We start from the raw sequence: 144,179 nt of genomic DNA, 5'->3' as shown, positions 1-144,179 counted from the left end.
TTTACCAACCTTTTTTCACTTTCTGCCTTCGCACAGACTGCTTTCTCTACCAGAAATAATCCTGTTTTTTTTTCCTCCTTTGATACTGATTGCCTGCTAGAACTCTTATTCTCAAGATAACTGATTTCTTGATCTTACCAGGTGTAAATACTTCCTTCAACAATGCCTGCAAATAACACTATTGCAGACACATTTTTCTATTCTTTTATAATTTGTTTGCATTTTTAACTCTCTTGCTAAAACTCTGAGCCCAAGGCAGATAGAGACTAAATTGTGTTCTTCAAGTTCTAGAAGAAATGTTTTTTTGGATTAAAAAATAATAATAGCCGAAACCGGTTTGGCTCAGTGGTAGAGCATCAGTCTGCGGACTGAAAGGTCCCGGGTTCGATTCCGGTCAAGGGCATGTACATTGGTTGCGGGCACATCCCCGGTGGGGGTGGGGGAGGTGCAAGAGGCAGCTGGTCGGTGTTTCTCTCTCATCGACATTTCTAGCTCTCTATCTCTCTCCCTTCCTCCTCTCTGTAAAATGTCAATAAAATATATTTAAAATAATAATAATAATAATAATAATAATAATAATAATAATAGACTTTGTGTAGGCTACCAATGGCGAAATGACATGCTTGCTAAACATTCGGGGTAGAAAGGTAAATCTTTGGAAATGATCTAGTTCAACTAACTCAAGAGTTAGGACAATTTAGGGCCACAGAGAAAACTGTACGTGAAGGCGCCTATGGTACTATTGCATTTTTAATTCAGAAGTCTCTCTTCCTCCACATCTTGTAATTTTCTAAGTATTTTCGCATTTCTTATTTGTACAAAGCTTTCAGTGAGGTCCTGTGGCATGAGGCCAGCTACAGAACCCTGGCCCTCATCTTTCTAAGACCTAGCAGATGTGGCCAGGCTGTGCCAGGACCACCTGGGAGTCATTCCTAAGTGGCAAAACTTGTCTCACTTATGCAAAGGTTGTATCTACAACCCACAGCAGGTGCTTAGTTTACTGCAATGAAGGTCACTACCCAGGTGCTTTGCTGGGTTCTTAGATGCAGTCAAGCTCATATCAGAGTAACAATGTTAACTTTGATTGCTCCCTCTCTTTGTTTTTACCAACTATTTAAGTCGATGGTTTTCTGTTGCCTATAATTTTTATTGCATAAGTCCTTTTCAGAGATAAGGCATAAATTATGAATGGGTGAACGAATGGCCAAAATCATATTATTAGTTCAGTAATTAGTGAGAGAGGCAGAGAGATTGCTTATCTTCATATTCAGTAAGGATTGGTACTACAATAGATGAAACAATCTGGTTCCAAGGTTTTCCTAATCATGATTTATAAGTATTGGATTTATATCAAGAGTGCTTATTGCTGTCATTTTTAAAAACTCTCTCTGCAGTAACATGCTCTTATTTAAAAAAAAAAAAATAGGTCAGTCCTAGTGTTAAATTTTGCTTACTTTTCAAGTTTTGTTTGTGATAATATCAATGTTACCTAAGCATAAGCCTTTTTTATTTTTTATTTCATTTCTTAAAAAGTAAATAAAATGGTCAAAATTAAGGAATTTTTATCAATAAATTTTGAGAGTTTAAAGAAATGACTTTTTAAAAAATGGAAATATGCTGACCTCAAAATCATACCACATGTGTTTTTAAAGTAATGCCCATGTTTTATGCATTGATATTTTTGAATAATAAACTTTCTATCCATCTCTAGGAAAGGGAAAGTATGGTTATGGATATGAATGATGTAATATTACTTCCTGCCTTTGGGAGACCTTCTCTCTTGTTAGTACCATTTGACTGTAACCTTGTAATCTTTCAAGAATGTTTTTGGTCATGGGCTTTCACCTACCGGTGATTTCATCCAGATCCAGTTTCCATAGTCTTTACTGGTTGAAACAGAAGGAAAGAGCAGACCATCTGAACAAAATAAAATGTCACCATTAAATTGGTTTTTGTAGCTTAAGGTACAGTGTAATGATATTTTGCCAGCAGCTGCTTTCAGTTGGATTTAAAGTTTAGAAAAAAGCTTTGCATTTGATACAAAATAATAAAGTGCAGGTTGTGTTACTTCCTTCTTTTGTGCCCAAAACATAAGGAAAGTCTTTGTGTTTTTACATGGTAACTGTTGATCATTAAATTTTTTTTTGTTAACCTAAATAGTTGCCCACATGTGCTAAATGAGGTAGATGTGAAAGTGCTTTTGCAAAACGTAAAAGCATTCTTCTAAGAAATATGACTGTGACTTGGTCAATTTGTATGACTTCTCACATTCAATTGATTTCTTCTATAAAATGGTTAATTGCTTATGTAAAATAAGATCTCTCAGTGAGAAATCTGTTGTTTCCAAGAGGTAAGGATTTCTTTCAGGTAATCACAGTAATTAATTGTATTTCCCAAGCATGCTGATATTTGCTGTATTTGCTGGTGAGGAATAAGATAGGCTTTGGAAGAATACACATTTAAAATTTTTCTGAAATAATGGTTATCTGGGCCATTACTTTTATTTTTTATTATTTTTTAAATATATTTTATTGATTTTTTACAGAGAGGAAGGGAGAGAGATAGAGAGCTAGAAACATCAATGAAAGAGAAACATCGACCAGCTGCCTCTTGCACACCCCGCACCGGGGTTGTGCCCGCAACCAACGTACATGCCCCTGACCGGAATCGAACCCGTGACCTTTTAGTCCCCAGGCCGACGCTCTACCACTGAGCCAAACCAGTTTCGGCTGTGCCATTACTTTTAAAAACGATTACATAAAATAAGTAAAATGAAACAAAAGCATTAAATGTTTAAACAAAATTCAAAGCAGAAAAGCTTTCACTACTTCTCACATTAGCAAAGTGAATGAATTTTCACCAATTAATACATTTACTGCTATATATCTAATGAAGAATAGGAAGAAGAGCAAAACTTCATTAGAAGATTCATTAAGTGTCTGGGATTCCCCTATCATTATAATTCGTAAAGAGTTTATAAATCCTCCATTCTTTCTATTATCAGAAATTTCAAGGTCAAAATTAAATAATGAGAAGTGCTTTCCTTGTAAACAACAAAAAAAAATGTTCTTCACGAACCTCGTTTTTATTTTTCTTTAATTAGACCAAATTTGTGTTCCTAATCAAAATTTGAAACTATGCTGTGAGACAAAGCATTTGAGAAGACAAATGATTATGTGGATGGTAGAAGACAGTAACTGTTGTGAAATATTGTTTTAAATTTTTTTTTTTTTTTAAAGAACACTCTTGCCCTGCCTTGTGGCTTAGTGGTGGAGTGATGACCCATTCACCAGGAGGTCACTGGTTTGATTCAGGTCAGGGCACATGCAAGTTGTGGGCTTGACCCCAGTAGGGGGCATACAAAAGGCAGCCTATTGATGTTTCTCTTATCAGTGTTTCTATCTCTTTCTCCCTTCCTCTCTTTCTAAAAATCAATAAAACCATGTTGTTGTTGTTTTTAAAGAACTTTCTGGAAGGTGAAAGGATGGAAGAATACAGACTGGACCCTTACCTTGCTCTGACCAAGTAAATCAAGTTAAGGACAATCAATGCATGACAAATTTAAGAATAAGACTCTCAGTTGAAGCTAAAACCCATAACAGTCCTAAGCTTTTATATATATAAAAGCTTAGGACTGTTATGACCAGAATGATTACAATGACCGGGACAACCAGGACGACTGGTTGACCAGTCACTATGATGTGCACTGACCACCAGGGGGAAGACGCTCAATGCAGGAGCTGCCCCCTGGTGGTCAGTGTGCTCCAATAGCAGGAGCTCCTCTCAGCCAGAGCTGCGTTCACAGCTAGTGAATGCAGCTGCAGGGCTGGGATGAGTGGCAGTGCCTGACCCCAGCTCAGGCTCCTCCCCAGCACCTGCCACTGTGGCACTGCTATATCCCTGCTGGTTTTGGCCTGACCTGGCCTGCAGGGATCAGGCCAAAACAAGCAGTCTGACATCCCCAGAGGGGTCCCAGATTGCAAGAGGGGACAGGCTAGGCCGAGGCATCCCACCCATGCACAAATCCGTGCACCAGGCCTCTAGTAGATAGAAAATAGCTCCAAGTTACTTACTTAAATATGGCATGTAGCAAAGATTACATGCAAATCCCAGAACTCCTTCTCTAATTAATTTCTAATTTTTTAAACACTTCTTATTTAGCAGTATTCCTTAGCATCAGCTCTAGGAAAAACTCTATGGGAATAAAAGTAGGCCTGTCCCAACCTTGTCCCCATTAACCCATTTGGCTGCCTCAGAGAGATTTGACTACGTTCTCCTTCAAGATTTTATTGGCATCTTTTTTTCATAATTGGGTTTTACATATACCAGTAAAAGTATTTGGGTCAAAGGGAAAATAGATTTATGATTCTCTATTGGCTAACAAATAGAAAAGATGGATACACCGAATAGACAGAGAAAGGGGGGAAAGAAGACATGGCCTTAAGTTTAGCAGGCCTTCCAACAAACAAATGAAAGACTAAAACAGGGAATTATGATATTTTAATCCTGTGTGCCAATAAAAAAAACAACAACAAAAAAACACACAACAACTGTGACGTTATAGCCAGCAGGACACAAAAACAAAAGTTTACTTAAACCAGAGAGACATCGGGATTAAATCATTACCTACCTTTGGTAATGTTTCTTTTCTGTCCTGAGTCATAAAGTATTAATGCTTATGAGTGGCCTAGCAAAAGAACTGATTTTAAACTGTGGGGAGTTTTTCCTGCCAGCAGTATTTCTATTCAGCAATCAGGATAACTGCTTGACACAGTATCATTTTTAAAAGACTCACATTTTTCTGACTCATCATATTTATATCTCCCTTATTAAACAAATGCATAAAACCTTAAAAGAGTGTAAGGAAATCCTTAAAGGAGGATCTTGTCAGAATAAGACTTTTAATGAAATCTTGGAAGTGTTACTTAATGTCAATATATTTCATTTTTCCATGGCATAAAGAAATATACACAGGAAGAATCAAAATATCTTGAAATCTATATTGATGTTAAAAAAGCAAAGCTTAGATTTGTAGGACAATTATATCCGTCTTTTGTGGGATAAAAATAGACTGGGTTAGCAACCTGTCCCAATGGCTTTACATCCTCATGGGAGAGAGAATGAAAGAGTTATGAAACCTAGACCTGAAATTGCTAGAGTGCAACAAAATCCCCAATTCCCCTAGCCAAAAAGAGACAGTCTAAACCATCCATATTTCTGTGCATGTTTTTTTTTTCCCCCCCTGGTTTCTAGGGAAACATGCTTTTATCCCTAAGGCTGACTTGGGAAATCTTTTTTTAGATCTCTTGTTCTAGTAAAAATTTGCTGCTTCTGTTGTGAACAACACATTAGGAATAGTGGCCCTCCAAATTACCTGACTTTCAAGTTTTTCCCCCATAGTAGTTTAAGTTAATGCCCAGGATTATTGTTAACTGCATCGAGTTGACACTGATTGCTAACTAAATTTAATAGAGTTTTAAGAGATTAACTCAATGAACACTGGTAGATAGCTCTTGGGACTATTTAACTTCATTGAGTGCCCAGTCTATAATAAGATGTTAATATGTATGGCTGTAATAGAAAAGAATGTATATAGAATATATGTGTATGCTTATATGCCCATATAAGTAAAATTGAGAGAAATGGTAAAATTTTTCATGAATTGAGGAAAAGTTAGCTTAGAGTCACTGGCTACAAAGAAAAATGAGTTGCATTATTCCATTCCCTCACTACACATGTTTCAGGAATATGAGTAGATTTGGAGGAAGTCTTTGGACTTTGATGAGGTATGAATTTGGGTTAAGAAGGAATCATAATAAACATCTAGAAATTAAGAGAAACGATCATAGCTAATATCTTAATTATTCAAGAAATAGTATGAAATCCATCAGTGCTTTGCATTTTTGCTGGTCATGAAGCTGCTGCTGTTTGTTCCATTTTTAGCATATATTCCACCACCCCCAACAAGTTCTCCAGCCTTTTTCAGATAAATCATGCCACCCCCTCCTTCATTTCAGGGAAGACATTCAGTGTTTGCCAACTTACAAAATATATTTAAATATTTTAGATCGAAATAAAAGTCTTCTTTTAAAAACCTTATCATATACCAAAAAGAAACATAATATAAAGGTAAATTAAATTTAAACTTGCACCATGACACTTCACCATATTGTTTTAGAGGAACATAAGCCCACTAAATCAAGATGATAGAGTCATATAGTAGTCCTTTACAGTGGAAAAGGAAAATCTCAAACACAATGAAACCCTGAGATTCAAGAAGTAAAGTAATATTACCTCCCACCAAATGGCAAATGATGTAATTTATTAACAATAGTTTTTTTTTATACTTATAAGGATACATTTTCATTGAATTTAGAGGAGGAAGGAGAGAGAGGGAGGGAGGGAGGGAGGGAGGGAGGGAGGGAGGGAGGGAGGGAGGGAGGGAGAGAGAGAGAGAGAGAGAGAGAGAGAGAGAGAGAGAGAGAGAGAGAAAGAGAAGAGAAAGTCAATTGGTTGCCTCCATTACTGGCCCTGACCAGGGATCGATTTCACAACCAAGGAGTGTGCCCTAATTAGGAATCCAACCTTTTGATGTTTGGTTTGATGTCCCAACCAACTAAGCTATCTGGCCAGGGCAACAACAGGTTTTGATATTGCTATAAGTTTAGTGTGATGCTCATACCATTACTAACTTTTCCAAAAATGGTGAGTGATAGCAAGAAAGGTACTGCATATTTGTGTTACAAAATTTGCGGACTTTGGAGTACTAGTAATTCTAGATATAAACCTAAACAATTTACTTGATCTCTTTGAGCTACCATATGTGCTTTCTTCCTAGAGCTTGTATTTGTGTTTAATAAAAAAGTACTACACACACACACACACACAGTTACGTGCATAAATAGACTACCCCATACCTAGGTATTTATTTAATATGCCCTTTTTCTTGATTCCTCTATAGGTCTTAACACTAATTTTTGTATTTAATTACTTTATTGGTTTTTTTAAAAAATAATTTTATCTAAAAATGCATAAGATTATAAGAATAAAAGAAGTAGGAAATTAAAATGCCACCTATGGATAAATCATAATATTCCATATTTAAGTCAAATATAATACATTTTAATTGCCATGAGGAGAGTTGGTTAAAATTGCTAGTCAGTCAATCAGTGAAAAAACTAAGAAGAATGGAAATCCTAAGTAAGAGTGCCAAAACTATGGAAATGATCTCCACTGTGGTCCTAAGAGAAAATGTGTCAATAAAAACGTGTGAAAGACAACTATCGTACACTGAGGCAGGAGTGAGTGACAGGTACCTTTCCCATACCTCTGCTGAGGGAGAGTCCAGGTGCCTGAGACATAGGCTCAGACCTTGCTGAGCATGGGCTTCAGGCCAAATCTTGCTTGGCTGTGTGTATTCCCCCACTGCAACCATGGCGCCCAGTCTCTGCTACTAGGAAGTGGGGGCTCCTAACCACTTTACTTTACTTATCTCTTGGCCTTGGAAAACAGACAGTATGATCCTGATTTTTCTGGCTATAATATGAAAAAAGATATGATTAAAGAAAATAAATTAGCTAAACCTGAACTTCCCTGCAGGAAGCAACAGTCTTCCCATATTTTATTATTTTATTTTATTTTATTATTTTATTTTATTTTATTTTAATCTTATTTTATATTTTATTTTATTTTATCTTAAATAATGTGTGTGTGTGTGTGTGTGTGTGTGTGTGTGTGTGTGTGTTTGTTTGTTTTTTTTTAATTGAGAGAAAGGGAGAGAAAGAGAGAAATAAAACATCAATAATGAAAGGGAATCATTGATCGGCTGCCTCTTGCATGCCTCCCACTGGCAATAGAGCCTGCAATCCAAGCCAGTGCCCTTACTGGGAATGGAACTATGACCTCCTGGTTCATGGTTGATGCTTAACTACTGAGCAACACAGGCTAGGCAATGCTCTTCATATATGTTAAAATAGGTGGGGGGTGGGTAAGGTGGAGGGGCGGGGAAGATTGAAAAGTGAAAAGTGTGTGTATGCCCCTGAGAGTGGCACATAGTCTTTGAGACAAGTGAATCCAAAGCTGGATCTTTTTCTCAGAAAGGCAGGCAGTTTCTCAGAGGATGAAAGGACTGTAGGAAAGTATGGTGGGGACCTCTGCTCCCTAACCAGGTTGTATAAAATTCTGGGGTGAGGAGGTCCTCTTGCCTCTAGCTATGTCTATGCTGAGGATGGTTCTTTTTCTTCTTCTTCTTCTTCTCCCCCCTCCCCCCAAAAACATTTGAAATGAGCGCAACTATTCTCCTGTAGCATCTTTTACACTTGACATTTCATCCTCTGGGTAGGTGTGATAAGGATTATGACTACTTCCACCCTCAGGAGGGTGAGAAAAGAATTATTACCATTTGGCATTAATATGTTTCCTCTGAAGAGTGTGTGAAACACATCATAAAATGTTAACTAATGGCCAGTATTCTTCGGCACTCGCCAGGAGTTGGCAAGTGCAGGTGATGATCCTCACGCCCCTCACATCTGCCCTGGGAGGACAAAGCCCTGTCCACAGTAAAAAATGAGAGAAAAACACAAAGGACCGGCGGGAATGAGGGTTTATATGCATTTGATCAGAAGAACTGTCACTCCGTTTAAGGGGATCAGACAACTTTGGAGAAATGTTAGAAGTCTTAAACAGCGGGGAACTGCTCAGAGAGGGGAGAATTCAAGTATGAGAGAAGGAAATAGAGAAGATGAGGAAAGAAAACAGTGAAACATCTGTGACATCATTTTTCTGCCAGAAGGCCTCAGATGGACTAAAGGCGCCAGAGTTCTCACCCTGGCTCTCAAGAGTGCTGGGTCCCTGGGGTGGGGGTGGGGGGCAGGGAGGAGGGCCGGGCGGGTACAGCCCCTCTCACATTCCCTGGTAGAAGTGTACTTTTACCTTACACATTTTATGGGAAATTGCTTTGCAATGATGAGTTGTTGGAAAGGCAGAATCTGTTTTAGTAGTTGGTTGTTTTTCTCTGTCTGCTTAAGTATTTGCTTGTTCCTTTGGTGTGAGCGGATATGTAAATGTGATGAGTGGTGACACTATTTCTTGTCATTGGCTTTAGAGTGGTGGTGGTGTGTTGACTTGCTGTTTTAACGTGAAAAAAAAAACCCATATGAAACTTGTATAATTTTCTTAAATTCCTTTCTACTTAACATTTGAAAAATCCTCAAGTGAGAAAACACAGTCATACAGATGTTGGAGCAAACTTTATTGGTGTGGGGTGGACACTCTGACCTAACTCTTTACAGATAATATAAGATGAAAATAAATTTCAAGAACAGTCTTTAAGGAGGAAAATCCACATAACATTCAACTTTGTTGTTGGGAAGTAGGAGGCATCCCTATTTCCTTTATTCCCCTCCCCCCCTCCCCAATCTTTGGTAAGAATTAGTACTGAGCAAATAGTTTGTAAAATAATGAGTGATGTGTTCAGGTAAATGGACTTACTTATCTCCTGATTGCCTGAGGCGCTCATTCCTGCTCTCACCGGAGACACTGGAGTCAAAGACAGCACTCCTTCCCACTTCTCCCTGGGGAATGGGCTCTGCACTTGCAGTTTTCTCTAAAAATCTCTCAGCATTAATCTTATAAGCTGCTGTGTCCTCCACTGGAGGCTTTATCTCTAGTTTTCATACAAATCTCAGTTAAAACTTATTTTGGAAAATCATGCAAATAATGCCAGGTTTTCAGAAAAGACACAATAAAGACAACAATAATTTTTTTTATTTCCTTAGAAGTTGTATATTTTCTTAGAAACTGGAGATTAGGTGAAAATAGTTTAGGGATCTTTTAAAGATGCCTCATTCTTCCAAATTTAGAGCCAATACCCAGTTTAGATTCTGCAAAACAATGTAGTAAAGTGGTAAAATCTGATGTTAGTTTTCATAAATTAGGGTGACAGTGCTTAATTGGAAGAATGAAATAATGTCATTTAACGGATAACCCAAATATCTAATATATATTTGGAACTCAGGTGCAAAAGTAGGAAGATAAAACAGTTAACAAATATAAAAAATATTTTACTAATACTAGGTATATTGTTTTGCTCTTCAAGTATTCAAATAATAAAATATTAAAATCATGTGATTCTCATGCATAACCACTCAGACTAGTAAATACACAAAAAGTAATACGGCAAAAGTATAAAAATATCTATCTATATAAAATCCTAATATGCAAATAGACTGAATGGTAGAACAAGTGAACAACCAAACAACGAGTTGCTATAATGTGCACTGACCACCAGGGGGGCATGTATAAAAAATGGTGGGTGTCAGCTTTGGCAGGATGATGGAGCAGGTGACTAGGAGTGCCAGACCAAGGTGGGGCACTGGTTGCTGTCATTGGGACAAGCCTCTGGTGGTTATTGAAAATTATTTTCTTTTGTGTGCCACGGTCCCGCCCAGCACTCACACCTGCTGCTGGCACCCAGTGTTAGCCCCAATCACTCAGTGCCATCAGTGGGTGTGAGCAGTGGCTGCCAGCCCCTACCACACCTCAGGGCTTCTCTACCTACCCATGCTCCTGAGGGGCAACTGGGGCCGGCAGCCACCTCTAGCACCTGCTGCCATTGATGGCCCTGCTCACACCTACTGCCGGTATTAGAGCCACCGCTTGCCCCCACTGCCAATGCTGGCATTGATTGCTCGGCACTGTCAGTGGGTGCGAGCTGTGTCTGGTGGCCCTGATTGCCCTGAGGGCTTCTCCACCTCCCCCTGCTCCTGAGGGGAGATCAGAGCAGCAGCCACCACTCGCATCTGCTCTTGCACTGGCCCTGATCCCTCTGAGCCATCCCCGAGTGTGAGTGGGGCCGGCACTGTCAGCATGTGGGAGCAGTGGCCGCAGGAGCAGGGCTGCCAGCAGACAGGGGACAGGGAGCCATGATGGGAGGGGCCTGGCAGGGATGTGGAGGATGGGCTAAGATCCACCCCTGTGCCCACTACAGCCTCTGGCCCACACATCCTTTCAAGGTGCATGAATTTGTGCACGAGGTCCCTAGTAGAGTTATAAAAGAATATACATTTTGTGTTGTCCAGGCTCTTTACATTGCTCCTGATACTCAATGTAAGACACTAACTTGCCCAATATCAATATGGTTTCATTTGCACCTAATTGTGTAATAATTAAACTAAACATTTCTCATAAAGCAGAGACATGGCTTCAATTATTAATTAGCACTATCCGTGATCTTTAGAAAAAAAAGTGAAGATAACATTTTAATCAGATTTCCACTATTTAGCTTCTATTATAGTATTTAACACTCATATTAAAGAAAAGAAGCCTTTCTTCTTACTAGATGTTCTGGTACAAGTAAAACCATTATAGAAGAGTGACTGCCACATGTTTGTAAAAAGAGAATAATTTAAAAATACATTCTTAGTGGATACATGGGACAGATTGACAGCTGTCAGAGGAGAGGGGGAATTGGGGGATTGGGTGAAAGAAGGTGAAGGGGTTAACCTAAAACACACACACACAAACACATATACAGACAGTAGTGCAGTAGCCAGAGGAAAAGGGGTGGGGGTTAAGGGGAGGTGAGCAAAGGTGGGGAAAATAGAAACAGAAAGAGACTTGGCTTGGGGCGGTGGGCACAATACAAGGCGTGCAGATTATGTTTTATAAGTTGTACACTTGAAAACTGTAGCCTAATAAATTAAATTTTTAGAAAGTATCTGAAAAACGTTGTTGAGACAATTTATGTTACTGTCTCAACAGTAATGACCTAAAGTATTCTTGAAGTATCATGATTTCTGAAGCAAGGTTACTAAAAAAATAGATGTGTATATTTGAGATGACATTTTGCAAAGATGAAAAAAATAAATTTACTTCCATTTATTTGCTTACTTTTTGAGCTAAGTATGTGAAATTGTGTGAAATTAATCACACATCAAATTGTGTGAAAATAATGTCAGTGTATATGGATATGTCCAAGCTATTTTTTCCTTATATAAAGTGACAAGGCTATGGACTCTACTAAATAAAAAGTCAAAAGAGTTCATCAGTATAGTCTTAGGGTCTTTGTACCTCCAAAAGCATCCTGGGGGCTATGCATGAATGAAGGCAAAAATGCGTAGAGAGCAGAAGAGCTATCTGGAGAGACGTTTCTGTGAAAGCTATTGATTAATTCTCAAAATACAGGGTCAGTATTGGATTTGGCTTATCCTTGTGGCTCTCCTTCCTGGACTCTCTTTTGCCAAGTCCCCCTCACTATCACCTTCCTCTTCAGGTAGGTAACTACATTCCAAGTGAACTCCTAACCAGCTGGTGTTGAGGTAGCATCTTTCTAGAGTTGAAGACATCATGGTACAATAGTTTGTTTTGCAGTGAAATTTACATTTTTAAACTGACTTTCAGAGGCAGTTGTAAGGAAGACCCTCCCCTGCCTGCAGTTGCTCACACCTTCTAGTCCTGTCAACTTCCTCTGGGACCTGCAGCAAAAGGGAGCACTTTGACAAATCTAAAAATAATCGGTCCATAGTATCACATTGCTTTCCTCAATATAGCGAGGTGCTCTTTCTGCCTTCTGCATAGAACCACCCTCCCTCACTCTCTTCCATCTCACTCTATCATCTATTATGTTCAGAATCCAAAGGAAACTTCACTGACGTGTTATTATCCCCCAATGATTAAAGACTTAAAACATAATTGCATTTAAAATGGAACCAAAAGCTTTTGTTGCAACCTTGCAATACTCTTTTACTACACTTATAGGTTGTGAATGCAGTTCTTGGTGAAAACAAACTATGGTATAAAAGAAATACAATAAATTGGAATACATTAATTAACACTTGACATTTGTTTCTTGAACATATAATTATTTTATGTAGTTTTTGTGAAAAGCCCCAGAGAGAAAAAACATATAGATTTTTGTAGACTATAAATGATTATAAAAATGGTGTTATTTCAATAACATGGGTTATATCTATGGACAATAAAATTGACAAGAAAAAATCTAAAATGCTATGATTAAAAGGACATTTCATTTTTTTTTTTCCTGTTATTACCTGACATGAGAAAATAGCCACTATTCTTAAAGTAATTGGTTGATTCTACATGTCTGGAGTTAACATCACATAAGATTTTAGCAACAGCTTAAGGAAAGGTTATTTACTTTTACAAATACATTTGCCAGTTTAATTAGAAATGATATGTGATAATCTCATGGTTTTCATTCTTATAAATAAATTGTACTTTTAAAAAGCATTGTCTTTTCTCTTCTCAACTATAGCCTAACACACTTCTTAAAAGAATTTCCCAAATTTTGTATCTCTCCTTGAACACCTGGAAAATTAATTAATATTTACACACAGAAATGGAATCTTTTCAAATATATTTTTATAGCCACTCACAGAACAATAAGAACATTCTGCTAAGATCCTTTTCAATGCTAAAAAATGTACCCAGTCGAGTCTGTTTTGGGGGGTTGTGAGGGGAGAAACCTGGGGTGCTTTAGGTTAATGGACAGTGATTAAGGTTAATGGCTAAGTGCTTAAGGTTAAGTGCTGTATTTACATAGCTGCCAGTTCTCCAGGAAAAAAAGTCTTCACATCTATCAATCAGTTCCAGCTAATAGCTAATTAAACAGCAAATGGGGCAAAGAAACAGAAGGTAAAGACCCTCCATCTGCATTTACAGAGTGGACTTGTCAATTCTCAATCAAAAAGTATTCATTGAACACCTACTTGGTCTAAACTGTGTTGTACACAAAGAAGCTTAGCTAAGCCTAGTAGGGAATGGAACAATGAATGAAATACTTCAGCACAAGCAGCTATGACATTAATGACACAGGCAACACATGTTACATAATTTGGAGCAGGGAATGGCACATCCTAGCTCAAGATTTCATAGAATGGGAAAGGATGTTTAAAGTATGCTTTAAAATTAGTGGTTTGTATATATGAATTGCTGAAGGGGGTTCTTTTGGAAGAGAAAGTAAATAAAGATAAAAATTATGAACAACAAATACGTAACTATCAACAAGTGAATCTAAAAACCAAGGAAATTAAAAAACAAACAAACTGATGAACAATATTAACTGTTGAATATAATAGAATCAGAGGTATGGAAAGGGAGTGAACTGACGATTCTTGGGGAAAAGAGGAGAGGGGAATGTGGGAAGATACTGAACATAAACTGTGCACCTATGGATGAGGACAATGGGGGTGGGGAAAGGGCAGAGTGGGAACATGGTGGAGGAGAGCAATGGAGGGGGAGTGGGGAAGAGGAACATTTGTAATAATATGAACAATAAAGATTTATTTAAAAAATATAAAAAAGTAAAAAAATAAAATTAGTGGTTTGCAAAGAGCTATTGTTCCTTCTTTAATAAGGTATACAACCTTATACAACGCAAACATCTGTGAATGATGCCATGTGCCATACATATTTTCCTGCCATAGTTTAACCATTAAAATTACTTCAACCATTTATCAATAATATTAATAAGAAGGCTCCATAATTAGGAGCACTCACTTGCACTTTTTCACATGCGAAATCTCTAGATTAATTTAAAGGAACGACAACAATAACAGAAATAGCCAGAGCAAGACTACATTATAGTACAGCAACCTTAAATTCAATGTAAACTTACTTAGACCAAGGAAATCAGAAAAGTTTAGGCCAGTGCAGGGTCTGTGGAACCCGGCAGTTATCCAAGGCAAACTGCATTACTAACCCCCAAATGACAACATGATTAATTATATAAATGAGGTTTTCTAAAACAAGATTAATGTTCATCTCTGCAGCAGCCACTGGGAACAATGCTTCCTACATGGAGCAGCCGCACTTTTACTCAATTAGCAAGGTTCACTCAGGGCTGTTTGTATTTCCCTTTTCCTTTCCTCACTCGCCCTGGATTTCAAAATGACTTCAAAACGAAGGCATGCTGGGGATGGAGCACATGGGGGTTAGGGACTAAGAATGGTAGAGAAAGTGAAAAATGGACTCCTAATTATTAAAAGTAAAACGTTAAACCTCTTCTAAGTAATATTTTTTCTCGGTAAGGTTATTGCACTGGCTGGTTTCAAACTGCTAAGGGCAGGAGCATTAAGCAGGCAAAATGAATGGGCAGGAGAAGTTGACATTGAATTGTTACAGATCCTGATCTCCTGACAGTAAGACTGATGGCTGGGGAGCAGCTTCCTTAAATTCAATGTAAACGTACTTGACTGGGACCATCAGAAAGGGGCTGACCTGAGGTAGATGACAGCTCACAGGTGGAGTGATAAGGGCTCTCAGTTCCTGGCCTGAAATTCACCTCTTTGAACTTTCCGGAAGCAAAAATACCTGGAGGATTCTTTTGAGTTAGAAGAAGGTTTCTACTAAAATGTCAATACGCCCCTCCCAAAGGGTTAAAACTCTATTAACGAAATGATACCTATCAAACTGTATTTTCAACCTGCTGTGTTTAATATGTTTCAACATGTGTTTAACGAACTTCCTTCCCAGGGCCTAGAAGTAATTACTACCCCAACAGAACCAGTGTTTTGATTTAGGAATTGCTGGGCAGAAGGGTGACAACTCCGAAGAACAGACTGTTTAGGAGCGTGGAGCTTTTGAACTGAAAACATTGCTCTTGGCAGAAGTTCAAGTTTGGGGTAATAGGAAATGGTAAGGGCTTGAGGGTGACTCAATGGTAGAGAAAATTAGGGAAGAGAAATTGACCCAGAATTGGGGAAGTTGTGAAGACAATGAAAAAGTGGCAAAGACAGTTGGACAGAAATCAAAATTTGCTAAGGGTCAATCTTGTTCTCTATATTTTCTCGATCTTCTGGCTTCTAATTAGGAAAGGGCCTCCTTATCTCTGGGGTGGACCAATGAGAAAATGCCAGGAAATCAAAGCTGCAGAGATCCACGTGTCTTTCAAGTAGTCATTACCTCTTTCTTTTTTGTATGTGGCTCAATTATTAATGGCTTTTGCTATACAGTAGGGATCAAATCTAATGAAAATAAATATTATTTCATATATCTTGAAAGATAACTTTGAGATGTTCTATTGAAAGAAAAAAAGTCCAAAATGTTTTAAATGTATGATTAACCCAAATTAAAAGTCAGCCACACCCATGCTAAAACTTAATTTCTATTAAATAAGAAATATAATGTGTAATAGAAAAAAACCAAAAAACCTATAGGATCTTCTATATCTGTCAAATTTTCCAAAGAGTTATATAACGCTCTGATTTTGAAAAGGGTTATGAAATAATTGCAATGTATCTTTCTTTTTCTTTAAGTAATATCATTCTTAATGTGGTTTCATACATTTTCCTCTTATTATACATAATTCAAGATAAGTTAAGTTTGCTACTTTCAACTAATTACATTGCACTATCTCCATTTTATTATGGTGTCTATAGTTTGGCAGAACAAAAAAAAATTATCTCTAATAGAATAAAAGCAAATTACTATCTATTTAAAGAGTGAGAAATGCATTTTATTATAATTCCTTAATTCATGTAAGCCTTAATAGAAGCCAACAAAATTAACTAAAAGAGTCAATGTTCTCATTTTTCAATATTCAAGTAACTTGAGATATTTAATTACTCAAGAGTTTATTGAGTCAAGATTGACTTTAAGTCATTTAAAGTATAGCATAAAAATAAAATTCTTTAAAAACTTAACACATCTTTATAAAAGTAATATATCTTTTACCTAAATTTTATTTTAAAATTATTTTATGTACTACAATTCAATAACTAGAGGCCCGGTGCATGACATTTGCGCACTCAGGGTGGGGGGGGGGTCTCTCAGCCCGGCCTGAGGCCATTAGCAGTGTGGGAGCCCTTGGAGGATGTCAGACTGATGGCTGGGGAGCAGGCCTAAACCATCATTTGGACATCCTTAGCATTGCCATACATGCAGGAGATGTTCCTGCCACCACCGCTGTGCTCTCCAGCCATGAGCCCAGCTTCTGGCTGAGTGGTGCTCTCAAGGTGGGATCACACTGACCACTTAGGGGGCAGCTCCTGCATTGAGTGTCTGCCCCCTGCTAGTCAGTGCATGTCATAGCAACCAGCCATCCCCCTGTTGGTTCAGTTTGCATATTAGCCTTTTATTATATAGGATATTAGCTATCACAAATGAAGTACTATATGTACACACTTCTTAAATTAGACATAAAAGAAACTATGTACATCATTTATTTAAAGTTCTCATTTTAAGGTGAAAAATTTTAGATAGTATTAATAAATTCATTGTCATACTACTAATGCTGGCTTTAGGGCAAGTAGAAACTCTGAGCTTTCAGTAGATTCTCTCTTCTATATAGGACAATTTACACACACTTTACAATTATGGTGTGGCTAATATCCATTCCTAAACAGCAAACTAGTAAGCTCATTTTGAATCGCATAATGTCTCTTAGTGTTCATTTATTTAAATATAGCTATTATAAATTCTTACTGGTGCTTTGAAAATTGAACAATTAGTATTAGCAACCACAATAGTCAGTGCACTCAAAATGTTCTGAACTTGCCCACCTCATAGTAATTTCTGGGGGGAAAAGAAAAAAAAAAAGCTTAAGTCAGTCCTTAAACAGTGATAATCAGAACTTAAAAGGTATCATATGTCTATTACACTGCTTCCTCCGGTAAAGCTGTAGTTTCTGACATGTTCACACTCTTCCCTCTAGAACATATTTCTGACATGTGGAGCTATGTGTAACATCATTGCTCCGGCCACAACTGCTGATGGACCATGGATGGATACTATTAGCCTTTCATTCACAGGTAGTCCTCCAGAGCTAGTATCTTGAGTTTTGAAAGCAATTTCTTGCTTATATTAAAGTCTTGTTTATTTAAAGCATTTTACTTACATAATTGACTGAGTTTTAGCCTTTTAAAATGTAGCCTTAAACTTTCTTACTCTAATCTCACATACAGGACACACAATTCCCTTGGAAATTTTAATTAATATATTCAAATGTTATTCAGGCTTTCAAAATGCTGGCATGAAAGTGTGCATAGTTTTTAAAGTTTACGGAGAGGACAGAAATGCTTAACATGCTTTGGAAGTGAAATCAAATGGACAACTGATGGCAAGTCTTGGTACAATAACTACAACTATAAACCTAAGTGCAGTCTGCTTTTGTAGGCAAAATGGAAAAATGTGTGTAGTCCTTAAAATTAATCTTCTCAAACTTCATGCTAACACACTATAATAATAAAAGCATCATATGTAATTAGGCCAGACATCCTTCTGGATGTCCTTCTGGATGACCTTCCGATAAAGCTGGGGATGCAGGGGAAGCCAGGATCCTGGGTGCAAGAGGGAAGCAGGTGCCAGCAGCTGGCGGAAGGAAAGCCTACTCTTGCATGAATTTTGTGCATCAGGCCTCTAGTCTGTGGATAAAAGATTAACAACACACTTTCCTCCTCTTTGTGACAATTGGATCTTTTATGAATTGGCTAGCTCTGTTCTCCCAGGAACCTGGTAAAAGTTAGAATGCCTCAGGTGGAATCCATGCTGCTGCCCTGCTATACTATGGTCCCCTTTAGGCCAAGCTCCTTCTGAGTAGGCTCTTGTCAGCCCTGGCCAATGGTGGTCTTATATGTCTAGTTGCTCAAGAGAATCTAAAAAACACTCTGAATGGGCAATACATTACCCCAGACATATTAATGTAAAACATATCTGGGTTTTATCACAATATAAAAAAAAAGTTCACAATTTTCAAAATGGACACATTTTTTAAAAGTTAATAATGTTATCAAAATAATTTGCATACCACCTATAAGACGTCTGTGTAATGCTGTTGGTAGCCATAGTCAATTTTTAAAGTTACACATTATATAATATAAAAATACAGTATCCCTAGAGCAGCAGAAATCCAACTGATTAACATAAATATTAAAAACTAAACTGCCAAGGTAAACCAAAAAAAAAATATTTTAAATTTATAGATTTTTTTTCCCTGTTGGTGCAAACAAAACTTTGTTATTAGATTATTATTAAATTATAGAGCATGATATGTTAAATAAAATAAAAACCATTTTTATTTACTAAAACTATTGCTGGGGAATATATAGTAGAAATATGCTAATATAAGGCTATTCACGCATGCATGTATTTTTTAAAATGCATTTTATTGATTTTTTACAGAGAGGAAGGGATAGGGATAAAGAGTTAGAAACATCGATGGGAAAGAAATATTGATCAGCTGCCTCCTGCACAGCTCCTACTGGGGATGTGCCTGCAACCAAGGTACATGCCCTTGAGCAGAATCAAACCTGGGACCATTTCAGTCTGCAGGCCGACGCTCTATCCACTGAGCCAAATTGGCTAGGGCCACACATGCATGTATTGTCTTTCATACACAAACTACATACACACACAGAACAAGTTATTACATTATTGTAACACAAATTAATAAATGTATCAAACTTTCATATAAAGACAAGATTTTATATAAAATGTACATATTTCTATATGATAAATCCATTGGTTTCATCTGCATTCTCATTAAAGTGCCAAAATAAAATGGCTTAACAAGGAATGGCATTGTTTTATATCATATTCATTTCTTACATTGTCTTGAAGAAAAATATGATGGCAATGCGAATGCTTTTGTCAGGTAACACTCTTACCATAAATATAGTCTATAGGTGTGCCTTGCTTTGTTGTGCTTCACTTGTCTGCATTTTGCAGATATTGTGGCTGCCCTGTGGTAAGTGAGTCTATTGCTACCATTTTTCCTAATAACACATTGTGTCACATTTGGCAAGTCACTACATGTCTCCGTGTCACATTTTGGTGATACTTATATTTCCCACATTTTCACTGTTATTATATTTGTTATGGTAATCTGTGGTCAGTGATCTTTGTTGTCACTATTGTAATTCTTTTGAGATACCACAGACACAGCCATAGCCATCTATAACAGATAACTACATTGATAAATGTTGTGTGTATTCTGACTGTTCCACTGGTCAGATGTTAATCCTCCTCTTTTTCTCTCCGAAGGCCTCCCTATTCCTTGAGATACCACAATATTGAAATTTCACCCAATCATGAACCCTATAATGCCCTCTCAATAGCCAAGTGAAATAAAATTGCATGTCTCTCACTCTAAATCAAAAGCTAGAAATTATTACAACGAAGAAGGAAAGTATATCAAAGCTGAGATAGGGTAATAGCTACGACTTTTGTTACAAACAGTTAGTGAAATTGTGAATGTAAAGGGAAAGTTCTTGAAGGAGATTAAAAGTGCAACTTCAGTAAACACACAAATTATAAAGCGAAACAGCCTTATTGTTGATATGGAAATTCTCATGGTCTGGATAGAAGATCAAACCATCAACAACATTCCCTAAGACAAAGCCTAATCCATGGGCAGGGTGCTTACTCTCCTTAACACTCTGCAGGCTGAGAGGTGAGGGAGCTGCAGAAGAAAAGGTTGAAGCTAGTAGAGGTTACTTCATGAGATTTAAGAAAATAAACCATTTCTGTAACATAAAAGTGCCATATGAAGCAGCAGGTTATCCAGAAGACCTGGCTAAGATCATGGATGACGGCGACTTTTCAGTGTAGATGAAACTTATATTGTAAGATGCCATCAAGGACCCTTAAAGCTACAGAGAAGCCAAGGCCTGGCTTCAAAGCTTCTAAGGTCAGGTTGACTCTTGGTCGGGCCTAGTGCTGCTGGCGGCTTCAAGTTGAAGCCAATAGTCGTTTAGCATTCTGAAAATCCTAGGACTGTCGAGAATTATGCTCTATCTCCTCTGCCTGTGCTCCATCAATGGAACAACAAAGCCTGGATGAGTGCACATCTGTTTACAACATGGTTTATTAAATATTTTAAGCCCACTGCTGAGACCTACTTCTTAGGGAGAAAAAGAGATTCCTTTCAAAAATATTACTGCTCATTGACAATAGACCCAAAAGCTCTGATAGAGATGTACAACAAGATGAATGCTTTTTCAAGTCTACTAATAATAACATGACATTTTCTGCAGCCCATGGATCAAAGGGTACATTTGACTTTTCAGTCTTATTTAAGAAATGCATTCCATAAGACTCTAGCTGCCCTACATAGTGACTCCCCTGCTGGATCTGGGCAAAGGAGGTTGGAAACCTTCTGGAAAGGATTCACTGTTCTAGATGCCATTAAGAACAGTCGTGATTCACGGTAAGAGGACAACACAGCAACATTAACAGGAGGGTAGAAGGAACTGATTTCATCCTTCATGGATGACGCTCAGGGTTTCTAGTCTAAGTGGAAGCAGTAACTTTAGATCTGGTAGAAACAGCAAGAGATCTGGAATTAAAGGTATAGAGGTGAATGAATTGCTGCAATGTCCTGACAAACTTTAAAAGATGAGGAGTTGCTGCTTGTTGGAAGAGCAAAGAAAGTGGTTTCCTGAGATGGAATCTATTCCAGATGAAGCAGCTGTGAAGATTGCTGAAATGACAACAAATAATTTATAATGTTACAGAAACTTAATTGCTAAAGCAGCAGGGTTTGAGAGGACTGACTCCCAATTCTGAAAGAAGTGTTACTGTGGATAAAATGCTACCCAACAACATTGCATGCTACAGAGAAACTGATCCCATAAGGGGGTGGGGGGTGGGGGGGAAGCCAGTCAATCAATGCAATGAACTTTGTCTTATTTTAGGAAGTCGCCACAGCCAACCCAGACTTCAGACACTGCCACCCTGATCAGGCAAGACCCTCTGCTGGCAAAAATATTACAACTCACCAAAGATGCAGATGATAGTTAGTAATAATGCATTTTTAAATTAAGGTATGTTCACTGTTTTTTCAGGCATTGGCCCGCGGGCCAAATCCGTCCCGCCAGGCCTTGCAATGTGGCCCGCACCGCGCTGTCATCACTGCACTCCACTGCGTTTCCATCACAATGACAGTTTATGACTGTTCAGTAAACCATTCGGCCCGCAATTTAGGCTGGATTGTAGATTTTGGCCCCTTCTCTGATTGAGTTCGACACCCCTATATGCTATGGCACAACAGATAGACTGTAGAATAATGTAAACGTAACTTTTATATGATGTACTGCATATCCAAAGTCTCATGTGACTTGCATTATTGTGATGTCCGTTTCATTGTGGTGGTCGGGAACCAGACTCACAATATCTCCCAGGTATGCCTATATATTATATACTCATCCTTAAGGTTCATAAAGTATTGAAATAGTGTGAGTCTCTAAACTCCTCTCCAAGGAACTAGAGCTAGAACATAAACAGTTTCTAACCCAATCTGCACTGCCTTTGTGCCTCTTGGCATGTTGGTACACCTTCACTTCTTTCTAGCATTATATTAATATTAATTAGTTGAAAATTATTTTTGGTTTCGTGTTACCCATAAAAATTGACAAAATAAAATATATCGATCATCTTTAAATATTCACTTTTTCTTGTAAATATAAAGATTAAATGAGATAATGTAAATCACAAGAAATGTAGTCAGTGAATTGATTTTCCTTTATAGTCACTCACATATACTTGCTTTTATATCTTGAAGAAAATGGAAATGTTTTTACATAAACTAATCTTAGTCAAATTTTAATTTTGTATACATTAATTTTTTAGAACAATATTGTTTGTGATAAAGTATACTGTTATATTTAAGAAGTAAAAAATTTAAAGTGTTATGGTGATATCTCAGGGGTGGTACCTAAGAGCAAAAATGACAGACAATATAATGTCAATATTTAGTGTGAATCTTAGCACATTTTAGCTAGTACTAACAATATTCCCTTTTTTCACTATTTTTTAAACCAATGTTGGCTGTGAATGGGTGGGTAAACCAAACTTAATTCAAGAGTTGAGTATGTGGACTCACTCTCAAATGTTAAACATTTTATTTCCATTGTTAACTTTGTTTTATTTCTTAAATTTTTCAAAACAGGATAGGAGAAAGATCCATAAACAAATGTCTTTCTCTGATTGGCTTATTTTAATAATTGCCTGACCAGTGTGACTCAATTGGTTGGAGCATCGTCCCATACACTAAAAGGTGGAAGGTTCAATTTCTGGTCAGGATACATACCAAGTTTCAGTTTTGATCTCTAGTTAGGGCTTGTGCAGCAGGCAACCAATTGATGTCTCTCTCTCTCTCTCTCTCTCTCTCTCTCTCTCTCTCTCTCTCTCTCTCATCTCTCTCCTTTTCCCTCTCCCTCATTCCCTTCCTTTCTTTAAAAAAATAAATTAAAAAAATAAATGTCAGAAATCAAATATAATTCCTTCATTAAGTTTACAAATGAAGGTTTGAAAAGTGTTTGGTCATGGAAAGAATTATTAATTTAAACTTATGTTTTGTTAAGTGAGATTTAGACACAGATATAATTTTTTGTGATTAAATACTATTAATATATATATAGTCTAAGGGAGAAAATATGTATTATGCATTATGTGATATAACATAAATTACATCAAACATATAGTCCTATACTACATATGAAACACTTTAAAATCTGGCAAGAGTCTTGTGGGAAAGGTCATATACATGGCTTATGCATTTCCATGCTCTTTTATAATGTGTGATAATTTCTCCAAGTTATTCCTGGCCACTTAACAAAGGGCTGTGCAAAGTTCTTTTACATGTAAATAATCACAAAAATGTTACCTACTAGATATTCTCCACATTTTGAGAATGAGTTAGTAATTGTCAGAAAGAAAACTAAACCCTGGTATTTGTGTTTAGTGCTCAACTTACAGAGAATTTTAGATTTATAATTCAGTCAAATATAATTATAAATGCTAAAACCTATATGCATAATTAGTAGCACATAACTTATCTAGCAAAAATAAGTTCTAAGGTGACTAAAAATACTATTTATCAGGAAAATAATTACCTCGCATAGACATTTAAGTACATCTGGCCAAAAACAAAGTTCAAAATGCAAACTTTAATGGAAGTACAAATAGAACACTCGTAAACCCTCTCTGCTATTCCTAAACTCAAAGGTATAATATTAGGAATAAAACAAACAAAGCTGACTGCTAATTAGATACCACTTTGATTTTTTGAGTTAGACACAACTGCCATTTTTACTTTGAACATACATCAATGATAAAGTATACTTTGTAATAAGATCAAAAATTGATATCCTGTTCAAAATATGTTATAGGTTTCAGTGGGCCTATAATGAAGAAACATTTAATATTACCCAGCGTAGAAGCTAAGAACTTTTGCATATTTAAAAAAAAAAATAGATCCAAGAGGTTCAGGAGTCTGAGTCCTGTAGAGAGACTGGACCCAGAGCCCTCCATGCAAAGGAAGAAACAGGAGTTGAGCTGTGGTTGACTGTTGCCTTGGGCTTCAATATATAGGGATCTGTATAAAAAGGCAGGGGTGGCCAACCACCAGACATGGGTGGAACTGTCCACCAGCACAATGTGTAAGCCTACAATGTTCCCACTGTTGTCCTGGAACATGAGAAAAAGTCATCAGTAAAAGATTTAATTGTGGACCTGGGATCTGCTGGAAGGCTTGGGATGTGTCAGGTAAGGAGACAGGGAAGGGGAAGAGGGGGCTCACTTAAGATGAGCCTACACTATCAAATGCAAATGAAGCCCTTTCTGGATAGTTCACAAAGGATTTATGGGGATAGGATGAACTTCAAGGAGCTAGCCTGTTGATCTCTTTGAGTAATGATAGTGATAGAGGAAGTCTTTGACCACTGTTTTTTAAGTAATCATTAATCCTCAAGGTATTTAGAGCTTTCAGATCCTGTCACCATAGATCAATTCTTCCAGGATCTTGAAATGAGGTTGAAACATTATGTGTTTTCTTTTGTAAAAATAATCTATGTTTCTTTAAAAGCCAACCACACCTAAATATCTTTATCAAATATTTCATCAGAACCAAAGATTATGCGAGAATTAAAATATTTATAGCTACCTACTTTTTTCAGAAAAAAAATCAGATTGTGCTTGCTAAAATTTTAAAGTAATTTCCTCATGTTCATTTCATTTTTCATTTACCTTGTGTAAGTCTGCTTGTGTTTATAAAAGTAATCTATGTCTTAGCTTAAATCTTACAAAAATATAGACTTTATAAAAACACCAAAACTCCCTTTAAACTGATGATTCTGTCTTTATCTGGTAGAGGATACGCAAATCCCTAATGATAAAAGTTATATTAGGAAATGAAAGGGTTTTTAAAATAATAAATAGTTTGTTTTTGATCTCTATAGAAAGAATGTTCTCAATCAAATTGATAAATGTCCATCCTGGGGAGAGAGCATTTGAGCAGATAGACATAACACAGATGCAGGTCCTGGGAAAATCTGTACTTGAAACGAAATCTCTCAAATAGGTGTCTTCCAGGCTATGTCTGCATGACAAAATCAATCCACAGATAAAGGGAAAGTTCAATTACTATTTGATTTTATTTTTAAAATATGTATCTAGATGGCCCTGTTGAATAACTGAGGCCTGAAAATCTTTGCAGGTGAATAATGGCAGTTGATTTTTTTTCACTGCTTTAGAGGTGGGAATGTTTTGAGTGACTCTCATTGAGGGGCCATTGTGATTAGAGTCACCCCTGTTAAGGTCAGCAGTGGTTGGACATACCCTCAGGGGACACACACTTCTCAGAGAATTAATATTAACAGGAATAGAAATTTAGCAACTGAATGAGTGTGGGAGGTCCAGTTTCTTCCCCCAAACATCTGGAATGTAACTGTAACTCCTTTACCTGTAGTAAAAACTCAGAAAAGTGGCAGGGTCTATAAGGATTGGATGATGACATAACTTGAAGAGAGGCCATACACCCTGGCATGTAACTATTTATGTTTTGTTTGATTGGGTGTTCTTCCTCTTCACATTTATGAACTGCCTTCAGAGTTCAAGTAGTCCGAATAAGGTGATCAGGGATTAAAAACAACTTTGCACTGATAATGAAGTTACCTGTTTAGGAAGCGGTTCTGAGGCACAGTTCATTTGAATCCACATTCCACTACTTACTAGTTGTGCAACACTGGGCAAGTCCCTCACCACTCGGTTTTTATAAATGGAAATAGAAATAGTACTTACTCCATGGAGCTCTCAGGATAAACTAATCATCCATATAAGATGCTATTCATTAACACCAAATCTGGAAGCATTTGGCTTCCAACACAGAGCAAAAGCGAAGCCCTGAATGGGAGAGTACCTAGAAGATACAGCTGTGGGCGCTAATAAGGTGAGAGGACGTAAGAAAATACGAAACTCTTTTTTAAAATGTTTTTTATTGTTTAAAGTATTACATATAGTAGTACATATATTTCCTTTTTTCCCCCATTGACCAGCTCCCTTCCCCCTGTCGCATATCCTCAGCCCACCCTCCCAGTGTCTTGTGTCCATTGGTTGTGCTTATATGCATCCATACAAGTCCTTTGGTTGATCTCTTTCCTCCCCTTCAGCAACACTCCCCAGCCTTCCCCCTGGAAGTTCTAAGTTCTTGTAGAGCTGACTACACTGTCACTCCTTGAGTGACCATTGAAATTGGAGTACATTTTTTCCAATACTTCCCATAATTATTAATATATGTAATATAGTTCCTTTATTACAACTGAAAATGGAGTTATTAAACCCTATAAATGTTAATTCATGATTAAAAAATAAATCAGTTAGAAGAAAATAGCCCTTAGAATAAAGTTGACCTATCCTGTGGTTTCTAAAACTTTCTCCAAGCATATGAAAAATTTTATGCATAATAGATATAGTATATATACTCACATTGTTTGTATTACTATATTACCCACATTGTAATCTTATTTGAATACAGGCACAGATAAAGCCAGAGTAACATAAAACATATATAAATAAAAAGATGAAGAAACTTTTTTATGACCATCTACTTTGTGAATTGCCTAAGTTTAATATGATATTTACTGGCAAAATATAATTCCAGTGAAAAAAATTTGTTTTTATTCATTTTAAAATGGACTTAATGTTTTCCAGCAAAAGTAGTAATTACAATGGTTATAACAAAACCAACATTATAACTTTTAATGGCCAAATTGCTTGAGGATGTCACCTGGGTTTATAGTTGCTCACATCATCTCCATGTACCTATATTCTTAAGTGAATTTCTCCATCACCAAACCATCTTTATCTGCAAGTTACCTTTATATATTTACTTGCTAGCATATAGCTAAGATTTAAGCACAATAAGTCTTACGTAAAACATCAAACCCTTTATCTGTCACTCCATCTTCATCACCCCATATAGTGCCTCTTAAAGGTTATTAAATTAACTGAAATTTAAGCAAAGGCTCTACATTGTAACTATTTAGATAAAGAGTAAAATTCTCATTCATCATCCTATGCCCTCAGTACTAGGCTGATTTTTTTCACTTAATTCTTATTATTTTTGTTGAACCAAATATACTAACCAATGTGCTGCGATCATATAAAACCCACCACAAGATGTTTAAAAATTGCAGGATAGTGCCACTTGATTTTCATTACACTTTGAAAGCCAAATGAAGTAAATCAAGAAGAAACAAATCTAAATGCAGTGCTGAAGTGAGGCCTGGCCTTTCAAACTGGCTTCCTATTAATCATGGGGCTGACCTTTTCATTAAAGGGGCACTTGTTGGAGTCATTGACAGGGCTACAGCATGCATATGTGTGAACTATACTCTGTGGTATTCGCGTACTGGAGAAGACATAGTGAAATTAGATTCTCTCCCTGTAGGGGGTAGACATTGACCGCTATTCAATGCCAACAATTGTCGGTTAAAGTATTTTATGAAAAATGACTTTTAAACTGCGTTTACTCCACCATCCTTAATGTCAAATGTGATTCTAAAAGAAATATATTTAACTGGGAGTAATTAATTAGACCTCTCATAGCAGCAACTTTATCCAAGCTAAATCATTTCTGAATAGACACAGAGGAGTCATCAGGATTCTACTCTCATGGCTTTTAAACCATCAATTTCAATAATGTCTATCTGTAATCTTTAGGAAACAAAAACAATACACCGGCCAGTGGGGAATTAGTTAAATAATGCAACAGTGTATTATCCGATTTCACCTACCTGTGTACTCTAGATATGTGCATTGTCTTTTGATATGACAATGCCTTCCGTACTGATTTTTCAAATTAAAAAAATACCTAAATTAAAACACACACACACACACACACACACACACACACACACCTCAACTGATGTCTACACATAGATAAGATGTGATGACAGCTTTTATTGCACCCTTTTAAAATATGATTGTCATTGTGCAATATTTGATGGGTTGAATTCGGGAATCCTAACTGAATCTTTGTAAGGGCACATGTGCCATGTGTTTACCTCTTACATGAAACATCATGCATTTGAACAGCAAACACATTCTTTCACACTGGCTGACATTCCACCTAAGAAAAGTCCACCAGTTAGCTTGTTAACACAATTCAGGATATATAGTCTAGTAGTAAAAAGATTCCCCATAGCCAAGTAAAAATAAGAGTAGGGGGCTCAAGGAATAGAGCTGCACTTAGATCAAATCTGAACTTCAAGTTCAAACATAGTTTAATGGTGAATCTAAAGTTGTAAATGCAAAGTAAACGCCATGTGAAGGCTGCTTTAAACCAAGCATGAAAGACCAAGAAGTCAAAGTTGAGATCTCCTACATCTGGTTTTAATATCGGTTCCTATACCATTAGACAAGTGATCTTTGTTTTTGTTTTGTTTGTTTTACAAATTCATTATCATTGCCATTGCTTCTACAGCCCAGTACCAGGTTTGGAGTTTCTTTTAGGACCACTTCTTTGGTCAGAGATTGAGCTGTACAAATTTGCTAAGCAACATTTACAAGTAAATCTTTCGCATTCATGTATCAATAGTGACGTTAACAAAAAAAATGGTTATGTGCAAAAGTTAAAATACATTTCCAACTGGTTTCTATTCCCCTAAATGTGGCAAAGCATGGGCCACCATCACTTTTGACAGCCAGGAAGGACATTTCACCCAGAAAGAGCTGCTAAAACGCCAGGCTACAGGATTGGATTAGCAATATAATTAGCACCACATTGGGGTCCCGAGAGGAGAGTCTGACGGGGGAAGTCAGTCGCAGAGTCTCTAAGCCTCAGGGACAGTGCCAAGGCACTGCTCAAAACAAAACCAGAGGCAATCTTCAGGGCTAGGGACGCAGGCAGGCTTCTGGCTGGTTCACTTTGACCAAACCTTCAGAGGATTCCCTGAGAGTAAACACCTCTAATTCATCCCCAGTAAAAGAGAGAGAGGAGATAGAGAGGAAGATAAATATTCCACTTACTGCCTGTGCTGTCCTCTGTCCACACGTGGAGGAGCTGCCGGGGTAGTTCTGCTGTACTCACGGGGCTCCAGGTTGCCCCCCGGATTAGGCATCAATGGGAGCGGCAAGGAGCCTGTTGACTTTGTAACTGGACCAGGAGCAGAGCATCCCACTGCTGCCGGAGAGCCGGCCTGGACCGAGTGCTCAACTTCAGCAGGAGGGAGAGAGAGAGAGAGCGCGAGCACAGCAGCATCTATTACCCCCGAGGCTCTACCATTTCACCTACACCTGGGCGGATCTCTCCGGCTTCATCTCTATTAGACTATTTGACTCTGTGGTTGAAGAGGGAGGAGGGGGGTGGGGGGGGGAAAGGGAGGCTCGCCGTTGTCACACTTGTTTCCTATTAAAGAGCCTTACGGTGGATTGAGTAATTGTGTACGAAGGTAGTCTGGCTGGCAGATGTGTGCGGCCCCAGTGGAGCCCTAGATTCAAGGCAGATGGGCCGTACCAGGGCGCAAACAACACTGGGAGAGAGAGAGGCGTGATTAAAACAGCAGGCCTCTGCTTTATGGCATTGGAAGTGGGGTAGCAGGAAAGCCCCTGGGGACCAGAGCTCCCCAAATGGTATTGCTCTACAGCAAGGAGAACAATAAATTCAATAAAATAAAATAAAAAAAAGATGTCCCAGCCACAAAAGTTAGAGAGGCACGTTCACTATTAATGAAGGACCAAATGAAGCACCCTGCCCCCCACACCCTACCTGAATTTAATTAAAACTATTCAATCATGGGTCATCGTGGGTGACTGATAGTGTTAACGTGATGGATTTGAAACAGATCCTTCCTTCTGCCGTATAAGCCAAGGTTATCTTTTTAATCTGAATATAATTGCTTTAAGGAGATTCGCACTGTAAGGCAGATTGACATTCTGCTATTGGGCATTTAAAAAAGAAAAGTGGTTGAAGCCAATTGTTAGAAAAAAGATGTCCTCTTGTAGGGATTCCTTCTGGCCACATGTTATTTCAGGCACCTTAACCCGTGGAAATTTGAGAGCTTTCTATTTCACACTCTTTGAGAATCAAAAAATGTATAAGTAATCAGAATGACTATAGTTAATTTTCACAGATAAGAACTGTTAGATCTATTTGTTGTTAAATTAGGGGCCCAGTGCACAGATTCATGCACCTTGAAAGGAACTGTGGGCTGCAAGGTTGCGGTAGGCACAGGAGCGGGATGAGGCCCATCCTCTGCACCCCCACCTGGCTCTTCCCGCTGGTGGCCCTGGTCCCCTGTCTGTTGGCAGTCCTGCTCTGCTGCTGCCACTCTCACGTGCTGACACACTGGCCCTGCTTGCATCTGCTGACAGCGTGGAGTGATTGGGGCCAGTGCCATCAGTAGGTATGAGCAGGGCTGATGCCGTCAGTGGGTACAAGTGACGGCTGCTGCCCTGATCACCGCTCAGGGACAGGGGGAGGTGGAGAAGTCCTCTGGGGTGATTGGGGATGGCAGCAGAGTGATCGAGGCTGGCACCGGAGCAGGTGAAAGCTCTGAGTAGGACTCTGGCATTCTGGGTCAAAGGATTTTCAGTAACCACCAGAGGCTCTCCCTGATGACAGTGACCGTGCTCCGCCTTGGATTAAAAATCAACCTTATTTTTCTTTCATTGGAGTTAAGTAAATTTGGCTAAAGTTTACCTATGACCGTCTAAAATCTCTTTTATGAACTTTAGCCAAACATTTACAATTTTCAGATTTCCAAAGTTTTCATTGGAAAAAACAAATAAAAATTCTACATTTTCATGGTTTTACATAAAATGCCATGAATGCTTTCAATATGATTTATTTCTATCTTGGCTGAAAAGGGTATATACTGGAAATAATCCAAGAAATGTCCTGGGAAGTTATATATGAAAGTCAGGATAAGATTTTGTCAAGCATACAGACTTTATTTTTATTTATTTCTAGGTTTATTCACAGCCCATCATATTAGCTTATTCTCAAGATAATCTTTTTACACCAAATGTTATCAAATTATGAACTAATTATTAAGTGCTTGCAGTTTCTTTTTTTTTCTTTAAAAAAAGTGAAAATCAAAATCTTTCCACAACCAAATCACCTTGTTTCTAATTTTCACCCCCACCATTCATTGTTTTATCACCATATCATAACACATAATCTCCCCTTTACTTGTATTGTTGTTTACTATGGTCACAGTGGCTGTGGAGCTATTATTAATAAGATCTTTAAAATAAATTCCAAATGTGATCTGCCATATTCAACTCAATATCAAAAACATTTTTGTTAAAAATCATATACAAATATTTCTGTGATATATCTGTTCAAATATTTAAATATTATGTCATTGAAACGAAAATTCATGGTATTCTTAATTATTTGGCTCAAGATTTGAGTCTTTTTAAAACCTGTGTCTCACTTGAGTCAAGATTTTAAAGTTCAAATGGTAAATAACTTGAGCTTCAAAATGCTTATTTCTGAATTTAAGGTAATAAAAATCCTCATGCTGATCCCTAGTTACAAGGTGACATTTCTGCAAAAAAAATACATCAGTTGTGTTTATTGTTTTTTGATCCTCACCAGATGATATTTTCCCTTTGGTTTTTAGACAGAGTGAAAGGGAGGGATGAGAGAGAGAGAGAGAGAGAGAGAGAGAGAGAGAGAGAGAGAGAGAGAGAGAGAGAGAGAGAGAATACATGGACTTCTGACTGGAGCTGGGGATAGAAAATGCAACAGAGGTATATGTCCTTGACTGTCAATTGAACCCACAATCCTTTGGTCCACAGGCTGATGCTACAACTACTAAGCAAAATTGGCCACAGCTGCATCAATTCTAAAATGTAAATATGCTTTATATAAATATCTTCAAATAAATTCTATATTCCCCCCCTTTTTTTTTTACCTCATTGTTAACCTAAGAATATAAAACATGGAAGCTTTTTAACCCCCCCCCTTTTTTTTTTTACCTCATTGTTAACCTAAGAATATAAAACATGGGAAGCTTTTTAAAGCATAGGATCCACTGTGTCTTCTGCATGGATCTGTTTGTGTGTTTGATTTTCCCTCCAGTGTTGTATGTTTAGATAGTGCAATTATATATAAGGTGAAGACGAAATAGAAAACTTTGTTTTATTGAATTGCCAGCTTTAGAAGATGGGAATAGTGTTATTTTTCATTGTTATTGATTACTGTTAGAATACATTATGCATCTGGGCAGAAAAAATGTGTATGTCCCACATCATTAGTATTCTATTAACTTTATGATATCATAATAATAATATATTTTACTAATACTGATAAAATATAAACAGAATGTGATGCATAAAATTATTAAAGAGAACATATTTCTGTGAGGAGATCTGAAAAAAAATTATACAGAGACCTGTCATTTGGATGTGAATAATTAATAATTCAAAGAATACTTAGGGATACCTCCTTTTGTGAGACTAGTCATAATTTGTATAAATCTATGACACAAAATATTTCCAACACTGGTCATCTTTTTCTTCTATTAGATATTTTATATTCTCCTTAAAATATCCTTCTGGCCAAGGTTAAGAAAATTCTCTCGAATATTTTACTTGTGGCAAAAAATGCTAGTAATGTAGGAGAAAGATAAAAGTTACTACTTTGAATATTTTCTTAAATTTTTCTTTATCCTCTGAATTAACTTAGGACCTTTGCTAGTGGTCATTGGAAGGCTGGTATAATACACTTTTCAAAAGACAAGTTGTATTACAGAAGAGATTTCTTAAAGAACATAGTTTTTTTGTTTGTTTGTGTTTTTTTTAGGGGGGGTGGTAAGTAATGGTTACAGAAGCCATCATAAAAGCTTCAAGTTGGCTGAAGTCTGTCATAGATCCCCACTAGGAGGTCAAGCCAATAAAAGTTATTCTTAGGAAAAGATACCTCTGGATGAACACAAAATTAGGCAAAGGTCTGAGGTGGAAGATAGAGAAGCTAAAGGAAATTTAACATTTTTAGACCAGCTCTACAATTTTGTTTAGGCTAATACTGTAAACTATGCAAGTTAATTAGAGAATATCTGTGAGACAGTTAATCTAAATGCAAAAAGTCCAGAATGAATAAATATTTTACCTTTATTCATTACCTGATTTGTCAGGTAATGTTTAACCAGCTCAACAAGCTGCAGATGCTTCTTCTAAGCTATCACTGAGATAGATTTCATAGAGAAGTAGAGCAAGTCCCACCTAGTGTTTGACCCTAAAACATTTTATGAACTACTTGGGATAAAAATATACACACAGTATACTAAATGAGATTTTGCTATCAGAAAGACGGACACAGGCAATAAATTTCATAACAGGTCAGAAAAATGAGAAATCAGTGTGGTTTGCATGAATTCAGAGGTAGGGAAGGCTAGTGTGTGGCTCAGAAATGATGACAAAAACAGTCTCTGTCAAGTGGATGATTTGAATGGGGGAATCCTGAAGAAAACTGAGGAGGGCCAAAACTGTGTAGAACAAAGAAACATTGTTGGAAGTTTTCTGGTACGCGCCTGGCATGATAAATATGTTTTGGAAAGATTCATTCGAAGGGATTAGGGAAGGCAAGACAGCCTTTCAGTATGCTGCAATAACTCAGGCACTGACCTATATTTCTCATTTGACCATCACTTTTCTCCGAAAAGGGCAATCCCTTCAGACTGATATACTCTAGTCTTCCTTACAATCCATTACCCTTTCTTCTCTTATGTTCATGCCATGTGCCTGTGGTTCGGTGGAGCATGTGGGATTTTAAAAGTCTTTGATTTAAGTCCCCGTTCCATCACTCAATAGCAATTTAACTTCCCCAAACCTCATTTTTAAAAAAGGGATTGCAACCGTATTTATGAAGTTTAAGTATGATGAGATCACTAAACTGGAACTTCATACAATGGAATAAATATAAGCTTGTGGTTGGCTAATCAGAATATCTTGTGTCCCCATTTTCTAACATCATGACTGGGTCATAATATAGATGTATGTCATAAATACTCCTTTGCAAATGATTATATGTTTTCATATTTCTCATAGGATTTATTAGTACACAGAAAACTTGCTGAATTTGATTTTTTTTAGGATGACCAGCTAAACTTGGTTAATGATAACAGAATTAGAAAAACAAAAACAAACAAACAAAAATCACATGGCTTCAAAAGGAATTTCAAAGCTAGAAGCAATAAAACCTTATACCTAATGAGAGAAGAATAAAGAAGTTGAGTGAAAATTAAGTTAGAAGTCACAGAAAATAATAGTGAATTTTAAAAAATAAATATTTGTTTCATGTTTCTTCTTTGCTCAAATAAGAAAAATCCAGAAATAACATTCTGAGATTTGTATGGCATTAATTTTCAAGCCATTAGAGATATGGCATCTTTCTTTCTACTCTGCCATTTTTGGCTAATTGATGTCAATTTCCAGGTAATAAGATGGCTGCTGAAATTCTGGTCATTGTTTTTGTGATGACCAGATGAAAGGAAAAAGCATTAAAAAAGTGACCATACCAGTTGTTCAGTCCATTTAAAGGGCAAATTCATAAGGTCCATCCAACAACCTTTGCTTATATAATATTGGCTTCACAGTTGTAAGAAAGTTTGATAGCATTGACTATCAAGAATGCTGGCTAATCCCTAACCAGCTTGACTCAGTAGATAGAGCATTGGCCTATGGACTGAAGGGCCCCAGGTTCAACCCCAATCAAGGGTATGTACCTTGGTTGCGGGCACATCCCCAGTGGGAGGTGTGCAGGAAGCAGCTGATCAATGTTTCTCTCTCATTGATGTTTCTAACTATCCCTCTCCTTTCTTCTCTGTAAAAAAACAAAATATATTAAAAAAGAAAAAGAATGCTGGCTAATTCATTACCTTTGCTCTTATACATTTTAGAAAAAGGTTGCTAACTGTATTTCCATAATATATATATGTTAAAAGTCTGTTTTCTCTATCACCAAGATTTAAAACTTGTCATATGATTTAGTGAAAGTTTACTACAGCACATTTTGATTATACACATTTAGACACTGCTTTTAAAGAGGTCTGAAGGAATCTGAAAACACTAAAGCAAATGCTAAAAATCCTTTAGACAGGAAGTATCAGGAGTGAAAGCTGGTTTTCATTGTTCAAATAATTATTCTACAATGGTTAACATTTCACAGTGGCATGTTATATGTGTCATTTTATTTGTGTGATGGAAAAGGCAGTATAACCTATTTAGTAAATCCAGATTTTTGAGAAGCAATAATGAAGAACAAAATCTTTATTATGTGTTGTGATCCTATCATAAATTAGTAAGTGCTATCTAATAACATTTGTAGGAAACACATCTAAGCTTCCTCACACCTTTAATTTAGCAATAGCATGTTTATTAAACAACTGAATTATTTATCAAAATATTAGATTACCTATAGATATGCTTTTTCTTTTTTTTTTCTTTAAAATTTTTTTCTTTTGTTGGAAGCCTTTCTTGTTGCCATAATTTCAGTTATCACCATCTTAAGCACTTTTAAATAAACACTACTTGAATATTTAGTATATGCTAAATAATTTTGCACCAATGTCTATCTAAGTGTTATTTTGTTCTTTCTCATTGCTTAGGGTATAAAAACATTTTTTTCTAATAAAGTGGTTCTTTAAATTTAGAAATTACTATGCATACTTTTATGTATTCCTTCACTTACCCTAATTTACTAATCTTTAATAACTCTCAAGAGCTACCATTAAGCTATCAAAGTGAAGTATTTAATAAGTATAAAGATAGCATTTCTATAACTTTTTCTTTCTCTATTTTCTCTATTAGTTTCTGGTACACATTTGTAATGTAGGAAATGAAGTTAGAAATGTATACTTTCATAATATTACACTGTTAAAAAATAATTCTCCTTTCAACAGATTTTTATTGAGCATCTATTGTATTCAAATCCACTATGTGCAGTGAAGTAAATATAAGTTGAAATTTTATTGACACTATGAAAAACAATAAAATGCACTTAAATGATTAATAAATTGTTATTTTGTTTATTTTTCTTTTTTCTTTTTTATTGTTTGAAGCACTGAGACATCCATCCCTAGTGCAGGAATTTTGTGCACCAGGCCTCTAGCACTATCTAATAAAAGAGTAATATGCAAATTAACTGTACCTCCACTACATCTACAAGCATGCCCACCAGCCAATCAGGAGTGAATTGCAAATTAACCCAACCAAGATGGCTGCAGCCACAGAGAGAGAGCAGGAGGCTTAGGTTTCCCAGGAAATTGAGGAAGACAAGCTTTCTGCCTTCCCTGACCTTTGCTTGAAGGTAAAAGTTTCAATTATAGAAGATAAATAAATCCCAACAAAAATGGCTGTGGCCATGGAGTGAACAGGAGGCTTGGGTTTCCCTAGCAATGGAGGAAGCCACGGTCCTGCCTGGCCCAGGCCTCCACTGGAGGATGCAAAGTTTCAATTATAGAAGATAAATAAATCTTAGATACCAGGGCCTCCACTTGGGAACTTTGGGTGTGGCTGGCATGAAAACCACCATAAGCCCTTTGCCTAGGCCATCTCATGCCCCAAGTAAACCCCCACACTGATCCAGTACATCTTTCAGGGCAAACCAGTTGGCACCCACTCATGCACCAGGCCTCTAGCTTATCTAATTAAAGAGTAATATGCAAATTGTCCATCACTTCAACGCACAAGATGGCTGCCCCCATGTGGTCAAATATGGCTGCCCAATGTGGACACAAGATGGCCACCACAAAATGGCCAGCAGGGGTGGGAAGTTGGGAGGGACTAGTCCTGCAAGGGAGGGCAATTGGGGACCATCAAGCCTAAAGGGAAGGGCAGTTAGGGGTGACCAGGCTGGCAGAGGAGGGAAGTTGGGGGTAACCAGGCCTGCAGGGAAGGGCAGTTAGGGGAAATCAGAAAGGCAGGCAAGTGAGCAGTTTGGAGCCAGCAGTACTGAATTGTGAGAGGGACTGCCCATTTAGCCCTGATCCTACAGGGCAGTTGGACGGGCAGTCGGACATCTCTCAAGCGGTCCCAGATTGGAGAGGGTGCAGGCTGGGCTGTGGGACACACATCCTCATGCACAAATTCCATGCACCAGACCTTTAGTATTGTTAATAAAAGCATATTCTAAGTTACCAGAAAATAGTATTATGAAGTGATGTTAGTGATTATAGAGACATTGCTTTGTTAACTGTACTTGTTATTAGGACAGAAGCATAAATTGTGCTTTAAAGACTGGAGAGTAAATATTTATGAGTAAAAGCTCATAAGTAGAAGGTCCTCAATAGTATATTAGGAGGTTTATTTTATTTTGAGGGGCAATTGGAAGCCACTTATGGTTCCTTAGACTACAAACATGAAACAGCATAATATTTGAAAAAAAACATTTCCCCGAGAGCGTCACAAGAATTTAGAGGTTAGGTTAAGGACTTTTTTTCAGTACTTTGGTGAGAGGCAGTGATGGCTTGAGCTGAGACTGTGTAACAACAGAGCAAAGGAAAATTCCAAGAAATAATATAATGAATAGGTTTTGGTAATTACTCAAACACAAAGGACAGAGAATACAGATACAAAGAAGACTTGAAAATAAATAGAGAATGTTCTGTGACAAAACAAGGGTGACCAACTATTTGTCTAATCACCGTGTTTATAAAAAGCCACATTGCAGAGTATACTACACAAACAAAAATATAATTTTCCATATACAAAAGAGATTCAGATTCTAAACAGCATCATCCACTTTTCTGCATTATTTCAGTGAAGCAGAAAACAAAATATTTTCTCTGGGTACTTTTTGCTGCTTTGTTACTCTGTGCCAACAATAGTCAGTGGACTGAACAGCTCACCATACCTAGAGAAAGATTACTGATGAATAAGTGTCAGCCTGTGATATATAACCAGTGATGTTTTAAAGGGGTCACCTTTGGTTCCAGGGCTGCTTAAGTGTTTTTTCAATGGCCTGGAAAATGGAATAGGGAATAGGCTCATCAAATTTGTAGATGAGTTCAATCTTCTAAAGAGAATAAAGACAGGGCTACTCATGGAAGATAGATTCAGGATTCAAAATGAACTTGGAAAATTAGCAAAGCAGTGAGAAATGAACTGAATATTTAAATGGCTCAAATTTCAGGTAGTTCAGGAAAAGACAGAGACCCATCCTCAAATAATACACATATCTCTTTAAAAATGGGAAGAAAGGTGATTTGGGATATTACTGGAAATACTCTCTACAGCATTGCTGAAAACAGTGGGGCATGATGCCTGCATGCCAACAAGAACACAGGAGAGCTAAACTCACCGCATTCTAGCATTTCTTGTGAATTTAAAATAGAGGCCACAAAATACTCACACAAAGACTTCCATTTAGCACTTCAGCAATAGTTAGATATCTACTAAATGAAATTTTCCATTTTGTTTTAGTGCTTCGTAACAAATGAAAATAATGCTCAATAAATCTATTTCAAAGAATTAGGATCAACAATTTAGAGATGAATATAAAAACCTACACAAAAAAAGCCAACTATGCTTACAAAAAATACTTTATTTTTAATATAAACATGTTCTTAATCACATTGTTTCTGATATTAGCTCATTCAACATTTATTCAGGAAATCATAGTTAAGTGCCAGTGGTGAGTAAAAAAGAATCACTGACCTCCAAGAGCTCTTAGTCTAGGGCAGGGGTCTATAAAAGTCCAGATACTAAACATCTTAGGCTTTGCTTAAAAAGATGGTCTTTGGTACAGCTCAACTGTGATGTAGTGCAAAACAGTCATAGACAACATACACACAACTTGTGTAACAACTGTCTTATCCACTAACGTAAGAGTGGAAAAACTAAGGCACGTGGATCAAATTTGGCTCACTGCCTGATTTTGCAAATAAACCCTTATGGGAACACAGCTACACCTGCTTGTTTACATGTTGTCTATGACTGGGTATCACATGTCTGTGTATCATGTGAAAGAACACGCAGAGATGAGCAAGGAGAGGGCTTTAGGATGGTGGTTTGGGAAGGTTCCACTGAAAAAGTGACATTTTAGATGAGATCTGAGGAATGATTGATTCATAGTTGGCCAGTCCACGCAAAGGGAATTGGTAAGTGCAATGGCTCTCTAGGGTAGAAAAGAGCCAGGGTGCAGCAGGTAACAGAGTGTATTGTTCTATGTGAGGAAAAGAGAGATGGCCAGTAAGTGTACGGCATTTGAGCTGAATGTAGAGGAGACACCTTGAAGTCACTGGAAGAAGCCGTTCCAACCCAAGGAAAGAGCAAATGCCAAGTCTCAGATGTAGAAACAAGGTTGTCATGAGAAGGGCCAGAAAGATAACTGAAGTGGCCAGATCATCTCATATATGGTAGTGACATGTACTGTGATAGACAAGACAGGGGGAGAAGCATGACTGGGAGGAAATGTCAGGAGCTCTGTTTGGGTTGTGTTAAGTTTGATAAGCTCCTTAGACATCTGAACCAACATTTCCAGTATGGCGTTGCATACAGGAGTCCACGGCTCAGAGCTGGAACAGTAAGGATAGATTTGGGAAACTCATTAATACATAGAAAATCAGGGGGCTTTTGAGGAAAAAAAAATAAGGTAGGGAGGTGACATGATGGAGGGACTTGCAAGCCATTGTTAGCAGGCTGAATTACTCCAAATACACTAAGAAAACCATCACATTTTAAACCAAGAGAGTGCCATGATTAAGTTTATAGCTAAAAAAAAATGTGGACTTTTATTATTTGTAAGTTTTCAAAATTGTCTACTTACCAAAATCTGTTTGTGAGCCCCAAGTCATTTGCAGACATGCATGGAGCAGTGAAAAAAGGAGCCTCCGAGTGTGCATGTCCCCAGCTGAGGTTGAAGAGGTGATTCTTTTTGTGGGCTGCTTCGTGCAAAATGTTTCATCATTTTTCGTGTTTTTTGTTGCTGAGTTTGCTGTTTAAAATGCCCCCTAAGAAAAGTGCTGCAGTGCTGTCTAGTGTTCCTAACTCAAAAAGGCTGTGCTGTGCCTTAAGGAGAAAAATATCCGCATTAGATAAGCTCTGTTCACGCATGAGCTGCAGTTGTTGGCTGTGAGTTCAATGTTAATGAAGCAAAAATATATTTTATTATATAAGGTGTCTTTCACGGAGAAATAACCTAAAGAAGATTGCATACTGATCAGCTGATGACAATTTTGTGACCAGAGGTTTGCCGGAACCTAACCCTGCATTTCTCCTAGGAGCAATGGTTCAGTATTCATTAATTCCATACTTGCCCTGACTCTATAGCACATAAGAACCGTGAATAACAAGAATTGACTATATGGCTCAAGAAGGCTACATTGCAATATACTATGAGACAGTTGAGTTTATTCTAAGGAAGCTTTTCTTCTAGCTGTATAAAACATTGGCAGGACTTCTTTAGGGAAAAAAAAGTAATTTCTTTTTCAAATCGCATGTATATAACAAGCAGTAATTGAGAAACTTTAGCCTTCAGATTATATGTAGCAGTTGGTTTATTTTATTTGTCCTTAGATAAAATGTAAAGTGAAGTTTCAGTTGGCTTTTTCTACCATGGCCTTGAAACCAACACATACAATTATGTGCATATGTGAGACTAAAGCCAAGTGCTTAGTGCATGACAAATAATCCTTGTTTCAGTAAGTGTTAACCTCTGCTGCTGCCGTTGCTGCTGCTGTTTCAAGTGCCCTGAGTAGAAATGCCGTATTTCAGCCCAGAAGATAATGCTCTCAAAGGACAGAGACTACACAAAGCAGAGTAGTCCATTCCCTGAAGGTAGGTGTGACTCAGGACCTTCTGCGTATGCCTGCCTTCTAGTTAGCATCCCCTTCCGTTGGTGGCCCCTGGCTGGTACCGTAAGTTATATGCTCATACTTACCCAGAGACGTTTCTAAGTACAAATACAGAATCTGGATATAACGGTGGAGTAGCTGCCACTTCACTTTGGAATCAGAGTTAGGCAAAGGCCAAGGAAGGGAGGAGTGTTCCAGGCCAGTGTGTCCTAAGCAAGTAGTGGCTGCTATAAGGATCAAAGGGGGATTTTTAGAGCTAAATGTTGGGGACAACTGGCAGTTATGAGAGCTGTTACTCTAACAGTTAGAGGAAAGTGCTGGGACCCATGGAGCAGGAGGCCTGGTTTATGATGGCACCAAGACCAGAATGAGGTAACAGGGATGCTGCAGAGAGCCAGGTTTAGAGAAAGTTAGTCAATCAGAAATGTAAACAGGAATTTTGTTTTTAAATGTGAAAAAAGTAGAAGCATAGAGATAGAATGGAAACAAAAGGGATTAAGTAAATGTAACCATAAAATGTCAGTTGGGTTCATAACTTTCTTTTAAAAAATATATATTTATTCATTTCAGAGAGGAAGCCAGAGATAGAAACATTAATGATGAGAATCATTGATTGGCTGCCTCCTGCATATCTGCTACTGAGGATCAAGTTCAAAACCAGGACATGTGCCCTTGGCCAGAATCAAACCCGGGACCCTACAGTCTGTAGGCCAATGCTCTATCCACTGAGCCAAACCAGCTAGAATCAATGTTAGTGTTAAAATTGTCACAGAACATGCCGAAGCCGGTTTGGCTCAGTGGTAGAGCGTCGGTCTGCGGACTGAAAGGTCCCAGGTTCGATTCCTGTCAAGGGCATGTACATTGGTTGTGGGCACATCCCCGGTAGGGGGAGTGCAAGAGGCAACTGGTCGATGTTTCTCTCTCATCGACGTTTCTAGCTCTCTATCTCTCTCCCTTCCTCTCTGTAAAAAATCAATAAAAATAAAAAAATAAAAAAATAAAAAAATAAAATTGTCACAGAACATATTCAAATTTAAGCAGCTCCTTTTGATTTTCTATTTTAATTGGAAAGATTGATATTGTAAGGCTACTTGAGAGAGAGAGAGAGAGAGAGAGAGAGAGAGAGAGAGAGAGAGAGAAAGAAAGCAGAGAAGGGAGAGAGAGAGAGAGAGAGAGAGAGAGAGAGAGAGAGAGAGAGAGAGAGAGAAAGGAAGGAGAGAAGGGAGAGAGGAGAGGGGAGGAGAGGAGAGGAGAGGAGAGGAGAGGAGAGGAGAGGAGAGGAGAGGAGAGGAGAGGAGAGGAGAGGAGAGAGAGAGAGAGAGAGAGAGAGAGAGAGAGAGAGAGAGATATTCCCATATTAGTTCCCCATCAGAGGATAGAACCTGAAACTTTGGTTAGGTGCCCTGACAGGGAACTGAACCCACCTCCTCTTGGTGTGCAGGAGGATGCTCCAGCCAACTGAGCCATATATGCCAGGGCTTACATGTACTACTTTAATACTGCACTTCCAAATATTATTCAATGTTACTCCATTATGTGGTGAAAAAATTAATGCGAGCACACATACACACACACACACACACACACACACACAAGTATATGAAATACTTGGAGAAAAACAATATTTCCTCTTCCTTTAAGAATGATGGAAGAAGTTTTAAAAAAAAACAATTGTGGTTTTTGTTTATGGCAGCGTGCACATCTCTAAGGACTTGAATCTTTGCTGTATGTCTTAGACTCAATGAAGGTAGAATGAATAGAATCACATTTCCAGGAGGTTACTTAATATTATAAAAGGCTCTTGCTAAATCTCAAGTGATTTGCAGTAACATTTTACTGCCCTGTTGCTATAGCTTTCCACATGTATGTGTATACAAGCTGTTTGAAAATCTTCAAGAGTGAACATGGACTGGCAAACATCGTTGGTACATCTGTCCCATTAAAATAAAAAGTAGATTTTATTATAACCTATATTTTAGTATTTTCTTTCATTAAAATGAAAAATTATTGCAAAGTAGGCTAAATTAATCTAACATTTTAAAATTAATTTGAAATATAAGCCTTTCAATGAAATATTTACCTATTTAAAACAAGCAAAGCATCAATTAAGCATTTCTATTATTTTAATGGAAAATGGGAGGTGATATATTAGGAATTCAAGGAAATATACTCTTAGAATCTGAAAACTCATAAAAATTATATAATCTGATCTAGAGTTTTCATGTGTTTCTATATTTGATACATTTGTTCATAAGGAGAAAAATAATCAACAGGAATTGTGGAAAGAAATACTTCCTACTAAAATAAGAAATTTCTTATTTACAGTCTTGAAAATACCACCACAAGTACCAGCTGACGTGAACCTAGAAATTAGCCTGTGTGATATATCTGTCTCATGAGCAATGAAATAGCTGAGTTTTATCCTCTCAGAATTTGTTAGTAGTCAGGCACAAGTTTCAGGGGAATAATATGTAGTGTTGAAGGATTGTTTATAATTTCTTCTTTCATTCTGTTTCCTGCTCCAGAACATACCAGAAATTATAAATTTGCCCCAGATAATGTAAATTCCTCTCTAGCACACCTCATTTTCTCCTTATGGCACAATGAATCTCTGTAACACACCAGCTAATCAATCCTGGGAATTCAATAATCCATTGAATAATTAAACTAAGCTAGATGTTTTTCATTCTATGATGATACACCCAGATAGTCAATTTATTTTAAATTAATTTTATATTTTCTGTGAACATACTTCCAAATGTATTTTAAATGCATGAAGTTTCAGAATTCTGGAGTGTACCTATTTTCCCTATCGAAAATAAAACAAGTGAAGCACAAGCAGCAATTCACTTAGAAGTGTATTGTTAAAAGAATGTTTTGAGACACAATTGCAGCCTTTACATCCCTCTCCCTGTTGCCTATAAGGTTTCCCCCTCTAAGTACTGCCTCAGTGCTATGGGTACACCAGTATTTTTATAGCTTCTGATATCTGAGATCTGGAATCTGCTTCTGTCACAGTTCTACCTATTTCTTTTCTATGTTTTGCCATTTAGAAAGAAAAATCTACTTTATGAAAAACATTTCTTCTACCCTTGGGACCCCCAGAGAAAGAAGCAAGAGGTTGAAATGGCCTGTAGCATATTGTTTATGGCAGTATCCAACAAGCAAGATTTTGTGTGTCTGCATATGCTGCAAGGCTCATTTTAATTCAACCCTTGGGACATCAATCCAATGATGCTGCCAAAGTACACTCTTCGAAGTTCAGTGATAATAGACTCTGAGGACAGAACACTTCCAAAGTTTTCAGCCAATAGGTGGCTTAATTTTTCTTCGTGTTTTACACATATGCCGATTTAAATATATATTCCAGAATTTGTGACTGTATTGTATGATTACGCTTGATCAATAAATGCCTATTTACTTTTTAATAATATTAAATAATCTGTTTACTATACTTTGTTGGGTACTTTTCCTTTGTTTACAGTGTGTTTAAATATACATGATCCCACTTATATGTGGAATGTAATGAATAAAATAAGCTGATGAACAAAATAGATACAGAGATATGGAAGCATGGAACAGACTGATGAATCTCAAGAGGAATGGGGGGAGGGAATGAAGAGATTAATCAAATAATTTATATGCACATATGAATAACCCATGGACATAGACAGTAGTTTTGTGAAGGCCTGGAGGAGGGGGCAAGAACTGGGGATGGAGGTAGAAGCTGGGAGGAGGGGGTCAATGGGAGAAAAAAAGGGGGACATCTGTAATACTTTCAATGAAGATAAATTTTTAAAAATCTAGCTAAGAACATTAAAATATTGAGATAGTTATAAATATAGATATACAGACATCTATTCTGTTAGATCTTTGAACTTCTTTTTTAAACATAGGTACACTTTTTTTTTTTTTTTTTTTTTTTTTTTTTTTTTTTTTTACTGAGTTGAATGTTTCTTCTAGTGAAATATGAAATGTCCAAACATAACTGTAATCTCCCATCTGAACTGTTGCTTTCTCTGGATCTGTTTCAGCGTATCTTGGCCTAAGCACAGAGAGGTGTCCGCTGATTTTACAAGCCAAGCATGACATATGTGTTTTTCAGAGCTCTAGCATGGAGTAAGGAAAGTTGTTCATATTTTGGTCAAAGCAATGCTCAGGGGAGAAGCAAGTGTGTTCAGTAAATCTGTATTACACCTGATGCTATCGGGTAAAGATTTTATTTTGTGGTTTTTTAGATCAGGGTATTAATTATTATTAAAAGTAAATCATATATCTGTCTTTATTTTTTAAATGACTGTGGACATATAGACAGCCTAAGTCAATATCACCCTCATTAAAAGACCAACAATGTACATGCTTTCTGTTTGTTTGTTTTTTTTTAAACTTCCATGTAAAGAAAATAGCAACCGTTATGACATTTTTTGCACAATGTTCAATGTTCTTAATCTACCTCTATGCTAGAAATATTCAAATAACCAGTAAAAATTATTTTCCCCAACTTGTTATTTCTTATTGAAATTTTAAGAAAACTAGATACAAAGGTTTTTCTTATATTTATAACACATATAGTTTCTCAGCTCACCTTTAATAGAACCAAAATTTTTAATTTTAATATGGTATAATTTCATTATAAGTTTGTCAGGAGTGATTTACACAACTATTCACATAGTTTAAGTAATATGATCCACATGTGTAGATTGAGTAATGGCAACTTTAATATTCTTTGTCTCACTAACAGTGAAACCTAAAATAGATTATCTAGCCACTCTCTACTAACATCAGCAATTCATTCCTAAAAATCAGAAGTTCTGTCTGAAAGTGCTTGTTGGAAGCCCATTTCTCAAATCTTCAACCTATTTTCTATTATCTAAGCAACGAACTACCATAGTAGAATGAGATATGTTTTACAACATTAGTTTCTGATTAACAAGAGAATAATATGGGTTGTTTAAAAAATAAGCCAGTAGCCCTGGCCAGTTTGGCTCAATGGTTGGAGTGTTGGCCCTAAGACCACAGTGTCTCAGGTTCGGTTCAGGTCAAGAGCACATACCTTGGTTGCAGGTTTGATACCCTGACAGGGTCGGGGCCCCTGAGGGGGGCAAGCAATAGATGTGGCTCTCTCAGATCAATGTTTCTCTCTCTCTTTCTCAAACCTCCTCCCTCCCTTCCACTTCCTCTCAAAAGATCATTGGAAAAAATATCCTGGGGTGAGGATTATTAGTAAAATAATTAATTAATAGCAGTAAATGCAGTATAGATGTACTGTTTGCAAACCTTACAGTAAGCATTCATTTATAACATATGTCAAATGTAATGCAATAAGAATAAATCTAGCCTCAGAAATCCCAAACATTATTTCTGTTGTATTCTTTTATTATAAGTACATCACTAAGACCACCTCAAATTAAAAGAGGAGGGAATTAGATCCCACCGCTTGGTATCAGGTGCAGTTTAAACACACAGGTAGTGAAGTAATTGATGCTAAACATATTTGTATATTACTTATCAAAGAAGTTGACAAACAACAGCTTCCATATAAAACACATCTTGCTGCCTGAGTTTTTAAATAAGGTTTTATTTTAATACTGCTCCCCATTTTAATTTACATATTGCCAATGATGTTTTGGCTGCTTTGCAGGAGCTGGAGTTGAGTAATTGTGACAGAGAACATATTTACTATCCAAGGTATTTACTATCCCATAAAGCACTTCTCCATTGGTCTTAGTAATTGTCACTGGATTTTGAAGATGATGGTGCATCAGATGAATGAGGGATAATGTTAATCTCAGAGGATTTAACTGGGCTTTTCCATTAGTTCCATGCTGACATTACCAAACAAAAAGATTTTGAAACAGTTTTAGGGAACTTAGCAGTGGCTTTTAAATTTTAAATGAGTGCAAAATGAACTGTGCTTATACTTAAAAAAAATTAAGTTTGGAGATCCATGGATGGTTTTACTAGAGACATTAGATTGTTTTCAAAGAAAAGCTACTCATCATGCATTCAAGGATGATGCTTATTGTTGCATAACCCATACCTTTTTAGTTGACGCCCGTGGTATTTTTACTGACTGCTCTTTTAGATTTTTATCACTGCACATCTTCTTCAGGTCATCATTGCCAATTCTCTGAGTGAAATTTAAAAGCTCTTAATATCTTTTTTTTTTTTTACCTCCTCAAAGCCCATTATCAGTGCAAATGCAACAATTTACCCCTTAGCATCAACTATGTTTTCAAAGCTTTTTAAATGGGCCCCATACTGAAGAATTCATTTCTTCCATTAGTAGGAAAATGAACTGCCATGACTTGACAGTGAACTGTAAAGCCTATTTGATTGTAAAAGTTTTTCCAAATGTCCTTTAATGAAGCTGGACTACCTTCCACAGCCTCCGTCAAGGTAAAATGTGGCCACGTTATTAAGTTCTTCCAATAGCATAAAACCTGTGGTTTTTAACAAGAGCATGCATGATGTTTCCACTATGACATTCTACTTTGAATGGTTACAGGTGGCAGATGACAAGGTCCTCAAAGAGGACAGAGTTTGAGAGGCACTCGATCATCACATGAAGGAAAACTGCCTTCCAACATGAGTGTCAGCTTTAGATCATCATGTGAACAAGAAATAAACTGCTGTGCTTATGTCATTAATAATTTGGGGAACTGATTATTATTGTAGGTTAGGCCTGCCCAACTATTACAGAAACAAGTTAATTTATAAAAATATTTGTGCAAAACTTTCAGGCTTGTAAATTTTGCACAAGTTTTTTTTTTTTTTCCTTTCTTTTTTTTCCCCCACTGAGAAAGTAAGAGTTAAGCAAATTCAATCATTAAAAATGAGGAATGTAAAATTTTTAATTTGCATATAACCTCTAAGTTTGTTAATTATTGCTATGTTTTTATTTTGGCTTCTTTCCTGACAATTTTAAACATATGGTTTAGGTATCACAAAGTCACAGTGTTTAAATAATTGTTGTTTTACTTCATAATGGGCCCAAAGCACAAGAGTAGGCATGCTGACAATTTGGATATGCTAAAGAGAAGCCCTATAGTGCTTCCTTTAAGTGAGAAGGTGGAAGTTCTTCACTTTGTAAGGAAAGAAAAAAAATCTTATACTGAGGTAGCTGATTTCTATGGTCAGAACCAATCCTCTACCCATGAAATTGTGAAGCAGAAAAAATAAATTTGTGATAGTTTTGCTGTCAAAACTCAAACTGCAGAGCATGAGAAGTGCTTAGTTAGGATGGAAAAAGCATGACATTTGTAGATAGAAGATATCAACAGAAAACCCTGTATAGGATTTAGTACTACTGGTGGTTTTAGGCAGCCAGTGGGTTCTTGGAACATATCTCCCACAGATAACAGAGAACAACTGTATTTAATTTACTTTATAATAGTTCATCATCATAGAATTGGAACAAAATTGTTAACAATAAATTATTGCATTCTTATTTTCTCAACACATTATTTTAAAAATAAGCTAGTTTGAAATATCATAGTTATTCCTATAAATTGTATAGGAATCACGTAATTCCTATTTAAGCAGTAGCTTTCATTCTTAAAAAATAATAGTACAATAAGCAAACTCAGCTTTTGAATGAATATATAATGGAATGAGAAGTGTATCAATAAATACCCGTCCTAACAACATCATTAAAAATACTGTTATTTCATCAACCACTGAAAGTGCAATAAAAAAAACAACAACAAAACCACAAACTAATATTGTACTTAGTTTTTTGTTTGTTTGTTTGTGTGTGTGTGTGTGTGTGTGTTTTGTTATTTGATTTTTTATAAGGTGCCATCTATTGGTATTAGTAATTATTATCTGGGCATAACTAGACCATATTTATTGTTACTTTTTATGTGATTAAACGGCTGCCAGTGGACGTGGGCTTCCAGGGCTGCCAGGAGGCCCCCATGGGAGAATGAGTTCTTGGGGAAAGTTTTATTTCCATGGAATTAAACACCTACATTTCTGAGGTCCCATCTCTCTCTGTCTTACCAAGGAAGAAGTTCCCTTTCATCTTCAGATGAACTAGAACTAGAGCCATTGCTCCGATTGTGTACAGTCCAGTCTGGCATCTGGCTGGGTGAGCTTGTGTCCCCAGCTGCAGTCCATGGTGTGTGGGATGTACATGGCTGTAGGCCATGTGGCTTCTAGGGCCCATGGCTATGAAGGAGCATGGGCAAGTGCAAGGAAGCAGGAGCAAAGCTGGAGGAACAAGACAGAGAGATTTCCTTTGGCTTTGGAATATGTGTTTCCAAATTTTTTTGTAGGAATACCCCTCCAGTCAATGATCTTTGTTCCTATGTTAGACTGACAGAAAAGCACTTTCCCTACACCACCCAGTCTTCACTGTAACATGAAGCATGTCAAGCTCGTGGCCCGCGGGCCGCAAGCAGCCCACAATAATATTTTTCCAGCCCAGCCAATATAATTTATGTAAGAAACTTTTTAAATAAAAATATTGTAACTTAATTTTTACAATATCCTGTTTTACATAATTATTCGTAACAAACTACAGTGTTTGCTAATGACTGATTACTATAATCGTGTTGCATTCACTTTTCTTACGCTCAGGTGCACCATTTCTCTCCACTAATACTAGCAGCGAATATTTTAGCAGCCAATGCCACATCATTTGTCTTTGGACTCACTTGTTTGGGGTGCACAACAGGACAGATTTTGCTTTTGGAGAACAAGAAAAATAGGGTTATTTGTGTTATGCTTATTAATTTGTGCAGTTATTCAGAGTCTGGTAAGTTAATGTTCAAGAAAAATGTTAATTTTTATTCAAAGGTTCTATTATTTTATGTTAACAATGACTCATTTATTTCAGTCCTTTGTATTCAGCATGTCTCTATAGAAATAAACCTCCCTTTCTATGAAAATTGAAGCTTTTGGGTTTTTTTTGTTTGTTTGTTTGTTTGTTTTGTGGCCCCCATACACTTAAACCTTGTTTATTTGGCCCATGTTAGCCTTTGAGCTTGACATGCTTGCTGTACATGCACCCATGGCCTCCTTTGTTGGGCCCCTCCCCCCAGTGATTTTCAGGGAATAGGCAGGTGGCTCCCCGGGGAGTGTACAGTTACAGCTTCCTGGAGAAGCTGCCCAGATGACCGTGCTTAAGATGCCTGGCCTGCCCTTTGCTCTTTCCTATTATTAACATAAGCTAGCTAATTACAATGGTAACAAAACCACTAATTGAATAAACACGTTTTGAAAAATAAACTGTTTTTGTCCTTGAAGTACTGATTTCATTAGCGGTTTACAACTTTCTTTTTGTTTTAAGGTTACAATGAAAAACATACTTATATAATCAAACACTGTCTAGAATATTGTGCAATTTAAAAAAAAAAGTCCTCAGGAATTCTTTTCCTATGCCACCATGTGCTGCATTTAGGTTATTAATAATATTCATAACTCACATGGGCATAGCAGTTTAGCACAAACTTGTCTTGGGCTGAGTCATTTTAGTGTCAGTTCTGGCATCCTGTTGCATCAAACAGCAGAATATGCATGTTGATATCTTAAAAACAAATCTACAGAATTTTAAAAAGAACAGACAAGAAAGAACTAGACAGGTTGCCAAACAGTCAGATGCCAGGAATTTTTGTCAGCCTCCTTTCCCAGAAAAAAAAAAAAATACCAGGAGGAGGGACGTTATTTTTTAAGCACTTTTCAGTACCTGAAGTTATACAAGCAATTCTTATTAAAGTTGATAATAAAATCTATTATATTCCCTAGAAGAATCTTAGATGTTCTGTTCCTGAATCTCTCTCTTATGCCATTTAATTACAGTCAATGAGGCCATAGGAATAGATGGCTCCTTCCTGGGGGAAGGTTGGGTGGAATCTGAGCTGGCCATTCCTCATTGACAAGTAGGTGATGCAGAGCAATGCCTATGTTACCAGAGAACCAGGAACTCTGGGGTTGTTGTCCTTTATCCTCCTTACGCAACATTCACATTTCCTGTTTCTCAGAATAAGCCATGAATGATATTGTTCCCTTTAACTAATATGCTGTGCATATTGTTTCACTACTATTTATGTTCTGTTACTATTCAATTTCTGCAGTCATATGAAAACATCTTAGTAGAATGGTCGGCATCATTTTTCCTACGTTTAAGCCAATTCATTGTACAGATTCTTCCTTATTTTATAGGAAAAGGTATTCAGCAATGTACATTGCCCTCCAGTTTATCCCAAGTATGATTTCTTGGGGGATGGAGAGTAGAGAAGATAAGTTTTCACCTTAAATTTACTCACTTTAAAAAAAATTATCTTCAAAGAAATAGAAAAAAGGAAAAATCTCAATTGACATGACAATCTCTGAATTTTTTCCAACCAGTAGTGCTGTAACAACATGAAAATTCCTTCGCATTACATATGAGGTAGTGCCTTTTTGGAATTATTAAATTCCTAAGAGTTGATCATATATGTTACATATTAACTCTGGAAAGGAAGCATCCCAGTTCTTTAAAGGATCCACAATTATGGTAGACTTTATAGTCTCCAGGGAGATTAAGAAGTGGAAATTCAGTCTGAGTGGTTAGAGTCACTGAAGTGCCACTTTCATACAGATGGCTGCAAATAACACCGGTGGTCTCTCCTCAAAGGGTTACATCTCTTTCAAGTTTAATGTGTTTCAATTCTCCAAAGTTATTTCATCCTTTTCTAAATATAAGAGCTTATGACCTAAGCCCAAGCAAGATTAAGAAAGTAAATCTAGACAGAAATAAATATTTCAATATCTTTTAATATAAAAAGTAATTGTAGCCCTAGCCAATTTGGCTCAGTGGATAGAGCATTGGCCTGCAGATGGAAGGATCCCAGGTTCAATTCCAGTCAAAGGCATATACCTTGGTTGCAGGCTTGACCTCAGGTCCTGGTAGAGGCAGATGGACGAAGCGACCAATGAATGTGTCCCTCTCACATCGATATTTCAGTCTCTCTGTCTTTCCCCCTCCTTTCTACTCTCTCTAAAAATCAATAGAAAAATACTCTCTGCTGAGGATTAACACAAAACAAATAACATCAACAAAAAGTAATTGTAGACTTAGTACTAGCGGCTGTTGTGATTTTAAAAATTTATTATAATATATATTCTTACCTTTTTGAATGGTATAAATTCCCCTAATGTCCCCTCGCCCACAAATTAGTCACATTGAATATGTTCCTGTAACTTGGTAGGCCATTTACAGAGGCTGCTGGCAAAATATATATATTTCCTTTAACCCAGAATTTTCACACCTTAAGAATGAACATACGGGAATTAAGTGAGTGCAGTATGTAATTTAGACTCTAAGCAATAGTTATAGGATTGTATTATCACAGTATTATTCATGATAGGACAAAATTAGCAACAGGCTAAATGTGAATAATGGTTCAATAATCAGTGAAGCATTATTTGGTCACTAAAATGATGTTGTATACATCTATTTACATGGAAAGGCCTTCTTGTTTCATCAAGCAAATAAAACATTATAAAGTAGTATGTGGAGTTTAATCTTACTCCACAAATAAGGATTTCTGGAAGGAGATCAAATTAATTAAAAGGTAATAAACAGATGTCTAATATTAGAGATAAAAACCTCTGTTCTAATCTTAGTATTATATACTTCATCCTTTTTCTAAATTCCTTTTTGAAGAAGAAATGCTTGGCATTAAATGCAAAGTACTTAACTTCTATCAAATATTAAGGTTAAAGAAAACCATTTATATGTGTTCCATGAGCCACAGCCTTTCTGCTTCACTAATGGGAAAGATTGCATGACACCAGTAAAAAGATTGCCGATAAAATGGGGCTTTAAGTAAGCAGATCTTAGCATGTAAAGAGTAACAAATAAAATTAGAAACTCAGCAAAAAGATCATGTAAATCACTGAAAACTTCCGCACTTCAAATCTGTTCATTTGATTAAGCTGCTGTTTGCCAGGATCTATTAAAAGAAACAATGAAAAGAATGTTGAAGCTGCAATCAGCTCAAACAATACTTCTTTCTCAGTTTTGCTCCATTAACCACGCTTTCCTTATTAAACATAGAGAGCTGTGTTTGGAATTGCCCTAAATTTTGTCCTGCCAATCAAACTGAATTTTGAAGAAAAATATTTTTGAAATATTTTTTAAAAGATGGGAAGGAACCCTTGAAGATTACCCTCTTCTGTGTGGAGTGAAGAGTAGCTGATCCCCAAGTCCTGAAGAGGCAGGAAAGCCAGAGGGGCCCTGGAGAGGGAGGACCAGGAGGGAGGGGTAGGCTGTCATCCTTGTTTCAAATGGGGCTCATCCTGCCAAGGGCTCATGTGTCATTGGTTCTCCAGGTGCCCAGAGTTGGCCGGAAGTGGCACCAAGCCCTCCAACGCTGTATCCTGATGTAGAAAGCGATAAACTGCCTCAGTCCTCAGGTGCCCCTCCTCTGGTGTGCACTCGTACCCCTCCCATTAGGATAATCATGCCCCTGCTAATGGGGAGCCCCCTTTTTCTTTCCTCTGATCCCTCCTAACACTCCGTCACTTGCCTGAGTGTCCCCTCCCCCACCCTTGTGGCCAGTGCAGCTAGTTTTATAAAATACTAGATTGGTACACAGTCATTTTGTTTTTCTTAGATAGGCCCAGCATTGTTGATTCTATTTAATGGACACAAGATAATGTTAGAAGTTTTTAAGTAATTAAACTTGCAGCCTATGCAAGGAAAAAAAATATGAAAAAAAGGAAGGAAGGAAGGAAAATACTAGATTGGTACACAGTCATTTTGTTTTTCTTAGATAGGCCCAGCATTGTTGATTCTATTTAATGGACACAAGATAATGTTAGAAGTTTTTAAGTAATTAAACTTGCAGCCTATGCAAGGAAAAAAAATATGAAAAAAAGGAAGGAAGGAAGGAAGGAAGGAAGGAAGGAAGGAAGGAAGGAAGGAAGGAAGGAAGGAAGGAAGGAAAGGAGGGAGGGAGGGAGGAAGGAAGGAAGGAAGGAAGAAAGGGAGGGAGGGAGGGAGGAAGAAAGGGAGGAAGGAAAGAAAGGAGGGAGGGAGGAAGGGAGGGAGGAAGGAAGGAAAGAAGGAAGGAAGGAAGGAAGGAAGGAAGGAAGGAAGGAAGGAAGGAAGGAAGGAAGGAAGGAAAATGCCCTTGCCTGGCTGGTGAGGCTCAGTTAGAGGGAGTATCATCCATACACCAAAAGGTCATGGGTTGTTTGTTTTTTTTATCCTTTTTTTTTTTTTTTAAATTATTGTCTAAAGTTTTACATACATCTCCTTTTTCCTCAGTTGACCCCCTCACCCCACAGTCATTCCAACCACAGGCAAGCCCCCACCACCCCAGTGTCTGTGTCCATTGCTTATGCTAATATGCATGCATATAAGTCAAAAGGTCATGGGTTTGATATGGTTTCCATCTCTGGTCAGGGTAAATATGGAGACAACCAATGGATGTTTCTCTATTTCTCAATCTCTCTCTCTCTCTCTCTCTCTCTCTCTCTCTCTCTCTCTCTCTCTCTTTCTTTCTCTTTCTCTTTCTCTCTGTCTTCAGATAGATAGATAGATAGATAAACAGATTTTTAAAAAGGAGGGAAATAATGAATTTTTGCCATTTGTGACTACATGGATAGATCTTGAGAACATTATGCTAAGTAAAATAAGTAAAAAAAGACAAATACTATATGACCTCAGTTATTTTTGGAATCTAAAAAGAGATCAGATTGGTGTTTGCCAGAAGTGGGTGGGTGTGGATGGTGAGGGAAGTGGTCAAAAGGCACAAACTTCCAGTAATAAAATAAGGAATATACAGCATAGTGCCTAGTTAATACCATAATATATATCGATATTTGAAACTTGTTAAGAGAGATCTTAATAGTTCTTATCAAAAAAGAAAAAAAATAGCTATGTATGGTGGTAGATGTTAACTAAACTTACTGTGGTGATCATTTTACAATATAGAAAACTAAAGAATTATTATGTTTTGCACTTGACATTAATATATGGTCATATGTTAATTATATTTCAATAATAAAAAAGGAGGCAGAAGGCAGAATTGTTAGTCTTAGGACGGGACCATAGAACTTATGCCAAATTCCACAGACTTGTTCCATGGATACCCCAAGCCTACACTGTGTGAACACTGAATTCTCAACGAGTACAGCTTGAACAAATAAATGAACATTGGGAGTTTGGTGAATCATTGTAGCCCATGTGGAAGTATTAGTACCTGGAATTTAAATAAACAAATAAAGTGGTCTAAAATACTAAGCCCAGCCCTGGTGGGTTTGACTCAGTGGCTATAGTATTGGCCTGGGGACTGAAGGGCCCCAGGTTCAATTCAAGTCAAGGTCATGTACCTTGGCAGCTAATGGATGTTTCTCATCGATGTTTCTAACTCTCTATCCCTCTCCCTTTCTCTCTGTAAAAAAATCAATAAAATATATTTAAAAAATAAAATAAAATACTAAGCTCACATGAATAATTATTTCTACCATTAACTTTCTTTTGTATATCAAATACCTATTATAACCATTGCCTGCATGCTTATGGGCAAAAAAATAATAACCTAACATATCAGCATGAGAAATAATAATTATAATCAACAGATATGGTTGTTTTCCCCATTTCAGAAGTTGTCATTATTTCAAAGTGTTGAAGTAAGTCTTTCCTTGGGGTAAGACATATGAGGAGAGCATTTAATATCACTGTGATGGGCAAGAATTGACAATTTTGGAGGACAAACACCTTATTCTTAAATATACAGCATAAACAAAGAAATGAGCAAACTTTGTATATGAGCCTGATGGACACCGTTTTCATTTTATTTTCTCCCCACACCTGTATAAAGCATTGTTCTATTTCAAGGTATTGGTGTGAATATTCAGCCCTCACTCAAGCCACCTGGGAATGTTAAGGTTAGTAATGTGTGTCAAAAAAGAAAAGCAAACATTATGGCTTCAGGTGTGAATATACTGGCCTTGTTTCTAGCTTTAGTTCAATATTTTTCTTCTCTCTGTCAATCAAAAAACATTTTTTTTTTTTTACAGAAAGAAATCTTTATTTCATTGGCGAGATAAATTTCTAATTTTTTTTTTACTATAAGCAAAATAGTGTCATTAAGAAAACCCCATTTTTTTGTGGGCGCTTTTAGAAAATAGTTTAACTTAAAAATAAATAGAGACGCACTCATGCTTAATGTGTCACCCTTGACCTGCCATCAAAATCTCAGATTTGTCTTTAAGGGAGGGATTTTGCTCTGTTCCACAGTGTTTATGACCAAAGAATATATTTGCTTCCTTTGTCACTGCTGTGGGGTTATCATCTGCAATTGGCTTACACAAATGGAAAGTTCATTACCATCACATATTTATCTCAGAGCCCAGATGAGAAAGAAAACAATTGGACTATGAATGTCACCATTAGCTTGGTTTTATATGTATGCACATACATTAAATGTGTGGTTAGTATACATATTTGGAAATAAGACAAAAAATAATCTCCTAGTATCTTTAAGAATTCTTACTTAAGCAAAATATGGTATAAAGAAGTAATGTGATCCAGAACTCTGAGTAATCCCAGCCACAGTTCAGTGGGATTTTCAGTAGTTATTGAAGACCATGAATGTTTCTAGGTTTTCTTTGAGTTCCTCTGAAAACAGGTCTGTCCTTGAGGTGTCAGATTAACACTCCACTCAGAAGACAAATTGTTCGTGGGCACACTGGACATATGAGAGCCATTAGATAGTGTGCTCCGCATTCTTGAAAAATGAAAAATTCGAGGCAACATAACATTTTATAAATGCAAGATGTTTATTATTATAGTACCAGCAATAAATGTTTAGAAACTGGAGTGGGTTCACTGTGGTTCTGACTAGGAACATATGCCTATCGAGTTCATTGGAAGCAGAGCCATTGATTTTTGGCATTAAATAAAGGGTCTGGAAGCTATTATGCATTTAGGCTTCTATGAGTATTTAATTATATCAATAGGAGAACACAATTTCTGTTGTGTGCATAGTGATGAATGTCTCCATTTATTCATGTTACTATGCATGATAGATGAGTTTAAACCAGATGCTGTAACTTTCTTGCAACCTGACCAAATTAGTTAAAAAAAAAAAAAAAATATATATATATATATATATATATATATATATATATATATATATATATATAAATTTAGATGATACCCTATTGAATATCATTCAGAAAAACCTTGCCCATGGCATCTCTTCATAGATTTCTCTCAAGATAATGTATAAAATTTAAAAATAAAATAAAAAACACTGTGTGTTATCATATCCACTTCTTGAAATAAAGTGATAAATGCTATTATATTGCTCTTAACCTTATGCACTTTCCCAGGTCTTTGGTGTTTCTATCTGGCAATAAAGCCTGCTTAGATATGTGATTGCTACTGTTTATTTTGTATTTGCTACTGTTCAATTCAACATTATCCAATGATACAATGCAAAGGCTGTTGTCTGGCAACATTCCTTCCATGTGGCTGCATTTGAGATATAGACCCAAGCCTTCTTCTTCACTGCTTGATTGGATGTGCCTTTACATGTAGAGTAAAACATCTTTTTTAAAAATCCATTTCTTGTTTAAATAAAAGCAATAGATTTTATATTAACAAGCACTTTGCCCAGCACTTAGAACATTGGAACAATAAATGACCTGCATGTCACCAGGACATAAAAAAATAAATAGCTCATGAATAAATGAATGAGCTGATGAAAGGCTCCAAACAAATCGAAGGAAAAGCTGAAAATGGCACAATGTTCAAAAGTAAACTGAAATTCTGTTTACCAGTAAAGATGACATCGTTTAGAATTCCAGAATGGCCACTATACCAATGCTTATACCAAGGCTTGAAAAAATTAAGGGATTTTTAAAAAGTTAAATGCCTTTGGAATTTAGAAAATGTTCTTGCTACTTTCTCTGTCCTCTTTTGGTTTGAGTCTATTACAAACCCATGTTTAATGAACTTCAGTTCTATAACTGAACTGAGTTCACAGTATTTTCATAAAAAGAGCAAGTTCAGAAGCACAGTTTTCAGATCACCAGATAGCTCCTGATAACCAAATGTCTGCAAGTCTAATTAAAAATGGTCCCTTTTTAAAGTAAACTAAAGTGAGAATAGCAACTTACTCATTCAAGACATAATTTTTGTATCATATTCTCAAATAGACTTATTTCCACAAAATGAAAAATATCAAGAAAGACCTAAGATATAATATGACTTTTGTATAACTTTTGGCTACGATATACAAATAAAGATTTATGTAGATACAAATGTTGAGGTAGGCCAAGATTATATTTCCAGTGAGTTTGTTGCATCTGCACAAGGAAGTCTATAAATCTTAGATGAAATCAAACATCAGTGACAACAGTATGAAATATTTTTTAAAATGTTAAATGCTTATATGAGCAGACACCAAATGTCACAAACTTCACTCTTTATTTGGAATATTGCAATGATAGTTCAGATAACAGTTTATCATAGAATAAAATCTATAAAACATGAAGTAATATGCCCTTTCAAAACACCTTCACCCTATTTACTAAAATGTTATTTTAATATTTTATTTTTGATTATAATAATTCATCAAAATCAAGTAATTATGGAAAAGATGCCTTTGATTAACATATAATAAAAAAGCAAAACGTAAAATCTTCAAAGATACCTTATCTCTGTGAATATGTAATTATGAGGCACCATCACAATTATAAAGTATATACATGTTTACTTAGCAAAAGTGAAAGATTCTCTCTCCCATAACTACTCTGTGGTGTTGGGATCTTTTGTCTCCAGTGGTCAGTTTACATGTGCACAAAGAAGTCTATAAATCTTAGACTTTTTGTTTTAACTGTAACTTATTTTTTACAATGTTTTATTAGCTTTGAATGTAAATCACAATTATACTGATTACATTTCAAGGTGGTTATCATCTAATCACATTGGGGAAGGTGGGTGGATATTGGGTCTTTGAATATGAAGAAAAGAGGAAAGAGAAGGAAGGTAAATTAATTTTACCTTCATGAGAAAAAAAACATCTCAGTTTTAGCTTAGTGGCCTCCTAATTATAGCTGTAAGGACACCTTTAACTGTGATGGGTTTCTCAGTCACTAGAGACCATACCCTCTTTGATCTGATTATCTCAAGTGTGTCCCCACTGTTTCCATACACACCTTTTGTCTATTGCAAGAACAAAATAGCTGTGTCGACAAATGTTTCTCTACTTTGTCTTCACATTAGAATATTCCAGAGAGCCTTATGAAGGACAGAATCTGGGTCTCATCCCAAGAAATTCTGCTAAAATTGGCATGAGGGTGACTCTCTTGGTAGCCAAAGTTGAAAACTATGGACTTGTGTGTCCTTCTGGGCATATTTCTCTAAAAATCATACAAAAGAGAAATAGGAAGAGTTTTATTGGAAATGTTACCTAATTTCTATACATATAAACTATGTTTTAAGATTTTAGACACACAAACTCAACACAGTCATTTTTTCATTAAAGCATGAGTTGATACACCATTGCCACACACTGTTGTCACCAAAAAACATAAAATGAGACTTCCCTACCTTCAAGGATGTGAGTGGAGAGTACTGAAGGCAATGCATAAACAAGTCCTCTCTACATGTTGATTAAGAGCAATAACGGAGGTGTTGACACAATACAGGGGTACCAGTCAGGGAAGGCTGTATGTCGTCCATAAATACTTCACAGATGCTAAAGCAGTTTGAGGAGTTCTTTGAGGAGAAGTTTGGAAACTGGGACCTCAATGGTTGATGGTGAGTTCTCAGAAAAGGGAAATATTGATAACATGTGCAAAAGGGTGAGACTTGAAATACTCATAATTTCAGGGTTAACCAATTGTGGACTAATGTGCATGTGTGTTTATGTGTGTGTATGTGATTATGTGTGTGTGCATGTGTGTGTTGAATCCTTTTGAGATTAAAAAAAAAGTTGGACCTCCCAGTTTCCCTGGTCCCTAAGGGCTTACCAGTGTGATATTTTTGACATAGAAGATTGAAAGTATGAATAAATGAACAAATAAATAAGTAAAACACATGAATTTTACATATATTGTCTTCAACTGTTTCATTGGCCTGCTAGTTAGACATGGCATACCAGCGTTGGTGATATTTAGTATTTTATTTAAGTTTATATTTTATTCAAAAACCTGGATTATTACTACTCAATATATAATACTACTAGCCATTATCAATTAGGCATTTTGCTATAACCACATATACCTTATTTTTTGTGGATTTTGATGGATGATCTACTAGTATTTATTCTACTTACATTTTATTATTCATTATAGGAAATATCTGTGTTGAAATAAAACCAACACAGATTCTGAATTCAGATTTAGCAATAGCAATGTAGTCCTCATTTCTAAAATAAGTATAATCATATAATTTAGATAACTACTAAAGTGACAATAAATAATGTTTGTCAAGTCCACAGCAATATGAATACTATAAATTATACTCCATCATTGAATAGGCTACAAAAAAATCCCTTCTGGAAAGTAATTAGTATCTGACTTCTGCAAGTACTGAATGGGTACAATTCTGTTATAGTCCACATTTAATATCACTTATCATTAGGAAACTGGTAAAAAGAAAAAGCACATCTGATCATTTTAAATGGTAAGGTAGTTATCAAAACTAAAATTCAAAATCAATCTTGAAAGTTATATCAATTAAAGAAATCATGGCATCTTCATATTAATTCTTGTATTTTTCTACTGTAATGATGTTAGTAAAAATTAAAATTCCGAATCTACTATAACAGAATCAATGATAAATTTACATGTGTGAGTCAGAGAGAATTGAGGGAATTCAGAACATTTTTAAAGTTTTAACAAGAAATAGAAAAAAATATTTAAATGGTAAGGCTTTTTTACTTAATGAAAAATACTGGTGTTCAAATTTTTAAAAAAATCTGCAGAGATAGATGAAAAGTGTAAAAAAAAAAATAAAAAAGGTACTTTTGCCATTGTTGTAAGCATAAGCCCATGTGAGAAAAAGTGAGAGAAACAGAAGGCAAAGGAGAGTAACAAAAGTAGGTCATTAATAATGGATGAGAAATCAAATGATGAATATTCTAAAATACCACATAATTATTAATTGAAATTATTAAATGGTATAATTATTGCAGTAATTTTTACATCTATGTTGTCCCTTGGTATATTTTTTTCCTGCCCTGAATAACTGTACTAGGACCCTGATTAAAGATATTAATAAAATAAAATAAAAGAAGGTCAAAACAAATGAAATCTTTTTCTTTACTAACCATTCCTTCCAGGGTATTCTAAGAATTCAGTTATTTCATTTTAGTTATTATTTATTGTCCTCAGGCAAGATAAAAGTTTCCTATTTAAAAGTTTATGGTAGAAGAAAATCAAGTATAATTTTTAACAGACTTATTTTTCCCTCCACCATTTTTTAAAAAATCTTGTATTGTTGAGAGTATTACAGATGTCTCCCACCCTAGCCCATTGTCCTCCTCCTCCCACCCCAGGCCTTCACCACCCTATTGTCTGAGTCCATAGAAAATGCACATGTGCACATGTTCTTTGGCTAATCTCTTCCCATCCCCTCCCACACCCCTTCCCTCTGAGATTCATGTCTGTTCCATGTGCCCATCCCTCTGGTTCTATTTTATTCGTCAGTTTATTTTGTTCATTATATTCCTTTTTTTCTTTTTTCTTTATTAATTAAGGTATTACATATGTGTCCTTATCCCCTTGTTGCCCCTCCACCTCCCCACTCATGCCCTCACCCCCTGGTGCCTGTGCCCATTGGTTAGGCTTACAAGTATATGCATGCATACAATTCCTTTGGTTGATTTTCCCCTTACCCCTACCTTCCCTCTGAGGTTTGACGGTCTGATCGATGCATCTCTGTCTCTGGATTTGTTTTTATTCATCAGTTTATATTGTTAACTATATTCCACAAATGAGTGAGATTATGTCAATTTACCATAGCCAAGATTTGGAAATAGCCTAAGTGCCCATCAGCGAAAAAACTTTGGTACATCTACACAATGAAATACTACGCTTCTGTAAAAAAGAAGAAATTCTCATCATTTGCAGCAGCATGGATGGAACTGGAGAGCATCATTGTATTTCTTGTTAATTTATTTTGTTTTTTAGAATCAATTGTTATTAGATATGTATTTATTGGCATTTTATTATTCATATTTTTTTATTTCTCCTTCTCCTTCTCCTTCTCCTTCTTCAAGAAGACTCTTTAACATTTTATGTAACACTGGTTTTGGTGGTGATAAACACCAGTTTTTCCTTATCTATGAAGTTCTTTATGTGACCTTCAATCTTAAATGATAGCTTTGCTGGGTACATTAATCTTGGTTGTAAGCCCTTGTTATTCATAACTTTGAATATTCGCTCCCTTTTGGCCTGCAAAGTTTTTGTTGAGAAATTAGCTGACAGTCTTATGGGTGCTCCCTTGTAGCTAACTAACTACTTTTCTCTTACTGCTTTTGAAGATTCTCTCTGTGTATTTAGCACTTGGCATTTTAATTATTTTGTGTCTTGGCATGGGCCCCTTTGGGTTTATCTTGTTTGGAATTCTCTGAGATTCCTGGATTTTGAATGTCTATTTCTTTCAGCAGGTAAGGGAAATTTTCTGTTATTATTTCTTCAAATGGGTTTCTAATTTCTTGCTCCCTCTCTTCTTCTGGCACTTCCATGATGCAACTGTTGGTACACTTGAAGTTGTCTCAGAGGCTCGTTACACTGTATTCATATTTTTGAATTCTTATTTTCTTTTTGCTCTTCTGATTGGGTGTTTTGTCCTTCCTCTTATAGATGATTTCATCTGCAGTGTCCTCTACTGTTGATTCCCTACAAATTATGGCTCAACTAAAACTGGATAGTGCATACATCCCACACAGGGGCATTCATAGAACGCCCAACTCAGGTGACTAGGCCCTACAGACCACTCTACAATTTCAGGAGACACAGCAGCTCTACTGAATACATAGAATCAAACACAAGGAAGCAGCCAAAATGTAGAGACAAAGAAACATATCACAAATAAAAGAACAGAAGAAATCTTCAGAAAAAGAACTAAATGAAACGGAAGCAAGCAAACAACTACAATAGATATGGAGTTCAAAACAATTGTTATAAAGATGCTCAAGGAACTTGAGAGCTTCAAAGAACTTAGTGAGAATTTTAAGGAAATTAGTCAGAACATTGAAGGCATGAAAAATGACCAGTCAAAAATGAAGGCTACACTAACTGAAATGAAGAATAATTTATAGGGAGTCAACAATAAAGTAGAGATGCTGAGAATCATACTTCTTAATATTACTAACTGTTAAGTACTAGCATGGGTGCCTCTAAAGCTTGAATTTGACAGATCCACTATTATAACCTAAATTTCATGTTTGTAAATTTTGTCATTTCATTGTTTGTTTATGTTATAATGAAGTCTTGGTATTTTACATAGCTCTGACACCTTATTTCAGATCAAATAAATATGCTTAATTAGGTTCCATTCTGTAACTAATTCCATTATTTCAATAAGAGTGACTAATACTAAACATCATGGAAATAAAAATAATATTTGCTATAGTAGTAGCAGGCGGAGGAGAGGAAGGAAGATGAGGAGGAGATGTAATAGCAGTGGTGACTAACATTGTTTGTAAGATTCTAGATTCTATCCTACTTCAAATGTATCATTTAATACTTTAAATATATTCCCATTTTAAAGATGAAGTTACTAGAGTTGGAAATATTACATAACTCACCCAATATTGCCTAGCAATTAAGTGGTAATTTCTATTTGGATATTAATACTGTTTCACTATATATATATATATATATATATATATATATATATATATATACTAATATTATAAAATTTTTCTTTTTAGTATAATTAATCACTATATTGGGGGAAAAAACACACAAAAGAAAACACATACACACAAAAAACACCAAACGTCTTCTTGAGAACTATATTGACTATTTTTTCTTCCTGTTAGTGTATGATCCATGTATCCTGGCCCTCACTAGACTACATAAAATCACACACACACATACTTTTTGGTGTTGTTGTTGTTGTTGTTGTTGAACTATGGTATTTCAAGGTAGTACTCCACCTGAGGAGAGTTTATATCTGCTCTCCTGTATCCAAAATATATATGTTGGCTTTCTTTGCCATTGCCTAATAAATGGAACTCAGGAGGGCTCCCTTGGTAATGAATCATTCTACAAGGAACTCACCATGTGCTTACTACCCCAGGAATGGACTGCCTGTTCGTACTTGTATGGTGTACTGCTAATGCTATTGCAGAAGACTGTGATGTCAGTGATTGCATTGTCAGGTCCATGGTCAAAGGCCACATCATAGTGTGTGGGAGTGGAATTTTTCAACTGTCTATTACCCTTGGAGAGGTCAATTACGGTAAGTCAGAATACTATAGGTCTCTGGATTGAGGCCAGAAGGAATAACTCTGATTGGGTTCAGTAAGAGGCTGTGCCTGCACTTTGAGTTACATAGAGTCCTGGAGGGTGGGCAGGCATAAATAACCAGAAAAATAGAGCAGAAGTGGTGATAGGAGTAAGTGGTAATACCCAGAGTCAACATTTAATCAGAGGGGAAGCACACAAAAAAATCAATATTGCTTGAGACTGTTTACTGAAGAGATTACTGAGTATCCTTTCTATCAAATGCTGGGTGCGGTCAAATTGACCCTCCAGAGATTATCTGCTTCTACAGGGGTGTGACTTTCTATTGACTGGGCTGTTTTATAGCTCTCTAAGGGTGAGGTTAACTGGTAGAAAACTGATAGCACTGTAAATAATTCTTACCTGAAAGAAACACAAATGACCCCTGTCCATAGCAACACAAATGAAATGTGTTTGCGATGTCATTGTTCTGCACCAGGTAGAAAAAGATAACTAACTCCAAATGTGTTCTGTGAGGACTCACTAGAGTAAGAGGTGGCACAGCAGAGGTACATGTGGACTATTTTGACAGGTATGTTAGAGAGGCCATAACACAAGTGTCATATTAGGTAAAACTCTTCTATCTGGGTGCACTGGAGCAATTCTATGGCTCTCAGACCTTTCTATTTTACTTGTCAATACAATTTCCAAAACAATTATTAATCTGTAGAGCATTGCTAGCTTTTTGTATTCTGGATAAATAAGAAGTATAATATAAGATTGAAAACAACAGCAATATAACCTGTAAGTATAATCATTTCACAAAAGAAACGACATTTTGCCCAGCTGACATGGCTGTGATTGAACATCAACCTATGAACCAGGAGGTCATGATTTGATTCCTGGTCAGAGCACATGCCCGGATTGCGGGCTCAATACCCAGGGTGGGGCATGCAGGAGGCAGCCAATCAATGTTACTCTCTCCTCATTGATATTTATCTCTCCTTCCCTCCCTCCAATCTGAAATAAATAAAAATATATTTTAAAAAATGCTTTAAAAGGAAAGGACATTTTAACAACACAATGTAGAAAGGTGTCTCAAATAATATGGAAGTCATTATTGTAAGTAAAAATAATTTAGCTTCATAAAATTGTTTATATCATTTTAATTTTTTTTTTTTTTTTAGTTTATACTTAGCCCTGACTCATGAAGATTTCTTCCCAGACTGACTCCAAAGTATGAAATGAGTGGGGATACTGGAGTAGCCCTTGTTTAACTTGCCAGCTTTATTGTCACCATAATTACCTGGTAGAACTTTTATCTTCAAGGACATAGGTTTGTGTGACTTCCAAGTCTCCTTCTGGTTTTCATTTGCTTATAACCTTAAACCACTACTGAGTTTAAAGTGTTCAGCATAAAACCCAATTTGTGCTTTTATTCATTTATAACAGATGGGGTCAGAGTGAAAAGGGGGAACATATTATAGCTTCCCATTTTTTGTAGCCCCATTTATTAAAATCACTTGCATCATTTTTATAAGGATCACACTTTTTTTTTCCCCTCTCTAAAATGTGATTCTTATAAAGAATACACACTTCATTTTAGAACCATTTAGTAAGTAGTAAACTTGTGCTCTCTATGTCCCTATTAAAAAGTTATGGCCAAACTGACTGACCTTTATCTTAATCATAATGCCCAAATCTAATCTTTTCCTAACATGCAGAAGCCCTAAACAAAGTGAATTCCCAATAACACAAGCTAAAGTTACAACTGCTGACAATGAATGCGGCTACACCTAAAAGAACCAAGAGCCATTGTTTACCAGGGTGAGAAATAGGATAAAAAATAATTATTATTCTTTTTTTAGAGTGAAGATATATTCTCAGCCTGCCAAACTACTGTACTTAAAATTCTCTTTATTAAAATTGTGCTTATGTGAAAATTGGTAACTATTATCTATTTTATATCTATTAATCTATAAAAGCCCTAAGTGACCATTATGACCAGACCACCAGACAATTGGACAATTGGCCAGCAGCTATGATGCTGCCTCCTGGAGGTCAGTATGCTCCTACAGGCAACCTCCTGCAGTCCCTCCGCCCAGCGGCCCCCATCAGCCCCAACTGCCAGCCAAACTGAGGGCCCCCACATATGCATGAATTTGTGCACTGGGCCTCTAATATATAAATATATATGTAAATGCTATATATATATATATATATATAATTAGAGGCCTGGTGCATGAAATTCATGCATGCAGGGGTGGGGGGTGGGGTCCCTCAGCCCAGTCTCACCCTATGCAATCTGTTAACTCTTGAGGGATATCTGACTGCCCATTTAGGCCTGAGTCCGGGCATTTGAACATCTCTCTCACAATCCAGGACTGCTGGCTCCCAACTGCTCACCTGCCTGCCTGCCTGCCTGATCATCTCCTAACCAATCCCCTTCCAGCCTGACTAATGCCTAACAGATCCCCTACTGGCCCAATTTCCCCTAACTACCCTCCCCTGCAAGTCTGGTTATCCCCACTGCCCCCTCCTGCTTGCCTGGTCACCCCTAACTGCACTCCCCTGCAGGCCTGATCACCCCCAACTGCCCTCCCTTGCAGACCTGGTTCCTCCCAACTGCCTTCCTCCACTGGCTTGATCGCCCACAACTACCCTCCCCTGCCAGCCATCTTGTGTTGGCCATCTTGTGTCCACATGGGGGTGGCCATCTTTGACCTCATGGGGACAGTCATCTTGTGTGTTGGCATGACAGTGAACTTGCATATTACTTTTTATTAAATAAGATTATATATATATAAATATATATATATATATATATATATATATATATATATATAAAAACTTTGGGTTATAATTCAGAAAAATTAAAAAAGAATGCCATGCAAGAGAAGGGCACAACATTTTAGGTATAAAACAAATTATAAATAATATCATAAAAATAAAAATATTGAAAGAAGGAATCGTAGGAAAGGGAACTCCTCTCTCTCCAGAAAAGCATGCCTTGCTTGGTATTTATGTCACTGGATCCTATAAATCGCATCATATCTTCTCATACTTTGTCATTTTGCTTACAAAATACAGAGTAAATATAAGGTCATGTACAGTCTGGACCAGTGAATAGTAACAGTTGTGTAAAAAACTTTTAAAAATCATGCCAAAACCGGTTTGGCTCAATGGATAGAGAGTCAGCCTACACACTGAAAGGTCCCAGGTTCGATTCCTGTCAAGGGCATGTACCTTGGTTGTGGGCACATCCCCAGTGGAGGGTGTGTAGGAGGCAGCTGATCGATGTTACTCTCTCATCAATGTTTCTAGTTTTCTATCCCTCTTCCTCCCTCTCTATAAAACATCAATACAAATATATTTAAAAAAAAAAAAACACACTTAAAAATCAATTGGCAATGATGGAAGACTTTTTACTACTGCTATAAAAGAAAATTTTTTTTATAAAAATTTTTTTTTAAAATTTTTTTATATAGACAGAAATAAAATTCCATTTTTATCACTAGTTATGCCCCATAGGAACAATTGCATGACTAAAAGCAAATATTGCTTTTAAGTGGAAGGTATACTTACTTCAGGAAAATTAATCTTTGATGAAGAGTGATTTGAGAAATTTTAGATATTTTAAATTATAACAGAACAAGTGATAAACACTTTAATTTTAATACAGTTAGATTTACATTACTTTTTTTAATGATCCTTATAAAAATATAGAGTACTAACATTTTTAAATATAATAAAAGAAATGAGGAATAATTTTAAAGATTATAATCATGTTTTACATTCAGATATAATAGAAAAAACACTGGCTCAATAATAGAAAAATCAATTTATGTTTTATTTCTTAAATAAAATAAATTTATATTCCTATTGAGACAATAAATATTCTTATAGAAAATTAGAAAATAAATTCCTCTAATATTGCTTTTTATGTTATTTTATATTTCTTAAACCTCTTTTAATCTATCATGTTTGCCTACCTCTCTGACCTTTTAAAAACTTTTTACCACCTAAAATGTCTAACATTCTTAAAGTAGGAAAATACGATAATTCCCCATGTACTCATCAGATAACTTCACCAATTATTAACTCAGGCCAATCCTTTTTATCTGCATCCACAAAGACTTACTTGCTCTCCCTGAACTAACCCAAATTATTTGAAGTAAATCTCCTTCTTAATGTTATCATATAATTTCATCCACAAAAATGCAATTATATTTCCATAAAATAAGTACTTTTAAAAAATATAACCATAATAATGTTATGTATTTATAAAAATGTATGTGAATATATGCATGTGTATAATGCATATAATCTCTATATGAATAGATTCATATATGTATACTATATATGTATCTCTATATGAATTTGTAAATACATATATTTGCATACATTTTCTGCATGTGTGTTTGTAATTTTATTTTTGTGTGTTAGACTAATAGTATTATTATAATTACTAACAAAATATCTACTGAGAACAATTACAGTTTTTAAATTGCTTTTGTCCTTGCTCTTTTATGCTTAGGGTTGTAAAATCAGAATATTGTGCTAAAAGGCCAATGAAATAATTTTACCATCAATTAAATACATAATTTCATTTGTTTCCATTTGCTTTTGGGCTTCAGAAATGGCTATTTTTCCCCACTTTAAATATATTTGTCTTTATAATTCTGCAGAATATTGACATGACTCCAGAATACAACCTAACAAACAAAGCATATTCAGAGAAGTCTAGATCTTACTGTTGTCTTCTTTATGTTTTTATCTTTTATTCTTATGTATCCAAATGTTTTCTAACTTTAAAATCATTTTCCAACTCTTAACATAAGCTATACACATATGTATATATTAATAGTCAATACATGGTTATATTTTAATATGTTACCATTTTTATTTAAAATTTTGTGTATATTGTCCCCTTCTTAGATAAAAAATAAAATAAAATAAAATAAAATAAAATAAATACATTATACCCAATTTTCTTCACTTAACTTTATGTAACTACATATGCTGGAGAACAATCCTTAGAGGTTTGTAGACAAATTATTTTTTTCTTGATAGTATTACCTAGAACCTATGGTATTACTTTATTCAAACAATTCATGTCTCATAGTGATGTACATTTGTTTTTTTCTCACGCTGTTATTAAGATAATGCAACTATAAATAGCCTCACACATGTTTTAGGTTTCATATTTTTGTCAGTGTATCTTTGATAACTGTTCTTAGAAGTAGGATTACTGGGTGTCGGCAAATGAATACATATTGTGGGAGATTACTACATTTCCTTCCAAGTAGTTTTAACATTTTATATTTCCATTACCAATATTTGAGAATATTTTATTCATCTCTACCCATAGAGGATATTGCCAAACTTTTGGATGTTAGCCAATTCAATATGTGAGATATGGGGTCTCAGTGTGGTTTTAGTTGCCATTTCTTATTATTGGGAAAGCAGAATAATTTTTCATATTTTCTAGAGCATTTCAATTTCCATTCTCTTTTGGTTGTGTAATTATTTGCCCATTTTTCTATAGTGTTGGGGATTTTTTTCTTTATTTTTTAGATCTTAATATATTTAGCTTACTAGGTTTTATCTATTATAAATTACATTTCCCAGTTTGTCAATTGTCCGTTTCATTTTGCAAAGATAAGGTGTGTGTGTGTGTGTGTGTGTGTGTGTGTGTGTGTGTGTGTTTGTTTTTTGGCATACTCTTTTTACACTTTTAGATTAGCATATTGATTAGTTTATTTCTGTCTTCCATTGTTTTATCTATAAATTGAATCATAATATAGACAATTTTATCTATTCTATATTTAAAATGAAATATACCTATGTTTTCTTCTACTAGTTATATGATTTTTAAAAAAAAATGTCTAACTCATTTAGAAGTTATCGTGGCATGTGACATAAGGTCTGGATCCAAGTTTACTTTTCTCTGCATAACTCTCATTACACAATCTCACATTAAAAAAGTTGTATCTCTTTCTAATTAACTTGAGATGCCATTTTTATCTTATACTAAATTTGTATTCTCAATTTGGGCTATTTCTGGATTTTCTATTACAAGGTAACTTAATTGAAACTGATTTGCTGAAGCGAATAGAACAGTTGTCCAAAAGAATGTCCTGCCTTCTGAATTTTGTTCTGTTACAGTCAAGGGCATGTTCCTGGTTGGGGTGCGTGCAGGAAGGCAACCAATGGATGTCTCACTCACATCAATGTTTCTCTCTGTGTGTCTCACCCCCTCCCTTCCATTCTCTCTAAAAATAAATGAAAAATATCCTCATTGATATTAACAACAACAAAAAAGGAAATAAGTAAAATTAGAACTGTTTCTTTAAAATATATCAATATAATTTTTGTAAAAATAACACAAATTAGAAGATAATGGCAAATGAAAATTTGTTTGTCAAAGTAGCTAGGATTATAGGTATATTCTTTTTAAAAATCATCCTGAATTTTGTTTTATCAAATACTTTTACTCTTAAAAAAAACTTTTATTTTAATTATAGTTGATATACAATATTATATTTCAGGTGCCCAACCTAGTGATTCAAAATTTATATACCTTATAAAGAGATCACCTTGGTAAGTCTAGTAACCATCTGTAACCATAAATAGTTGTTATGATATTATTGACTATATTCCCTATGCTGTACATTACATTTTTATGACTTATTCTATAAATATTTGACAGTTTGTACTTCTTAGTTCCCCTCAGTTTTTCATCCACCTCTACCCTTCTCCCATGTGGTAACCATCAGTTTGTTCTCTGTATCTATGAGTTTGTTTGTTTTGTTTTGTTTATTTATTTGTTTTGATGTTTTCAGATTCCACATGTAAGTGAAATCACATGGTATTTGTCTTTCTCTGTCCAACTTTTTTCAGTTAGCATAATACCCTCTATATTCATCTATCTCAATTAGCATGATTTCTTTCTTTTTATGACTAATATCCCATTGTATATATGTACCAACTCTTTTTTATCCATACAGTGGTGGACATTTCGGGTGCTTCTATATCTTGTCTATTGTAAACAATGCTATAATAAATATAGGGGTGCATATATCTTTTTGAATTAGTGTTTACAAATTCTTCAGATAAATATCCAGGACTGGAATTTCTGGGTCAGATGGCAGTCCTTTTTTATTTTATTTTTAATTTTTGAGGAATCTCTATATTATTTCCCATAGTTACTGCACAAGTTTACAATCCCACAAACAGTGCAGTAGGGTTTATTTTTCTGCACATCCTCTCAACAACTATTCTTTATTTTCTTTTTGATAATAGCCATTTTAACATATGTGAAGTGATATCTCATTGTGGTTTTGATGTGCATTTTCCTGATGATTAGTGATGCTGACTATCTTTTTTGCATCCATTGGCGATCTGTCTGTCTTCTTCAGAGGGATGTCTATTTAGGTCCTCTGCCCATTTTTTCATCAATTTTTTAAATGTTGAATTGTATGAGTTCTTTAATATTTTGGATATTAAACCCTTATTGGGCATATCATTTGCACATTTTTGGTGGTTGTTGTTAATGATTTCCTTAGTGGTGCAAAAACTTTTAGTTTGATTTTGTAACATTTGTTTATTTTTGCCTACATCTACTTTTACTTTTAAAAACTTACTTATATTATTATTAAAGCAAGGTCCTAAATGATCTAACCAAATCATGCCATCTCATCAGAAGACATTTTAATGACAATATATCAATCAAAAATTTTTCTTTTTACAGTTTATTTATTTATTCCAGGATAGCAAAGAAAATGTAAGAATAAAACCATATTCAACAAAAAATGTGTATATAATTTGAAAAAGAATCAATGATTATAAATTCTAAGTTTAAAAAACAGTTTTCTGTCTAGTTTTATTACAGTTACAACTAGTATGCATCAATCAATATAACTACGTTTTGATAACTATTTAACGAAATTTTATTCATCTCTTAATGAAATACATGAGTGTTTCTTCTAATTATTTTATGTGTACATGGGTTAATATAATATCTTTCTAGGATCATACAGTATTCAGCCTCAATTTTATTGCTCTTTTTCATTTTCATAAATGTCAGCAATAAGCAATGTATTTCATGTTTCCAAAAAATAAGTTGATGAGAATGAAAGGAATTCTAGCATAGATATATTACTCAATTATTTAAACTCCTCTGTGTTGCATGCCAAAATTATAATGTGAACTTTTACCAAAATTACTTTTAATGATTTATTAGCTGACAACTCAGTTAAGGCTTCCTTCAATTTTGTTGAAAGCAAACATTGGAAACCACTTGAATTATAAAAGCATTTGTTATCTAGTCTTCAAAGTCATGTACATCCGCAACTTTTGGGAATTCTAAATATAGGCTTTACCAATACCTATTAAGTTTCTTAGTTTTCATACAAGTGTTTGAAGTTAAAGGAGATTTCTCAGGCAATCATTTGTATTATTGTTCTTTTGTTTGTTTATTTGGTACACTGGGGGTTTTTACACATAGGTTCCAATGCACCAGAGAAGATTCAAGATGTGCTTGAGTATGTGGGAGAGGGTGATGGAGGATGTGGTCAGGAAAAGGAACATCATTGTAACTACAAGTGTGTTTTCAGGCAAATATATTTTAGCAGAGTTGAATATTCAAGTTCAGAATTGAAGCTGGAAAGTGACTTCTTTAACCCTGTCCATTATGGTTCTCCCTTGGAAACTGTATTTTTCAAGAGAACATTTTTCCCAGTTTGTAAAGCATTGTCCTTGGTCATAACAAAGTCAGGTCCAGGACCTTTCAAAGTGAGAAAAAAAATGTTGATAAAAGAGATGCTAAATAGTTTCAGGAAATTAATTTAGCAACTAAACTTCAGGTTTGTTTACATCACTGCTTTCCTTGATCTTCTGGAAGCCTGTCAGCTGATATCTATTGCTACTTAGGTGACCATGATTGGATCCAAATATCAGGGCCTCCACATGAAAAGATTCTCAAGTTAAAAGGTTAGAACTCTTGCTGAGACCTGGCACTCAGCTTATTACAATAATGGCAAGTAGACTCAAGTATAGGATAGATAAAATGAACTTTATTAAGTATTATCTTCATCATTAATATAATACATATTTGTGCCTTAACATACTGCTTAAAATACTATATGCTTACACATACTTATTATTGTTTTACATTATATATAAAATATAACTTAACATATCATAGATTAGTGGTTAGGGGAAGATAGAACACTTTCATCTCATTTTTGGTACTTCTTGTTTGTTTGTTTTTTTAATATATTTTTATTGATCTCAGGGAGAAAGGGAGAGGCTGAGAGAGTTAGAAGTGCTCTCATCATGATTGCATCAATGATAAGAGAGAATCATGGATATGCTGCCTCCCACATGCCCCCTATGGGGAATGAAGTCTGCAGGCTGGGCATGTGCTCTTAACTGAAATCTAACCTTGAACCTTCCAGTTTGCAGGCTGACATTCTATCCAGTGAGTCAAATCAGCCAGTGCTAGTATTTTTTTTTTTTTTTTTTTTGCAAGCTGAATTGTAGCCTACTCTGTGAACAGTTCCTATCACTACTGACTTAAGATGACTTCTTTTCCAATTTGGATGCCTTTTATTTCTTGTTCTTATCTGATCACTTTGGCTAGCACATACAGTATTATGTTGAACAGGAGTGGTGAAAGCAGGCATCCTTGTCTTGTTCCTGTTCTTAGGGAAATGGTTTTTGTTCTTGCCCATTGAGTATGATGCTGGCTGTAGGTTTGCCATATATGGCTTTTATTATGTTGAGATATGATCCTTCTATTCTCACTTTGCTGAGCATTTTTATCAGAAAAGGGTGTTGGACTTTGTTAAATGCATTTTCTGCATCAATTGATATGATTATGTGATTTTTGTCTCTCAATGTGTTTATATGATGTATCATGTTTATTGATTTGCGAATATTATACCAGCCTTGCATCCCTGGAATAAATTTCACTTGGTCATGGTGTATGATCTTTCTAATGTAATGCTGGTCATCTCACACTGTCAGAATTGCTATCATCAACAAATCTAAAAATGACAAGTGCTGGCGAGGATATGGAGAAAAAGGAACCCTCATGCACTGTTGGTGGGAATGCAGACTGCGGTAGCCATTGTGTAGAACAGTATGAAGTTTCCTAAAAAAAAAAAAAAAAAAAAAAAAAAAATGGAACTTCCATTTTATCCAGGGATCCCACTTGGGAATATTTCCCAAGAAATTAGAAACAGCAATCAGAAAGGATATATCCAACTATATGTTCAAAGCAGCACAATTTACAATAGCTAAGATTTGGAATCAGCCTAAGTGGCCATCAACAGGTGAGTGGACTAGAAAACTTTGGCACATCTACACAATGGAATATTATGCTGTGGTAAAAAGAAAGGAACTCCTACCACTTGCAACAGCTCCATCTATGCTACCACTTGCAACAGCATAGATGGAGCTGGAGAGCATTATGCTAAGTGAAATAAGTAAGTCAGAGGGAGATAAATATCATATGATCTCACTCATTTGTGGGTTATAATGAACAACATAAACTGATGAACAAAAACAGATCCAGAGATAGAGAAGCATTGATCAGATGCTCAAACCTCAGAGGGAAGGTAGGGGAAGGTGGGGGTAAAGGAGAGATATAAACCAAAGGACTTGTATGCATGTATATAAGCATAAGCAATTGATATAGACAACCCAACCAGGGGTGAGAGTGAGGGCAGGATTGGGGAGTGGAGGGACAATAGGGGGATAAAGACACATTTGTAATACCTTAATAAAGAAAAAAATGACTTACAATAAAAGGCATTGTCAGAAAAGCATTGGTAGTAAAATGATATACACATGTCAAAGTACCTAAAATGTGTGTTATATGAGATATCAATTATGCAGAGGTGTCAAAATGAATATAAAATTGCACATATACTATGCTTGGCAAGAATGTATTTTATTCAACTCTAATAATATTTTTGATATAAGGCTTAGGCAAAATTCAAATCTTTGAATCAATTTTTGACCCATTGGCAAATATGAATGCTTTTTTTATTCTTCATTTTTCCCTTAAAAATAAGTTGTGACTCATCATAGTGTATTCAAGAAGTCATTTGCTTATTTAATAGCTCTATTTAATCAGAAACACTCAGGCTGTTTCCTTGAAAATACATATGCGTGTAAATTCTAATGGAAAATGTGCTTGGCAAGGTAACTTTGGAGCTTGCCAAACTCCAGACATCTTAGAAATGCTTGAAGATGTTATAATGAGCAAAACATACTACCAGTTCAATGAACCTTGGACTTATGTGTCAGGAAAGTAGACAAAATACCAAATATGTTGTCATGCTTTCACTAAACCAAAGCCATTCTCGTGTGTTTGAATTTAAACTGAAGGCTTCTCCCACATTTAGCTCAGCTGTGAGATGAATTAGCGTGATCAAACCAAGGCAGATCCCAATATGACTTGTCATCAGTTGAGTACAATCATCTCTGAAGGAGAACTGTGCATGTGTGTGTTTTCTTGAGCTCTCCATAGAAGAATGTGGCAGCATTTAATGAGTTGTCTCAAATGTACAGTGGTGAATGAATTTACAGCAAGTCGTGGAAGTATTTTAATTAGAAAACATAGTAAACTTACATGCTATATGCATTTCAGTAGACACTTTTAGAGCCTTATAATTATTTCCCTCTTAAAAGAATACAGAACTGTGCAACTCCCAAAGTTTTATAGAGTATCCTGCTATTCATCATGATAAATGTAAATGAGTAATAGATCCTCTTCTACCTGACACAAGACTTTATTTTCTTCTTCAATGTATTACCTAAAGCCTACACCTAAATAATGATTCCTTTAGATTAATATCAGATATGCATTTCATGCACTATGCCAAGTTCAGTATAGTTTATGTGTATATGAGGAATTTTACTTCTAAGTTGAGAACAATCAACACGCTATCATACATTATATATTTTATAAAGCTGGCTGGAAGAGGGAAGGCCTTACTATAAAAACTACTGGGTGAGTATTTTGCTTTTACTCTGCTTGAGTTCAGATGTCTCAAAATTGAGACAACAACATTCTGAGGAATTACTAAGAAAATTCTGTCATCCATGTGAGAAGACAGAAGGAATAAAGAGGCAAGGGAAGCTAGCAGCATAGTCTCTGATGCGTTCTGATTTAGAAATATCCGAAGTCTGGGCCACAAGTGGAAAAATATTGGAATGCCGTGAATACACATATTTTAAGAAGACAAGAATTCTAATTAGCCTGGGTGGGAAACTCAGCATGAGGCTCGATAATTAGGTTGATGTTTAGAGTCATTATTCTGGACTATGTCAGTAGAATTAGACAATACTATTGTGATCACACAAATGCTAAACAAATCACCCATCTCAGAATTTCTTAAACAGTTCTTTACAGCATTTGGAGACAATTTTTTTCCTTGATATTATAGTGTTTTTCTTTGTTGGATTCCCTAATGAATTTAGCAGTCCTTATACTTAGCAGGAAATCTGGACTGATCATTTGAGGCCTGTTTTCTTTATACATTGTGGAGTAAGGGTTTACTTTTAGACACCTAATAAATCATGATCTAACATCTAAGAGACAGACTTATTGCCACATTGCCGAATCAAGGAAAGAAAAGAAAAAAAGAAAAAGAAAACAAAACAAAAAAACAGTGTAAGTGCTTGGCTTGTCTATTGGACCGAAACGAACCAAGGAGTGATATTATCTAGTAATAATATGCTCTAGAGTCTACTCTATTAATGTATGCTAGTGCCCCCGTCTTACGATGTGGGCTTAGTAATGACACCTTCCCCTACCTTCCCTCTGAGGTTTGAGCATCTGATCAATGCTTCTCTATCTCTGGATCTGTTTTTAGTAATGATTTTGTATATGAAAATGTTAAGCCCTGCCTCGTTTGTAGCTCACCAAGGAATATAACCATATGCGATGCTTTTCTATTTAAGGCAATGCCCCCACTGTTGGATAGATTACTGTTGACAGCTTTTGACCAGAGGGAGCCATTAGATTTTGCTGACTAGCAAACAATTACAGCTTTGATAGAAGCTACAACGTAAAGATTAAAAGGAATACCAATGCAAAAAAAAAAAAAATATGCCAGCTCTGTGTGGTCTCTAGACTCTTCTTGAGCAAATGAAAAATTATTTAGATGTAAAAACTAACAACAGCAAAAGGCAGAGGGGGAAAAAAAGAACTCTAATATGTCAAATGAACATTGAAGGAAGCACAGGCGAACTTCATACCGCTAAAAAAAATTGCAAAGGATGTAATTGAAGATAACAAAATACTTTTCAACTGATACTATTGTTGAAAAGGTTTAAAAATGATTTCTGTATTTGGGAACATATTGCTTTTATTGCTAGCAATGTAGTCTTCGGACAGCAGTTGTATTTTTATCTTATATGTAGTAATGCCACGACACCTTTAAACTGAGCAGGCATATGGGCCAATTAATGCTATAAAACATTAAGATAAGAATTATCTGTATTATTTGGCATTGTTGAATATAAAGCTAAATCACAGTTAGTTTAAAAACATTGTATGGGCTAGGAAAAAAAGACATGAACTATGACACATTTAGGACAAAGAGACCCTATGTTTATTAGAAATATCAATCTCAAGAGTTTATATAGATAAAGCATACTTTCCTTTGGCAGATACATAAATTATGAAGTGAATCTTATGCAGAAAAGATAAAAATGTTGTATTCTCTGTATGTAGTACTCTGTGTACTGAGATTTTATGAATTGGAAATAAGTAATCATTATTGTGGGTTAAACTGTAAAATAAAAAGGTTTTGATATTCTATGACATACAATTTATATTATTTTATTATGATAAAGTGAAATATATATTATTAAAAAGTACATGGACATAAATTCAGCAATTTCCAAAAGTACTAATGCGCCATTTAATTTTTGTTTTGTTGTTAACTTGTATGGATATTCGAATCACTATTTTGTCCCCTATGGTTACTTTTGTCAATATCCATCTAATATGCATAGAGTGGAAGCGATTTATTAAACAAATATGTTTAGTTTGATTTTAATATAAAGGTAGTCATCTTCTATAAATACAAATCGACCTTCCTTTAGAAGAAAAAAAAGTTAAACATTTCCCCCCCACATTTTTTCTTGCAAGATTTCTGAAACAACCTTGGGCTGTTTTAAAATAAAACCCTGGCTTTTTAAAAATAAAATATGATTATGCTGTGATTGTCATGACACCTAAAATAGACTTTCTTCCCTTAATCCAAAGGCACTATTTCATAATCTGCATAGGGGAGAAAAGTAATTTCCTTTTTAATAGTGTGGAGCCAGATATTAGTCACCTAATCCAGGCCTGGAAGCCTGCCTTAGTTGGCATTCTTCCTTCAAAGTTAAGGATCTAAAAAGTATGGCTCTCTAGCATGTAGAGTTACAAACAGATATTTCATTTTAATAGAATTTTTGGTGTTTATTTTTCAAAGCACACTATTTATTTTACATTGCTTCTATTTCCCCATACACCTAAAAGAGAACAATGATACTTAGCATATGGGTTGTTCCAAAGGTTATAAATTGATTTACAGTGCCTGCTTAAGAAAGGTTAGATAATTTTATTCGATTGTGATTGTTTTTACCTATTTTTAGGGTTCAGAGTCTTTGCCAAAGCATATTTAAAAAAGCAAATTAGTAAATTTTAAATCAATAGATCCTCATCAGACATCACGTAAAAAACATGTGATTTACTGTCTTTACACATTATGATGTTTTTCTCTTTGGTTATCATGTATCTAATTGCAAGTATTCCACTTTCCCCCATATAGACACATCTGAAAAATTTAAAAGTCCCACATATATTATTATAAGCAACAAATTATTAATAGTTTAATCAAAATTGCAATATCCCATTTACTATATAGAATACCCAATCTCTAACATGTTGTTAGAATTTTGATAATTGGGTTTGAAAAATTACAGCTCCAGAAGATCAAAGTTACTTGAAGCTTAATACACAAAAGCAACTCAAATACTATAAGAGAATGATTTTGAGAAGAAAAAGGGGATTTTGAAAAATAAGAAGTAAACAATCCCATTTAAAAAAATATTAAAAGAGGAAGCAAGGGGTACATTTTATTGGACTTAGAAATACTTGTTGATCACTACTTGATTTTATATCTCTTTTGGGACATTTAAAATTATCTACTCCCTTTGGTGTCTATATTTTTATCCTTCAAACTCTTTCCCTAACCTGTTCTTTTTCCAGTTTTTCCTCTCTTTCCAGTCAAAACAGTACTGGCCTCAGTCAGAAGGCTGAGAGCCACACTTCAAAACGTCCTCTCTATCACTCTCTTCAGGCTGTCTGTCCCAAAGTCCTGATGATTCTACTTGAAACTACTCCTTCTGTTGGTCCACTTCTCCTTGTCGACACTACCATTATTTCTTGCCTGGATAATTGCAACAACCTTCAATTTAGTATCTCCTCGTCTCTGCTTTTCCCTTTTAAACTAGTCTTCCCAAATTAGAGTCAAAATTTAAAACAAACTTGATTTTAAAATGTCCCTACTTAAAATCATTCCATTCATTTCCTCTTGCTCTTAAGTAAAACAAATATCCCTTTGCCACAGTCACCTTCACTGGGTTCATTTCATCTTTCACTGCATTCACGCCAAGCTGGCCTTCTCTCTATCTCTAGAAATGTCTACACCCCTGCCTACTTCCGAGCTCTAACCTTCTCTCCTTTCAAGCAACACAATGGCAGAGCTTTAAAAATCTGCCCTTTTCTTTATCTGGAAGGCTCTCCTCCCAACTGTGCCTCAGGAAATCACTATTTAAACAAAGTCTCAGTGTAGGGCCTTAGAGAGGACTGTCCTAATCACACAGTATAAATTACATCCGCTCTGTTATTGCATCCTGTAGACCCAATTTATTTTTCTTCCTTAGCACTTATTTACTTTTTTTAAAGTTTATTTTACAAAAATTGGTCAAACAAACAAAAAATGCAGGGAATAATAAATACCAAAGCATATATGGACAACAGAAATCAATTCTCTTGACTATTCTGCCCAATGTTCTTGAATATTGTGATAAGAAAAAAATGTGATTGGAAAAAAAGTATTACCAACATCAGCTTTCCTGGTAGTGCACCTGTTTTCACCACTTCTAGCAGTGAATGGAGCTATTGCCTCTTCCTAATCCTTGTTAACACTGGACAGGCTGATGAGTATGAGATGAGTAGTTATAAATTAGTGCTTCTCAGTAATTTCTTAGGAAACTTTTTCCCATTTTTACTGCCCCAAATATTTCCTCCTTCTTCTTCTTCTGTGACTCACCTTTATAATACACCTTTATAATATGTATATATTTTCTTTTGGGTTATTTCTTTTTGTTTATTTTTCATGATTAAATTCTGGAAGAGTTATTTAATATGTTTAGGGTATTAATTATTCATATATATATATATATATATATATATATATATATATATATAAAGTATGTTCTCCTAGTTTTTATATCGTTTTACTTTCAACATACTTGTATTTTGCTTTATGGTCTTTTATTTATTTTGATATCATTAGGTTATCAATTTTTTTAATTTATAAATCTTATATCAATATGTTTTTTTAAACTTTCTTTTCCTACCCACTGTCATTTAAAGTCTTAAATCTTAAAACTGTATTTGATATCCTAGCCATTTAATCTTCCATATAAATTTGTCATTTCTTAACAAGGTCAATAAAATCCCCTGAAAAGACTGTAATAGAAATTACATTAGATGTGTAGGAAAATTAAAATTGTTAATATCAAGAATTCTTTTCAACAAATATCTCATTTCTCTATTTTAGAATTTTTGTATACTGCAATAACATTTTATAACATATTCCAGGAAAATATTATAAAAAGTTAATAGTTTCACTTATTTACTTGCTAAATAGAAAAGACTGTGCATTTTTGTGATAACCATATTTTTCCTTTTACTAATGTATGTATACTATTAATAGAGGACATGAAGTTGTATATGTATTATCCTTAGGGTTAAATCCTACATGATCAAAATACATGGGTAGGGGAGATTTGACTATGGATGGTGGGCACACAATGCAATATATAGTTGATATATTATAGGTGATATATTATAGAATTGCACACTTAAAATGTATACAATTTTATTAAACAATGTCACCCCAATAAACTTAATGAAAATATAAATAAATACATATTTTTAGCCTTGCTGAATCTCATTTGAAAATCTTTTCTTAAAATTTTTTTCTTTCAACAATTATAAGTGAGGTGAGTATACAATATTATTTTCTTTTATAGCTCTTTTTAAAATTTAAATTCTTTATTGTTTAAAGTATTACATAAGTCTCCTTTTTCCCCCATTGAACTTTCCTGGGTCACTCCCACCCATCAGCACATGACCTCACCCTTGTACTGTCTGTGGCCATTGGTTATGCTCATATGCATGCATACAAGTTCTTTGGTTGATCCCTAGCCTCACCCCTGCCTTCCTTCTTAGGTTTGATGATCTGTTCAATGTTTCTTTCTACGGACCTATATTTGTTTATGTTCATTATATGCCATAAATGAGTGAGATCATATGATATTTATCTTTATCTGACTGGCTTATTTCACTCAAGGTCCATCCATGCTATTGCAAATGGTAAGAGTTCCTTCTTTTTTACAGCAGCGTAGTATTCCATTGTGTAGATGTACCACTGTTTTTTAATCCATTCATCTGTTAATGGGTACTTAGGCTGTTTCCAAATCTTAGCTATTGTAAATTTTGCTGCTATGAACATAAGGGTGCATATATCCTTTCTGATTGGTGTTTATGGTATACTAGAGGCCCGGTGCATGAACATTTATGTATGAAGGGAGGGGGGGTGTACCTCAGCCTGGCCTGCCTGCTCTCAAAGTCTGGGAGCCCTCAGGGATGGGAGGTGACCCAGTGATCAGGAGCAGGCTATGCCTCCATCAGACCTCTGCTGTTACCACTGCCAGCAATCCTTGGACAGCCCTGGGTGGCTGGGAAGCCACCATCTGAAGCTTGCCTGCACCTCAGACTGGCCCTTGGTGGCTGGGGAAGCTGAGGAGACTGGTCACCACAGAGGCTATGGGTGCTGGCATATTTGAGGGTGGGAGAGTCAATTAGCATATTCCCTCCTTATTGGCTGTGGGCACTGACATCTTTGTAATGGTGTGAGGGTCAATTAGCATATTCCTTCTTTATCAGATATAATTCCTAGAAGTGGGATTATCTGTACAAATAACTGACTACATATTATTTGATTCCATTTGAATGAATGTTTTGGAACAAATTTATTTCTTTTCCTGTTATATGTAATAGATTTTAGAAACTAGCAGTTACTTATTTTTTGAAGGTTTTAATATATCCTTTACATCATTTGTGCTTAAGATATTTTTGAGGGATAAACATTTACTGATTACTACACTTTCAAAATGCCCACTGGCTTATGCAAGTTTTATTCTTCACCTTGAGAAAATGTGGGTAGTGAACATTTTCTATTTGATTAAAGTTTTTGTTAATTTAGTGTATATTACATTATTATATAACATGTTGTATATATGACAAAATCATGGTTTCTGTATCTTTTACAGCATGCCTTTTATTGTTTTGTTCAAATCTTTTCTTTCCTTCCCATAACTCATTTTGTCTTATATTTCAGTTGATTAAGTCCTGATCATTCTGGGCCTGTTGCTGCAGAGGTTGTTCACTGGGTTCTCAGGCTGATTGATGCAGAGTTTATGGGTTTGAACTTTTTTGCCATATAGATCCTGGTTATTGTCTGTTTATGCATTCAGTCTCACACTATAAATCTTTCCTACAATCTCTTAAACTATTCAATATCTTTATTTACCTTACCATACAAAGTAAGTCTTCATTTCGTCTTAATGATCAAGAAACGTCCTACTTTTCTTCTTCCTTATATCATTCTTTAGCATTTAGCTCTACATTCTTAAAAACAAAGTTTTGTAATTATTTTATATAGAGCAATGCATGTTAAAATAGGCTTGGCTTTCCATTGTTTTTGCATCCCATTGATTTCTTCTGATTTATTTATATTTCTCCTAAATTATAACCTGTGATGAAGATAGTATAATCTTTTACTCTTGGGGAGTTAAGAAATGCCTTTATTTTGCCCTTACTTTTGGATAATTGTTCATCTGATTGTAAAAAAAAAATTAATGAAAGCTATCTTTATCTTAGGATTTTAAGTATATTGCCATTTGTATCTGGCATTTATTGTTGTTAAGAAGTCTGCCATAAGACTTTTGAAGAAAATGTGTCTTTTATTTATGGAACAACTAAATATTTTATATTTAAGTTTTATCCTGATGTTATATAGTTTTACTAAGTGTGGGTTGATTTTATTTGCCCTGAGCAATTTTGGTGTTGATTTTCAACTGATGAGCTCATCTTATTTCCAACCATTATCTCATTAAATATTTGTTCTCTATAATTTCCCACATTTGGTCTTCTTCACTTACTCTTAAATTTATTTTGTCATCTTAATTTATTTATTGTTTTATGACTCTTTATTATATTTTATATCCTGTCTTTGTGTTTCATTGTGTGTTAATTATTTAATACCTTTTACTTACAGTTTACTATACTCCTTTGGAGTCAATCCAGACTTTAAATTATTTTTTTTTCTTTCAAAAACTATTATTTCCAAGCTTTCTAAATTGTTTCTATTCACCTATAGTTGTTTCATTTTGTTTTAGTATATTTTGACTGATATTATTTCTTGAATTACAATTTTTTAGAATCTCAAGAGTAGTGATGATAAATATGTTTTGATTATTTTCTTATTTTAATTTCCTCTGGAATCTTGTAATTATTATTGTTCTTAGATTTTATTTGGTAGTATTATATTTATTCATATGTTTTGGTAATTTGAGTTCTATGAATTCTCTCTCTTTCCTCCCTCCTCATTTTCTAATATTATTGGGATTACCTCTACCTGGTCCCTGGGATTCCAGTCCATAATCAGGTCTTATATTGAAAGTCTGAGGGATTTACACCATAGAGTGTTTCAAAGATCCAAGAGTCCTACCATGGAGAGTTTGTCTCAGTTTATGGTTGGAAGATTGGACCTGTAGCCTCCCTCCTGAAGCAAATTGCTTCCTACTAGGCAGAGCCCAGGCTCCAGGAATCTTTTCCCCTCTTTTATGTGCCAAGTAGAAAGCCCCATTCCAGCCACTGGTTTCCAGCAGTGAGGTTGGCTCTTTTCCCAGAATAGACACAGAACACAATTAGTGGATTCTATGCCACAGAGGTTGACTTCCTAGCAGCTCTGACTGCTTCCAGATCCAAAATCCAACAGGCCATCAGCTGCAATTCTGATTATTTTATTTTACATTTTTTTTTTCAATTTCCTGAGCATGAAGATACTTCTATTATTATTATTATTATTATTATTATTATTATATTTGTTTTATATTTATTTAATATTTGTTTTCTTTTTATCTATTGGTTATATATTTGAATTAGGAGAAGGTTGGATCAAATCATGTATTTTCAAGGCCATTTTCCCAAAGCTGCATTACATTTTTTAACATATTTTACTTTAACAAAATTATTAGCTGACTAAAAGCAGTGATCTTGTCTGTTTTGGTCATAATATTCAGGCTTGGGTTTGTCTTTAATAAATATGTAAAGTACAAAGCATTATTCAATTCATTACCTGGTGTTCCAAGAACAATATGACACTAATAATGTAAAGCCTAGAGAAACTATGGCAAATCAAAAAGAAAAAAAATGTCTTGTAACAGCATCACTTAAAGTTACTGCATAGAGATTTTGATCACAGAATTTTAGTGCAATTGACTAAGTACCAAAAACAGCATCTCCAAAAAAAAAAGTCATATTTTTTAAAACAAAGAAAAATGACTATAGCATGAAGGAAAATTAAAAAAAGAAGAGGAAGAAATAAATGAGGGAAAGGTAAGAAATAGTACTTAACAATTAAAGGGCTTTATCATTAGATATTGTGAAGTAGGCTTCTTATTCAGAATCTGAGAAAACCCTGTAGTCCTCATTTACTGATAGACATTAAAGAATAGTAGCATTTCTTGGCCTACTATGTGTCCAGCTTTCTATTAATGCTTTATCTGTAAGCAATTATTTAAATTTCAAAACAGCTCTTTTGACACTGGTATCATTCTAAGTTAAAGAAGACTCAAATAAAAGTGAGCATTTGAGTTACCTTTCCAAGATCCAGAAAATAATACAATATTTCTACCTCACTTATAATGAATATTAGGGCATCAAATCCTGAACTAAGAATATGAGGATTAGGGACTGTGTGAATGGTGGGGAACATACAGGGAGGATTTGTGAAAGTGAGAGGGGGGAATAGGACTAACAAAGTGTGGCAGTTGGGGGAAAAGAGGGGAGGTGTCACAGGGCTGGGATTTTCTTAAGTTTGTAATAGCTTAGGGAAGAGTTATGAAGGCAGAGTAGGGGGAAAGGTATTGGCATCTACAGGAAGGTACAGAATGGATTCAGTGAGAACTGCTCAGAGCCAACCCTTAGCTAGGAACGGTGGAAAGAAAGGTTTGGGAGCATTCTTGTACTGTGAGCTCAAGGTCTCCAAGTGAGAAGAGAGAAAGGGGTACATAGATAGAGAAAAGTGTGTTTGCGTGCTAAAGTTTCTACCAGACCATTCTGTTCATGCTGTTTTCCTGAGACAAGGAGGTTAATGCCATGGGTCCAGTGTTCAGTGAGTATGACATAAATGTGCAGAACCTGTCATAACTAAGTTATTTGTATACCATAGTTAATACATGTCATGCACCCAGGGAAAGACTTGCCTAGGGAATAAAGAGAACCAACACGCGCGCACACACACACACACACACACACACACACACACACACACACCCTTTTCAAAAGCAAACACTCATTCTCAGAATAGTACAAGTTTAACCCAGAAAAGGTTGGGAAAATCTTTTTCAACTGCCTCACAATGTGCAAGGCTCCTCTCTCTGAAGCAATACTTTGTTTTTGGAGTCAGGTCAGAAGAGTGTCAGTTCCTTTTGTTTATCAATGAGTTCAGAGTGTACCCTTCATGCCTTCCTGCAAGAAGAAAGGAGTGAAAATGGATAGGTTTGTTGTCTACTCTCAGCTACAATAAGACGGGGTCAGAATTTTGACACAGCCTTTCATACAGATTATATTGAAATCATAGCTCAGGATTCTTATTTTCTTTATTTCCTGACTAGGGGGACAAGGAAGGAGGGAGGTTTAGTCAACTTATTCTTTTGACTACATTATATTAGAGCAATAATTCAAGGGCTTGTTATATTACTTGGATATGTGAAACAAATATATGTGGCATACTTAAGAGTTGATTTCTAATTTACATGCATCAAACAATTGTCAACGTTCTATATACTACTACATATAAATTACCTCATAGAGTCCATTCATTTTTTTTTTCCAGCAAAAGCAGTGATTGAATATACTATGTTTCAGGAATGTGCTAGGGGCTGAGGTTATAAAAACATGTCAGATGTAATGTTTGCCCTCAAGGAATATTCTAATAAGGGATAGAGGCATGTAACTAATGACTACAATGTCATGAGTGCTAAGATTAGAATCTGATATGGAAGATATAAAATTACAGGAATAAGTATTGTAATAAGATGAGAGACTTAAGGAAAATTTCCTGAAAGATGAAATATTTCAGTTATATATAATAGATGAAGGGCATAATGGAAAAGCTATAGCACAAAAGTTCACCAAGTTATTAAGTTATTAAAGAGATTAATGACTATTGGGGAAACTAAGGACTGCTCTTATTTATCACTGAATCACGGATAACTATATTTTCTTTATAGGGATTTAGTTAAAACTGATTATTAAAAATGATATAGTTAGTTTTGTGGCAATAATGCTAATTGTCTCTGAATGCACATTGTCTTTTTATTAGTAATGGAATTACTATTTTAGATAGGCACACGGCACCTTGTATTAAGCTTGCAGCTAAGACAGACCTGTCATTAAATTGTAATTTATAGGATACAAGACAGAGAAATGTCCTTAAAGAACAACAAGATGTTCTACTTTACCCTTCCCCCCTTCCAAGTGTCAGAAATATGGACATGGTGGCCAGAGCATGGTGTCCAATGCAGAGAAAAATGTGAGGTAAGAATAGCAGAGAAAAACATAGAAGGAGCCAAGGTCCCTGACCTGACAGAAAACCATTTACCTTTGGATTAGTTACTTGAACATCTTCTACTGGAGAGATAAATAAATGTGTATATTGGAGATTTTCTATCACTTGCAGTAGATAAATAAATAAATAAATACAGTCTTATTCTTACATCCCTAATTTTAAAATATATTTTGTAAATAAATGCAAAAATTAAGTACAACAATATTTATAAATCACATCTAGTAGGCTAACACTTTGCCAGGGTGTAGGTATCTCAGGATTACAATGTCCTGCAAAATAGGCACTATTATTTTATTTTATTTTTTTTAATATATTTTATTGATTTTGTACAGAGAGGAAGGGAGAGAGATAGAGAGCTAAAAACATCAATGAGAGAGAGTCATCGATCAGCTGCCTCTTGCACACCCCCCACTGGGGCTATGCCCACAACCAAGGTACATGCCCTTGACCGGAATCGAACCCAGGACCCTTCAGTCCCCAAGCCGATGCTCTATCCATTGAACCAAACTGGTCTCGGCAAAATAGGCACTATTATTACCTGAATTGTTTACAGAGGAAAAGTTGTAGAGTTTAGTAAGGGACCGAGAGAAGATTTGAATCAGGCAGTTTAAATCAAGTGTCTGGTTCTCCTAGTCCTGAATGTTCTACCTCCCTAACTAGATATAGTTTAGAGGAAAGCAGTTCATTTTTCCCTGTAAATCAAAAAGATCAAATTATAAATTTAATAAAATTACTCAGCACTTATGAGACATTTTCTATGTTTGTCAATAAGCATGTAAAAGGAAATATATTTTAAAAATAAAGACATAAAATAATAAAATTCAGGCACATATATTATAATGTGTATGTACTTGAAATAAAAATAGAAAACAAAATATAATAGCAAATAGAAACAGAAACTTGTGAAAATACAAATTAAATAATAATTGTTAACATTTCCTTTGAATGTCCAGATTGTCCAATGTCATATAATTCTATAATTTCTATATTCTTCTCAATTGATAAGACTTCTCTTATTAAGTGAGTAGTTAATAAGAGTAGGGAGTTTTCTTTCAAAATTTAGGTAGTTGTATAATTTTCAAGCTGGAGTAGACCTTAGAGAAAACCTAATCCAACCTTTTAAATTTATTAATAAATGATTGCTCAGAGAATTAAGAAAAGTTTATACTGTAGCAAGTTAATTTCAGTTAGAATTAGAGTTAGACTTAGTTATCATAATAATCAATGTAGTAATAGTTCCACTCCATCTCATGCTTGAACAGCATCTCCTACTGACATGTAATGGAAAGGGACAATATGTTTAGTGTGACGAGGTAACATCCCCTGCTGAAGTATAGTGGAGGATGAAAGACACAGATTGAAGGTTCCAAGTAACAGAGTTTTGTACTCAATGGATTAGCTGGTTCAGAGTCTTCAATCTGTGGGTGGTTAATGTAGGTTTATGAACCACCTAAAACTGCATTGCTAAATGTTTACATGCATATTTACCTGAGGATAGAATACACAGTTTTTGTAAAAATTTCAAGGTACCTAGTGATCTAAAAAGATGGATAGGCAGTGATCTCCTCAACTGTTCTGACTATCCTCGCAAGGAGTGTTCTTTCTCACCATCTTATGTAGTATTCTGCTCTTACAATTTTCCTTCTGGAGGACAGATGTGTATTTAAGGAATCCTGCTATAATTTGGAAAGAGAGACAGGATCCTTGAAAGAAAAGAATGACCATAATTGCGCCTGGAAACAAGAATGACCATAATTGCCCCTGGATAATTGTCCCATTCAGTAAAACTGTAGATGTGTGTGGGTGGCTTGGATAAAACAATTGAAATGTAAAGGAAGTGGCTGTAAAGATAAAATGGAATCCTGGCTCATATGTGCAATTTCCAAGGATGGCCAGTAGGAGGAGTGTCCCTTGAATGCCTCCCCTCCTTAACCCTTAGCAAAACAAAGAGAATTGGCATTTACATAATGCAATCCTTTATGAAAATCCATTAAGAAGCTTGTCTGACTTCAGGGCTAATTCATATGAGCTTGTTCTTCACGTGTAGGGATGTCTTTGGAGGTGGACTAAAATCATCTTACTTTTTAGCCAGCTCCAAAGCCATCCCTGCACCTAAGGAACAAGCTCCTGTAAAGTATCTGAAATCAGATGAGCTTCTTAAAATGCTGAGACTTTCAAAAACACCAGTCACACCACACATCCCACACCCTTAACTAAGAACAATTCCGCACAGCGAGGGGTCTCATCTATAAAGAGTTCCAGTATAAAGTAAACATGGCGAATGAATTCCCCGCCTTCCCTCAGAGAGGTCACATTCAAGGTTCACTGGCAATGCAAGATGGGAAGGCGGGGCCTGTGCCCACCTGCTAAGAATTAAACAGAGAGCTGCAGTCTGTTGTACAATCAATGCCTGGTCTTTAATGGGAGGCCCCAAATCCATCACCAGAAACTCTGACAGGCTCATAGGCCATTTATTAATACGTGTTAATTTGGGCATCATGGAATTGCTCTAACTTAAAAATAACAACCTTCCCCAAATGTGAGAAAATTCTCAGGCAAAACAGAGGCATGCATTGCTTTGGATAATCAAGTTACCAAGCAGGTTTTATTGTGCTCTTCTCAGCATGGTGCTTCGTATATAAAACCCCACCACATGTTGCAACAATAAAGTTATGGGTTATCGACCAGACCTAGTTGACAACCAACAAATGCTGCCATGAATAATTTCAGCCTTCTCCTTGGTAACCCATCATTGTGTGTGTGTGTGTGTGTGTGTGTGTGTGTGTGTGTGTGTCTAGTAAGTAGTGATCAATAATGTTCAGGGTAGCAAACCTCATAGAGAAACACACTGACAAATACACAGCAACGGAAACCACAAAACAAAACCAAAACAAGGAAGAAAACCTATGTATGGAGAGACATCCTCTAGAAACAATAGACTAATTTACAACAAATTTACAGTAAATCATCAACTAAAGTACACAAGGAGAAAAGTATTTATATTCTTTTTTTTTTTTTTAAGGCATGAGTAATTCTAGACAACACCATGTTTTTTATTAAAGCCTAACCTTGCAAGGAACACTGGACTATTCTTAGGGATGGAAGGGCATTTATCACCCTCCTCTTTGATGGAAGGTGTTGATACATTTTTGGTGGTAGCTTAGCTACATGGTTCTTTAACTTCTTCAGAAGTTTTTAGATGAAGACCATTTGAACTTAGTGATTTATGGCCGCTTAATTTCTCATATTTTTTCAATCAGGTCTTTGTTTTGGTTTCTCTGACAGTTCTTCACCTTCCTTCTCTGTACAAAGTAACTCCAGGATAGATACTTCTTCATCATCTTGGATGGAGGGCCAGGCACAAAGCACCCATTCAATTCCTTGGAATTCTTTGCAGTCTCTTTGGTTAGCTTCATTCCCAACATAATAGCCTGTGAGACTAAGTAAATCTCCAGGATTTTGCAGTTATGATATACTTATCTCAAAATGATTTTTTTTGTTTTATGAATAACTGCCTTTTTTTGCTTGTTTTAAACATTACCCATGAAAGTCAGTGCTATAGGCTTTTATCACTTATCTTTTATCCTCCCCAAACAAAACATCTTTTCTTCATTTATTTTACTTTTCTCAGGGTTCATGAGTCTCTAATTCTGTATCATGGTGCAAGTTCTATGCTATTTCTATGGATTTTAATTTCCTACCTTTTCTCTGGGGAAGCTTTCTGGTGAGTCTTCTTTTCTTAAAGTTTTCTTTGAAACCTCAAGTATCTGCATGTGTTCCTTTAATATAAAGTTTTCTATGAAAAGTTAAACCTGAGTATGTCATTGCTGCTGCAAATTTCTAATTTCTCAGGTTTTTTTACTCTCAGACCAATAAGTCAGAACTGGCAGAAACTATACCAACACTCTAAATACCCAGATATGGTTATTATAAAAAAAATAAATAAATTCATGATTATCCAACAATGAGACAAACTTCATGACTTACATTTTTAACAATGTACAAATTTCAGTATTGGATGTGCCACCACCTCTTAAAATGTGCCACTGTGTCAAGTAGCAAGAATAACAAGTCTCCTCATCTATCAACCCTGCCCCCACCCCTATGCTCTACAACAGGCCTCTGCTGTAATGCAAAGCTTATGTCCTACATTTCATATGATAAATCAATCACAGTGGAACATAGGTTTCTTATTAACATATGCCAATCACTCTTTGGTAATCTACCAACACTTACGTAGAGTAACCATAGTTTATCCTTCTTTATATAAATAAAACAATGTGTCTCCCTCACTTTTCTAACCATTTCAATATAACACCTAGTGGCAGAAAAACCAAACTGAGAGGTGATGAACCTGCTCTTACTTCTTCCAGATTGAATGTGTATAACCGAATAGTTCCATATTACCACCGATTCTCTTTTGCAAGAAACCGTGGAAGAATCACTGAATTCCTACTATAACTGAAAAGCATACAAATCTGTCAGCAAAACCTAAAAGCAACTGTGCAAAAAAAGAAGTCATAAATCCAATACATGCTTTACTGTTACTAGGGAAATTTTCTGGATCTCAGAGCACCTTCTAATCATCCATTTCTGTTACACAGATCATTCAAATACCCAGATCACTTGCAGACCTCATTATCCCTATGTCCCAAGCACCCGCAGTGCACAGGAAGCCCACCTGGGTCTTTATTCATCTGGTAATATTTGCGCCTAAATTCAGATTCTGAGTAGTCCATTCTTGGCAAAAAACTCAGGCCTTATATCAAATAAACAAGGTTTAGATAAATGTGACCAGTTGAATAGTGTTTCTCCCAAATTCATAAGGTGGATGCTTAGAACCCCAAAATGTGGCCTTATTTGGTAAAAACACTGTTGCAGATGTAATTACTAGTAGTTAAGATGAGATCCTACTGCAACAAGGTAGACCCCTACTCTAATATGACTGGTATCCTTCCAGAAAGGGGAAATTTGGGCACAGAATCATGCACACAGGAAAAACGCCATGTGAACACTGGAGTTATGCTGTCACAAGTAAAGGAACTATTTACTCAAAGGGAGGAGAGAGGTTTGGGGAACCATGGTTCCTTCAAGGGAACCATGGCCCTGTGGACCTTGATCTTAGATTGCCAGCCCCAGAACTATGAGGCTATGAAATTAAATCATTGTTGTTTAAGCCACTTGGCTTGGTATACTTCATTTTGGCCTTCCCAGCAAATTAATGCAATGGAATTCAGCATAGTTCATCAATATCAAATTATGAATCAGATAAATGAGGTTGGTAGGTAGAGATATGGGAAATCTATAGGAGGATTTTTTGAGGCTTATTACATTTAAATTGAAGTGTTACATTCCCCCTAATTTTGGGATAAGTATTGGCTTGCTCCTCACTATCTCCATAGCCTTTGTTACATATCTATGTTAATATTTCCTCATCGTGCTATTATAATAATTTGTCTGAGGATGTTTCTCTTTTGAGCTGGAGATCTGAAAAAGTGAAGACCATATATAGTGCCTTCATCTCAGAATCTAATATGATACATGATGCATAGTATACATGATGTTTATAGTACATCATTAAACAATGATGAAGCTAGATTTGCCACAATATTTTATATATTTAACCAGATTGTTTTGTTAAGTAAAGTTTTCACTCAGAATACTTATTTGTTCTTAACCAAGACTCATGGAACAGTTTAACAAACTGGACTCTGGCCATGTCTTTTCTCAACCCTATCATTAAAAAGGAGATGCTATGTTTTGTTGTTTTTAAAGGGTCATGAGAGATCATATATACTGCTGATAAAGTAGACTGAAAGTAACAGTGGAAAGACAGAAAACAGTCCCTGGCCTCTAACTAGATTTCTATTTGTAGATTTGTTGTCTGTTCCTTAGAATCTACTACCAATAGAAGGTATGAAAATATTGACATGTATTAATCTCCATTCTAGGCTCTGACTGCCCTGCTTGGCCGAGGATGGAAGTGTGCAAGCTGACATACACATTGTAATGGGAACCAGGCTCAGGGGGGGATTCACCACTGTCTCCTGCCAGGTACGCAAGCCTTCCAGATTCTCTGCTGTCTTTTGATGATCTGCCTATAAATACTTTCAGTCTCTGAAACTGAGCCCAAGTTTCTCCTCCTCCTCCTCCTTCCTCTGACCTCCCCCTCCTCTTCCTTCTCCTCCTCCTCCTCCTTCTCCTCCTCCTTCTCCCTCTGACCTTCTCCTCCTTCTCCTCCTCCTCCTCTTCCCCCTCCTCCTCCTCTTTCTCCTCCCTCTGACCTCTACTGTGTTTTATCTGCACTGTGCAATCTGACACAATCTACTATGATTCAGTCTCACTTTCATTTTGCTGCATCTGTTTTACCATATAACCCTAATTTCTGTGTTTCCAAGAACAGCCTGGCAACTTCACTCCTTTTCCTAACAGATAACTTAGTTTTCTTTCCTGACTCTGGATTCTAGCCTAACTCTAGTTATCTAAGACATAGCACTTCACTATCACTGTGGGAGCCTAGATATTTGATATTTGTCCCCAAGCCCTGCATTTCATCCAGGAGGATGTGTTCCCCCAATGAACTACTACTGGCAAGATTCTATATATTAACCAAATGGGGAAAATAAAGCATGTATAAACACACTATTTCTCAAACTCATTGGTTTAAAACATATATTGAGTATACTCATAGAGTAAGGCTAAACAAGTCTTCCTTGTACGAAAACATTTTTTTTTTTTTTTACTTTTAGCAACATTCAACAATTTTTCATAGAATTTACATTTAGAATAATTTGCCTGTTTTGCTTTCATTGCTATTATTTTCTATCATCTTGTAAATATTCAATATAGTTAGAATAAAGATGAAAAATGTAAGGACTCATTAGATTAAAGACAATTTAGAATTGTATTATCTTGAGCTGATAATATGCTTATAAAGAGTATTTATTGTTAAGATGTAAAACCAATATATAATCTACCCCACCTACAACAAAACCAAACAAAACTAAAACAAAACAAAACATGAATTCCTAACTGAACTTGGGGGGGGGGGGGGAAAGACAAAAGATCTGATAACATTATGTTTACATTCTCACCTGGCTGGCATTGGGCTCTGGTATATATAGCCTCACTGCTCCCTATTGTTCCCACCAAGCTTGTTTGCTCATCTGAGATAGATGTTGGCTCCTGTGTAAATTTAAATCGCCTGCAGGAAACATGATATTTTGATGTTTTGCATATGATTGTGTCCAAATCCCACATCCTATTGAAATTTTTTTTTCAATGAAACATGCCTATTTTCAAGTATAACTTGCACATGAACTGACCTGCTCAGTACAGTTACATATGTCTCAGGTTGTAGGCTTTCCTAAAGCATAGAACTTTGACCCTATGGCTATAGGCTTTTTGTTCAATAAAGAAAACCATCAATTATGTTACGTTATTTGATACGAAAATGCTTTGATCTTTTGAAGGATATTTATTACAAAGGAAAACAGGGTGAGAGTCCTTTGACAGACATCAGACTTTATATGAAAACCTCACGCTCCGTGACTTACTGTCATGGGACCATTGGTGTAAAATGTTTCAGATCTGATCGACTTCAACTTTCTGGGTTTGATTTCTATGTTTTTCATCTACTTGCTGTGTGTGTGTGTAATTCTCAGTCTTTGTGGACCTCGATTCTTAATTTGTCGCATTATCTTTAAAGTTTCATATATGATCTCTAAAGGCCCAATGAGGTCTTTAAAAAAACCTAATTCACCATAATTAGCACATTAGAAATTCTTGCCCACAAAACAGATATTTGTAGAACAACTTTGTAAAAAAAAAAAAAAAAGGAAAGAAAAAAAGAAAAAAAATGTTAAATGCATTGTTCCATAGGTGGAATATTGAATTATTTTAAAAACTAATTCCATATTCACCAGAATATGCTCAATTTCTCTTGGTCTTTCACCTTGGATTCTTTATTCTAATTATTTAAAACTTTAAATTGATTAAACTGCAATAGAGCTGTGCGACACCTTACTTAGATGTGAATCTTAAAAATAAATAAATAAATAAATAAGTCAGACTCATAGAAACAGAGAGTAGAAAAATAGTTGCCAAAGGCTGGAGAAATAGGAAAAGGATGGTAAAAGCGTGAAGACTCAGTTACAAGATGACTATGGTTTGAAGATCTAATGTATAGCCTGGTGTTATAGTTGAGAACACTGTATTGTATAATTGAAATTTCCAGAGACACTAGAACATGAAATGTTCTCACACAGAAAAAAAGGGAGGTGGTAGATATGTGTGTTTGTGGAGGTCTTAATGAATCAATGGGAGGAATCCTTTCACAATGCATATGTTTATCAAATGATCATATTTGATAACTTTACATCAAAATACCTTAGAATTTTATTAGCCAATTATACCTGGATTAATCTTAGGTAATAGAAAGGAAAACATATCTCCACAAAGATGAGCAACCCTAATTTGGCTGATCTTTCTAATATGACGAATTAGAATCAGTGAATTAGTTTTAGTTTTCTCTACCCCCCTGACCCTGAGACAACCAACCAGTCATGTGACTTGTAAATGACCCCCACCTGGTCCCGCCCAACCTTTCGGGTCTTCTAACCAGCCATCTATTCAAGCTTTGCTCTCTTAAAACTCTGTGACAGTGTCTTCAGAGTGGTATTTCTGCAACATGTGTTTAAGGATTTCTCTCCTCCTTAACATCATTCTTCTCATTCTCATCAGCGGTGTGAAGGCACTATGTTATCCTGGTTAAGAGCACAGGGCTTAGGAAGGTGGCAGGCCAGGGGTTCTGTTGCTGCTTTAACAATGGTTAGCTATGTAGCTCAGACAATAGCTGACTATGCCTGAAAGGTAGGCTCTATTTGAAATATCAAGTTAGAAAAAAACTGTACACTTTTTAGATGTCACGACCGAAGGTAAAATTAGAACCTATTGGTGAGTATAATTGGGTATGTATTTTAATGCAATCCACTGAAGAATCCTCACTCAACCTCAAAATGGAATTTAATGTTTTATAAAAAAAATATTTATCCTTCCCTAAATGTATCGAATTGTGAAACAATGGCCTACAAATTTAAGAAGAAAATGAAAATATCAGATATGAGAGACAGGAGGTATAAGAGATAATGAAGGATGTTTATATTCTGAGATTTTCATATTCTCTGATTTCAGTTTAATTGAATTGATTTAAAACTAAATTCTAGTTCAAGTATATATTATACTTGACTTTTAGGACTATTTTTATTTACGGAACTTTCGTTTAGTTTACTGGATATCAAACTTCCTTATAACACAGTTAGGCATTACAGAATAGTTCCTTTGAAATTAAAATTATTGTGTTTAAAGATATATGAATTTAACTCTATGCTAGGACCCTGAGAAAACTTAAATACATCTTATGGTGATCTATTCATTCACAGACATATACATAGACATGAAAAAGATTTTGTGATTACTCTGCCCAAATATCAATTGCTATGTTCCCCTGCCAATTGATCCAAAATACCAACACATTTAAAGTGTCATTTTGTGCTTTGAAATGGATACATTATTTATCAAAATAATTAAACCACTAATCTTAGAGTGTGCATGGTTCTGGTATCATTTATAAAAGGCTAATAAAAGAGTTTTATTTTGAAATATGTTTTCTTTCTAAATGTATTTTAACCAACCCCTGTTTTGCCCTTCATAAATTTTTTTTTTGCAAGTAAATCCTTTTTGTTTCTTTTAAGTCTGGATTTAAAGAAATCAATTACCAGAAACCCTGATGGCCTTCTTAATGCTTGTCCATGGGATTAAGTTGAGACCACCAACCAATTTCCTATAAGCCATCAAGCAACATCATGTGTTAACAATTTTCAGTCTCTTTTTATGTAGTTTGGATTCAAAATGGTAACGTAGAGGTGAAAGGTCTGATTTAAAAAAAAAAAACCAACTCCCATGGGCCAACCAACTTTTTCAATTTTCTGATTTAAGTTAATTATATAATTTGAGTTTAATGGAATTATCAACATGTTCACCTTCATTGTGAAATAACACTTTACCTGTTCAGATTAGAATCAATATTTAATGTTTACATAGATTATAAAGAAGAAAAAAGAGAACATAGTGTCAGGTTTAATGTATTTTACTATTCAATTTAGTAATTATGGTGCATTTTAGGATTTAATGAAGATAATACTGTTTTTATTCAGGGTAAAAAAGACATTTTGTGAAGTTCTCTTGGAGTTTCTATATGAAATTTGAGCACAGCATTACTTTCTGATGTGAACTTTATCATTTTTTATTTTAGTAAGTTATCTATAAAATGAAGGGAACTTGTAGCATTAGTTGAATATATTTACTATTGCATTTTCTAACCCTTATAAATGTATATTTAAAGTGAATACCTCATTATTCTAAAATTTTATAAATTAAGTTTAAATTCTGAAAAGTTAGGCATTTATATATTTATATTTCATTGTTGTTTTTTCCCTTCACAAATACTTTCACACCTAATTTTCTGTTTATAATTCCATCTTCATCTTTTTTTTCCATGAGGAAGAATCCCAGGGTTGGTTGGGCTTTAGTCTTTACATAAGTTGGGTCCTCTCTTTTGTTTAAAGTAATATTATTGCAGAGAAGACCTAAAACCCACCCAGATTTGCAGTCATTTCTACAGTCATAGATGTCTTCAACTCTGTCTCTAGGCCAGATAAATATTAAGACCCAAATTTACACTCTAACACTTATTGCATATTTTTATCCAATCAAGTCATTAGCCTTAAATTAAAAATATATATTTGAGAAAGGTAATATTTTATACTATCCTAATAAATGATTTTAACATTTTAAAGTATTTTTTTTTTACATTTAGTTTCAGTTGCTGAGTATTATTAGCTATGTTTGATTTAATAAATTGATATGAGATGAGAAATTTCCTTCCCTACCAAGGCCAAATTTTACTTTGAGTTTGTTTATAAAATATGGAGCCACTAGTCTCTTTCAAAGAGTTCAAGTCAGCTGGCATCCTTTTTCCTACTTGATTAAATTTTTAAAAATTGGCATTCACTGGTACTTTAGAAAAGTTCAAATAGTAGAGAAGTAGGAATATAGAAATGTGAAGATATTAAGTTGTTCTCTATGAAATAATTATTTTAAACTGTTTAATTATTTTAAACTTTTATGACTTGCATAAATGATGCATATATCCACAAATAGTTTTAGCATCATAAAACTTATGTTAGCTTCCAACTGGTATACATTTTAAAATTACCTACTCATACATTTATTGACTATATTAAATTGGTGATTTAATTTTTTATGCATGTTTTGATAATTCAAATCTGAAAAATAAGTATAATACCAAATACATGCATTGCACCTAATATGTCATTCCCTATTATTAGCTTCAACCCTATTACTTAAGTACCAATATTATTATCATTTTGTTGTTGAAATAGATATGGCAAAATAGCTCACCTGGTCATTTTCTGCTTTGAAATGGGTAGACTTATTTATAAAAAATAATTAACCATTAATCTTAGAATATGTATGGTTCAGATATCTACACTAATAAAAGGTTAATATGCTACTTAGACTGGACATTTTCCAGACATCCATCCAGACAAAGCCACGGTGGTGGGGGGCTGAGGCAGAGGTGGTGAGTGGTGATCAGGCCTGCAGGGGAGGGCAGTTAGGGGGCAATCAGGCTGGCATAAGAGCAGTAAGGGGGTGATCAGGCCAGCAGGCAGAGGCAGTTAGAGATAATCAGGCAGGCAGACAGGCAGGCAAATGGTTAGGAGCCAGCAGTCCTGGATTCCAAGAGGGATGTCTGACTGCCAGTTTAGGCCTGATCCCATAGGGGGAATTGAACCTGAACCAGCAGTTGGACATCCCCTGAGCATTCCCAGATTGCAGAGGGTGCAGGCTAGGCTGAGGGACTGCCCCCCTCCACTGTGTACGAATTTTGTGCACCAGGCCCCTAGTCATTTATAAAACGCTTATACAAGTTTTATTTTGAAATCTTTTTCTTTCTGAATGTATTTTAACCAATCACTTTATTGCCTCTGAGAATTTTTGCAGGTAAATCCTTTGTTTATTTTAAGTCTGGATGTAAAGAGATAAATTATCACAAACTCTGATGGCCTTCCTAATGCCTGGGATTAAGTTGAGACCACAAACCAATATAGCCTGGGTAAGTGGCACAGCAAAGTATTTTTATACACAGGCAATATATTTCTAAACTTCACATACTCAAAATACTTATATTTCAAGAAAGCAGGACAGGGGCATATCAATGACAACTCTCAGAATTTAAGTATGGTGGCCCTTAATTCATGTGTCCCCTTCAGGACTAGAAAAACATTAAGAAGAGAAGGTGGGAAATGAGTTGGGCATGCCACTCAAGGCCTGTTCCATTAACATTCGATTTAATTATCTGCATAAGTAGATCAGCAAGTGACCCAGGGGGGGAGTTAATGCACATGCCCAACCTCTTCTGAGTCCCTATTTAGCTACATCGTTTTGTACACTAATAGGTTTTAAAGCTGCTGTAGTCTAATATTTCTTCTCTCTTGATATTTATCCAGTGATATTAATTATAATTTCATATGAGACTAAGAAAATATGGGACAAAGATATACCCCCCCTTTTTTTATATATAAGAAAATATAACCAGTGGTAGTTGAATCAATAAACCTGAAAATCAAGTAGGAGGTACAAAATTGGGAATCATAATCATATGGGTCAAGGATGAAATCATTTATGTGATGAAATAGCTCAGAGAGGATAGAGTAGCAAAAGCAATTAACTGAGAAAAGGGGCCCACAAAGAAAACTAATAAGCAAGAATGATAAAAAGGATTTTAAAAAGTCACCTGCGTTCAATAAACCAATCAATTTCAATTCTATAATTCTTAGTAAGTAAGACTTGTCAAAATTACAGTTAACCCATGCATTGGAAGTTGTTTTTTCACACAATTTGTTATTTAGTCCTTTCAGGTAAAACCCAAATGTTCTAAATGCTAATATTTTCCGTTTCTAATAATACTTGAGTACATTAAAATGATTTTAATTCGTTCAAGTTAGCCTATATAATAAAAGGCTAATATGCAAATCAACTGATTTGTATGGTGTGCACTGGCCATGAAGGGCAGACACTCAACATAGGAGCTGCCCCCTGGTGGTCAGTGTGCTCTCACAGGGGGAATGCCACTCAGCCAGAATCCAGGCTCATGATTGGCCAGCTCAGTGGTGGTGGCAGAAGCCTCTCCTGCCTCCAGGGCAGCACTAAGGATGTCTGACTGCGACTTTGGAGATCTCCTAAGGGTTCCTGGACTGTGAGAGGGTGCAAGTGTACAAATTTTGTTAACTGGACCTCTAGTTAAGAATAGTCATGTAAATATTTGCACAGAAACCCTATCTTTATTTGGATTTTATCGTAAAAGACATTTTGGTTACAGTGAGAAAAAAAAATGCTAGAATACATTGGCTCAGAAATCAAATGCATAGCTGGATCCAGGAATGCAAATAATATAATCAAATATTATGAAATATACTTCTTCTTTGTGCTCTCTGTCTGCTCAATTTTACTCTGTGATGGTTTCATACTCAGGAAGTTTGTCTTCTTGCTGTCATCAGATACAGTTTGGATTATATATACTTATACCTAGCAATGCCAGAGGAAAGTACACAGCGCCCCTTTCCCAATATTTAAATCAATATTTACAAAGGAAATTGACTGAATCTTTTCCTTTTATAGGCAGCATGAAATTGAGAAAGTAAAACCAGGTGATTATAGGCTCTACCAGGTGGGAGAGAGCTGTCCTTAAAGAAAAAAAAAAGTTGCAAAGGAAAGGATGCCAGAAAGATAAAAATAACAAATATTCTCTACACTACTGAAACACATTTTAGGTAAGAAACATCAATATTTGAGAGATTTTATAACCCATTAAAGTGTTTTTCTTCATATAAATGTAGTATCCTTTATTTCTTACTTTTACATAGGATATTTCATAGTCTATATCAAAATAATTAACTACTAGTCTGTTATATAACCAGACATACAAAGACCTCAAGTGTTCTAATGAGGAATTAAAATTGTTCTTTATTGAATTTGTTAACTATTTGTTTAACCTGTGTTGTCAGAGGTATTATAAATCCATCTTGGATAACTGTTTCTGTCTTTTCTTTTGCTAGTTAACCTTGAATATCACTAGGGACTACTATCTTTTTTTCACAAATGGCTAATTTTTCTTAATTTAGACATTTGGATTGAAACAGAATAAAATATCATAAAATCCACCAAGGAAGGAAAGCCAAAAATAACACACCTAAAAAAAGTCAAGAATATAACTATCATGCCAGTGGAATATCAATTTAAAACATAATCATAAACTCAACAGGGAATTTGTAAAAACGTTTTTTTACATAGCACATGAAAGCAATGTCAAATCTTACTTCTTTCCTTCTGAAAACTATCTATGGTTTGGGAAAAGATTACATATTCCACATAATAATAATTTTACTACTACAGTCATTCACTAATCAAGATATATTTGATGAGCACCAATAGTGTAGAAACCACTATTTTTGATTCTGCAGATAAAATTCCTACTCATTAAGTGTACATAAGAAATAGAGTTTAAAAATTATGGCTATAAAGGAAAAAAGAATTGAGAATGACTGCTAGGCCTTTGACTTAACACATTGAGTGTTACCATTTACTGAATATGGGAGAAAAGCAGAATGGGGTGACAGGTGGTGGAGGGGAAGGTTTTACTTTGTACATAGTTTGACAGGCCTCTCTAAAGCCAAATGGAAATATCAAGTAGTCAGTTGGACATAGAGGCCTGGAAACAAGAAAGAAGTTAAGGGGGGAGATACCCATTTGGAAGTTAAATACAGATGCTATCTAAATTAGGGGACTGAATAAGATACTGTGGGAGTATATGCAGTTAGAGAAGAGGAAGGGACCATGGGTGAGTCTTCACGCACCTGCACCTGATACTTTAAAGATATGGAAGTGAAGGAGAAGTCCACTACAAATATTATAAAAAAGTTGCTCATGGAGTGGAGAATACAATTTTGAGGCCAATCGGAGAATTTCAAGGTGATGCAAGTGAATTAAATGTTGCTGAGAACATAAGTAAAATAAGTACTGAGAATTTAGAAATTCTTTGATTATCAGTAACCTCAGCAAGATAAAGTTCAGTGCAATGATTAAAGCAACAAAAGAATGAAAGCTGAGGAAATAAAGAGAACTGATAATTGTTTCAGAGCATTGCTATAAAAAGAAGTAGAATAATAGGGTGTTAACTAGGAAATCTTTTTATTATTTTTTTAATTTTTTGGGGGGGAAGGCTACGGAAACTTTTCTTTTTTTTAATACAGTTGTAGGCTGATGAGAATAATCAGGAAAGAGAGAAAATATGATTATGTAGCAGAAACAAAATCTGTACTTTAGAAAACAAAGCCTTAAGGGGTGACCAAATCTAGCAAAGCCCAATTGGAGATTGGGATTCATCTCCAATATCAGCAGCGATAGTTAATACAGAGAAAAGAAAAAAGAACTGGCATAAGTATAGATGTAAGTGGTTTGGCATATAGATTTTCTTTTTTTATCAGTGATATTATAAGGAAGGGAATTAGCGAGACAGAAAGGTGGAGAAGAGTTGACAGTTTGAAGAGAGAGGAGAAAACATGAAACAGTTCAGGAGGTAGGAAGGGAAAAGCTGGGGCCCAGGAAGAGTTAGGCCCTCTAAGAAAGTGCTGAGAAGATGAGTTTGTTAATTCATCACAGGCTCAAACAACACCCATAAGACATGATCCTGATCCTACCCAACAAACAACTGAAATATGGCTGCAGTGAATTCCATCTCTCATTGGGTTGCATGCTCTTGATTCAGTAGCGAGTTTGGGGCACTAGGTTTTGCAAGTTGTTGCAAATATTTAGATAATGAGAGTACAGATAAAAAGCCATTCCTGCATTTCACCAAAGCAGTATTTACAATAGTACAATAGTAGGGAAGAGAATAAGTGTTATCAATAAGTACAGAGATTTTTTTTTTAAATGTCACAAAGTCATATGCTGAAATGAAAGAACTAGAATTGCATAGATGGAATGATATTTGATCTTACTGATATATAAGAAAATATAAATTACAATAATAAATAAATTACATAATTATAATAATACAAAACAAAAACAAAAAGATGCTATTTCCTCACCTTGAAATTTGTTAAAAATAAAAATGCCACAATATCAAGTTTTGCCAGGGTTTTGGAAAATGTTCTTTCTCTGCTAGTAGGACTATAAATAAGCACAATCACTTTGGAGAATATCAAATAAAACTGAAAGTGTCCAAATCCTATAATACAAAAATCTCACCTCTAGGAAAGTACCTTAGAGAAATTCTTGTCAGTTTCACTAGTTGTACATGACTAAGTATAAAAAAACTGAATATCCATAGGAAATTAGATAAACGGTGTGGTACTGTTATAGATAGAATGCTCTGGAAAGTTTCAAATTGAATAAGCAAACTATATAGACCAGTGGTTGGCAAACCGCGGCTCGAGAGCCACATGTGGCTCTTTGGCACCGTGAGTGTGGTTCTTCCACAAAATAACACATGCGGGCATAGTTTGCTTAACACACGGTCTAGATCATTTCTACATGAATAAAATCCATTTACTCAAAGGTACATACTCTTGGGAAATATATGGAATATGCAGCAAAAGAAGCAAAAAAGATTTCCAACAGAAAGTTTAGCAAAATACTGGTGTGATAGAATAAATTGTAGTGACACAGCGAAAACTGTTTTACATATAACTTAGAGAACTTAAATCAATATATAAATGCAGTAGATAATGCTCTCTTTGTTTTATTTTATTACAAATTTCCTCTAAAGTATCCAGCTTTATTTTTAAACATTTTCCGTAATGGTTTATACATATTTATATGTATATAAACTGTCTATAAGAAAGTGACAATACATGTTGAAATCTATATCTTTGTATTTCAAAAATTTGGCTTATTATTGTCAAATTTAAACAAAGGCATCTGCCTAACCCTGAAAGAGAGGAGTTCACAAATAAAATGTTACTGGAAGTAGAGGACATATTAGCTACTATTGCAATGGAATTGTCATTCTGCCAAAATGCCTTACTGGTGTCTATTAAAACTTCACTACACAGAACACTGGGCCCCTTGGATGCCCTGCAATTTTCAGAGCTTTGCAGTGGTTTTTGTGGTGTGTGTTTATAGGGTGAGACTTTCTCTCTGGATTTAAGCTATGTTTTTCTCTCATCTCTATGCCTCTCTAAAAATAGAGGCAAGCCCTATTTTAAGTGATAACTTAAAAATTTAGAAAGTTTAAGTTACCTGACTTAAGACAGTGAAATGAAACATGATACATATAATTCTATAGTTTCATACTCTTTAGTTTTATATATTCCTTCTTTCTCTTTGGCTCATTCTAATTTATTTTCATATGGCACTCTACACTACATATGAAGATATAGTATATTTTGTTAACTATTACGTTTAATTTTTTTTAAATATATTTTTATTGATTTTTATTTATTTAGTTTTTTTTTACAGAGAGGAAGAGAGAGGGATAGAGAGTTAGAAACATCCATGAAAGAGAGTCATCGATCAGCTGCCTCTTGCACACCCCCTACTGGGGATATGCCTGCAACCAAGGTACATGCCCTTGTCGGGAATCAAACCCAGGACCCTTCAGTCCTCAAGCCGACGCTCTATCCATTGAGCCAAACCGGTTTTGGCTACATTTAATTTTTAAACAAATCTTTTAGAAAATAATTCAGTGTCAAATTTGATTCCCTTTACTAACATTTGTGAGTTAACTTCTTATTTGTGGATTCCTAAAATCTTCCATAATATTCAAGTAATATTATTAATTTGTTGGTAGTTTCACTTAGATAATTATTTGTAATGAAACAGTTTATAGGCTACATTGGAAAGAGTATAAAAAATAAAAATATAATATATAAATAGTCATTAAAGAAACATTTCTGAAACATAACTATGATAGAATCCTTTTCTGCATCCACCCTAACTATGAGAATCCTTTTCTGCATTCACTTTAACTGGCAGGACCAGGACTCATAGGTATTTGCGTATATATATATATACACAAACACACACACACACACACACACACACACACACACACACACACTGTATATCATATCTTTTCCTGGCTCTTCAGTTCACACACAAGGCCATGCTACAGGATCCAGGTTTGCATGTAAGAGCTATAATACAATAGTCTGTTCTTGGAATTGTTGCTCCCTACCTCTTACCCCTTGCTGAACTATCAGTTCCTTAATATAAATATATATTGGCTAATTCTTTGGTTTTCACACAGTTTTTAACACAACATGTGATAATTCTCTTAAACAACTTCTATGAACCCTTTAGGAAAAGAAAAACATGGAAGAGCAAAAGTATTTATTTTGTACTTTTATCATCTAGGAGTAGGTTGCTAAGTTGTGAAAAACAATATAGAAAGATTTCCTACAATCTAGATGTTTAGAAAGCATATATATATATGTGTATCAATATATATATACACTACATATATATATGTATATATATACTACATATATATGTTACATATTAGTATATTATATTAACATATTCATAATATATGTAATGATTAATGAATGTTTGATTTTAATATAATAAGAATTTTCTAATACATATAACAATTTTATGTGTATAAGTGCATATGGTATAAACACACATATTCATGAACCTAAAAATTAATTTTTGAGCCCTTTCTCTGAAAAATCTGCAAGCATTTTTGGAAGATGGATTAATTTCAAGATTATTAACTAGGTTTTGATAATCAAATCTTCCATTAGTAATGGTATAAGAAATAAGAAATAAGTAATGAGAGATACATTTTTCCAACACACTAATAATCTTTTCAATTAAGCTCTTTGTTTGTAAAATTAAAATGGAATGACATTCATTTCCTGTAGCAAAGATTTTGTTCTCCTAGAACCTGCCAATCACTTATTTCCTTGTCAATATACTTTAATAATTAAGATCTGGCTTTACTTTTGGTTGGTAACAAGAATGAAGGCTAAAACATTATATGTATATTTAAAGATACACTGCTGTCTGCTTCTTCTAGTTATTATTCAATTAAATACCTTGAATTGCAATAAAATGGGTTGAGGGAGCCAGATACATTTTTCCAAATTAATGTTAGTTGCAGTATATAGATTGTCTCAAGATTAGATAAAATATATAGGAAGAAGTATGCAGATATGTTTTGAGGACTATCTAAAACTACTTCTAAAATTAATTATATATGTTTATAATTCTCATTATTCTTTAGATAACTGAGATGTGCTATTGTTTTGGTAAATATTTCTTTTGCCATATTCTATCTTTTCATTTATTTCCCTCTCATTCTCCATTTCTGTTAACTAACTTCATCCTTGATTAGTAGTTTAGTCTTCATACAAGCCATAACTATTTTTATTAAATCACTAGAAATTAATTTAAATATGTAAGAATAGTTTAGTTTATTATTAACATAAACTCTAGAATGTTACTTTAACAAAATTTGCTAGTGAGTGAAATTTAGCAAAATATGAATCAATATTTGATTCTTTCAATAAACATTTACTGATTATATTTATAGGACAAGACTGTACTTAATAGTAGAAATAAAAGATAAACAAGAGACATTTCCTATAAGCCAGGTGCACAAGCATATAGAGGAAGTGTTTTTAAAAGAGGCCAACAGGTTTGCTTTTGTTTAGAGAAACTACTCATCCAATTTTGCATGTAATTGGAGTAGGAGTGGACTCTTGACCTAAAAAGGGTAACTAGATTTTCTCTTCCCAAAACCTGAAACAAGTGAGTAGAATATACAGTTTTTCAGTAGACTATACAGAGTAGAATATTACAGCTGTAATAAAAAGAAATAATACAACCATTAATAAATAATAGTACAAATATAAATTCTGTGTTTTGTGTACTTAAAACTGTTAACCTACTTTTGCCTACCCCTATTGAATCCTGGACCATCACTTTGGTTTTGTCATTATGGGTCATCTGCCACAGGCAGAAAGATTAATAAAGCACAGATACTAGTAAGAGGAGGAGTAGAGACCAAAGGCATTAACAGTGCACAAAAAAATACATAAATATTACATTCTGCTTTCTTGTTCTCATATGACCCAGCCATTCTAGCTGTAATTGAATTCTGTGATATTTCATACTAGCTTCACTTATCAGCAAAAAAGGGGTGGGCAGGGGAGGAAAAAACAGGAAGGTCGGGGTAGGGAAGGGGAGGAAAAGGCAGAGGTAAAGGGAGTGAGAGGAGGAGAAATAAAAGGAAATTTAAAAAAATAAGCTAAATGTCTCTACAACCACAGAGGTTTTTTGAGAAGGGTAAACAACAACAAAAATAACAATTACAATAATTAACATTTATTAAGTCTTTTGTCCATGTTGATACATGTAGTATTAAGTAATACATATGAGGTCATTCCTACTGTTAGCTCTATTATACAGATGAGGAAACCAAGGTACAGAGAGCTTAAATAACTTTCCTATGTTTTCTGTCTATACCATGGATGAGTTTGGAACTGATTTCTGACAAAATGCAAAAAATAGTCTCTTGGGATTTGGGGTTACAAGTTTAAAAATGCAAGCTGTATTAACTCACTTATTGTGGTTAATAAAACAGGAGGAATTTGGAGCTCCTGGGAAAACCCAATGAGAAATATGTGTTCAAGAGAGAAGCAAGTGGGAAGAGGTTAAAGATTGCAGCAAAGCAGAAAGAGCCAAGAAAAATAGTCCTGATGGAGGAGATATTTAAAGAGATTTTCAATAATTGAAATTTCAGAGAGTGAAAATTTGCCTATAATATAACCTCTCCCTTGGCACCTCAGTAACATCCACTAGATTTGTGAATGTTTGTGTAAGAGAAATGGTGTATCTATGTAGGTGTGTGTCCAGGGACTGGACAATGGAGAAAAAGTGGGATTTCAAGTTTGCATCAATGCGGTAACTTCCTTCAAGAATAAGGATGAGCTGGGGCCATGAGCTGGCCTCTTCTCCATTCCAAGGAATACCTAATGCCTTAGGGGACAGCTTGAACTTCCTCTGTTCTTAGAAGTGAGGGATTTGATGCCATTTTTCTTGGATTTGAATAGGTTGAGATTCCTAAGTTTATATCTAGGTTTCATTAATATCAAGCCTCCTATTTTTTTTGCTTGAATTTATTTGAATAAGTTATGTTCCTTTACACCAAACAAAACCACTTTGTCATAGAATATGAGCAATAGCCAAAATGGTAACAGATTTTAATTCTAGTCATAACCAGATGAATATTTGTGAAGAAGGTACATGAATTAAAACTAATTATTATGCTATAGAATGATAAATGCCATAATAGGTATATGCATACAATACTAAAATACAGTAAAGAAAAGACACAACAAAGGTATTTTGAAATGTGATAGTAAATGCTTTAGTGGGAAAATAACCCATGACTGAGTCTGAATGAGTAATTTTTAGATTAGCCAATTGACAGGCAAAAAATATATATATATAAAGAGATTATAAATCATTTGGTGTAGACTCAATATCAGGTATGTTTGTGCTTATCTGGAGTCTAGGTTATAAAAGATTTTACTTTCAACAAAATGGAAAATATATGTCAGTATGGTTTGGGTGAGGAGAGGTTGAATTCTGTTTAATAATATTCAAAAGTGAGAGTCATCAGGCAACAGATAATTATTTTGATTATCAGAATTAAAAACAGATATTTGTGAGCCATAAACTTATGAGAATTAGTTAAAACCGTAAACAAGAAGCAGATCAGGCACAGACTTGTATATACAGAGAACATTTTGAGGGATGTCAGATGGGAGGGTTTGGGTGATGGATGAAAAAGGAAATGGGATTAAGAAATACAAATTAGTAGTTATAGAATAGTCATGGGATATAAAGTACAGCATAGGGAATATAGTCAATAATATTGTAATAACTATGTTTGGTGTCAGGTGAGTACTAGATTTATTGGTGTGATCACTTTGGTTAGTTATATAAATGTCTAATCACTGGGTTGTAAACCTGAAACTAGTATAACATACATCAACTGTAATTGAAAAATTTTTAAATTATTTTTAAAAGAACAAAAAAAAGAATCATATTTGTCAGAGTACATAATATAAGAAAATAAGGATTGCCAGAAAACGAATGTTTTGTGAGAAAAGACAAATGGAGGTAGAGCCAGGGAGGTCATTCACACTGAAGCCACGGAGGAGAAGTTGAGTTAAGAGAAAGTTTTGCGGCAGATTAAGGCAAAAGTGTCAAATTTAACAATTAACTATTAAGTTGACAAATGACTCTTTAGAGCTTATCATGTGTCTGGCTTGATGCAAATCTCTGGGGATGGAATGGTAGATCAGAGGCATGGTCCTACTACTTGTCAATTTTACTGTCCAGTGGAAGAGACAAATAATGAATAAATCAACAGATAAATGATGATTATCACTAAGGTGATGGTCTCTTTGGGATAATATTTTAGCTCAGAAATGAAAGATGAGAAGGAGTTAACCAATGGGGAAAACATTCGAGGAAGAGTAAAATGCATGGTCTGAAGACTTCAAACAAGAAAGAAATTGGCATGTTTTCAGAAACATGAAAAGGAATCCACAGAGTTGCAAAGATAAGGTTTGAGAAGTAACCAGGGTCAAGTCATATTTAAGAGTGAAGACTGTCAATATTGTGACATTTTATTAAAGACTAGGAAAAGAATACTTACACTGAAGCATAAGGCTGTTAAATTGCAAAGATTCTGGAAGAAATTAAGGAAAATTGCTACATTCTATTAAAAATATTGACAATGAAATGATTAATTACCTGCACTAGAGGCATGCATTATTCTGACATCTATTTCAACACCTACTCCTACTTCTTCTCCTGTGAAATAATTCTTCAAAGAATGTGATTCTTAGATGACCTTCATTGGAAACTGCTATCTGCCGAAAGACAGGCGAATGGCCTAGGTGAGCCTACTGAAGCGCTTCCCTAATATGTTGGCTCTGTGCAGTCTGCTAGGAAACCACATCTTCCCAGCTCACCAAGGGAAATACTGCTTACCACTTGGGGAAGTTTTCAGAAAAATGAAACCAACAAACTGAGAACAGCATAGACAGAAAAGCAATGAAGGGCATTATGAAGATTTGCAAGTTCTTGGGGCCAGTCATCAATGGGACCTCAGCCCAACTGAGAGTTTGCTCATTTGACATGATACATTCATCTGTTTGTTAGTTTAAATCATTTAAGTTTTGGTCGTTTGAAAGCCTATTGTACTGATTTATATGATGGCCACATTTTTTCTATCATGGTTTGGGAATAAAAGTAAAAAACTTAGTTGGCAATAATTACACAAAGCTTGGGATGGCCAAATATGATGGGGATAATATAGTCTTAGTTGCATAATTTGCCCTGGAGAACACTAGATAGGGCAGTAGGTATGGAAAGAGAATAAAGGAGTCCATAGTCAGTTTTGACATTCAGAGTCAGACTGGGCCACAGAGATGAGCATAGAACCAGGAGACTCAAGCATTAATCCCCACAAACCCCTAAGGACTGGAAACCCTCTCACAGTCATGCATCTTGGAAGAAAGGGGGCAGAGAAGTAATCCTTCAGGGGATGACATGTTACACTGACTGAAGTTTTACTGAGAATAACTAAGCTACTCTTATTGACAAGTTTATGAATTCCCATTAACTAAAAAAGTAGGTGGTTTGTGAGAAAGATTATAAGAATTATCAAAAAAATTCTAAAACTACATCTTTTTTGTGCAAGTGCGTGCGAATGTGTGACCCTTCCACACTAGCAATAAAAGGGGCAAAAAACACCGGATAGCCTTATTAAAGGATCACCAATGAGGTGCTCAAGTTAATATATAGTTAATAATGTTCAGCTGTGAGCCACATGCCCCCCACTACTGACCACCTGCTGGCAGAAACTTTTTTATTCTTTTTAATTAAAAACATTATCTTTTCAACCCTACCTCTGAAATAAACATGCCATCACATGACAACTTATTTTATCAAGAGTTTATAACATTCATAAATGGACATGCTTTGATCTGGCAAGTCCCCTATCTCTAGTAAAATCTCCCATTCGTTTTTATTAAGTAACCCTTGTGACACAGCTTTTTATTAGTGCTGGGAGATAAAAATCTGAACATCATTCAGATGTAATGCCATTGATGTAAGAGAGGTAAAGTGCAGGACTTGACAAGTTTATGAAAATTACAGGAGGGATTAATAGTGCCAGGGGACCATTAAAACCTCTATGATTGTGCAGACTATAAAGTTCCCATGCTTAATCATTTGGGATTATCTCCTTGATTTTTTCTTTCTTTTTTTTTTTTTTCTCTCCTAAGAATAGGTCCAGAAGATGACCATTTTGAACATTACTTTTATATATTCCCATTAAAGAAGCATTCTTTCTTGATTTGCTGTAAACTGTATTTGGAAACAAACGTGAATCATTAATTACTCTTTAAGCAAATAAAAACTGTTATTAAATGGGAGCATTTCATGGAAATGGGTTTTCCGAGCTAACTTTCAATGTTCCAGAAAACATCAGTTTATTAAAAGCCACACTTGTACATTTGACATGTGTATTATTGATAATAGTAAAGCTGAAAATGGTATGATAAGGGGGAAGTGTTTGTCACCTACTTTTCTTGTCTAAGTAAAAGTTCAATTAGCACAGTAAAGGGAAACTCTGAACATCACAAAAGTGTAAGAATTCATTGGTATATTTGGTTCAGAGCAGACTGAAAATTTTTTGTTGCCATATTTAAATTAAAAAAAAAGGAACCACTGCAGCAATTCAGTGTTAAGTTAGAGTTCACAGTTTAAAAAGCTCTTTAAAATAACCCAGGATGAAAATAACTTGGAAATTGGGTGCTAATAACTACAGCTTTCTTTTTTCTATTTGTTATTTTAAAGAATTATGTCACCAGAGAAGCAATGTATGGCAGCTAGTCATTGTATTTACAAAAGAGAATTCCAAAGAGAGATAAGACTAATCTTTATTTACTTTTCTTTTATGTAAAATGAATATACAATATAAGCCTGAACAACATGGTAAGTTAGAGTTGCTCTAAAGGTGTAGGTATAATAAGTCATTTTAAATACTAGAAATTATTAGCGCTGCAATCTTGTCTAAAAGTCTGTTTTGTGGCATTGACACTCCTCATTTGGAATGATTCAATTATGATTTTTATTTAAATACTAGAGGCCCAATGTATGATATTCATGCAAGAGTAGGCCTTCCTTGCCCCGGCTGGTGGCACCAGCTTCCCTCTGGCCCCCAGGACCTGGACTTCTTTCCGGCCGCCTACAGGCACCCCGGACCTGGGCTTCCTTCAGAGCCCTGGTCCTCTGGAAGGTTGTCTGGAAGGATGTCCGGTCTAATTAGCATATTACACTGTTATTATTATAGATAGTATTTTACTCTGATGACACTGTAAAAAAAATTAGAATCTCTTGAAAGGCTTTCAAATGCTTAACTCCTTTTCAGCATTAAAAATATAAACAAAAACAACAACAACAACAACAAAACTGAAGTCTCTCCCTTCCTAGAAATGAATTTCTGGAGCTCTAGATTAAGAGAATATTCTAAGGGAAAACAAACTGAAAATATAGTCTATGTAAATCTATCTGCCTTTATGATTATTCCTCATATATGGATAGGAATGTTCCCAATGATTAGAGACAAATGACAGTATAACTCACAGTTGCAATGCAGTGATTTACAAAGAGTTTAACTAGCCAATGCACAGCTCAGATATTTAGGACTCTTTTCTGAACATGTCCTAAATATGAAATACATTACAAATGAAGCTGCTGTCATTCCTCTTTGCAGATTGGTTGGGACCATTAATGCAGTCCATCAACTCACCAGCAGACCATTACTTTCTCAGCAGCATTTCCCGCAGACTTGCATGGCTCACTTTGGACATATTGCTTTAGTAAGATCATTATTTCAGAAAGCTTGAGTTATCTGAAGCCTGGGAAGGAGCACTTCGGAACCTGGCAAAGTGCTTTCTGTAGTAAACAGTTTTAGAGATCACAGAGTAAAATGTATATTTAGCCTCATTTACATAAAAACATCCAGCACAGCTTTTCACAAATTAACAGAAATTTGATAGAATAGTGAATGATATATGACTAAGTTATTCCATTTCTAAGACTCCAGATGTGTTTTTTATGTTGGTTAATTTACTTTCTAATTATTTGTTAGAACTTAAGACATCTGTTGTCATTGTGTAGTATAAAATATCTTAATGGTATTACTAAATGCCATGCGTCTATCAGTGCCTAATCATGTATCTAATGCTATAAAGAAATGCCCTGGGTAGACTTTTCTACACAGATGTGGAACACCAGGCTGCTGATCATGAAATTCTGCAAAAAAAAAAACAAAAACATCCAAAACAACTTATCAGTATTTGAATTTAGATAGAAAACAAAGTGCTAAAATCAGGCAGAAATAATTCAGAGTTCATGCTTTTATTTGATGCTTTGTTGCAGCAGCTGTAATTTTATATAGTTTCTGTAATTGCACACTAAGCTTAATAAGCTTAATATCACTATTACTATTGATTACACCATACATCTCCATTTTATCTATCCTTCAGGAAAATAAGTTGTAGTATGCCCACTGTCTCATAACAACTCAAGGTGGAACTAATGCAAATCAGACTCTGATTAGAAAGATAATCATATAGTTATCCCTGCATAAACTGTATATACACTTCCTTATTATTGTGTTATTATCTAATTTTTATGGAATGCATGTCTGTGGAGGGGATTTAGAATATTAACTGCCAATTCAGGCTCAATTATTTTTAACTATTGATAAGAAAGGCTATAAAAAAATGAGGTGATGACAGGATGAACAACCAAAGACCTGGTAAATTTCAGAAATCAGAAGATTATAGCTCAAATGTGATATTACTTGACAATTTTATTTTACACATGCAGAACTCATGATAGTGTCCACAGTCCCTTGTGCTTCTTTAGGTCATAAATACTATCATTAGACACATGTATATTAAGAGGAAGAACACAGTGTTCTCTCAGGGCTATGATATTCAGCTAGATTTAGAGTAGTGATAACCTGGGGTCAACATGTTATGAGAAAGAGCACAAGTTAAATTATGTTCCTAAATTCGCTTTGTTTTGAATTATATACAGATAACTTGACACCATTTTAGGTAAAAATAGAATATCCTTTCATCAAGGAAAAGGATGTGGCTCCTTTCCTTGGCAGTGTCAGTCTTTCTAAATCTCTTATTAAGAAAGCTTATTTTTTTCTCTCTCTCTTGCTTTTATTATAATTCTCCTGGACCCATTGGTTTATCCTTCCTAAACTCTTAAAATTCTCACTCAAGAAAGTTTCCAAAGAATGTTGACCTGAATCATTGGAAAAATCACATTTCTCATTTGTCTACTTTTCTTCCCTCTTAAATTAAAGCTGGTTTTTTAGTTTGCTTTGTCCCATGGGATGTGGCAGAACTAACCACTGTCCATGTTTCAGATCCCAGGAAGTGAGGGATGTTACAGATTCCATCGCTGCTCCTTTGGAACTCAGGTGTTAGACTATTTTATTCTTATTTTTTTTCTACCTAATACTCATAGATCTATGGGAAACATTTACTCCTCATAGTAAATATTGTTGGTTTTAAAAACTTTCTGATAACTGGCATTATGGAAACATCACAGCTTATTATACAAAAAGTCTAGAAATCTAGGCATAAGCACTAACATTATTGTTGGCTAAGATAAACCTTGATTGCAACAAGTCCCTCATCCCCATCCATCAGTGCAAGTGAAGCTTTCACTATTTTAGTAAGAAATTTGGTAACTGCCAACATTTTACATGTTTGTTTCTGTTAGTTAATTCAGTTGTTGAGATCATGGCAGTTATTTCTGGTCCAAGGATACCTTATTCTAGCCAGGAAAATCTGCTTCTTTTGCAAAGGGATTCAATACTTGTATTAGAAAAACAATTCAGCGTATGTCCTCATGGTCATGGGTCAACAGCATCAGTGTCATATAAGAATAGTGACAAACCTTATTTTTGAATAGATTTTTTTTTAAGTTTTCAGACTAAGATGTGTATGTGTGTGTGTGTTTTTTTTTAAATTAAGTTTATATTCTATTATGTTTCCACTGTGTGGCATGGAAGTCAATATATATATATATATATATATATATAGTAACATATTTCTATTTTTTTATTTTATATTTTGGGGAGAGTGGGTTGCTTGTAGATATTTGGTGTACAAAACTAATGAAGTCCTACAAAACCTTCCATCTTTTAACTTAATCACTTAATATTATATATTTTCTATGTGTGAAAGTGTACTTGTGAGATTAGTTCCATAATTAGCAACCCCATTTATTGTACTTGCCACTGCTGTTTTATTGCTACAGTAGAGACAAACAGTAATTAGAACAATTACTGCACTTATTGCATACAGTCTCTCTAGATTTACAATAGGGTATTCTCCAAAATACAATGAGAAACCAAAAGTGCTTAATTCCTCGCATACTTGTCAGAAAATCTTCTAAGAATTTTTTTTTTTTGAGAAATAATTCTCTATGCAACTCTTCAACTTGTTCAACTATTGAACAACTAGATCTGCCAAAGCTTATAACTTACTTTAATGAATACAGACTTGAATCTTACTAACTTTAATAGCTTTTTAAAGTTGTAATCTAATAAATATGTTTTGATATAAACATAAATTATAATCACCTGAGTTTTGTATAAAAGTGTGTGTGTTTGTGTGTGTGTGTGTGTGTGTGTGTGTGTGTGTGTGAGTGTGTTGAAGAATAGGGCTAGTTGTTAAGAAAAGTTGGGTGATAACTCAAATGGACTTTTACTTAAAGAATAAAAAATTACTTCAGAGTTTTCCCAAGGCAACCACTTCACCCAGTTGCCCTTTCCCCCATAAACACTGACTGTTCTTTTGGGTAAGAGACATTTGGCTATATTCAAAAAGAGCTTTAATGAGTCAAAAACAAGTCAGAAAACATTTGCAACTTGTAAAAATCTCCTCCTGATTCAAAGCAACCGCATCTTTATAGGCAATTTTCAAACTGGATCACATTCAGCTCACAGCACAATTTACTTAGACAGATTCCCTGTGACAGAATTCAGTGTTCAAACAGGATTAAAGTATGCTCAAAAAGGAATCTGTCTGAACAATGATATTTAAATAAATGAACAAATAAATAGCCACTGTGTTTAACAAGTAGAGAATATACTAGATTAAACAAATGGCATGTCTTCAAGAATCTTCCTACACAAACAAACAAAAAGTGCTGATTCCTGCAAGTATAACATTTGTATTAATTGAATGCTCAAATAATTATTTGAAATCGCCCATAATAAAAATTATAAAATTACAACATTTTTTTTGCATTTTCCAAGACAATTAACTTTGTGGAAAATGCTGTACCATACTAACTGTCTTCTTAGAATTAATAAGACATGTGTGTACTCTTTCTTGCAGTTAACTCTACTATAAATCAAAGAACAATGGGGCTGGTAGTCACTACTCCTCATTTGAATTCTAGTTCATTGAGTGTGGCTCTTCCCCCAATCAGATTTTCAATCCCCTCAAATCCTTTCCTGTAGAGGTCAGACACACTAAGTCTGAATAAAATACAGAGATGCCAGTAGAAGAATTCTACCGATTTCAAGAAATACAAATTTACACTGAAATCCATTGTTAGAATCTCCACATAATGAGATTCTATATTTAGAGCTCCTGCCACTTTCAATATATGTGCATCTATAGCTTAGGGCACGTCAGAAATTATAGCGGTTAGGAAGTCTTAGATGATCCCAACGAAAAAAAAGTTAGATTTTTTGAATTTATAACTCCTGTTTTAATGCTCCATCCTCGCCCTAGATATCAAGCACATATTTTTCTTATTAAAAATATTTGGGGAGAGTAGGTCATCATATTCCTGTCAAGATCACCCTTTGTCATGAGTCAGAGTCATCCATCTCATCTCTAGTGACTTCCTTCAAGCACACTGTTTCACTAGAAGAGATATTGACACGAATTTTTAACCCCAATATTTTGTTCCCAGCAGAAAACACTCGAGAAACATTTAAAATGCTCAGGTTCGGGTGATGTGGAATGAATTAAAAATTAAAGTCAGGAGGTCTCTTACGATGTGTATTATCTTCAATCTGAAAGTGGCATTCAAAATATTCATATTTCACTGCCAACTTTAATATTAAATGTTAAGACCATGACATTTTCAGTGAACTTAACCTGATCCTGTGGCTGTGTAGACACAAGGCAGGATAGAGAGCTATTAGTCATTAACAATTTACCATGATGATTAGATTCTTGTAACATAAATTTAGAGTAAAATCATCCTGCTTACTTCATACCTATTTTCCAGAAAAGGAAGTTAGAGCATATATACTGTAATCCAATATGTGAAACATTAGGGAGTTTTGAGAAATTCCTTTTTCCCCCAAGTGTATTCTCTTATTTTATATATCTGTAAAGGGTTGCAAGACCAAGAGTTGTGATGAAAGCAGCCAGGATTTCACAAGGGGATAAAAATGTAAGAGAGAGGAAAATAATATACAATGTTCTATATGAAGCGCTAACTTTCCCCAAAATAAATAATCTAAAACACAATTCCTCATATATTTTAAGTTGTCATGATATTTTCCTTATTACTGAAATTAGAAATGCAGCTATAACAACTGTAATCATTATGGAATAGAAACTTGAGGTTTTTAAATACTATACTGCAACATTTTACAATATTTTAGTATCATTTATTATTCTGGAATCATAATAATTTATTTAAATTCTTTTGTAAAAATATGTTTATTTATTTATGGTTATAACATTTTAACATTTCTTTCAACTAGATCCAAATTAAATCAAAGTCTTCCAAATTTATGATTCATGGATAGTTATGTTTAATATTTTTGGAGAATAATTTCCCTCTAACACACTTTAAAAATGTTTTCTGATAGTCTTCCAAATAAGATCTATCACAGAAGTAACTTATGGGTTCCTCAATGTGGTATTCTTAGTGTCTAGCAAGGTACTTGTCACATTTGTGGCTCCCTTACTAGCCAGTGAATAAGTAAATGATTAACTATCTTCAAAATCAACTACATCACTCTTTAAAGATTCAAACTAGTATGTAAAGTCTCACTTCAAACACTGTATTGTTTTGAATTTAAGGGGGGGCATCATATAAATGTTATTTCTTTTCATTTTTTATTATTTTATTTTATTATTTTAGTGCCATATGAATGCCTACTTCTTTCAACACTGTTTGTGAAAAGGTTCTTCTTACTTCATTGGATCACCTAGGAATTTTTGTTGAAAATCAATTGGACACCAAAAAGGTTGTTGGTTAAATCCCCGGTCAGAGTGCATATGGGAAACAACCACCTATTGAGGTTTCTCTCTCGCTCACTCTCCACCTTTGTCTCTTTAAAAGCAATAAAAACATATCCTTGGGTGAGGAGTAAAGAAAAAGAAAAGAAAAGAAATTAAACATATATACATGGCTCTTTTCTGGGATTTCTATACTGTTCTTTTTATAAAACTATATTTACATCAATACCATACTATATGATTACTGTAGCTTTGTGGTAAATATTAAAATCAGATAGTGAAAAACTTCAACTTACTCTGATGCCATTGTAATCACCTGGTTATTATTTAACAGGAAAGGAGTTAAGGGGAGACCAGATAATACAGGCATGTCATTTACACAGCTTTGTAAAAAAAAAAAAAAAAAAAAAAAAAAACTGCACTCCACACTCCAAGTCTGTTCCTAATGATCGATGGGAGAAGGGACTGGACAAAGGCAATTTGGACCATGCCCATCGAGGTCTGAGTGTGTCCAGAAGGTGCTTATTCTTCCCTCACACCTGGGAGCTAGCTAGTCAGTGGCCAGAATAGGCGTGGCCACTGCAACCTGTGAAACAGAAGATTTAATCTTTTAAGCAAAGGAGGATCACTTGCTATCTCTCTCTGGTGGGCCAGGCTCCTGTGACTCCTGCTGCAGGGGATCTTTCCCCTGCCCATGTGCTCATGGCCATGAGGGATTCCACACAATGGATTGCTGGACCGAATCTGGACAGCATGCTAAACTACACTGAGCTACAACGTGAAATGGGAGCTCTGGACACTGGCCTTGCTACAGGCTCCACTCTGTCAGGACTCCTTTAGGGCACGTGGATTTCACAACCTGAGAAATGTAACCTCACGCAAAGAAAGCCTCTTACTTGTCCCATTCTCATGTGGGGGCTTCTGAAAAATTCTTGGTTTAGTGGTGCTTCCAGAACCTCACTCCCAAGAGCAACAGAGGAGTTAAGACATCTGAAAAATATTGGACCCTAATTCCATGACTACAGAGTGAATCGCTACAGAAATCTTTCATTTCCTTCAGCAATATTTTGTGACTCTCACTGAACAGTCGTTGAATGTGTTCTGTAAAATTCATACCCATGTTTTTCTTGTTTTATGCTATGGTAAATATATTGTTTCTTAATTTCAATTGTCAATTGCTCATTTCTAGTACATGGTAAGGTGATTACTTTTTGTATATCCACATTACCTAGTGATTTGCCAAACTCTTACATTAGGTATAGTATTTTGCTTTTTATTTATTTATTTATTTATTTATTTTTTACTAATTCTTAGGATTTTCTATGGACATGATTGTTTTTTCTGTAAAAATACTTTTCCTTCTTCATTTGCAGTTTATATGCACTGTGTTTCTTTTTATTGTCTTCTTACTTTGGTTACAAGCTATAGAACAATGTTAAATAGAAATGTTGATAGTGGAAAAACTTGCCTTGCCTTGCTCTCTACTTGCCCTGTCAATTATTCAGGCTTTCACCACTAAAAATGATTTTAGCTGTAAATATTTGAAGATGACTTTTATAAGATTGAGGAAGTTCTGTTCTATTCCTTTTTGTAAGAGTTTTTATGATGAGTGGGTGTTGAAATTTTCAAATTCTTTTACAGCATCTATTAAGATAATTGTATCATTTTTCTCCCTAGTTCTGTTGATACAGTGAATTACACTGATTAATTTTTGAATGTTAAATCAAGTTTGCATTGCTGAAATAAAGTGTAGATAAAGTTATTCTGCATTATATATTGCAGAATACTATTTTATAGTATTTGGGTAAAATTTTTAGCTTTTATGTTTATAAATGACATTTAACTGTATTTTATGTTTTGAAATATCTTTTTTTATTGGGTTAATTCTGGCTTTATAAAATGAGTTGAAACACTTTTCTTCTATATTTTTTGAAAATTATGTTAAAGTATTAGTATTATTTGTTTCTTGAATGCAAAGTAAAATTTACCAATGAAGGTATTCAGGCTTGAAATGTCTTCATGTGAAAGTTTTTAACTAAACCACAAATTTCAGCAAGTCATATAGAGATATTCACATTTTTAGTTCTTCTTAAGTCAGCTTTGTGACTTTTTTTGACCTTCAATGAACTTGTCCTTTTTATCTAAGTTGAATATGTTGGCATACTCATATTATGCTCTTATTTTGCTTTTTATGACTCCAGAATCTCTAACAATGTTTACTCTTTTTTTTTCTGATGCCAGTAATTTGTTTTCTCATTTTAATTTTACTGATTAGTCTTGTTAGAAGTTTTCCAATTTTATCAATCTTTTAGAATATAAATCTTATAAAATTTTTGAATTTTTTTCATATTTCTATATGTTATTTATTTTATTCTGATACTTATTATTCATTTCTTATATTTACTTATGGCTTAATTTGCTCCATTTGTTTTAGCTATTTTTAAAATATATTTTTATTAATATTTTTCAAGAGAGAAGGAGAGTGTGAGAGAGATAGAAACATCCATCGGCTGCCTCAAACCATGGATCAAGCCCACAATCCCAGCCATGATTGACTGCCTTGCAGGCAGGATGTTGGAGCAGGTGAAGGGCCGGTGCCAGGCCCAGGCAAGGTGCCAGGTGGGACTGTGGGTCTGTGACCTTGGGGGCCAGAGCTGGGACCTAATTCCTGCAGGCCACCCTGGGGGACCCCACCCATGCACAAATTCGTGTACCAGGCCTCAAGTCTATATAATAAAAGCCTAAATGACCATTACAGCAGAACCACCAGAACAACCGGTCACTATGATGTACACTGACTACCAGGGGGCAGATGCTTAACACAGGAGCTGTCCCTTGGTGGTCAGTGTGCTCCCACAGGGGGAGCACTGCTTAGCCAGAAGCTGGCTCACAGTTGGTGAGTGCAGTGGCTGTGACAGAAACCTCCCCCACCTCTGCAGCAGTCCTAAGGAGCAACTAGCCAAGCATTAAGGAGCAATGAACAGGCAGGCCGTGAAAAGCAAGGGGTCCCAGACTGCGCGAGGGCACAGGTCAGGCTGAGGGACACCCCCCAGTGCATGGATTTTGTGCACTGGGCCACTAGTTGACATATTTTTCTCCCACAGTTGTTATAAAAGTTACTCAGTTGGCCCTCCAAATTGGAGAGTTTCACATCTCTGAATTTAACAAAGAACAACTCAAAAATACTTGCAAAAAAAAAAAATTATGTTGATAATGACGTGGACATTGTAGTTAGGCCTATGATGGTTGAGCCTGTGCTGAACATGTACAAACTGTTTTTCTTGTTATTATTCCCTAAATAACAGGAGAATGTAGTATAACTATTTTATAGGATTTACATTGTATTAGGAATTTTAAGCAATCTAGAGAAGATTTCAAGAATATAGAAGGATAGCCAGGCGTCTTCATACTACGGCCCGCGGGCCACATGCGGCCCGCAGAGGAGTCTGATCCAGCCCGCCAGGTTTTTTGGGCAGTGAGCGCAGCTGAGGTGTTACAGTAGGAATTAGTAGTTCATATAGTCTGGCCCTCCAGCTCCCTGAGGGACCATGATCTGGCCCCCACTTTAAAAAGTTTGAGGACGCCTGAAAGCAAATATTACATTATTTCATATGAGGGACTTGAGCATCCAAAATTTGGTAACTATGGAGGTTTCTGAAATCTATCTATCACAGGTATTAAGGGATGACTAATAATAGTTTATAATTTCACCTTTAATAGTAATATTAACTTTTCAATAAAGTAAAATAGAAAAAAATAAGTTATTTATTTACCCATATATTTTCCACTTCTGGTGTTCTTCATTCATTTGTATAGTCCCCAAATTTCCATCTGTTATCACTTGCCTTATGCCTAAAACTTCTTTAACATTTCATATACTAGATTGTATAGAAACGAATACACTGGGCATTTGTTTGTTATAAAAAAAAGATGTTAGATTATTTTTTTGTAAAATATGTTCTCTAGATATAGAATTCTAGGTTGATCTTTTAAATTTATCTGTTAGAATTATAATGGTGTTATTGTGTAGTGTTTGGATTACATTTATTTATTTTTATTTTATTATAATTTGTTGGTTTGTTTGTTTGTTTATTTATTTATTTATTTTTATTGTCTAAAGTTTTACAATAAAACTGATTAACCCCACCCCAACCCCATCCATTCACACCCCGAGCAAGCCCCCACCACCCCAGTGTCTGTGTCCATTGGCTATGCTAATATACATGCATACAAAGTCCTTTGGTTGCTCTCTAAAGCCCCCATCCTGCCATTTGTCTCTGGATCTATTTTTGTTTCATCAGTTTACATATGAGTGTTACTTTATTAGTCATAGAGCATGTTTTGTCCTCTGTTTCTTTTTTCTTTATATAAGTTTTCAGCAATTTGATTATAGATTTTATATGCTTGTATGTGTTTATTCTCTTTGAATTCATTGAGTTTCTTGGATTTGATTTCATAGCAGTCATAATATTCAGAAAAATATTAACCCCAATTTCTACAAATAATTTTTCTTTTCTATTTTCTTAACTGTGTGTACTGCAATTAATATTATCTCACTTGTAATGAAGGTGTTTTGTTTCCAGTCTTTTATCTCTGTGTTCCATATTAGCGTTTCTAGTCCTATGTCTTTAAGATCATTGACTTTTGGTTTTTACAATGTCTAATATATTAATCCTATACAATATATTTTAGTTGTTAACATACTATTTTTCATAATTAAAACAAAATATAGTTATTTACATCTTCCATTCTCTCATTTTATAAGTTTTTGCTTAAATATTCATATATATATATATATATATATATAGGTATATATATATATATACAAATATACACACACACACACACACACATTCTTGTATTATTATTCTATCATTGCCTTTGTGTTTTCTTTTATTATAGATTTTATTTTTCTGCTTATTGGAAAAATTTAGTAATTTGAGGTTGAAAATTAGGTACTGAAATTACTATATAATATCAAGTATTTAAATTTTGTTGTCTCCCTTTTTAGAAATGAGCTTTGTTTGGACAGACACTAAGTTATTTTCTAGTGAGTTTTATTCTCTGAAGGCCTGCTTTTAGTTTTCTTAGAAAAGGCTGAGTATAATCTCATTCCTTCTCAACCAGTAATTCATAACTCATCTCAACTGTAAAGGAATGGCTCCTCCGGGTCTCCGCTGACCACTCTGAGTAGCCTCCGAGGGTTTTCCACATTCACCAGAGAGGGCTCAAATGTCTCCCCACCCTTTCTTAACAAGGGGAAATTTCCTGGTAAAAACTCCTCCGTCATTTTTACTTGGCCTTATGAAATGTCGGTCTCCATATAAGCAAGTTAATAGTCAGCAAAAGTTTAAGGGGTCCAAAAACAGATTTCAAAAGCCCTTTTTTTCTGCATCTATTTCTTCTTATAAATCTATCTTATAATTCACAGTCTTCTCTGGCTCTCCAAATTCCAAATTTCATCAACTCACCTCAGTGATACTGCTGGGCTATGCTTAATTTCCCCTAACCTGCACCTGTAATTCAGACATTGGTTCTAAGAAGAAAGCCAAGGAGATTATAAGGTTCACTACCCACATCGTTTTCTTTCTCATAGAGACCAGATCCTTCTCCAAAGTTTTTTTTTTTTTTAAAGTTGTCTCATACATTCTCTTACATGTTCTAGTTATGTACAGCAGGAGGCTAAGTCTAGTCCTTACTATTCCAGTGTGGCAGAAACACAGTTTATTTTGGAGCCCAGACCCTTAATTACTCTCTGCTGCTTTTATGGATGCCTGGTTTTTCTGTAGGTGCACCATGAGCCTTTGCAAGTTAAAATCAACAAGTCTTTTCCAAGTGAAATGATCTCAGATGAAAAATTTTAACCTGTATTATTAGAAAAATGAATATACGGATAGTTCAAGTCAAATATGGATCTTTGCATGTTACTGAACATACACCCTTGGCACATCTTGATTTTGTTACCATTATGTAAACTATCACTGACATTGCTTTTCATTTGCAAATGAAATCAGAACTGCCTTCTATTTTATTATTTTTTTCTTTTTCCTTTCTCTTATTAGTAAAACTGTTGAGCCATAAAAAAAACTAAACACATACTGACTTCATGGAAAAACTTTATCCAATTTAGAATCCACCCACATACATTTTCCTGGTTATCCAAGCCCTTATCTCTCCTATAATCCGGACACATTTATCTCCCTTATCTATGAACAGATCATGAGAGATTTTTGACAACTACTATGGCCTGTGTCTTCAGCAATCATTTGATCTAGGACTCTAATAACACAGTCTAAAAGGAAATTAGGCTTGTTTGACATAACTTACTCCTTGTGAATTCATGCTGGCTTCTAACATTCCCTACATTCCAGAGAGCACATAAACCATATGCTTAGGAACCCAGTGAAGAATTCTATGATGCCTTAGATAGTTCTGAACGTTATCCATTTCCTCAGATTTTAAATTGAGTTATTTACTACTTCTGCTTATCTTTCATTTGCCTTCAAATTCTAAAATAAATGCTGCTTGACTACGCGTACTAATATAATTATAATTAATTTTGGACTAAAATATAACTTGCCTAGACCTAAAAGACTTAAACATTTTTAATTTAAGAGACCACGATAACCCCTCCTTGCCTGTTTTATAAGGTCTGAACTTTAAAAAATGTATAAAGGTTAACTGAATGATCTCTTAACTTTAGGAGTCAGGAAGCAAAAACACTGTCTTAACTCTCATGAAAACCACAACTGAGGCGGGGAAACATAAAAAAAAAACTATTAACGTAATATATGCAAAATAGCAAATGTAACTCTTAAAGATGGTCCCAAAGTGTTGTGAGAGTAGGAGAATTGACTGAATTTGGAAAGTTAGAGAAGGCTTCCCTATGGTGAATTTTTTAAAATTAGTAACAACAAACAAGCAAGGACAACATGAGCAGAGGAACTGGGGAAAGGCCACCTTGTTTGTTTGCCTTTACAGCACCAGTGGTGTCTGTCCAGCAATCTGTCTCCCCAAGTAATAAATTGTTCTTTCTTTCTACTGCGCATTTACACTGCAATGGGAGTTTGCTTTTCCTGCTGAGTAACGAGCACTTAGAACAGTGACTTTACAATGCTGATTCAATAAATGTTTGTTGAGTAAATGAATGAATAAAAAAAATGAAACAAGAATGAGTAAAACAAAACTATCACCCACTTTTTATGTATTTATCATATTTATTTTTTCCTCAACTTGTTCAGGTTGTTTTCCCTCTAGAACACATTTCTCCTTTTCTACATAGTCAGCATTTTACTCTCATGCTCCAAGTCAAACATTCACCCACAAATCCCTTTGTCTTGCTCTCCTCTGGGTTAGTCTTTCCTCACTCAGCTTACATTGCATCATACTATCTGCCATGTTATTTGGTACATCATTATAGGTCGCCTTTGTTACCGTCTCTGATTTTTCCTCATCTATCCACTTAACTTTGTCCGTTAAAGTGCAGAGCCTACAGGCCCCTCTAAATAGTGTCCACAGACAGTTTTATATGGCAACACTCCGATTCTTGAGAAAATGAGCGCTACATATGTGTCTCAGTTTCCTCTCCTGTCTCATTTATCAATGGGCTCAGTAAATTGATGTATTTTCACCTGTACTGAGCCCTCATACTTGTAGAACATTGTTTGTATTACCTACGGATTGATTTCATTAAACTATACTTTGTTGATATGTCTCTGTCACATACCAATTATTGCTTTTACAAAACAGTTGTATGAAATTCCACATAGGAATCGCTGGAGGAATGTTGTTAAAAGTGCTACCCATTGTCATTCACTGTGTCCTTTCCCCCCTGCAAAAGCTATTGTTTAATGTGCGACTGGCACTGAATCATAGGGGTTAGAGAAATAGGCTCTGAAGCCAAACTGTCTGTACTTGATTCCCAGCTCCCAGCCTTACTACTGTGTGTTCTTGGAAGTTATTTAGCCTCTCCTTGCCTCAGCTTCCTCATCAATAAAATAAGGATGTGAGTGATGATGGCAGAAATAAAAGTTCCCCAGACATATTCCACCTCAGTGACAATCATTTGCAGCCAACCACACATAAAAGTGCCTTTGTGGGAGCTTTGGGATCCAAGTAAGTAATTCTGAAGCCCCAGTGGAATCCAAGTCAATAAAGAACAATTTTGAGAGGGCAGGCCATGCCCAGGGGGTGAACTTACTTACGGTAGTCCTGGATATAGACCTGGAAATATCACCATACCTAGGAGACTCAACTACAGTGTCATTTGGCCTTGGTCATGGCTATCACTGTAAGCCTAGGATCTCAAAGGAGTTACACATGTGTGGCTTAAATAATAAGACCACAGATGACAGTCCCAGGTGTGAATCCTAAAGTGGCCATAACCTGGCTCCAGCCACTCTTGGCTGCAGACCATTAACCCCTGGAAACAAACCTGAAAAATGAGTGCAATTGTAGATCCCAAAGCAGCCCTGTACTGGACTCTAGCCGCTTCCATCTGTAGTCTGTGAGCTGTCCTGCTGGGCAGGTAACCAAAGGGAGATAGTCCCATTTGCACCCTTGGAGATCCTGAAATGGCCCTGCCTTGCTAGCTTAGGGTTCCATCAGGAGACATGCACATCAGTACTTATAAAACCATGCCAGCCAAACTCTGTCAGCAGAATCTTAAATGGCCCTGTAACATGGTTCTATTGCATATTGGCTAATCCTATCTAATAAAAGAGTAATATGCAAATTGGCCATACCTCCACTACACACAGAAGCCACACCCACCAGCCAGGTGTGAGTATGAAAATTAACCCAACCAAGATGGCTGTGGCCACAGAGAAAGCAGGAGGCTTGGGTTTCCCCAGCAATGGAGGAAGCCAAGCTTCCCACATACCCTGGCCAGCCCTGGACTCCACTCAAGGCTACAAAGTTTTAATTATAAAAGATAAATAAATCCCAACAAAAATGGCAGCAGCCATGGAGCTGAAGAGAGCAGAAGGCTTAGGTTGCTCCCAGTGATGGAGGAAGCCAAGCTTCCTGACCTGCCTTGGCCTCTACTCAAGGCTACAAAGTTTCAATTATAGAAGATAAATAAATAAATACCAACAAAAATGGTTGTGGGCACAGTGAGAACAGGAAGGTTGGGTTTCCCCAGTGATGGAGGAAGCCAAGTTTTCCTCCCCCCTTGGCCTGCCCTGGCCTCTGCTAAAAGCTACAAAGTTTCAATTATAGAAGATAAATAAATCCCAGATACCAGGGCTTCTGCTTAGAGGGCATTGCCAGCCTGCAAACCACCACAGGCCCCTCGCCCAGGCCATTCTATGCCCTGAGGGAACCCCACCCTGATCCAAGACACCCTTCAGGGCAAACCATCCGGCCCCCACCTGTGCACTGGGCCTCTATCCTATCTAATAAAAGCACAATATGCAAATTGACCATCAATCCAATGCACAAGATGGCTGCCCCATGTGGAAACAAGATGGCCGCCACAGTATGGCCAGCAGGGGAGGGACCAGGCCTGCAAGGGAGGGCAGTTAGGGGTGACCAGGCTGGCAGAGGAGGGAAGTTGGGGGTAACTGAGCCTGTAGGGAAGGGCAGTTGTGAGGCACCCAGGCCTGCAGGGAAGAGCAGTTGGGGGGACCAGGTCTGCAGGGGAGGGCAGTTATGGGTGACCAGGCCAGCAGGAGAGGGCAGTTAGACATCAGGCTGGCAGGAAAATGGTTAGGGGTGATCAGGTTGGCAGGCAGAAGCAGTTAGGGGCAATCAGGAAGGCAGGCAGGTGAGCAGTTGAGAGCCAGCATTTCTGGATTATGAGAGGGATGTCCGACTGCCTGTTTAAGCCCAATCCTACCGGAATTGGGCCTACAAGGATAGTTGGACATCCCTTGAGGTGTCCCAGATTGGAGAGGGTGCCATCTTGCCTCTGGGACTCTTCCCCCTATGCATGAATTTCATGCACTAGGCCTCTAGTATAAAAGAAAAGGCCTTCCTGCTCAGACACCTGGTAGGAGACACACCTCATATATTGGATCTATATAAGGAAATCTACAAAACTCTGATGAAGGAAATAAATAAATAAATAAATATTCCATGTTCATAGATAGGAAGACTCGATCTTATTAAGATATTAGTTTTTCCCATATCAATTTATATACTTATTACAATATCAATAAAAATTCTAGCAATTTATTATATGGATATTGACAAAATAGTTCTTAAGTTCATATGGAGAGGCAAAAGATACAGAATGGCCAACATAATATTGAAGGAGAACAAAATTAGAGGATTAATACTGCCTGAATTCAAGACTTATCAGAAAACTGTGCATTAAGCAAGACAGTAGTTCTTGGGGCTGTGGGGTAGGAAGAGGTAAATACAGCAAAGTAGGGGTCCTGAAGGAGGCAGCTGATCAATGATTCTCTCATCCTTGATATTTCTATCCCTTTCTCTCCCTATAATCAATTCAAAAATTTAAAAAGGAACATCAACAGTATCTTGAAAGAAAACCAAAAATGGCTCTACACGCTGGCTCAGTGGTTGAGCATCAACCTATAAACCAGAAGATCATGGTTCAATTCCTGTCTGGGCATATGCCTAGGTTGCTGGCTTGATCCCTAGTATGGGCCGTATAGGAAGCAGCCAATCAGTGATTCTCTCTCATCATTGATGTTTCTGTCTTTCTCCCATTCTCCCCTCCTATGTGAAATCAATAAAAACATATTAAAAAAAACAAAAACAAACCACACACACCAAAAATGGAAATGTAATATATTCAAAATTATATAATACAGTAAACATAGTTCAAAAAGGAAAGTTCATAGAAATAAATGTCCATATTAAGAAAAAGAAAGATCTATCATAAACAAGCTAACTTTTAACCTCAAGTAACTAGAAAAAGAACAAACTCAGTCAAAAGTTAACAGAAGAAAGAGAATAATAAAGATAAGAGCTGAAATAAATGAAATAGACATAAGAAAAAAAAGAGAAAAGCAATAAAACTATGAGCTGTTTTATGTTTTTTTTAAAAAAAGATAAACAAAATTGACAAACCTTTAACAAAGAAAAAGAGAGAGGACTCAAGCAAAAGTCTAAATGGAAAAAGAGTCATTACAACTCATATCAGAGAAATATAATAAATCATAAAATACTTCTATAAACAATTAAATTGAACACACTGCAAATATTGGATAAATTGCTAGAAATAGTATGTAACCTACCATTACAAAGTCACAAATAAATAGAAAATCTGAGCAGACTCATAACAAATAAGGAGATTTAATTAGAAATCAAAAACCTCCCAACAAAGAAAAGCTGACACCAGATGGATTCACGAGCACATTTTATCAAACATTTTCAGAAGAATTAATGCCAATCCTTCTCAAACGCTTTCATAAATAGAACACGATGGGGGAACACCTCCAAATGCATTTTATGAGGTTAGCATTACTCTTACAACCATGCCAGATAAAGAGAATATGAAAAAAAAAAATGTAGGCCAATGCACTGATTAACATGGATGCAAAAATCCTCAACAAAATATTAGCAGACTGATTCCACAGCACATCAAAAAGTCCATGCACCGTGACCAAATGGGATTTATTCCAGTACCACATTGAATTATTTGCAGGTATGATTCTGCAAATAATTCAATGTGGTATACCACATTGACAAAAGGAAGGACACATAGTAAATGATCATTTTAGTAGATGGCAAAAATGTATTTTATAATATTATTTTCATGATAAAAACATCCTCTCATGAGAACTCTTAGCAAATTAGGTATAGAAAGAATATACCTCAACTAAATAAAGATTATATAAGAGAAGCCCAGGCTGCTGGTGTGGCTCAGTGGTTGAGCATTGAATTATGAACCAGAAGGTCATGGTTTGATTCCTGGTCAGAACACATGCCTGGGTTGCAGTCTTGGTCCCCAAAAGGGAGTGTGCAGGAGGCAGCTGATCAATTTTTCTATTTCCTCTCTCTCACTCCCTCCCCTTTCCTCTCTGAAATCAATGAAAATATATTTTAACATATGTTCAATTTATATTTTTATTATATTGCTATTTTGTTTCTTTTAATTTTTACTTTAATGGCAATGATATTCCCTTGTTAATTTTGTCTTATGGGAACTCCAGAACAACTTTATGATTCACCATACATATCACTCTAATCTTGACTTCAGTGGGCTAATCTGCCCTATTTTTCCTTTACCTATGTCATCATGGGACATTCTATATATTTGCATTGGTGATCCAGCCTAGACACTACACTACAATTAGTCTGACCAATATAAATTATTTTATACTACTTCTTATCAACCTTGCATTTATCTCCTCTGTTCTGATTGCCTTGAGAATTAGAATCATGTCTTATTTTTGTTCATTTATTGACTTGTCTTCTTCTTAGTGAATGAGACAGTAACTATTTTTATGGCCAAACTTTTTAGAAAACATTCACTGAAAGTAATGGAAATAAGAGGATACACAAATTTTAAAGCCATTTTTAAGACAGCACTAAGAAAATATCTCACAGCCATGGAAGCCTAAGGAAGTGTGTGTGTGTGTGTGTGTGTTTTCCTTAGGAGATGTAACTTTTCATGTAACAAATCAATTGAATAATACTTTACACAGATGTATCACATATCCCAGAGCACAATCCAATACCAATGAATCCTGAAACCTAAAGAAGTTTCATGACACGCCCTAACTCACCCAGCAGGCATATTGCAAATCTGGCAACGTAATTCACTTTGAAATTAAAATGTTTAAAAATGTCTATATCTAAACAATCGCATTGAACCCTTTTCAAGGATTAGAGAACTACCCATCTGTGGGGAATACTGAAGAATATAATGGTGATGAAAACTTGACAACAACATGACACATGAAAGGAAATTCCCGCTATGATGGGAGAGGTGAAAGCCACATCTGTTATTAACATTAAACAGGAATAAGGCTATACAATAAAAAGTAGTCTGAGGACATGCAAACAAAATTGCCATTTTGATTTTTTCCCTTTTCTTTAAAAAAAATCTATCAGACCTTTATATTAAAAAGGTTAACAGTTATTGAACACAGATCGAATATGCATGAGAATATTAGCAATTTTACAGATATAGAGTTTTGAATAAGACAGCTGGTACTAGTCAATGCATTCTAGTTCATTTTTTTCATAACTAAAAAAATGTGATGATATATTCATATTATTTCTAGAATTATAGAGCTTAGATGTTTATAAAATCCACATTTTTATAATTATTCTATTAGATTTTCCCCCATTTTTGCGTGTACCATATGGTTTTAAATAGTGGTGACTAGACAGAATATATGGCCTTTGCCATTCGCTGCAGTTGAAGATTGGATAGTCAATGATACAACACTCAGCTGGGAAAATATATTATATCCCCTTGTATGCTTTCTTTTCTTTTGGAGATTCACTTTCAAATCTAATTCAGTCTTGGACATTTCAATGGCTTTTAGATGTTTGGAATTTCTTGGGAATATTTGTTACTAAGATTATATAGATGTCATATAGGGGGTATCTACTAGACCCATCCTTTTATTTGAAACTGCCTATCAAGTTGCTTCTTCTCTGGAACAATTCTTTAATGTAGTTACTCTTTCTTTCCCTAGATGCCCTTCATGTTTCATGTTATCATATAGACAGAATTATTTTCTTCACCTGAGGGAAATACATTCTCACATTAAAAAAATCTACTGACTGTAATTTGCATGAATATTGAGTCCAGCTACCACTGATTACTGACTTATCATGCATGGAATGAGAATGATGATGAGGATGCAGTGCTTAACAACACAGAAATTGTTCACAAGGATTAATCAAATAATCAGCAGGGAAATTACTAATTTTGGTTTTTCTTTCATATTTGGCCATCATCCATATCCTACATACTAAGCTAGTGATTGGATTGCATTGCATATGTGATTTTTTTTTAATTCTTTGATTAAGTTGTAGCTTTTCTGTAAAAGATGGGGGTGATGATGACTTTCATACTTCTTCAGTTTTTTAGTAGATAAGATCTCCTTCATGTTGAGCAGATTTATACCAGATTAAAGGAGATTTGGATTTCCATTGAAGAATTTAGAAGTGTTTCCCACAGTTAAATTTCAATCAAGGGAGAAACTTTGATCTGTGTGTACCTGAGATACTCAATGAAGATCAGGATTCCTACTGGAGAATACAAAAACCCTCAAAAGACAATATAATACACATAGGAAGAAATATTCTATTTAAAAAAAAAAAACCCAAGGAGTGGATGAGAGAGAAACTACTGACAATTTAATTTTCTAAGTTGTTTTTGTTCCTTAAAATTGACTATCACACTGTTATCTCAGCCATCTATTTGTCTTTTTGGGTGTTTATTGTGGAACATAAAAGAGGTATGTGCATTGTAACAATAATATAATTCAGTATCCCGTAATCAAATTCAGAATAATTAAAATGGAATTAAGCCCATGTAATATATTGAAGTGAATGCAGTTTGACACCACATAGATCTTTATTTAAATTGCCGCTGCTTTGCCACTTTCTCACTAGGTGAATAAGGAGCAAAATCAATTAATTGTTTTTAGTCTTCATCCAAGGATATGTTTGGGGAGAGGGAGAGAGCAAGAGAAAACAAAACAAAACAAAACAAAACACAACGCAACAGCATCAACATGAGAGAGAAACATCAATTGGTTGCCTCCTGTATGGGTCCCAACTGAGGATCAAGCCTGCAACCTAGGTATATGCCCTGATCCGGAATCAAACCCACTAACTTTTGGTGATGGATGACACTCAGCCAGGGATCAATTAATATTTCTAATTCCTAAACTGTCAAATTAAAATAATAATGCCTCCAACACTGATTTGTTGGGAGAATTTATGATATAAAATATGTAAAGTTCCTAACAAATAGCAGGCACTTAGTAAAGATTAGGTATTACAGTAGTAGTGATAGTAATATGTCCAGGTCCAAAACAACCCAAGGCGTATATGACACAAATTATGTAAACATTAATTCCAGTGACTAGACATGACCTCAGAACATTATGACTGGGATTAAAACTGGATTAGGATTAAAGGTAAAATCCTTAACTGATAGAAGTTGATATTCCCATGATCCTGCAGTTTGAAAGACAGAAGCTCTAATGGAGCAGGTACCCTCACCTATGAACCTAGTTATACAGTCTGTGTAATAGAAATAATTCTGTAGTGTTGACAAGTGTATATTTAGCTATCATAACATGAAAGACAATATATATGTGTGTATATATATATATATAACAATTTTAAAAATCATATTTTGATTCTATATTCAATAAACAATCTTCTAATTATAAGTTGGTATTCTATGTATTTTGCCTAAAAAGAGAGAATGTGCTTTTCAGTAAGAGTACATCTGTCCAGATCCATAGTTGTTATTAGTTATTGAACTAGCCTCATGTATGAATTAACCACTATAAACATGGTTATACAGGCCAGATTTCTTGAGTCTGATCATTCTAAATTACTGAAAATCTAAGAATCTGGAGCTGGAAAGCTGGGTTCCATACCAGGACTATGAATTTTCAGCCAAGGCCATGTGATTCTATTGGATGCATTAGGACACTGATTGCTTCTGTTGTAAGGCACATTAATCTCTTACTTTTACCAAGTCTTTTGAAAAAAATCTTTTGAAAACTTATTTTTTTAATGCTCATGCAATATATAATAGTTATATTTTCAGCTTACATTGATTTAAAACCAATAATGAAAAAGTAATTAAGAATTTAAATAGAGTACTAAATAAAAACTGTGATAATTAGGCTATTAAGAAATAGTTTTCTTTCTCTTCCTTCTTAACATCCAAAAAGGCACTTCTCCACTGTTTTTGACAACATCAAGCAGAACAATATGACTTACTTTATCCAATAAAGTGTGACTTTAAGCAACATGTTTTACTTCTGGGCAGAAGCTATAAGAACATATGTGTAAATTACCACATTCCTTTATCTGCTTTGAAGATTATGAAATCATGTATAAAGGTGGAGCTACAATCACTGTAGGCTCTTGAATTATTGCAATGAGTCTCTAGACTTTCCTCCTCCTGCTATTACTCATTGGTTATATAAAATGAACAAGCTGTTTGAATTAAACCACTGATATCTGAGGTTACTTGTTTCTATAACATAACCCAGTCAATCCTAAATCATGTGACAATTAACTGCACACTTTTGAGAAAGGCATTTTATAAGTTAATACATCATATTGTCCTAGAAATATTAAATGATTTATCACCATATCAACTCTTAGATCCTTTGCTATTATTCTTCTGAAGTATTGGGAGTCCACAGATGATATGATAAAGTACTACTTGTGTCACTGAATACCCTAGAACATATATGTTAATATTATGAAATCTCAAATAATGAAAATATATATCCCTATACATAAAATTCAAGTATTTTGAGGGATGTGTTGCCTCTGTTGTAGAGAAAAATTAAACCTTGCTTTTTAGGTAGATTTTCAACAAACAGACATTCATAGGCCATCTAAGGATAAAGACAATTATCCAGTTTAGTTCTCACATTCAACACTTATATGTTTTGCATTACAATTCATGCTTTTATGCATTATTCCAGTTGTTAATGTTTATGTGTGATTAATTATAGTTACATAAATATGTTTAAATACATACACATGCACCACAGGGATAAAACAATATAAGAGAGATAGATCAATGGGCTTATTAATTCTATTTCTTAAAAGAGTTTGAAACTGAGGTTGACAGCATAACCTAGTTAGTTAGCTTAGGAGCTTGTAGGAGAGAAACATCAGCTATTGAACTGTCCTCAGTGTGGTACATGGCAGTAAAGCTGCTGATAAGATGATTGCCTTTCACTAAAGATAATACCTATAGAATCAAAGGAAGTGAGGTCTGTTACTAATTTTCAAGTTAATATGCAACACAAAGCACACTTCTCTATCGGTGTGCTTCTTAATGGAAAGATAAACTTGTCAAGAGTTGCAAAGAACTAGCAGAAAGCAAGTAAAATAAAATGTTAACTATTTCCTTCATGAATGATATGTTAATATATTAATACATTCATAAATAATAATCACACAATAAACTTTAATATTGACCAGAGAAAGCTAAATATGAGTTTTTATGGGCAGGAAAACAAAAATGTATTTTAGGTTGTCCAACTAAATAAGAACACATGCTTTAATATAAAATTTGATTTGCTAGCAATTTGAAACAAATTGCAATGTTGTTGTTTTTATTTGTACTACATAAATTTTGTCTTTATATTTTCAGTAAAATATATTAATTAATCTATTAGCTAAATGCTTTGTAATAGATTGTTCAATTTTGTATGTAATATGTATCTATACAGAAATTATCTATATACTTATATATCTATATAAATTAAAGCAATTTTAACTTCTCTACAGAAAAAAGAATGAGAATAAAAAAGTAGAACCTTGCTAAGTTTGGTAGTCATCATGTAAAAATGCTTAAATATGTGTAATGCATTTCCTTCTTAATCAAATAAATATGTGAATGTATTAATGGAGTATTTCTAACAATGAAGGCTTTTTTTTTTTTAATCAATGGAATCATAGCAGGCCATTGGAGCAACAGCCATAAAGCCTCTTAATTTAAATTATTCAGGATATAAGGAGTAAATTTAGAGAACCACATGAGTGAAATATAAGATCTGGACTTCCTGAATGATTCACTTAGGGCAATAACAGGCTATCAATAAAAAGCTATGAACTCTCTCAGCCATATGTAAAAAATAAATAAATAAAATGCTGCACATACAGCTAAATCTCATGTTGCAAATTCTTTTTATATCCACGTTTAAATATTAAGTTCTAAAAAGAATACCCAAGAGAATTGTGGACAATGGCTGGTGAAGTAGGGACAAAGAAATGCATGGAATGCCTGCAAAGAGCTTATTTTATTAAGCCCTGGAATAACTAAAAATGGCAAGAGAATGGTTAGAGTACTCTAATTTCTGGGCTGGAAGCCTGTTCCGCAAGAGCAATCTGTGTGCATTTATTTATGCTTCTAAAATACTAAAATTCCTGACTCAAAGCTTATACAATGAATCTCATTCTGGAAACCGTTCAGGCAACTATAAGAATCAACTAAAGAGAATACTAAGATGAATGAGAAATTATATCCAAGGCATCTGGTGTCAGCGTTGCTCGGACTGGTCACAAAGGCATGAGCAAGTCATGCAAGCACTCTCAATTCCAATGGAACGTCGTGCAAGTAGGGTGCGCTGTTGCCAAGAAAAAGTAATGTACTACATTTTTAAGCAGCAAATAAGTTAAAGATAATTTTATAGATGACATGACGCAAAAACATCTGTTCACTCTGGCTTTTATATCTTCTGCACATTCAGTCTTAAACAGGGGGATCATAGATGGCATATCACTTAGCTATTGGCACATGGGTGGCAAGTTAAAAACAACCATAAAAGCCTCAGAGATGTACAAACATGTACATTTTTGTACCTTACAAACCTGGGGACCAGCTACAGGATAGCACTCTAGGTGGGGCCAGAAAGGGCTTGGCTCCGCTCCATGTGTTTCTCATTCTCTGAGGACCTCTGGACCAGCCTGCATATTTGCTTCCCACCTGCATAGCAGAAGTGCAAAAGGGCAGGCCTAGCATTGCAAGTGCTTTTCAAGCAGGCAGAATCTGTGTAATATTCCATGAGCGATTTACATGGCAAAGGCAAAGTCAAAAGCCTCTGTAAAATCACACATGAAGACCTGATGACGTTCAGGGAGCAAGCTATGCTTCTATTGAAACAAGCAACTTTCTCTGACAGTGGTTAACACTGAGAGCAGAGATTAAACATAAAATGGGAAGCACAACATCAAAGTAGTCAAGAGTTGAAACAAAATAAACAGATTGCAAAGCAAAATACCTATAAAAGAAGAGGTTAAGTAGGCAACAGCAGACTAGCCTGTGTGCAGTTTGTTGATTGTGTGGATTTTCACTCTGAGATGAAAAGTTACTGGAAGTTTCTAGACAAAAGAATGAAAAGTTACTGGAAGTTTCTAGACAAAAGAATGAAAAGTTACTGGAAGTTTCTAGACAAAAGAATGACAAATCCAACTGCACTTTCAAAGGATCACCATGGCTATTGTTTTGAAAATAGAATTGAGAGGGACTATCTGGAAGCAAGGTAGGAGACCAATACATTATTCTGATGAAAAGAAATGGTGGGGGAGATGACTACTATTGGTTGGGTGTACTCAGTCATTCATTCTGTCTACAAATATTTATTGACCACCTACTATGTGCTAGGCACTTCATGTAGCTTTATCTAGTAAATATGTTTTTTAAAAATATATATTTTATTGATTTTTTACAGAGAGGAAGGGAGAGATATAGAGAGCTAGAAAGGTCGATGAGAGAGAAACACCGACCAGCTGCCTCTTGCACACCAACGTACATGCCCTTGACTGGAATCGAACCCGGGACCTTTCAGTCCACAGACCAACGCTCTACCACTGAGCCAAACCAGCTTCAGCTCTAGTAAATAGGTTTTAAAGACATGCTCTGTAGAATTTGCTAATGACTGTATACAAAAGTCCTTTTTCATTAAAACAAAAATAAAAAAACCCCAACATTTAGGAGAGGGAAAGGAACCTCCAGATTTGGTGAAGCAACATTTCAAGCTGTTTGAACGTATTCAGTGACCTCACCAACCCTGGAGTCTCCTGTGTCTCTTTTAAATCTTGGCTTCTGTGTTTTGTTTTAAGAGGGAAGACTTTCCCTAACAGAAGAAGAAGAAGAGGAGGAGGAAGAAGAAGAAGGAGGAGGAGGAGGAGGAGGAGGAGGAGGAGGAGGAGGAGGAGGAGGAGGAGGAGGAGAGAGGAGAGGAGGAGAGAGGAGGAGGAGGAGGAGGAGGAAGAGGAGGAGGAGGAGAGAGGAGGAGGAGGAGAGAGGAGGAGGAGGAGGAGGAGGAGGAGGAGGAGGAGGAGAGAGGAGAGGAGGAGGAGGAGGAGGAGGAGGAGGAGGGAGGAAGAGGAAGAGGGAGGAGGAGGAGGAGAGAAAAGGAGGAGGAGGAGGGAGGGAGAAGGAGGAGGGAGGAGGAGGAGGAGGAGGAGGAGGAGGGAGGAAGAGGAGGAGGAGGGAGGAGAAGGAGGAGGGAGGAAGAGGAGGACGAGGAGGAGGAGGAGGAGGGAGGAGGAAGAGGAGGAGGAGGGAGGAGAGAAGGAGGAGGGAGGAAGAGGAGGGAGGAGGAGGAGGAGGAGGAGGAGGAGGAGGAGGAGGAGGAGGAGGAGGAGGAGGAGGAGGAGGAGGAGGAGGAGGAGGAGGAGGAGGAGGAGGAGGAGGAGGAGGAGGAGGAGGAGGAAGAGGAGGAGGAGGAGGAGGGAGGAAGAGGAGGAAAAGGAGGAGGAGGAGGAGGAGGAGGAGGGAGGAGGAGGAGGAGGAGGAGGAGAGAGAAGGAGAAGAAGGAGGAGGGAGGAGGAGGAGGGAGGAGGAGGAGGAGGAAGAGAAGGAGGAGGAGGAGGAGGAGGAGGAGGAGGAGAAGAAGAAGAAGAAGAAGAAGAAGAAGAAGAAGAAGAAGAAGAGTAATAGCACAGGTAATATTATATTGAATCTATAATTTTTAAAGTTAATATCAAAATGTAAATAGTGAGCAAAAGAAGAGAAATATGAATGTTACAACAATACTTTAATACTGTACCCTAGCTCTGGTTTGGCTCAGTGGATAGAGCATGGCCTGAGGATTGAAAGGTCTTGAGTTTTTAGATTCCAGTCAAGGGCACATAACTCAGTTGCAGGCTGGATCCCAGGCCTTCCTCCAATCAGCGTGTCGCTCTCACATCACTATTTCTCTCTGTCTTTCCTCCTCCCTTCCACTCTTTCTAAAAATCAATGGAAAAATAATCTTGGGTGAGGATTAACAAAACAGAACAAAAACCCTGCATTAACTATTCTATTCAGTTAACTCAAGTTTAAAGCTCCATTTGCTTCCTATTGCCTATAAGACAGCAGAAAAGCAGCGAAGTGCTGACAGCTAAAAAAGAACACAGGGCATGTTTCACAGTCGAACACATCCCTCCAAATGACCCGTGAGGAACAGAAATGGACCATGTACTGAGTATGCTAAGGCAAAGGCCTCAGCGAAGGTTTAATGTAGGATGTGTGGCAGGAAAAGAGTTGAGTAGAAATTGAAACCAGCTCTTTGAGGTGGTAGCTTTTGAGCCTGTCCAATACATTCCTCTCTTGTGTTACAGGGTACACATGAGGAGGTCATTTCCAAAGGTTGACAGGCCTAGTGATAATAAGTGGAGATGAGCTGGAACTGAAATCTGTGACATGTCTTCCGGCACACAGTGCCAAAACACACATGGAGAACCCAACCTGCATAGCGGAAGGGAACTGATCTCCTGTATGGAATTATATTTGCTCTTCCAGCTCTCTACATCCTGTTCATAACTCTTAAGTCATGGAGGGTTATTCTTTTTTTTATTAAGAATATCTCTTCCTTCATCTGATCATTTCCACTTAACACACTGACGACACATATCTTAAAAATTGTTGTCTGAAAATATTAGCAGTGTTGCTTTATTTTTTGAGGAGGAAACTGCTCGAACTGAGTACCAGTGAGATTATTTTCTTATGGACTATATTAGACAATAATTCAATTCTTGGTTAATATCGTTTAGAAACACAAGAAAATATATGTACATTTGTATTGTGGAGTTAAGTTAGGTTTTATGGAAACTCCTTTTAAGACAGAGGAAAATGTAAAGAAGACACAATGGAATACAGTTATTCTGAAGTATAGTGACTTTACCGTTCTCTAGAAGCTCTAAAATAAACTTCAAATATAGCTGATCAGAAGAATTTTTAATATGTATTGACTGCTCACCTAACTATTTACAGTAAATAGTTCAGAAATGTGGAAGCTCTGTGTTATGGAATATACTTACTGGAAACAGTTTGTTTTTAGGAATCGAGTTTACTAATATAGCTAGTAAATTTAAGCTAAAGTTTTCAATTATCTTTAAAATTAATATCTTAAATTTATTATCTCATTCCATTTTCATAGCTGAAAGAGAGAGGTTTTTATATTTCTTGTATTTAATAGTCAAGATAAAAAGGAAAATAAAATTTGTGATTTGTCAAAACCATCTGAATCACGGCAAGAATGGTTGCTATTTTTATGATGTCATATTGTGTGCAAAAATTAGATCAGAGATTTAAATTTGTTTGGTATGATTAGAAACAAGCTCAATAATTTTTTAAATATTTTTTCATACTGGATCTTTAATTTTTCAAATCTGGTTTCAGCCCTACAGTCCTCCAATGTAACATACAAGTTATGAGGATCAGAACCTGTTAAATGTGAGATATTTTAAAGTATAATATAGTTTCTGTTTTCTATAAGATAAAGAATTGTACGTTAAGCAAAATCAGTCCATGTGCAGCATTCTTAACACACCAGATTTTTCTCAGTTTCTAAAACAAAAGTTGTCATCCATAAACAAAAGCATGTGATGTGTCCTCAAACAGCTCATTCAATGTTCTAATTACAATTCTACTCACTTAGCTTATATACAGTTCAATAAACATTTGAGTGACTTTTATGTCAGGCATCAGAAACACTTTCACTGAATTTAGAATCTAGTGAGGAAGACTGACAACAAAATAGAGAATTACAGTAATGAAAAGTGCTAAATTAGAGGTTTACAGAGGTAGCTAACTCTAGGTTAGAACTCAGAAAATGTGCAATCAGTTTCTGGCTTATCCAGTAGACTCTTAAATATGGACTATCAATAAAAAGAAAAGTGAATTAATTTATGTTCAGTTACCCATTTCCAGGATCAATATAATATCAGAAAAAAATCTGAATTTTGTTCACAATAAATGTGACAATTTTTAAAAGCCATAAACTGAAATATCTAGTTTTGTGACTATATTTTTGTGGATATAATAAATACATTAAAGATGAATACATTTTGTAATAACTCCTCACAAAAGAAGTTGTTTAAAAAGACCACTTATGATATTGTAGTTAACAACACCCCTTTCATTTATATTTGATTTTTATTAGTTGGTAAAATTATTTTTTCAAGAAATGTAGATTAGTCAAATATACTTTTAAAATGTAGCACTTTTATGGAAATATATGATTGCATTCCTTTATTTTCATAATTCAACTCTTCAGTGCATTAACTTACAGTTTTTTTTTAACCCTTATTATTCATGGTCAGTTTCTCTGGGGAATAATAGGAAATATGGCAACAATCCATATTTTATCACTTAGCAGGATGAATATTTCTAAATTGTCAGATTTAATAGCACCTTGGTACATATCAAATACTTGCCATTAATATTTAAAAACCATTTTTCTTGGCAAGTTAAGTTTCACCTTGTTGAATACTGATTGCCCTTATTCTACAAAAAAAAAAAAAAAAAAAAAAAAAAAAAAAAAAAAAGCAAAGGAGGAATGTAGAGACCCTGTTGAAAAGCCACAAATATTAACATATTTTATTGAAAACTATAATATTATCAACTGTAAAATATATTATAATTTGATATACTATTAAGAAAGAGACTAGCCAGTGTTGCTCAGTGGTTGAGCATTGACCTATGAATCAGGAAGTCAATGTTCTATTCAAGGACAGGGCACATGCCCAGGTTGCAGGCTAGATTTTCAGTGTGGGATGTGCAGGAGGCAGCTAATCAGATTCTCTCTCATCATTGATGTTTATTTCTCTCTCTTCCTTTCACTTTTTCTCTCTGAAATCAATAAAAGAATAACAACACATTAAAAAAGAAAGAGAGAGAGAGAGAGAGAGAGAGAGAGAGAAAGAGAGAGAGAGAGAGAGAGAAAGGAGGGAGGGAGGGAGGAGGGGGGAGGGAGGAAAGGAGGGAAGAAGGGGGGAGGGAGGAAGGGAGGGAGGGAGGAGGGAGGGGGGAGGGAGGGAGGGAGGGGAGGGAGGGAGGGAGGAAGGGGGGAGGGGAGGGAGGGAGGGGGAAGGAAAGAGGGGGGAAGGAGGGAGAGAGGGAAGGAAGGAAGGAAGGAAGGGAGGAAGGAAGGAAGGAAGGAAGGAAGGAAGGGAGGGAGGGAGGGAGGGAGGGAGGGAGGGAGGGAGGGAGGGAGGAGGAGGGAGGGAGGGAGGAAGGAAGGAAGAGAAAGGAAGGAAGGAAGGAAGGAAGGAAGGAAGGAAGGAAGGAAGGAAGGAAGGAAGGGAGAAAGAAAGAAAGAGAAAGAAAGAAGGAAAGAAAGAGCGAGCCCTAGCTGGTTTGGCTCAGTGGAAAGACCATAGGCCTGTGGACTGAAGGGTCCTGGGTTTAATTCCAGCCAAAGGCACATGCTTGGGTTGCAGTCTTGATGTCCAGTAGGGGATGTGCACTAGGCAGCCAATCAATGATTCTCTTCCATCATTGATGTTTCTATATCTCTCTCCCTCTCTGAAATAAATAAAAATATACTTTATTAAAAAAAAGAATAAAGTGTTGCCAATTAAATCATAATGAAAGTTCAAACATAAATGTAGACGGCATTGTTATTCCAAAGTGCAAAAATTAAAACAAAAAACGTAAATTCTGGATTTGATGAAATATAGTAATATTCAAAGTAACAATAATTCCTTAAATATTATGCAGAGATTAAATTCTTCCTGGTTTTCACTGCAATTATTTATGATCCTTTGTTTACTCTATATGACATGTTCATAAACCTCTTCTTTTGTAGAGTACAAAATCAATATCTTACAAGACACCTTGGCTATACTGATCAGTTTGCTGCCTTAAAGAAAAATAAAGAAAATCTGTTTACACAATAGGGGTGGCTTTTAAAATTTATTACAACAGCCTTCTTCCCACTACGGCAGCAATAGGACAGGCCTTCCCCCCCAAAATTTAGTCATCAATTTGGTTCAGTTTGAAATGCAAGCACAAACCTTCCTCTAGGATCTTTCAATATAAGAACCCATGGGATTGTGAATAGGAGGAAAGATGTCTTAGGGGCATGTAAACACTAAAACTTTGGACACCACAGAAAGAAAGA

This window comes from Pipistrellus kuhlii, unplaced genomic scaffold (genome assembly GCF_014108245.1).
Source record: "Pipistrellus kuhlii isolate mPipKuh1 unplaced genomic scaffold, mPipKuh1.p scaffold_m20_p_10, whole genome shotgun sequence".
In the NCBI taxonomy this organism is placed as follows: domain Eukaryota; kingdom Metazoa; phylum Chordata; class Mammalia; order Chiroptera; family Vespertilionidae; genus Pipistrellus; species Pipistrellus kuhlii.
Note: the sequence above shows the minus strand (reverse complement) of the source record.